The 108403-nt window shown below is 35.8% G+C and overlaps 3 protein-coding genes and 1 long non-coding RNA gene across 9 annotated transcripts; 1 reads left to right on the top strand and 3 right to left on the bottom strand.

Moving 5' to 3' along the window:
- Positions 1–1195: 1195 nt before the first annotated feature.
- Positions 1196–11204, bottom strand: LOC127841627 (putative Ras-related protein Rab-33). The gene is made up of 2 exons (XM_052370603.1): positions 10835–11204; positions 1196–8232 (listed from the first exon to the last, which is right to left on the bottom strand). Exons 1-2 carry the CDS (start codon positions 11087–11089, stop codon positions 7735–7737), a joined length of 753 nt encoding a protein of 250 aa, XP_052226563.1. The 5' UTR covers positions 11090–11204; the 3' UTR covers positions 1196–7734.
- Positions 11205–15443: 4239 nt separating this feature from the next.
- On the top strand, positions 15444–77661 carry LOC127842624 (N-alpha-acetyltransferase 15, NatA auxiliary subunit-like). Of its 6 annotated transcripts, none has more exons than XR_008031793.1 (22): positions 15448–15672; positions 23847–23931; positions 24155–24259; positions 28941–29029; positions 31469–31537; positions 40030–40164; positions 41547–41694; positions 45381–45500; positions 46398–46493; positions 54737–54843; positions 55123–55195; positions 59427–59752; positions 61417–61545; positions 62172–62321; positions 62657–62720; positions 64721–64911; positions 67956–68064; positions 69003–69101; positions 69615–69767; positions 70112–70215; positions 72787–74538; positions 75606–77661. XR_008031793.1 is itself a non-coding variant. In XM_052372214.1 (21 exons), exons 1-21 carry the CDS (start codon positions 15616–15618, stop codon positions 72955–72957), a joined length of 2574 nt encoding a protein of 857 aa, XP_052228174.1. In that variant the 5' UTR covers positions 15444–15615; the 3' UTR covers positions 72958–77661. The 6 variants fall into 6 exon arrangements, 2 of the variants coding, with proteins under 2 accessions (XP_052228174.1, XP_052228172.1); XR_008031796.1 differs by having other exon boundaries at positions 72787–75747; positions 76038–77661; XR_008031795.1 differs by having other exon boundaries at positions 72787–75747; positions 75893–77661.
- On the bottom strand, positions 44584–45402 carry LOC127842650 (uncharacterized). The gene is made up of 3 exons (XR_008031805.1): positions 45392–45402; positions 44906–44986; positions 44584–44662 (listed from the first exon to the last, which is right to left on the bottom strand). It is a non-coding gene; the product is annotated as an uncharacterized LOC127842650 (long non-coding RNA).
- Positions 77662–85429: 7768 nt separating the features above from the next.
- LOC127842642 (uncharacterized) lies at positions 85430–98723 on the bottom strand. The gene is made up of 7 exons (XM_052372271.1): positions 98591–98723; positions 94992–95064; positions 94750–94848; positions 92790–92909; positions 86751–86849; positions 86258–86389; positions 85430–85808 (listed from the first exon to the last, which is right to left on the bottom strand). Exons 2-7 carry the CDS (start codon positions 95029–95031, stop codon positions 85741–85743), a joined length of 558 nt encoding a protein of 185 aa, XP_052228231.1. The 5' UTR covers positions 95032–95064; positions 98591–98723; the 3' UTR covers positions 85430–85740.
- Between the last annotated feature and the right edge of the window lie 9680 nt (positions 98724–108403).

Raw genomic sequence — 108403 nt, 5'->3', positions numbered from 1 at the left:
GACGGTGTGTTGCGCGAAAGAATTATGTGGATATCCCCAAGGTCAAGGTCACAATTTGAGTTCAAAGGTCAAAAATGGCCATAAATGAGCTTGTTCGGGCCATAACTATGTCATTCATTGTGAGATTTTAAAATAATTTGTTCAACATCATTCGACGGTGTGTCATGCGAAAGAATTACATCGATCTCTCCAAGGCCAAGGTAACACTTTGAGTTCAAAGGTAAAAAATGGCCATAAATGTGCTTGTCTGGGCTATTACTATGTTGTTCTTTGTTAGATTTTTAATTGGACGGTGTGTCGCGTGAAAGAATTACGTCGATATCTGCAACGTCAATGGTCACACTGTGAGTTCAAAGGTCAATAATGGCCATTAATGATCTTGTCCGGGCCATAACTATATCATTAATTGTGAGATTTTAAAATTACTCGGTACTTTAATTTTGTACACAATCATCGGATGATGTGTCATGCGAAAGAATTACGTTGACATCTCCAAGGTCACACTTGGAGTTCAAGTCAAAAATGGCCATAAATGAGCTTGTCTTGGCCATAACTATGTCATTCATTGTGAGATTTTAAAATGACTCTGTACATTAATTTTGTTCACAGTCATTGGACGGCGTGTCATGCAAAAGAATTCAACAGTTCAAAGGTCGAAATGGCCATAAATGATAATGGCATAATAATTCTTAAAAAACGCCATAAATTAGATTGTCTTGTTTTGTGAAGAAAGAATGCAAAATAGTCTGTGTCAATGCGGCACATGGGGGTATATGTCACGTCTGTGACAAAGCTCTAGTTGTTTTTTCCAAAGGACTTGCTTAATAAACCATGTTTCACAAACATTGAATTCCTCCAAGAAAACATCTAATTGTTCACCTTAAAATGACTTCCTTGAATCGTTCAATTTTTTTTGAAAAGACAAGAAAACATCTGAATAGGCTTGAGGATTTGTATAACTTTATGGAATGTTCTCATGTTTTTCTTATATATATAAAGCTTTCTTAATACATTTCCTGGGCCGTATTCAGCAACCATGTCTTGTACTCAAGATTGAAAAACATTTAATTTAAATATTTTCAGCTTTTGAATATATACAAGCTTTAAATGCTTGTGTTAATCATAAATTGCTATCCATAAAGAATTGTCTAGAGGTGTTAACTATGAGCCCAAGTGTAGCAAAAACAACAACAAATACAATGCAAAATAACAGTTTATCTGGTAAGTTCATAATAAAAATGCAACTAAATAATATGTTAAGCAAGCTTGCCGGCTAGTAAACTGATAAATGTGTTCAGAATGTTTAACAAAACATAAGTGCAGAGAACATCATTAGTTTTAATTCTCACCCAGTGAGTCAAGATTCAACAAATTAAGAAGATATTCCAAATCCATTCAATGTTCATAATCTGGTACATGTATATGTAAAACCTTGTTTTAAGAAATAATTTTCTAATGCAAGTCATTGAAATTATTTCTATTATTACAGAATTGCTGTTTTGTCACCACTGTATTCAACAATAAGATATGAGAAACCGTATACGCTAGCCTACAAGGGTGCTGATTCCATCTCATACCGTGATTACTGCCTTGTATCAATACCAAAACGTTGTAAACTTGACTTGTAATAATAATCGTGTTTTTCTTTGATACTCAATAAGTAAGAGTAAGAAATTGATATATAACAATTACACTAGCATTGTGGTATGAGGACTTACATTTAGTCTAGTTGGCTATGTTATGTAGTATATCTACAATATAGTTTCTTTTTCACAAAACCCACTCAACAATATCCTTGCATTATATTCTATCTTTACAAAGTATCAGCTTGTAATCCACATGAAACAAAGTGATAGAACTATAGATGCCAATCAAGGATTGGTAAATATTAGCTGTGTCATGTGAAAATGGGTCTAAAGCCAAATGAGGCAAGCTTTTTTTCGCATAAGGCAATGTATATTACAGTGATAACATGATAGCACATCGTTCATAATCCAATTATTAAGACATACATAATTATGCTTTAAATAATTGTTCAATGTAGAATTGTGTGGCACATTCCAGTCTATAGCTTTTTCTTTAAAAATGAAAGGCGAGATTATGATGCCTTACAAATGTATCTAGTATTAGTCCAGTTTCATTGGGTGTATTTTGCTTAACACCTGAATAAAATGATTTTAAGCATAACATAAACATTTCCCAAAATAACTTATACATGCCATGCCCTTCCAGAGATTCTTATATATGAATTCAAATCTCAGATGTTGAACTCTCAAACAACATAGAATCAACAAAAGAGCCAAAAAGGCACTCACCTGAGACTTAAGCTACTGAAGAAAAACTGTCCTGCCTATTGCACCCCTGTTTTGAAATGGACATTAACCATATCTTACTTGGCGGAGAGCATTCACAAGCTATTATTGAATACCACCTAGTCTTCGACAATTAAGTGACCCAATTCCAAACTTAGCTGAGATATCATTGGGAAAACTTTTCTAACAAAGATTGGGCAATAAATGTAGAAAGACAATGGACTTGAAATGACAAACTAAAGGCCATCACAAAAGCTCACCATAAGCATGTTGATTTAGGTGAGCTCAAAACCGAATACAGGGCACTTTATGCAAAATAAAACTTGTGCACATATACAGTATGGTGTCAACACATTGTTCAAAATACATTAGCAACATAGATTACATGTAGGTATTGTAGACTGGTTAGATAGTGAAGTTTATTCTTACCAAAGCAAATTCAAAGTAAAATAAACTTAACAAATTCTGAATCAAGTTTATTTTTATAATGCTACATACATTTAGACTACCGGTAAATATTGTTCAACAAAGCCTAATATAAAAAATATAACATCTTGACCCCAAACATTTAAATAAACAGCATGAAATATAACCAAAAAAGCTTGCCAAGATTGACCTGAAACTTGTGACTTCTATCTGCATTAATTGCACACTGGATTAGTTTTCTAGATGAGCCTCGCTCTTTGGAAAAAGGGGCTTAATACATAGAGGATATTTGTTGGATTCGGTGGATTATCAATTTTAATTCTGCGCAGCCACTAGTGAAAATATATATTTCTATGATCACAAGTGAATTAAAATCGTTATTCCACCGAATGCAACAATGTTTGTTTTTTTATGCTTTTATTCACAGTTTATATACATTGTTAAAGAGTTTATTTAAAGATTCTCGCTGGGATAATAACGTCATTTCTTCAAAAAAATGTCGTCCTTTTATCGATAATTTTCACTGTTTATTTTCACTGTTTGAAACAGTGAAATTATCAGTATTAATTTACTGATATTTCTCTATAAACCAAAGGAAAGCATAAAATAAAAGTCAATAAAGGGGCAAAATAGATTTACCTGTGCAGTCCACACATTGCAGTCCACACAGGCTAATTAGGCATGGCACTTTCCGTCTAAACTGGATTTTCACTTAAAAGAAAATTCCTTTTAAAGTGAAAAATTCCATAGGAGCAGAGTGTTGTCCTTGATAAGCTTGTGCAGACTGCACAGGCTTATCTTGGATGACATTTTCTGCACATACATCAAGCCCCTTTTTCCATACTACATACGGTAATCAAACTGTGTCTTATTAAAAGTTTCTGCACTTTGAATATCATTACAGGGATATAATGAACATTTTGAAAAGCCAATTTTTCATCATTTCTTTGTTGTTCAGTAACCCAGGATATAAAAGTTTTGATGAAAAGATCTCAGCATTAATTTTAGGTGCCAATGACTCATGGATTCCTGATAACATATCCCTGCGAAACTGTCTAACAGTATTTTAGGTGTGTGTGTGTTTTTTTTTTACTACAAATTGTAGTAACTTATTCTACTACAAAACCAAATATATTTATCACTATGCAGTATTAATCCTTCCCCACTTACAAGCAAAGTTACAATGGCTATGTGCAAACAGCATAAAACCAGAACAGCCTACGAGTAATTTGCAGTCTGTTCAGGTTTTATGCTGTTTGCTGCTCATCAGTATCTAAGGTTTGGAGATGAAGCCATTACAACTTTAATTTAGTAATAAAGGTATCTTATTTCATTTAACTTTCTAAAGGACTTCATAGGCGTCAAAATATATATCTAAGTGGTAAAGGGTTGAACAATATTTAACTACAGCCATAAAAGGCTTGTGTCAGGTTAATGTTGGCAAGATGTAACCTGTGTACATTGCACATTCCCTCTTCAACTTGTGTAACCCACGGCTAAACTATTTAACCCTTTCAGTGACACAATTTTTATTAAGGTGCTATTTATCTACATATAGAATAGTTGTACAATAATAATTCTTTGATACAATTAACAAATAAATAAGATTTAACATCAGCCAATGTTCTGTACAATGTTCATGATCACAGTTGAACAAGGCGTAGTCATCCACCAACACACACACATCAGGTTTAAATATCTAATTACAACAAAAGATTCATGGAACACTTGAAGCATACAAACTAAGTGATTGTCTGGCAAACTAATAGAAGAGACGATATACCTGCGTAATACAAATGCAAACTATCTGGGAAAACAAAAGGCAAAAGGTCTTTTTGCACTCACCTGAGACCCTGAGAAATTTAATTGATATTATCAGATCTGCTTTTATGATGCTTGTGTAAAAAAAAATCGCACCAAGCTATTCTACACCTTATAACACAGATTTTATGTGGGAGTTGCAATTAATAGAACAAGTGTTCTGACCAAGTTTGAACATTAGGCAAAGAAGGCTTCTGGTTGGTTGATCTTTATGAAATCGTCCACCAAAATGCTGGTACATATTATTTTTCATTATATCATACCAGGAAAAATGCAGTCTTATATTCCAGCAGACCACTTTCAAAATCTCACAAGGAATTAATTTTTATGAGTACAAAATTTAATATTCTGAGCTAGTTTGAAAATGATTGGATAAAAACATGATTTCTTGCTTGTTAACACATGTTATAATAAAGTCATACATCAGAAACTGCCCCACCCTCAGCCAGTGATGTTTTAAATGGACTTGAACAATTTCAAGTTGCTTGCTTATGAACACCAGTTTAATTATTAAACTAACAACTTTGTCAGTAGCTTACATTTACTACGATCCATCAATCAGATACAAAAGCTCTCACCAAGTTTCATTTAAATTGGGAAATAAATGTGACCACAACATTGTTCACATAATAAATATTAACAATTTAAGATAGAAAAAGCACAATGGACAAAAGATGATAACAAAAGCTCATAATTAGCACATTGTGCCCATGTGAGCTAAAAAATTAAGACTTGCAGCTTGGTTAATACAAGCAAATTGTTCAATTTTAAAAGAATAAAATATACCGTAGTTGTTTAAGCATTAATGCAGAAGAGAAATTAAACATAATCATGGAACAAATGCTATTAAATATATTTAAAGATTTTAATAACTATCTGTATAACTGGGAAATTATCATTTTCTGTCAATTAACCAAACAATACACACTTCCTTATCATCTTGCAGTATGAAACTAAGTATGCCTTGGGGTTGCTAATTTTTAAACCTGTGCACCTTAACATGTCAACATCTGTCTGTGCATTTTAACTCACGTGTCATCCAAATGTTTTATGTCATGAGGAACAAGTTTCATGAATAAAAAGAATAAAAAAACATGTCACAAGCTGTTAATTAAATCATGATTCTTCAGTAAGATTGGATTTTAAATCAATGATTTAAAACTATGAGCAAAAAGTAATACCTCTTTAAAATCAAATACTGGAAGCAAGACCATTAAATATATATGACCTGCATCATGTGACAATTTGCCTTATGCCATAGGCTGCCTAAAAACCAGAAAACCTTGTGTGACTTTACAGCTCCGTGACTAGACTGTTCAAGTGTGTATGCTAGGCTCGAGCTATGCTGCACGCTATTGGCATTACACCATTTTGCGTGATGCAGGTCATATATTAACCCTTTTCCACTCAGAAGCAAAGTGAAAATGGCTATGTGCAAACAGCTTAAAACCAGAACGGCCTGCGAGTAACTTGCATGCTGTTCAGGTTTTAAACTGTTTCCTGCTTACCAGTATCTAGGGGTTGGAAAAGAAACCTTTAACTTAAATCTAAAAATCTTTAAAGATCTTTCATTAATTGAACTTTCTATGAGACTACAAATGCGTAAAAATATGTATCCAAGTGGTAAAGGGTTAAATGATTTAATTACTTATGAGTAAACAAGCAATTGCCAAGCAATATGGTCCCCTACCGGTGAAACTCCACAATTGTCAGTCATTTTTTATTTATTTTTTTACATTTGTTGCCATAGCAACCAGAATTTTTGACATAGGAACAAAATGAATTGACATGCGAAATCTCCATATTGCCATCTGTCCATGTTTCAAGTTTCATGAAAAAATATGAAGAACTTTTTAAGTTATCGCAGCATCCAGAAAAGTGTGACGGACTGATAGACAGACTGACGCACAGAGCCCAAACCATAAGTCCCCTCCGGTTTCACCAGTAAGGTCAATAACTGTCTTTTTTTCAGATTTTACTGGTAAATTACAATCTGATTCTATGCTTCTGTATCATTTTCAAAATCATAGCAATTATTATTTCCGTTAACATATGGCATTTTCCAATAAGTTAAAGTGACTTAACCCACCAATCAACAGCGGGGGCAACAGTTACGCTCTTTTCAGTCTGGCTCAAGATGTAAGGTTCTGATTAAGTACATTTGTTATCAACGCAGTCTTTCAATATACTCTTTAAATGGAAATGACATCCTCCTTTTCAGGTAAAGGGTAGAGAAATGTCACCACTAAACAACAAAAACATTTAACAGTACTATGAATTTTTAAGGGCAGTATACTGAACATTATACACATAATATAATTGCATTTTTTAAACAATTAAGAAATATTTATTTTCAGTCTTTGATATATAATAACAAGAAGCATTAGCTCACATCAGCTCTAATTAGCTACTGACCGATTTAAAAGTATACTGATATACTTTTAGTAACAATAAAATACATATTATTATATACATAATTTTTTTTTTTCAAAATTATTTAATTGGTTTTAACTTAGTTTTAATTGATTATTTATACTTTAACCGAGATTTTTTTTGTTCCTTTTTTTGTTGCTTATTTTTGATGAGGTTTGAAGAGTACAGTTAATTATGAACTCAATCCTTATCAAGAATCATAAGAGATACAACTAACAGAACAGACAACACCAGAAAACAACTCAAATACACATGCTCTGTTTTAAATGCAAGCAAATCCTCACTTTCATTTAATATTTCAATGCATTTAGTTTTCTGCTGTCACAAAAAACAATGAAAATGTTCCTGAAGCACAAATTATAAAAAGTTTGAAGTTTGGACATTATATATATGCATAACATGTGTGTCTCATGCATTAATTAAAAATTGTTAAGGTTACCTAAGAAATAAGTTTTTACTTTACTTTAAAGTATTGCAATAAGAACAAAACAAATTGCAAACCTATAGCAGGAAACAGTATTCATTCATGAAAAGATTAAGGTTACTTTTAAAACAACTGTTAAACATTATTATCATGATTAACTCTGTTTAAAAACAAAATATGTGGAATTAAGATATAACAAAAATGGTTTGTTTTCAAATCAGGTCAATGGGGTTTAGCTATGTTCAGCTTGCCAAAAACACAGAATTAATTTAATTTTTACCTATGTCTTCTAACAAAAACACTAACAGTTTTACAGTTTTAACAAGAGCACCCTTCCCTGGTCCCATCCCCAGACTCGGCCCTCTGAAGCCCACGTTTCTCCGGTGAATCATGTATATTCACAACATCATTGCTCCTAGAGTAGCCTGTGCCATACATGTGAACTGGCATCATCGGCTTTGCATTTTTCAGTTTATGTGCAAGTGTCATGAATATTGCTTCAACATGATTAGCCTTGCTTTCATCTTTTGCTGATGTTTCGAACAATGGCATGTTATGAGAATCTGCAAACTTTTGCGCCAAATTTGTATTAATGGCAATTTTATCTGTCACATCACATTTGTTTCCAACAAATATGCGCGGTATTTCTTTATTCAGATTGTGTCTGTCGCATTCCTCAATCCAACCTGGCATGCTCTCAAATGATGACATTTTGGTGACATCATAAACGAACACCACAGCATGGACATTTCTGTAGTAATGCTGTACCATTGATTTTCTGAAACGTTCTTGACCAGCTGTGTCCCATAGCTGAAGCTGAAATTATTAAACATGCAACAATTGCTTATAAATAGGACCAAAGATTATTTTATGTATGCCACACTAAGTACCATTAGATTTGAATATTATTTTCATTAATAAATTTTTAAGATTATGAAGGTAACATTTTTAACTCTGTACATATCAATTTCAGGTACCGGGTAATTAAGTGAATGAAGACATTTCGGTCTGTTCTGATCAAATCCATTGTCATCAAGCTTAAAAATTTAAGTAAGTAACATTTATTTGTTGTGTGATTAAATTTATCATCACACCAGACTAGAGTAAACATGACCTACTTTCCACTGGAAAAGGTGAATATGGGGAATAATCATTTATACACAATAAATTAATTAAAACTCCTACATATAGGAAAACACCAACTGTGTAGCATTTTTTTAGGGTCATTTAAAGTTTATTCATAAAATGTCACACCAACGGAAAGATCCAAACTGAAAATGGATCTATCATCATCTATGCATTGAATTTAAATGTGACAGAGGGCCAATAGCAACATGTTAATTCCTCTTCGGGATTAATGGGAAGCCTATGTCATTTCTATTGGTTGAGTGACATAACAAGGAAATCATTATTAAATATATTCTTATTGTAACTTTATAAAGTGTCTAATATTTATATGCCCAGTTTTGCAGTTATGTTTTTTATGTATAAAATTGTATGTTTGTTGGGATTGATGGCATAATATTGAAAATTTGGTATGTGGCATAACCACAGCTTTAACCCTTTGCATGCTGGGAAATTTGTCGTCTGCTAAAATGTCGTCTGCTGAATTTCTAAAATTAGCTTTTTTTTCTTCAAAGAATAGCAAACAGTTTGGATCCTGATGCGACACCACTTTCTGTGGCGTCTCATCTGGATCCAAACTGTTTGCAAAGGCCTTTAAAATTCGGTTCCAGCGCTGAAAGGGTTAAACTGGATGTCCAAATAAAGAATAGTGTAATAAAGGATTTCAATATTTAAACAATTAATTACAGAGCTCCAGATAAAATTTTGTTAAATTCTTATTTTACTCCCTATTTTAAAAATTAATTCTTATTTCACCCCCAATTTATAAAATTAATTCTTATACTCCTTATTTGTTAAATTAATTATTTCAAGCGAGGGGTATTGCTGTTTTCATGTCTCAGCTGTTTTCCTGGACACTGAACCTAAATGTTTTTTAACCGCTTTAGATTCACAGTCCTTTACGCATGAGCTTATAAGTTCATCAATTATTGACGAAACCATGTTTTGGTTATTGGGTTCTTGAAAATCTTATAGAAAATATGCATGCAGCATGGATTTTTTCCTCACAGCAAACACTAGAATTAAGTTGACTTAAAGTGTAGGGTTTTTTTAGAGCAGAGACGAGTCAGAACCAGAATGAAATGTTTAGCCTATATAATTTGCTACTGGAAGTTTTATGCATGTTCAAAAATTATGAATTCATGTTTTATTTTATCATAGTTCTGGCTACCATAACTTTAAATGTCGCTTTTTATGATTTTTGACAGGCACGACTTTATAGTTATGGACCAACCCCATTAGGAAAGTCAACCAGAAATTCCCAAAAAGTTGACAGTTTACAAAGACCGGTCCAAAACAGCATTTAAATGCAGTTATTGGCCCAAATAAACCACTTGATCGGAAAGATTGACATTTTTCACATTTAACTGATATATTCTTTCACAAAATACTATCTTAAACATTTAAAATTTATCTATTCTGCTCTTACATATCGAGAAAAACAGCGATGTGACATACTTTCTTGAAATGCAAATCTCCCGAGATTTCATGGTCATATGACGTTATTTCTATTTTTAGTAACATACCATGTGCTCTAGTGTTTTCAAATTCAGAATGACATTTCCCGGCATTTCAGATTATTCTGGCGTGTTTTGTAAACAAATTGTAGTGTAAATACAAACTCAAGGTAAATATTATTTAAAACTACCTGATTCACACTGAAATCAGTCTTATAATCCACCAGACGTAAGTTGTTAATCACAAATAATAGATTTCATAAAACGAAAGTAATGTTTACAATTTCAGCAAAAAATGTCAAGGTCGATCCGAAAGTATCCAAATGAAAACTCGTCACGTGACAAAGCGACAATGGCGTCAAAATTGTGAATTTCAGACTGATGGGAGTTATTTTCATCTATTGTAAGATTCATTTGAAACATTTGAACCATAAAATATTCCCCGATGCAGTAATTTATATTCATTCACCAATATACGGAGAAATGTATTCAAGAAAATGAGCTTTCTTTGATTTATAGCATGACATAAATATGTTACGACTCTGGTTGACTTTCGATACGGTGTCGGCTTCAGCGTACAGGTATGTCAATACTATATAAACTGTACGCTGAAGTTTCTTTAGCTAATTTTATCAATGTGTAACTTAACGCAAAGACTTTAAATCTAAATCGTTATTTTAGAAATTCAATTTGTTTGTACACCTTTACGCATGTTATCTGGAGCTCTGGAATATATTATGCATATTGTTTTTCTTAAAGATTTTTTGGCCAAAACATTAAGAAGTGTGCAATATTCAACAGCATTCCAAAAGCACAGGCGTCACAATTAAAAGTACCTTTAACTGCTCTCCGTCAACATCAACTATTCTCTCTCTAAAGTCAACACCAATAGTTGCTTCAGTTTTATCTGGAAATTTTCCACAGCAAAAACGGTATGTCAAGCAGGTTTTTCCCACATTGGAATCGCCAATCACAATGATTTTAAATATCCGCCTCTGGGTCTGTTTTTCCAAAACAGTAACAGATCTCTCGGAAGACTGGGGTTTAGGTGACGTGTCAACAACATTGCCTGAACTCTCAGAAGTTGCCATAACTGAATTATTTTAAAAACAATATAATTAAATTAAAATTATATTTAATAAACCCACATATATACGGTTACTCTTCATAACAAAGTGACGTCGCAATTGGAGGCATCCATTTTGACAGATAAAAATACTACACCGAATAAAACGTAATTAAGGTTACATGTCACTGTTAACGGTTCGCTGTACGCCGATTTCAATTCAAGTATTTGCCGCTTTTAATTTAAAATTGCATGGCATTGCATACTTAACATGAATCTAGTGATTTTAGACTTGGGTAAAAGTGCAAAATAGTATCACTGTGTGTAGTGGATAGTTAATTGCAGGAATTTTTGACTGGGTTGGGGCGCACGTTTCAATGTGAATTTTAATGCTTAAACACCTTGTTTGTGATATAAATTTACGGAATATAACAACTAAATCAACACATTCTGAAGTCTAAAGCTGAAATTAACATCAATGTTTAAAGCTGTAGATTTCAGAACTGTATGATGTATGGTGAATAAGGAAATCACACTTCGAAAATAAAAAAATATTAAGAAATGTATCATATACCGGGTAGTATGACTGTCATATAACCATATTAGTATTTTCTCTTTGAATTCAAACCTCCTCTCAAGTTTAAAGTAAATTTATTATAACATGTTTATTATCTACATCGCATTTTTACTTTCACCATCATCAACACACATAGACCATCACAATCGTCCACAACTCCTATATTACATTTAAATTATTTTTTTCTATATAATAGCCGTTTTCCGGAGTTTTTTACGCAATACTTTCGGATATTGAGCTTATTTTTGGTATGTGAGTCTACCTAAATGACCTTCAGACGAAAAGTGAAATGCGTTCCGGTGCATTTGATTTTTGGCGAAGTTATGGGCCTTAGACTTTATAATTTTCTCTACAATAAACGTTTTCCAGAGGTTTTTACGCATCTCTTTCACATATTGAGCTGTTTGTGATGCCCGCGGTAGTGTGACATATAGCAGTTGGAATGTCAGTCCGTCTGTCCGTCTAAGATTTTGACCTGATATATGGTGTGTGAGTCTACCTAAATTACTTACAGATGAAGTATTGGTTTCGTTTCAGTCCATTGATTTTGTGCGAAGGTATGGGCCTCGGACTAATACAAAGAAACTTACCCGTTAACAAATGACAATTATCAATATCACCTCTCTAATTTCTCCCAACATTATTTGTTTTTCAACCTCATGTGTCAGTTGCTTCAATTCGCTGCTTCTCTTTCCATGGCCAATTGAAAGACGTGTTACATCAACCATCGATAGAGGAAGTTTTCAGGATCACAAGGGGTAATTGACGCTCGATTGGTCATTGTCGGCCCGGGTACTACGTTTAAGTATACTTTAATGTTCTCCGGGTACGGAAAATATACCAACAAGTACCCGGCCATTTTCGACTGTACCCGAGTTTTATTCCCGCCAAAAATCCGATATCGTAAAACGCACTACGGAATAAAAAAAGAAAGAAATGACTTCGAAAAAACATGCCTCAATATCCTTACGGTGGCATAAAAGGGGCATAGGACAAATTTTATTTAACGGTCTCTATGACGTCTCATAGCTATGACGTGCGCACGCGATAGCTATGACGTGCGCACGTCATAGCTGACCAATCAGAGAAGGTATGAGATCCGAATATGTCGCGCGGGTAATTGCAATATTTAGGATTTTTTTCTCTAAGAAATGTTGTGGAACAAGTCAGTAAAAATATTTAATGTTATGACATGTACCGGTAGTTCCATTAATATTTTACATAGTATATATATTGCGAAATGAAATTAAAAACCGATTCGAAAACAGAATTTCGCATTGGTTTTGAAGGTATAGATACTTAAAAATAATATAAAGTTAAAAAAGACAGTGATATAATCAAATTAATGACACATTTTATTGAAAATCCCCAAATAAAATATGTGATCATGATGCCATGTAGAGCAGTTTATCCACCAGACATTCATTTTTTTCGATACGTCGACTATACATGTCCTAAGCAAAATAGGGCACTTCTGATAACTTCGAATTATTTATTTTTATCTCATTTCATTTAGTTGCACGATATACTTTACTTTTTACCAAAGCAATTTTCCTTGACAGACTATTATTCATTTTGGGTAAAAGTTAAATGCGATGTGCTGTACGATTGGCATAAAACGAAAGCTTATGCGTGTTTACCAAATAGCAGCAGTTTTTGAAGAATGCATTGCAGTGACACTTCCTAAATATGACACTTAGAAATCGAACTCTAATGCCCGTTAGATATGAATGTAATCATCACAAATTGTCTAAAGATAAGAACTAACGTATTTTGGAAAACAGTTTCATCCATACTCAATCAAGTGATGTATTTGCATATTTTTCTCCCCAAAATAAGTATGAATATAGTTTTTGGAAATGTCAGTTTTACTTACAAAAGGTGCTTCATTAACTTGGAAATTGAATTTGAGCTAGGCTTAGCAATCGCGTGCGCACGTCATAGCTATCGCGTGCGCACGTTATAGCTATCGCGTGCGCACGTCATAGCTATCGCGTGCGCACGTCATAGCTATCGCGTGCGCACGTCATAGCTATCGCGTGCGAACGTCATAGCAATCGCGTGCTCACGTAATAGAGACCGTTAAATAAAATATTTTCTATGTCCCCTATATGCCACCGTAGAGTTTCGATAATATAGAGATCAGTTTACAAAATATTGACATAAATATGACCATAATTATTTAAAAGAAAATAGCCGAGAACGACCAATTTAGCGTTAAACCTCTCGGGTACATTTAAGTATATTTACCATACCAGGGGTACATTAAAGTATACTTAAGAGTACCCGGGGTACATTTGAGTAGAACTCGAACTGACAATGACCAATCGAGCGTAATTGACTGATCAGGATTGTGTGCATATACAAGGCGATTAGAAAACAATGCCAAGGGGCTTATCTCCAGTGGCGAGCGCTGATCCCCTTTTTCCCTTTATCAGGGACAATAAAACACATCTGTTTTTTTGTATTAAGGGAATATGTATTGTTCGCCGTTTCATGAGAGAACAATTTGCAGAAGGCCCATTATTAAAAAAAAATCCAAACTCAACAGCCAGCTGCGGGGCGGGCTCTAGGGCCCAGGGCATGGGTACGGGCCTGTACTGCTACATCCTCCGATTATAAATTACTGGTATTATTTGGGAATTCAGGAAACACTAAAGCAGTGAAAAGTAACAATCATTGTCCCATGAACTCTTCACAAACTCGCACAATTCACACATTTCAAAAATATACGAATCCTTGTCAGTCAGTTTGACAAAAATGAGGTATGACAACAATTTTGGCACAATGGTACACGTAAGAAACGTATATCCCAAAATAATCCAGAAGTTCACATATAAGCAGCATGGGTGTCTTATGAATTCAGCAAACGCATGAAAAGAGTTCAATTTCATCATATAATCGCCGAGTGTAGAGACGGCGTGTCGCACTCACAACATGTGTCACTAGCTGAAACTGAAACGTCAAATACGGCCATAATGTGCAGATTGCCCGAAGTTAACTACATCATATACTAGAATAATGCATTTTTTTAAATGACACCATTTGAGGGTAATCACCTATGATTTTTGTGTTATTATATTTTTTTAAACAAAACCAGGTTCGAATCCTGATCACGTCACCAACATTGGCGCCCAACGTAAAACACCCACCGTGTGTGTCCAACGTCTCAAAATGTAGTGGCATTAGAAAATTCGTTGAAGAATTTCACAATTCGAGATTGTGTGAGTGGCAGGGTTCGGTACAAGGAGAACTTATACTACCTTGATATATGAGCTAGCTTTTATAGCGACGCGGTAGATTGTCTGTCTGATTTTAAATGAGTATTGACTAGTGTTTATAGAATCTTTATCTTTCATCCAGAATGATGGGGATAAATGAAACAGTATATGAATGAAATGAAAAGATAATGAGATTATAATGCGCAATACAATATACAGATAGTCCTACAGTCAATTCCTCTAGATTTGGAAGCGGAATGTCCCAACTATGGTCGGGGATCTCTCTGGCTGGGTTATATACATGTTCAATTTGTTTGCGCAACAAGCTGTATTTGAATCCTATCCGGATAACTGACTGCCGTGATTTGAATAAAATACTTCTGAATACACAATCTGCACGCAGAGTCAAATCTCTGTGAGGAGGTTGCTGAATACAGCGAAAATACAACCGAACAATAGTGTAGATTTTAACCTATTTTTATAATGCGGTGTCGTTTTATTGAAGAAATCTATATTTTTTTTGTGAAATAACATATTTATTTATTATTATTGGCATTAAAAACATTTGAAAATATGTAATTATACGCTATTAACACTATTTTACTTTAGTTATAAATTTTACAAAAACCGACAGACAAAGTTTTGCGACATCCTAACGTGATCAAACATTTCATCTCCATCTTGGAATTTACACGAGGTTTTAAGAAGAAACTTGTTTCTTGCCACTGATTAAATGCCTTTATCTTGAACACCATGCCAACAAAAAACCCTTTGCCTCCGAAAGAAAATGCCCTGTTTAAACGCATTTTAGTAAGTACAAGTCTCGTGAAGTATTATTTCAGTCACTGGAGAATCGGTGATAAAATAAGTTTTCTGTCTGCTTTCGCTTAGCAAAGGATTGCATTCATATATTTACTGAGCGTTTTTTACTGTTTCCATCATGTTTTTCTATGTATTGGCGATTGCGTGGATAAATCATTATTTTCAATGCAGTAAGCATTATCTCAGAGTTTGCCCCACCCACGTTTGTAAAGTGAATTTGACCTAACAAATTAACATAGAAACGAAATCCAGACTTTCCATCAGTAGTAATTAAATTGTAGAAAAAATTTCAATTTATAAACCCAGTACATCTTAAAACTAATGATAGAAAGAACAACTGGGAAGTGCAAAGAAGGCTTTTCTAAACTCTGGGTTGTATCTTGGTCTCGTGAAATTTGCTCTTGACTCTTGAGAATTTTGCTCTATGAGTAATTGAAGCTTGACAATATAGTCTGGAAAGTACATCTATTTACAGGGGTTTACAGTCAACTCGTACCTAAGTCAACTCGCATGGTAGTCAACTCGCACTTTTTTTGGTTAACTCGTACGGAAATCAACTCGTATCTAAGTCAACTCGCACAGTAGTCACAATATTGATGTATTAATGGGTTCTAAATGAGTTATTTATGCATAAAACAAATGAGAAATACTTTCAGAGTTTAGTTCAATAATTTTTTATGAAAAATATTCACAAAATAACAAAAAAAAATTTTTTTCACAAAATATTGTTTTCTCCATGGTAACGTTACGCACATTATAACAGACATTTTAAGTACTTTTATATATATTTTAACTATCATTTTACTTTTTATTTCATTATTAACACACATTATCAAAGCTTTATATATGTACACAAGTATAGACATGCATCTATATACTTTTATTTTAATATTTACTTCAATATATTTACACACAGAATCATAGCTTTACAATATGTACACAAGTAGAGATACATCTAAATACTTTTCTTTTAATATTTATTTCAATATTTACATACATTAACAAAGCTTTACAATATGCACACAATGAGACATACATCTATATATTTTTTCAATATTTTCCCACACATAATCAAAGACCCCCTATCAGTAATAGCCTTATATACTCCTCGATAATCAGTACCCTCTTAAGCTCTGAATGACCGACAGATTATCTGTTTATTGTAATTTTAGTGGTGAGAAATAGGGTATTGTTACTGATTAGGTGACAGCTGTTTTCAATATCTTTCATAGCTCATTAAAAATAAAAAATATAAGCTTATACAAAATTTATAACAATTAAATAGAAATTAGAATACAAATAATTAAAAAACAAAAAACCTGAACGCGGAAATAAAGCTCTACATAGACTTTCCACTATTATTAATCAACACGCGAACAATTAAACGTATTTGAATAAATAATTGCAAATTACATATATTCTGATATTGGTTAAAAATACTTTGATCGAGTGATAACAGTATCACAAAAACAAACTTTCATCTACAATACAAATAAACGTTTATTACATAACTTCGAGCAAAGCTGGTATATTGAGAAAAGCTGGTATATTGAGATAACTACTTGACTTTATGACAAATCAGAAATAAGAAATACAACATACTAGAGCTGCAACGATTCGATCCGATTCATCGAAAATCGATTCGAAATGCTTCGATTCGATTACGATACCAAACCTACCAAATTCGATTCGATTCTTTAACATAAATACATATATAAACATAGATCCGTAAAGCGCGCTGTATTCTGACTATTGATACAGGAAGGTGTAGGTTTTATCTTTACTTGTAATTACGACGCGCGCGATTGGTTGCTAATTACTTTAGTCATCCAATCAATAAGCCCGTTACGGTCTACTTTCGGAAAAAGCGTCAAAATGGCTGAACAAGTTGTTGCCGACAAATTGAAATTATCAGATGCGCCTAAGAAGCTAAAATCAAAAGTGTGGCAGTATTTTGGGTTTCGGGATGGTACCTACCGATAAAGCAAAGTGTAAACTGTGCTTCACGGATGTGGCGTACGCTAAGTCCGGCTAAACCACTAATCTAATGCAATATGTCAAACGCAAACATAACGTTGATTTAGCAAGTCTAAGAGGTCGCAAAAGTGCAACTACTCAAGTCGCCAGCCAGAAAAGTAGTTTCTTTCTGTTGAGTTTTGTTAAGTTTATTAGAGAATGTGATTTGTCCTACAGGTAACAGGCGATGCTGTCATGGCACAATGGTAGACATGCTTATGCGGTTTTGGGTAAAAGTATAATAGTGATAATACTACCATTCAACTGATTCCAGATACGTTCTTATGATTACTGTGAAACCATTTATTTTCGACAGCACAAAATTTCGTCATTTTTATAAAAATGACGATTTCGTCAGCACTTAAATTCGCCGATTTCTGATTTTGAATTTTAAAAAAATGCGTCAGTCAATATCCGATTTTTGTGTAATATATATTCGCGATCAATCGCAGTTGCGAAAAATCGTGGTATGAATGCGGGAACACACTTGAGAATCACTGCAGGAGGTGGGGCCTGTTTGTCACATGCCAATTAACTAGTCTTTTGTTATCAAGGGACAGTAATGGACCCTCTTAATGTTTGCCATACACACGTTCATTGTTATGATTAGCGGACAAGTGGGATCGAATAACCGTTAACGAGTGTTTGTAACAACGAAGCCAATTGCCAATTAGTCTTATTCTATTATTATAATTGCCATACTAAAATATTTTTTATTAATTTGTGATAAATACGCATGTTGATCACACATCGTCATCTTTTCATTTGGTTTATTGTCTTTCATCGGCATTCGCTGCGTGATGGCTAATATGCAACACCCCTGAAAAAACACAATGCACCTAATGGGTAATAAAGTTATAAACAATTAGCGCTTATTCATTACCATTCTACATAAACGAAGTCAACGCATTCGATACAGCTGTACTGCACACGCGTTTTTAAGAAGTGTAACGTGTCAGTAAAGTACCTTGTGTAATCTACATCCCTTTGTGTCAAAACCGGATAAATCTTGATTACGAAACAGCAGTGAATGTGTGCATGGATTATGTTGGAATTAAATGCAAATGTCTACGGTAAAGTTTTAAAATATTGTTCAACTTAGTGTTTGTTTTTGTTCAAACATAGAACATGATTGTTCGTTGGGATCTTAAATTCGCCGATCGGTCGACTGACGAAATTTATGAAAATTAATGCCTGACGATTAATAATGGTTTCACAGTATTTATTTATTTTTTATATTATTGTGTAATCAACACAATCTTCTAGTCAGAAGTTTTTATATTAAAATTGAGTCCTAATTTGCTATTCTTTTTTATGTGTTTTATTGAAATCACATTTGAACAGAAATGTTAATTTTGAGGCATAAGAGTGAAAATATGATAAAACTAGGTTTGAAGATGAATCGAATCGAAAAAATCGGTATGGGAGTGTCTGAAATCGAAATCGAATCGAGCTGTTGGTGAATTGTTGCAGCTCTACAACACACCACTAACACGATTTCGATTATCTTCACATTAATTAGAAATCTAAAGAGATCGTTATAATAACATAATACACGAAAATAGAAAATGTAAGTTTTGCAACAGACGCGCTATAGAAAATGAGTATCACTTTCCACTTGTTTGACATTCTAATGCAGTCGGCAAATAGGCTTTTTCTTTAGTTATGAAATATTCTAGTATACAATGATATGAATGGTACTTACTGGTTTCGCATGTGTTCGGTGTTGCCATTTTTGGCAACTATCGCATTCAATTGCTTGCTGCCCTGGACCCACATTCCTTGAACACAATATACACGGATAATCCATCACACAAAAAACGCATGAATTCACTATACATATGTATTCCGTGGTACATATATGTTGATAATGATAACCTATTCTTTATTTAGTCAAGTTATATACATAACTAAGATCTATTATGAAATAACCGCATGAAACAAACATCACCTTATTTTCGTTTTAATTTTCTTTAATTTAACCTACACCTGATTATAAAAGTAAAACTTTTTTGTTACAAGCTAAATTAACTTTAATTGAATCGTGCGTGGTATACAACACCCTTTACAACATTCTCCATTTTGTGACAAACATTAAAGTATCAATGATTTATTATCATACCAATTTAGTTTAATTGATTAATGCTTTGCCATTTTAATAATTGTTAGTTGTATATAACACCTTTCACACCTATTACAAACATTCATATAACCCGTGAAAAACACCGACTACAAGTGTAAAAGAGCCATTAAATGTGACAATCGTATATTCAGATTATTAAAAAAGGACATAATTTCTATTATTTTTACTTATAAACTTCTTATAAACTACTGATCATATTACATCCTTCATCTATTTCTATATATTTTTTCGAGGCGTGCGAGTTGACTTCGAAAAGTCAAGTTGACTAGAAATGCCGTGCGAGTTGACCAAAAAACGTGCGAGTTGACTACTGTGCGAGTTGACTTAGGTACGAGTTGACCGGCACCCATTTACAGGGGTTTCATTAAGAGCCGGGGCCGAGGATTTCCCCGTCTTCTTTGACCAGAAACCCCCGCTACTATTCAATTGGAAAAAAAAGCCAGATGTAAATATTTTTAATTTTGTCAAGGAAAAGTTTATATATACTTTTTTTTTTCCCCCAATCCGAGTCGATTGGGGGAGGTCCTCCATACCCCCAAGCCTACTTTTGAAATCACCCTCCAACTACAAATATTAATGAAACCCCTGTATTTACTCTGTTACATAATTGGTACCATACATGCCAGATGTCCTGATCTTTGCGGGACTGTGCTGCTTTTGTGGTGTTTGTCCTGGTGTAGGGCTGTCACGATTCACCTGTATATCGGTATAACGCGGTGCATGTCGTGAAAAAAATCGCACCGCGGTATGGCGTTGCTGTTTTTTTAAATATTATTATATTAGCACAGATATAAATACATAACATAATAATTTTGATATAGATATCGTTTTGAAAATTGTAAAAGCGATTCAAAAGGGCTAAATAAATAATCTGTTAATATCCAGGTCAAGCAAGCGCTTTCACTTGTAGATGTTTAACTTTCACTTTTAAAATAAGGCGATGTATGGGTCCGTACCTTTTTGGAATTTGGGACCGATTTCCTTTGCAAATATTATAAGTTCATAATTATCAAAAAGATGTTTATTCTATTTCTTATTTTCTTTCTTTAGTATATCAATCGTTCAAAGCATGGCATTTCCGAATCATGTTATCTTAAGATTCTGAACAAGTCGAGGAAAAGTCAGAACACTACGAATTTTCAATACTGGGCTCGCTGACTCCGCATTTTAAACATGCCCTTGAAGCGTTCGATTTACACAGATTGTAGTCACAGCTATTGTAAACAACATGGCGGACATTTTAGAAAAAGACGCGAATAACAATAACAATGACTACTTCTATCAAGTTTATTACAGTGTCTTTTACAGTTTCTAGTCATACTATGATACCAGTGTTTTCTGATTATTGAGTTTAATAAAGTTTGTAAAATGTGTTATTCTGCAGTTTTCTTCACAGATACATATTCTGTAAAATATCGCGGTACGTACCGCGATACAGTGTTGACGTACCACGATATACCGCGGTACGTTCACGGCGTATCGTGACAGCCCTATCCTGGTGTTTCACAGTTTGTCCCGACATTGGGAAAAAAACTACATACATTCTATAAGGAAAAGGTCACAATAAAATTCTCTATTCATGGTTGAATAAAAACAGTGTTGGATGCGCGCACATCGCGTTGAACGATTTCACATGCCTCTGTCCCAAATTAAAGTCAAATAGAGCAGGGCCCTCAATCTGTCAAATCCACGGCCGAAATTCGGCCACATTGCCCCCCTGAAAAGTATACTTTTTCCCCTTTTTGGGGGAAAAATTCCCCCTAAAAAAAAAAAAATAATAATTTTTTTTAAATTTTTTTTTTTATATAGATAGATGTCTCATGATTATTATATCTCATTTCTATTTTAATTTAATCTTGTCAAAGCTACTAAATTATGAAATAAGCAATGAATATAGTGCAAACATGTACAAATGTAATAATTAGATAGTAAGTAAAAAATCCCCTCAAAAGGGAAAATGCCGCGAAAATTCCCCCTGGTATGGGTAGCGACCCGTTTCCCCTAAAATGGATTGAGGGCCCTGGAGAGGCCTGCCCCACATTTCATGTTAGGGATTCATCCACAAAGTGCACATGTGTGTTTGCTTCCGGAAAATGGAGAACATCTGTGTTCATGAAATTCTTAAACACATTTATCGTCAATATTTGCCTGAAATTATGAGGTTTTATAAGTAATATACTGATTACTGACTACAGTCAAGGTGTCATGATTGATCCTTTTAGGTGTCCCGCTTTTTGTCAAATGTCTTGACATTTTTAATGGAATGTCCCGACTTGGACCTAAAATTTTCTGGCATGTATCAGGCTTTTTCCGCCCTATGCCACGGGTCCGAAATTCGGCCCCATTCCCAATGCAAATCTGGTTGTTTTTTTCCCAATTGAAAAAAATTCCCAATTCCAAAAAAAAAACAAAAAAACATTTAAGTTAACCTGATCCGGAGTAGAAAATAGAAAGTGTTGCATAATTAAATTATCTGTTGCCTTGAATTTGTTTTAAAAACTGTAAAATATGTTAATGATTATTTAAGACTTTCCTTATTTTCCTCAAAATCCGGCGCTTCACACGATTTTTTTCACCTCAAAAAAGGCCAAGCCTTTTCCCCAAACTCAGATAAAAAAAAACCTGCACTTATCTCACATGTTCATAATACTTTGTAAAATTTTAATAATAAGTTATCAAAATAGTCGTTATTTACCAGTTAACGGCTTCTTTGAAATATAAGAAACACTATTTACATGCGATAATTTTTCCCAATTGAGCCAATTTTGCGAATAATTTTTTTCCCAAAATGGTGGTTTTCACAACGCGAAATTCCCAAAATTCCAGTGTGGCGTATTCCCAAAATGGAGCGGAAAAAGCCTGTGTATGTTAGTAACCCTATCATAACGCTAAACTATAATTATTCAATGATGTCGGAAGTGCTGTCCCCAATCCAGGCACTAACAAAGCTGACTTTGCTGATCTTCACAAGCAGTTTGTATACTTAAACTGCATCACTTATGCAAGTTCATCAGCACCGCTGCTGGATGTGAACATGTACAGACTTCATTGACTACATCATTTTGATGGATGTTACATGTCAGGGTTCGACATAAACTTTTTTTACAGCAAGACCATCGGACCAGGTCCTCTTAAAATGTACTAGCCCGAATCTGATGTCTACTAGACCATTAATGACATAGCAAATAAACACAATTGTGTCGTGTAATTGTTTAATCAGGTTTTATCAGAAAATAATTAGTGAACACAAGACAGTTATTTTGATGCACAGAGTAAAAAATAAAATAAAACTATTTAACAACATAAATTTTTATAATTTCACTGTTTATCACCAGTTAAACAAATGATGTCTGTACAGCAGGTGACATTTATTCAACGTCATAAAATTCTGGCCTCCTTGACCGCTGTGCCCCATGCTACCACAGCTCCAATGCCCTTTTCCCATCATAATCTGTGTCAGTTTTACCGTTGGATTCTTCTTTATTAACTTATTTGTCGGACGAAAATCCAATCTTGAACAAAGCCATTCTTTAAATTACATTCTCTCGTCTGCTTTGCCAAAATGTTTACATTGACGATACCGATTTTCAATATAATTCGTAAAAACATGATGTAAAGTTATACAACACTGCAGAAAATCATAAATATTCATGACAACTTGACCAATGGAAACAAGCAATTTCTGCAGGAAGCTTTCCTTCGCGTCTAAAAAAAGTAATGAATCATGTGAATGCTCTGCGTTTATTTATATACGCTAGTTTTGTTCTGATGTAAATAACGGATACGAGTTATTTTACACATTAAGAGAAAAAAGTTTTTGGTAAGTTGTAGTTATATGAATCAGTATAGATTTTTTATGTACGACCAGTCGGACAAGCTAGTCCACAGATTTACTAGCCCGACCTCCGATTTTACTAGACAATGTCTGTCGGACGTGCCTTAGTGTCGAACCCTGCATGTGTAGAGTGTGTTTAACTGTTCTGTATTCATTATTTGTTTTCAGAAATGTTACGAACAGAAACAGTACAGAAATGGGTTGAAATTTTCCAAACAGATTTTGTCAAATCCCAAATTTGCAGAACATGGAGGTATTAATTTATATTTATCTCATTCGTTTTCTTTTTAACTGTCACATACAACATAATTTTTTAATCCATCAAATATGATGCCTGAAGGTCCTATTGTGAATTATACTACAAATGTGTCAAGGGCCGGATAGTTTTCCTCCTGATAAACTTTTACAATAAAAATATGACAATCATTATTTATTGTTATTTTTTAATTGGAACAAATTGCTAATTTATGTTACAGAAACTTTGGCAATGAAAGGGCTGACACTGAACTGCCTGGGTAAAAAAGACGAGGCCTATGAGTACGTGAAACGGGGTCTTCGGAATGACCTTCAGAGCCATGTCTGTATCCTTGCAATCAAGTATTTGTACACAGAAACAGTTGGCCAAATACGTGGACTACTTATCAGAGGCTTATCAGATGTTCCAGGGATTTTTCTGCTATGTAAAAAAGGCCGTACAATGGACCTGATCCCAAAGCAAACGGACCCGATCCCAATCCAAAATTATTTTTAAAAAAATCCCTATTTCAAAAACAATTTTTTTTTTTTTTTTTAAAGAAGTGTCTTATAACTTATGATAATTAGACTCTATATCTCAATTTTATTTTTGAAGCAACTCATGGAATATATAACCATGATTTTTATCCAAAATGGCCAGGAAAAGACCTGTTAATATTTGTTGATAATCAAAAACCATAATTTGGTCCTTTTTTCGATAAAAATTACCAAATTTGCCTGTTTTATGGATAAAAAAAATCCCAATTTGACCTGACTCCTTTTCTGATGCATTGGGCTCATGAAAATATTTTTTGAAACAATAATTGTTGCAATTTTCTCATTAGAAATGAGCCTTGACTTTAAAAGTCAATTACGAATAAAAGCAAATTTTATTCTTCTGTGTGTAATGGGAATGAACAAATGGCTGTTAAAAATCCATTTGTCCGCACGTTTTTAGGAGTGAAATCTTGAAATGACAATTGAATTTCCCAAAACTCTCATACAGGACAACCGAAAAACATTGTTAGGCACTCATGCAGGACTAGTGCAGTCTTTGCAAACATGGTTAGGCACTCATGCAGGACTAGTGTAGTCTTGACAAACATTGTTATACACTAATGCAGGATGTAGTCTTGACAAACATTGCTAGGCCCTCGTTTAGGACAAGTGCAGTCTTGACAAACATTGTTAGGCACTCATGCAGGACTAGTGCAGTCTTGGCAAACATTGTTAGGCACTCATGCAGGACTAGTGCAGTCTTGACAAACATTGTTAGACACTCATGCAGGACTAGTTTTGTCTTGTCAAACATTGTTAGACACTCATGCAGGACTAGTGCAGTCTTGGCAAACATTGTTAGGCACTCATGCAGGACTAGTGCAGTCTTGACAAACATTGTTAGGCACTCATGCAGGACTAGTGCAGTCTTGACATATTGTGGCTCCTGGTTATCTGGATTAATTGGTCAATGAAAGAGGGGGGAGGGGGTAGGAGTAGGAGAACAAAAGAGGCGGAGAGTTGAGATAATTTTCTGATTTTTTTAGCTCGACTATTATATATCAAATATATATAGTGGAGCTATCCTACTCACCCCGGCGTTAGCGTGAGCATTGACATATTGCGTTTATATTTTGCATACTTCTTTACCAACATGACCCCAACCTATAAACAAGAGCAGACAACTGTATCAAGCATTTTGTAGAAATTATGGCCCTTTTTTAGCTCACCTGAGCACAACGTGCTCATAGTGAGCTTTTGTGATCGCCTTTTGTCCGTTGTGCGTCGTGCGTTGTCCGTTGTGCGACGTCAAAATTTGCCTTGTTCACTCTCTTAGAGGCCACATTTATTGTCCAATCTTCATGAAATTTGGTCAGAAGATTGGTTTCAATGATATCTTGGAGGAGTTCGAAAATGGTGACGTTTGCTTGAAAAACATGGCTGCCAAGGGGCGGGGCATTTTTCCTTATAAGGCTATAGCAAAATCTTGTTAACACTCTAGAGGCCACATTTATTGTCCGATCCTCATGAAACTTGGTCAGAAGATTCATCCCAATGATATCTTGGACGAGTTCGAAAATGATGTCGGTTGGTTGAAAAACATGGCCGCCAGGGGGCGGGGCATTTTTCCTCATATGGCTATAGTAAAACCTTGTTAACCCTCTAGAGGCCACATTTATTTTCCGATCTTCATGAAACTTGCTCAGATGATTTGTCCCAATGATATCTTGAATGAGATAAAAAAATGGTAACCTTGGCTTGAAAAACATGGCTGCCAAGGGGCAGGGCATTTTTCCTTATGGGTATAGTAAAATCTTGTTAACTTTCTAGTTTGCTTAATCTTCATGAAATTGGTCAGAACATTTGTTTCCTATGTAGTAAAGTTTGGTTTTATTATGTCAATATTATGTGACATCAACTGTATTATGTTATTTTTCATAACACAGAATTTTCATAGTTAACATAACTGTTTTAATCCTTAACACTTATGATAAGCCTTTCAACTAAGAGATAACTGAAAGAAAGACAACATGTACATGATTTTGCAGTATTTATGCAGTATTTATCTCCCTTGTTTAACCTGGTTCAGTAATCTTTTTTTAGTTCTGCTCTGGAATTTGGGAAGATATTGATCATTGATAAATGCACTGTTCTGAGGGAAAATTGACTACTCTGCCATTGATCTCTTCTGAACTCAATAAAATAAGTTGTGTTTTGGCTGATTTAAACACCTCTTGATGCTTTCTTGAAAAGTTAACAGCTCTTGAAAAAGGTTGGAATTTTGAAATAATTAAACTCTAAATTACTTTTAACACCAGCATCAAGACATTTTGGCATTATTTTCTAAATTATTCTTATTATTTAGATTATTTTTATTTGGCGTTTTCTAAATTAGAAAGACTATTCTATTTCAATAACTTTAGTAATTTTTTCTTATTTTTACATTTGATTCACTGAAGTCTCCTAATCTCCATAAATATTATTCTTTAGATTAAATTAGACCTATTTTGTAAACTTGATTTTTGAAGCACTTTCTAGACTAACAGTAACTTATATTTATATCAGGTTTTTTGACAGATTTTGAACTTCTTTTTACATTCATTAACGTATTTGCTGTATGTTGTTCATTTTTGTAACGATACTTAGATTCTTTAGACTTGGCTTGTACCTGTTCTTAATTTTCTGTCATTGTTCTTCATTTTCCGAGTTCTTGGAATACAAAATTAGTTATTTTTGTTAAAGCTGCCTTGGTTTTCACTTATAAATAAATTCTTAGAGTGTATTTAGGCGTCCCTGACTGAACGCAGTTAGTTAATTGAATTACAACCAGTCAGTATAGTCATCCTGACCGAAAATAGGAGGTTGTCAAATAAATATTTCGGCATTACATAAGTGCTCACAAATGAACATAACTTGTAACCGTCCTGTGACCAGTTCATTTGCGTAAGCGAAGCAGACCGCTCTACCACACCTGAATAGGACAGTTGAGTTCGATAATGGTTTGGATTGGTAAAAAAACATGGCCACCGGGGGAGGGGGGTCTTTTTCCTTATATTTATATAGTAAAAAAGCTTGTGAACACTCACATGTTTTGCCTAATCATCATGAAATTTTGTCAAAACATTAGTTATGTGGATGCCTCGGATGAGTTTGAAAATGGTCATGATCAGTGAAAAAACATGGCCGCCAGGGAGTGAGGCAGTTTTCTTTATATGTATATAGTGACAACATGTGAACAGTCTAGAAGACACATTTTTTTTCCCAATCTTCATGAAATTTTGACATATCTTGGAAGATCTAAAAATGGTTCAGGTCTGTTAAAAAAACATGGCCGCCAAGGGGCCATTTGTGGTTCATTCTTCATGATACTTGGTTAGAACATTTGTTCCATTGATATCTTGGGCTGCAAAGATTTCTTTTTATCTCAGGTGAGCGACTTTGGGCCTTTCAGGCCCTCTTGTTGTATTTGTAACTTAGAATATTTTGTTAAATTTTGTGTTTAGATCCACTTTACTTCTCAAGTATTAAGGCTATTGCTTTCAAACTTCAAATACTTTCTTACTATCATGATGTTACTGTACCTGGCAAGTTGAATTTGACCTTGACCTTTGAATGACCTTGACTCTCAAGGTCAAATTATTAAATTTTGCTTAAATTGCCATAACTTCTTTATTTATGATTAGATTCGATTGATACTTTGACAAAACAACTCTTACCTGACATGCCACAATAGACACCACCTAAACCATCCCCCACGGCCCCCCCTAATCTCCCCCCTGAATCCCCCCCCCCCATTTTTTTTTATTTATTAAAGATCATCTTATAAATGACCACCACACCCTCCCACTATACCCCCCACCCCTAAAAAATAACTGTTATGCCCCCGCTAGGGTGGCATATAACAGTTGAACAGTCCGTCAGTATGTCAGTCAGTCTGTCCGTCTGTCCGAAAAAACTTTAACATTTGCCATAACTTTTTCACTTTTGAAGATAGCAACTTGAAATTTGGCATGCATGTGTATCTCATGGAGCTGCACATTTTGAGTGGTGAAAGGTCAAGGTAAACCTTCAATGTCAAATGTCAAATTTATGGTGTCTGTCCGTCCGAAAACTTTAACATTGGCCATAACTTTTTCAATATTGAAGATAGCAACTTGATATTTGTCATGCATGTGTATTTCATGGAGCCTCTCCATGATGGCTTACGTTATACTGTCAAGCACTCTAATAGTCGAGCGCGCTGTCCTCCGATAGCTCTTGTTTATGTTCTGTCAATACTACAATATTGTTTATAAATTATAAATATATAGAATATGACAAACAAAATATTTAAAATAAAGAAATGTTGCTTTACTGACTGAAAATAATAACTGTATGGTAGTTATCTATAAAATAAGAAAGACAAACAATTCCAGTAAAGACCAAAACGCTGACATTCACCAGAAAGTATTTCTAGAAAATAAGAGCAAAGATGCCTAAAGGTGTATCCAGAATAGAAAGATGTACATTTCTTTAACTAGAGTCATATAGGTTGGCATGTGTATGGTCTGCTCCAGAGGTCAGACAGGAAATATGACGAGGCAATCAAGTGCTACCGGAATGCATTGAAATGGGACAAGGTGGGAGTGCTTAGCGTACAGTTGCCTTACTTACCAATACATACAAGAATGTAAATGATGATTGTAAAATCGATCCTTCAGAGTCTGTGCAAGGGGGATCGCTCACCCATTACAACCTTGCACAGACCAATGTTGATCAATACATCTGATGATTCTTGTAGTCAGATTTTGTGTAAGCACAAGTATTATCGTGAACCAAAAAGCCTCATTCAAGACAAATTTATTCAAAATTTAGTGTATTCTAGCTATTTTTAGCTCACCTGTCACGAAGTGACATGGTGAGCTTATGTGACCGTGTGATGTCCGGCGTCTGTTGTGTGTGTGTGTGCGTCCGTCAACAATTTGTTTGTGTAGACAGTAGAGGTCACAGTTTTCATCCAATCTTTATGAAATTTGGTCAGAATGTTTATCTTGATAAAAGCTGGGTTGGGATTTGGGTCATTTGGGGTCAAAAACTAGGTCACTAGGTCAAAAAGTAGGTCAAATAATAGAAAAACCTTGTGTAGACAATAAAGGTTGCAGTTTTTACCAATCATTATAAAATTGGTCAGAATGTTTATCTTGATGAAATCTGGGTTGGGATTGTATTTGGGTCATCTGAGGTCAAAAACTAGGTCACTAGGTCAAATAATAGAAAAACCGTCAACAATTTGTTTGTGTAGACAGTAGAGGTCACAGTTTTCATCCAATCTTTATGAAATTTGGTCAGAATGTTCATCTTGATGAAATCTGGGTTGGGATTGTATTTGGGACATCTGAGGTAAAAAACTAGGTCACTATGTCAAAAACTAGGTCACTAGGTCAAATAATAGAAAAACCTTGTATAGACAATCGAGGTCACAGTTTTCATCCAATCTTTATGAAATTTGGTCAGAATGTTTATCTTGATGAAATCTGGGTTGGGATTGTATTTGGTTAGTCAGGTAAGCGATTCAGGGCCATTATGGCCCTCTTGTTTACATTTTGCTTCAAGAGTAAATTTCAATTAATTCCTCAAAAGAAGGGTCACCTAATCCTATTTTTTGCAAAAGAGAAAGTAACTTCTACTTAAAACTTTGGGCAAAAATGACCCTTGCCATCATATTCAACATTAATGACACTTTCCTAACCTACAAGCTGTGTTGTTAAGAGAGTTACTTTTTGCGGCCATGCAAGTTAAGAGTCGCATGATGATTGTAAAATCGATCCTTCAGAGTTTGTGCAAGGGGGATCGCTCACCCATTACAACCTTGCACAGACCAATGTTGATCAATACATCTGATGATTCCTGTAATTTGTACCGTCATTTACAGTTTTTATGCCCCCGGTAGGGTGGCATATAGCAGTTGAACTGTCCGTCAGTCAGTAAGTGCCTGTCAGTAAGTCGGTCTGTCTGTCTGTCCGAAAACTTAAATGGCTATAACTTTTTCAATATTGAAGATAGCAACTTGATATTTGGCATGCATGTGCATCTCACGGAGCTGCACATTTTGAGTGATGAAGATCAAGGTCATCCTTCAAGGTCAAATGTCTAATATATGGCGTCTGTCCAAAAACTTTAACATTTGCCATAACTGTTTCACTATTGAAGATAGCAACTTGATATTTGGCATGTATGTGTATCTCATGGAGCTGAACATTTTGAGTGGCGAAAGGTGAAGGTCAAGGTCATCCTTCATGGTCAAATGTCAAATATATGGCGTCTGTCCGTCGGAAAACATTAACATTGGCCATAACTTTTTTAATATTGAAGAAAGCAACTTGATATTTGGCATGCATGTGCATCTCAAGGAGATGCACATTTGGAGTGGTGAAAGGTGAAGGTGAAGGTCATCCTTCAAGGACAAATGTCTAATATATGGTGTCTGCCCGTCCGTGCAAAATCTTTAACATTGGCCATAACTTTTTCACTATTGAAGATAGCAACTTGATATTTCGCATGCATATGTATCTCATTGAGCTGAACATTTTGAGTGGTGAAAGGTGAAGGTCAAGGTCATCCTTCAAGGTCAAATGTCAAATATATGGCGTCTGTCCATCCGAAAACTTTTACATTGGCCATTACTTTTTCAATATTTAAGATAGCAACTTGATATTTGGCATGCATATGTATCTCATGAAGCTGCACATTTTGAGTGGTGGAAGTTTAAGGTCAAGGTCATCCATCAAGGTCAAAGGTCAATTTATTTATTTTTTTTCAAAGCGGCGTTCTCATGAAGCTGCACATTTTGAGTGGTGGAAGTTCATGGTCAAAGGTAAAAAAAAAAAAATTCAAAGCGGCGCAATAGGGGGCATTGTGTTTCTGAGGAACACATCTCTTGTTAAAATAATTTTTATTCTATATTTGGGTACTTAAGACAGACTTAACATTGTATGGTTCATGCAAGAGGCATATCAAAGTCCATCCTCCTGTACCGACAATGTTTAAATAAGTTTTATCACAGTGTAATTTTTTTCCAGGACAATCTTCAAATTCTGCGAGATTTATCCCTGTTGCAAGTACAAATGCGAGACATGGAAGGCTACAAGGTGAGGTTGTCAGTCTTACTCAGTGTGCCTGTCTTAACTGGTCTGCTGTGAAATCTCTTTATTTTTCAGGGTACACAATTTTCGCAATTTCAATATGTAGACATATATCAAGGTCTTTTAAGTTAGAGAGCAATGTCAAAAAAATAACAAAAAACAAATATGCATTGACGCCTGGCCATTGAGCGAAACGCCAATAGAAAGCCTCATTTTTACTGCTTGGGTATGGCAATAAACATGTTAATCAGTGGTCATTGACTATTTGACTTGGTAGGGCTTTAGGGATTGGTGGAGTAAATTAAAAAACAGCATTTTATTGTGGGTTATTTCAAAGAGGTACAAAAAAAGCACTTAAAGCTGGATTGGGGGGGGGGGGGGGAGGGGGAAATTGAAGCGCATTAGATGCTGTTAGTGGAAAAACATTAACAACTGTTAACATACACACTTAAGTGTTATTGTTGTTTCATTGATGTATTTAACTAACTTAAATATTGTTTACCTTTCAATATGTTCCATTTCAATTCCATGCTATTACAGACTGAAAACTGTACAGAGTGACAAACATAATAAAGCAGAATATGCATATGAATCTGATTATATGCAGATCCCTTTTAATCAATAGAAATCAAAATATGTTGGTATTTTTTCCCATTTTGAAATGATAATCTATTAAATTGTTTTTATTTTGTTGCGAGTAGCCTAAACTCCAATGTACACAAACACTCATTTGCGTGACAGTTACATTCACCGTGTAAAATTTGCAATAAATATCTGTTCTTTGTATCAAAGTCATTTTCTTCACCATTGATGGACAGGTGCATTGATTTATTCCTTAAAATTTTATGAAAGCTTTTGTTACTTAAATTTTGTTCTTTTTTGCTGACAAGGTGGTTTTAAACCAGGTTTTCCGAAGGAAAAAACTGGTTAAAAGATTGGCAAATGTGGACAGGCGGGCAGGCAGAACAAGCTTGTCCAGGCCATAACTTTGACGTTCATGGTCAGATATTAAAATCATATGGCACATTTGTTCACCATCATTAGACGGTGTGTCACTTGAAAGAATGATGTCGATATCTCCAAGGTCAAGGTCACACTTTGAGTTCAAAGGTAAAAAATTGCCATAAATGAGCTTGTCCGGGCCATAACTATGTCATTCATTGTGAGATTTTAAAATCATTTGGCACATTTGTTCACCATCATTGTACGGTGTGTCGCGCAAAAGAATTACATCCCTATCTCCAAGGTCAAGGTCGCCACAACTAAAAATATATTGATTTTGAAACAAGTGCGGTAACTTTGAACAATTAGTAACAATGCCCATTTTGAGTTTGTCTCCCTTTATCAGACTTTTTTTCAAGGTCGCCACGAGTAAAAATAGATTGAATCTTCGAAAGGGGGGCAACAATGCACATTATGCATTGTCTCCCTTTATCAGACTTTTTCAAATTGAAAACCTGGTTTTGTGACAATTTTGTTATTTGTTTCTCTATGGTCTTCCACCTTGGAATCATGACACATGCAACATGTTTCCATAGCAACCATAAATCTTAAATGTCTGACTACATTTGCAAAATATTAATTAAATCTGATGTCGTTCTGTGATAACTAAAGGTAATGGGGGAATTCTCGTCATTTAATCATGCACATCTGTTTGTTTCTGGTAAACAATATCATTAGGAGTGTTGAACTTATGAAGACAACATTTACAAACCTATTCTTTATTTAATTGTTTGATATAAATGCAATTTACATGGAATTAAATAATTTACGTAAAAATCCAAGACAAAGAGGAAAAAACATCATGGGTAGTGTTGTTCCCAGAAGGGCATAGGGTCATGGCGCAGTAAATTCAAAAAGGGCATTTTTACGCGTGGTTCATTAAAAGGGGCAAAAGTAGTGCTGAAAACATACAGTATTTTTCAGCGCATTAGACACAATTTTATACCAGAAAAAAGTTGTATATGTCTCATATTGTGGTGCGCCTAGTATAAGGGCAAAATAAACAGTCAGAGTTCTAAATTTTTAGCTCGGCTATTTTCAGAGAAAACACGAGGTATTGTCATAGCCAGCTAGTCGTCCGGCGTCTGCTGTCTGCCGTCCGCGAAGTGCTAAAACCTTAATATTGGCTCTTAAATCAAAGTGCTTCCACCTACAACTTTAAACTTCATAATGTAGATGCATCTTGATGAGTTCTACATGTAACACCAATTTTTGGGTCACTTGGTCAAAGGTCATGGTCACTGTGACCTCTAAAGAATTAAAAAAAAAATTTTTTACATTCTTCTGGCAAGCTTTCATTTATTAGCTCATCTATTTTTTGAAAAAAAATGCGCTATTGTCATCACCTTGGCGTCGGCGTCCGGTTAAGTTTTGCGTTTAGGTCCACTTTTCTCATAAAGTATCAATGCTATTTGCATTCAAACTTGGTACACTTACTTACTATCATGAGGGGACTAGGCAGGCAAAGTATGATAACTCTGGCTTGCATTTTGACAGAATGATTTGCCCTTTTTATACTTAGAAAATTGAAAATTTTGGTTAAGTTTTGTGTTTAGGTCCATTTTATTCCTTAAGTATCAAAGCTATTGCTTTCATACTTGCAACACTTACTAACTATCATAAGGGGACTGTGCAGGCAAAGTTATGTAACTCTGACTGGCATTTTGACACAATTATGTGCCCTTTTTATACTTAGAAAATTGAAAATTTGTTTAAGTTTTGTGTTTAGTTCCACTTTTTTCCTAAAGTATCAAAGCTATTGCTTTCATACTTGCAACACTTACTAACTATCGTAAGGGGACTGTGCAGACAAAGTTATGTAACTCTGACTGGCATTTTGACGGAATTATGGGCCCTTTATACTTGAAATTTTGGTTAAGTTTTGTGTTTTGGTCCACTTTACCCCTCAAGTATCATAGATATTGCTTTCATACTTGGAACACTCTCAAACTATCATAAGGGGACAGTAAAGGACAAGTTGCATAACTCTGGTTGTCATTTGTACGGAATTATGGCCCTTTTTTGACTTAGTAACTTTGAATATATGGTTACATTTTGTGATCCACTTTACTTCTAAAGTATCAAGGCTATTGCTTTTAAACTTCAAATACTTTCATGCTATCATGAGGGTACTGTACCTGGCAAATACTTTCATGCTATCATGAGGGTACTGTACCTGGCAAGTTGAATTTTACCTTGACCTTTGAATGACCTTGACTCTCAAGGTCAAATTATTAAATTTTGCTAAAATTGCCATAACTTCTTTATTTATGATAAGATTTGATTGATACTTTGACAAAACTTCTCTTACCTGACATACCACAATAGACTCCACCCAAACCATCCCCCGTGCCCTCCTCCCCCCTCCCCCCGCCCCTAATTTTTTTTTTTTTTTAAGATCATCTCACAAATGACCACCACACCCTCACACTATACCCCCCCCCCCACCCCACCCCGCCAATTTTTTTTTTTAAACGGTTAAAAAACTCAAATATTTATTTTTATTATTTTATGTTTGAAATACCGTCCAACCATTGCACCCAAGAATCCCCCCCCACCCTCCCCCCTCCCCCGAATTTTTTGTTATTTTTTTGTGTTTTTTTTTCCGCATTTTTGGAAGCTAATGTAATAAATGTCCACACCCCCACACTATACACCCATCTTCACTCCACCCCTCCCTCCTTTGTGATTGAAAATGAGAGTCCCTTCACCTTTAAAAAGAAAATAGATGAGCAGTCTGCATCTGCAAGGCGGTGCTCTTGTTTAAAATTCAAAGCGGCGTTATCATGAAGCTGCACATTTTGAGTGGTGGAAGTTCAAGGTCATCCTTCAAGGTCAAAAAAATAAATTAAAAAATTTCAAAGCGGCATTCTCATGAAGCTGCACATTTTGAGTGTTGGAAGTTCAAGGTCAAGGTCATCCTTCAAGGTCAAGGTAATCCTTCAAGGTCAAAGGTAAAAAAAAATGAATTTTTTCAAAGGGGCGTTCTCATAAAGCTGCACATTTTGAGTGGTGGAAGTTCAAGGTCAAGGTCATTCTTCAAGGTCAAGGTCATCCTTCAAGGTCAAAGGTCAACAAATAATAATTTCAAAGCAGCGTTATCATGAAGCTGCATATTTTGAGTGGTGGAAGTTAAAGGTCAAGGTCATCCTTCAAGGTCAAGGTCATCCTTCAAGGTCAAAGGTAAAAAAAATATTTCAAAGCCGCGTTCTCATAAAGCTGCACATTTTGAGTTGTGGAAGTTCAAGGTCAAGGTCATCCTTCAAGGTCAAAGGTTAAAAAAACAAAAAACATTTTTTTTCAAAGCGACGCAATAGGGGGTATTGTGTTTCTGACAAACACATCTCTTGTTTTTTTCAAACATGGTTATTAATTTTTATTATTTTATTTTTGAAATACTGTCCAACCATCCCACCCAAGAATCCTCCACCCCCTCCCCCCCAAAAAATATTTTTTTTTGTGCATGTTTGGAAGATAATGAATAAATGACCACATCCCAACACTATACACCCTTCTCCACTCCACCCCTCCCTCCTTTGTGATTGAAATTGAGATAGGTCCCTACACCTTTTAAAAGAAAAATAGATGAGCGGTGCTCTTGTTCAAAACTGCACCCGCAGCCGAGCGTTGACACCCGCTATGCGGTGCTCTTTTGTGACCGGTCTTTGTCCGTCTTCTGTCCGTCCGTCCGTTGTCCACATTTGGTTTGTAAACACTTAAGAGGCCACATTTCATGTCCGATCTTCATGAAACTTGGTCAGAAGATTTGTACCAATGATATCTCGATCAAGTTCGAAACTGGGTCATGCTGGGTCAAAAACAAGGTCACTAGGTCAAAAAAAAGAAAAACCATGTAAACACTGTTGAAGTCACATTTCAAGCCCCATCGTCATGTAACTTTGTCAAAATGTTTGCCTTAATGATATGTTGGTCGAGCTCAAAAGTGGTTCCGGTCCGTTGAAAAACATGGCTGCCAGTGGGCGGGGCAGTTTTACTTATTTGGCTATAGAGAAACCTTGTAAACACTCTAGAAGTCACAATTTTTGCCCAATCATCATGAAAGTTGGTCAAAACATTGGTTTTATTGATATCTCGGATGAGTTCGAAAAATGGTCCAGATCGGTGAAAAAACATGGCCGCCAGTGGGCGGGGCATTTTTCTCTATATGTATATAGTGAAAACATGTGAACACATGTTTCTCTGTGGTGTGCAAAGCAGGTTGAGCAAACTAAACAGTCTTTAAACACTCTTGACCGGACGTTTCTGGCGTTTCACTGCCGGCATTTGAAGAAGACTGACTTTTAAGTTGTACTTGTTTGAAAAGAATATTTATTTTTAAGTTAAAACAGATTTGTCAATTTTTTACAATAGCTTTTGTTGTTGTGCGACATGATGGAATACGTATGGTTTGCGTTAGATGTCGTAAAGCGAAAGACGTGATAGTGAACTACGTACGGTTTGCGGTAAAGGCTAAAATAAAGTAAACACGCGGATGCAGTTCAGGAAAATTGTAGTAAATTCGTAACAAAAGACGTATTTAAATGAGGTATTGATTAAAATTGAATAACACTTCCGAGAGGGGAATTTTAAAAATATTTGGGGGAAAAATATATGCACTAAAGATGGGGGAATGGGGCCGAATAACGCCGAATATTTCATCCAAAAAAAACACTGATATGTATATAGTGAAAACATGTGAACACTCAAGAAGTCACATTTTTGGCCCAATTTTAATGAAATTTGGTCAGAACATTTGTTTCCTTGATATGAGAGTTGAGTTCGAAAATGGTTCCGGTCAGTTGAATAACATGGCTGCCGGGGGGGGGGGGGGGTCAGTTTTCCTTATTTGGCTATAGAGAAACCTTGTAAACACTCTAGAAGTCACAATTTTTGCCCAATCATCATGAAAATTGGTCAAAACATTGGTTTTATTGATATCTCGGACGAGTTCGAAAATGGTTCAGATTGGTGAAAAAACATGGCCGCCAGTGTGCTGGGCATTTTTCTCTATATGTATATTGTGAAAACATGTGAACACTTTAGAAGTCACATTTTTGGCCCTATTTTCATTAAATTTGGTCAGAACATTTGTTTCCTTGATATGAGAGTTGAGTTCGAAAATGGCTCTGGTCAGTTGAATAACATGGCTGCCGGGGGGGGGGGGGGGGGGGGGGGGGGTGGGCAGTTTTCCTTATTTCGCTATTTGGAAACCTTGTAGACACTCTAGAAGTCACAATTTTTGCCCAATCATCATGAAAGTTGGTCAAAACATTAGTTTTATTGATATCTCGGACAAGTTCGAAAATGGTCCAGATCGGTGAAAAAACATGGCCCTCCAGTGGGCTGGGCATTTTTCTCTATATGTATATAGTGAAAACATGTGAACACTCTAGAAGTCACAGTTTTGGCCCAATTTTCATGAAATTTGGTCAGAACATTATTTTGTTTCCTTGATATGAGAGTTGAGTTCGAAAATGGTTCCGGTCAGTTGAATTACATGGCTGCCGGGGTGGGTCGGGCAGTTTTCTTATATTTATATAGTAAAAAAAGCTTGTTCACACTCTAGAAATCACATTTTTTGCCCAATCATCATGAAACTTGGTACAAAGATTGGTTTTATATATATCACATAATTAATGCCATAATTATTGCCCTTAGATTGTCCAAATTTTCATGATATTATACAAAATCCTTGTAAACAGTCAGTATGTGTGTCAGTCTGTCCGTCCGTCCGAAAAAAACTTTAACGTTTGCCATAACTTTTTTATTATTGAAGATAGAAACTTGATATTTGGCATGCATATGCATCTCGCGGAGCTGCACATTTTGAGTGGTGAAAGGTGAAGGTCAAGGTCATCCTTCAAGGTCAAATGTGAAATATATGGCGTCTGTCTGTCCTTCCAAAAACTTTAACATTGGCCATAATTTTTCACTATTGAAGATAGGAACTTGATATTTGGCATGCATGTGCATCTCACGGAGCTTAACATTTTGAGTGGTGAAAGGTGAAGGTCAAGGTCATCCTTCAAGGTCAAATGTCAAATATATGGCGTCTGTCCGTCCGAAAACTTTAACATTGGCCATAACTTTTTCAATATTTAAGATAGCAACTTGATATTTGGCCTGCATGTGTATCTAGTTAAGCTGCACATTTTGAGTGGTGGAAGTTCAAGGTCAAGGTCATCCTTCAAGGTCAAAGGTAAAAAAAAAAAATCAATGTGGCGTTCTCATGAAGCTGCACATTGTCAGTGGTGCAAGTTCACGGTCAAGGTCATCCTTCAAGGTCAAGGTCATCCTTCAAGGTCAAAGGTCAAATTTTATTTTTTTGTTCAAAGCGGCGTTCTTATGAAGCTGCACATTGTGAGTGGTGGTAGTTCAAGGTCAAGGTATCCTTCAAGGTCAAGGTCATCCTTCAAGGTCAAGGTCATCCTTCAAGGTTAAAGGTAAAAAAAATAATAATTTTAAAGCAGCGTTCTCATGAAGCTGCACATTGTGAGTGGTGGAAGTTCAAGGGTAAGGTCCTCCTTCAAGGTCATAGGTAAAAAAAATACAATAAAAATATTTAAAGCGGCGTTCTCATGAAGCTGCACATTGTGAGTGGTGGAAGTTCAAGATCATCCTTCAAGGTCAAAGGTCAAACAAAAATAATTTCAAAGCGGCGTTCTCATGAAGCTGCACATTGTGAGTGGTGGAAGTTTAAGGTCAAGGTCATCCTTCAAGGTCATCCTTTAAGGTCAAAGGTAAAAAAAATAAAAATAAATTCAAAGCAGCGTTCTCATGAAGCTGCACATTTTGAGTGGTGGAAGTTCAAGGTCAAGGTCATCGTTCAAGGTCAATGGTCAAAGGTAAATTATTAATTTTATTTTCAAAGCGGCGCAATAGGGGGGCATTGTGTTTCTGACGAACACATCTTTTGTTTTTGTAAGCAAAGTTTGATGTTTTGTAAGGGGGGGGGGTCAACTCAAAATATAGGTCACCAGGTCAAATCTTACATAAACAAAAACACTCCATATGCCAGAGTTTTGGTTCAATAATGATGAAACTTGACCAGGATGTTTGTCTGGACAATATCTAGGTCAAGTTTGACGTTTGGTAAAGATTGAATGAACCGACTCCTCTCAGGTGAGCGAACTAGGGCCATCTTGGCCCTCTTGTTTTAAAGTCATACTAGCAGAAATGTGCAAGTGATATTATAACAGGTAATTTGTTTGGCTGATTTAATGAAACAATTTTATCTTACACCAAAATTTGTTACATGCTTTTAATATATCTAAAAATGCATGTGTGTAAAGTGTCATCCCAGATTCGCCTTCGAAGTCTGCACAAGTTGATCCGGTATGACACTTTCTGCAAATACAATTTTTTTTAAAGGGGCAAAATGTTATCTGTGATTAGCCTGTGCTGAATGCACAGAAATATCTGGGACAACACTGTACACACATGTATTTAGCCCTATTTTCACAGAGCGTGGCTCATATCGTATGTATTTATTGCAGGAGACCCGATACCAGTTGCTGGTGTTGCGGCCAGGTCAGCGTGCCTCCTGGATTGGTTACGCCATGTCCTTCCACCTACTCAAAGAGTACGACATGGCTCTCAAGATCATCGATTCCTTTGCCAATACACAAACGGTGAGAAGAAATATAGCTGACCATGTTATTAATTTAAATGATACTAAGACTTTAAGTGTGCCCATCAAAAAGGCAGGGCATTGGCTAACAACCTGTGCATCATTCTTTATTAACTGACATATTTTTATGCCCTTAAAAAAGTGAATATAGTGATCACACTGTCCGTCAAAAAATGCTCATAACTTCTATGTCCCTTCAGATGTAACCTTCATATTTGGTATGCATGTGTATATGGACAAGGCCTTTCCATACGCACACAAATTTTGACCACCTTGACCTTGAACTGAGGGTCAGTGTTTAGGTTTAGAAAAAGGCGTTGAAAAATGCTCATAATTTCTATCAAAGCGTTTATTGGGGGCATATGTCATCCTATGGAGACAGCTCTTGTTTTGTTGTATGTTTAAATGTTGATTTTGAAATAACTACGCTTCAGCACTTTGTGGACACAGCATTTAATGGTCATGGAAACTTGTGTATTATACTTTGTTTATTTTCAAGGGGCAAGGAATGTAAATGATGATTGTAAAATCGATCCTTCAGAGTCTGTGCAAGGGGGATCGCTCACCCATTACAACCTTGCACAGACCAATGTTGATCAATACATCTGATGATTCCAGCATTAACATAGAACACTAATACCCTGTAAAGCTGATGGTCTTAAATACCCCTTGATAAAAGAGCTAACAGGTTTTTTTTTTGCCCGATTTTATAGCCGAAATTCGGCTATGTTCCCAATCCCAAAAAGTATACTTTTTTTCCCAAAATGTGGCAAAAAAATCCCAATTTCCAAATTTTTTTTAGAAAGAAGTGTCTAATGAGTATTTTATCTCAATTTTAATTCAATTACATCTGAAATAGTATTATATGATTGTGTTCTTTTAATTTGAATGATTATAAAGAGTTATATCAAATTTAGTATTTCCCTTATCAGTGGACTTTTAGTTTGGAATAAAAAGGCTAATGAATTTATTTTCCCAATTTCATGTAAATGCAGATAAAATTCCCAATTCCAAAGCCATGGACTATCTTCCAAAAAAGTGGGGAAAAAAACCTGGCTAAAGGTGTACATTTTTTGTGTGTAAAACCTTTCCTTCAGCCCTAATCCTCCGCAGTGATAAAAATGTGCAGGGGCCTACTAGCCAATGGCCCTTAAATATGTAGTGGGTCCCAAGATTTTCTAAGATAACTTTTATGTCCTCTGTACAAGATGGGTGAAAATTGACCACGCCTCAGGGTCCACATGATTAATATACAATTACATAGTAAATAACTTCACTGCACAGGCTTATCTTGAACAAAAGTTTACGCCCATGCCATTAAGCCCTGTTTTCCTAGATCCCCTGGTTCCTATCTGATGCCATGTGTCACTGTCTCTATTTCAGCCGAAGCAGATGGACTATGAGCACAGTGAGCTGCTGCTGTACCAGAACACGGTACTGCGGGAGGCTGGCAAGCCTGAGGAGGCCCTACAACACCTCTCCAAGTACGAGGGCCAGATCGTGGACAAGCTGGCACTGCAGGAGATCAGGGGTCAGTTATGGTGTTCAAGTTTCAGAGGGAGTAAATTGACCAGCGTTCTGGGAACATTGGGCTTAATGCATGTGTGTAAAGTGCCTTAGCATGTGCGGTCTTCACAGGATGATCGGGGACTACACTTAAAGCACATGCATTAAGCCCAGTTTTCACCAAAGGGGCCTCAATCCGAATAACCCTTGTCTTGCAGTCAGTCAGTCTGCATAAAATGGTATTAGTTTGTGAGGGAGGTACTTCTACAGTTTTCAAGCATTTTAATTGAACCTTCACATGTCATCACTTATGAAATGTACATGTGCAACACACTTTTCATGCAAAATGATCTCCACAATCCTGAGTTATCTACCCGTGAACCTAGCTGACAAAGGGATGCAGAGTTTTAGTCACGCTAATGGCAGGGTTTTACTCACACTTATGGAAATGCTTAAGCTTCTTTCAGGCTTGTTTTATGGTGATAACTGTCAGGATTTAGATAAGTTATAACATGTGTGCCAGGGTTTGATTTACAAGGATTGTGACTCTTCAGTTAAGTTATCTCATGAAAAGCAATTTTGAAGTTCTCTTGTTACCTAAATGTAATAAATTTATATTCAAATAGGGAGTTATTGAGTTTGTTTAATGAATATTTTTGTGTGAAATAGTGCCGATTATGCAAGAATGTAAATGATGATTGTAAAATCGATCCTTCAGAGTTTGTGCAAGGGGGATCGCTCACCCATTACAACCTTGCACAGACCAATGTTGATCAATACATCTGATGCATCTTCAACAGTCAAATTTTGTATAAACAAAAGTATTCGTCTATTTGTAGATTTCTTAACGTTCCGGAAGCTAGCATATTAAAAATGTTAATTGATATCTCATTTGTGTGCTCCTATCTTTCTTAACCATTAAAGATTGTGTTCAGCTTAAGTATTTGTTTAGCTCACAAGAGCACAAAATGCTCATGGTGAGCTTTTGTTTTCACTCTCTTTCCGGCATCAGCATCATTTAGCTAGTTACCACTATAAGTTTCCACATTTTTATTCCAATTTCATTGAAATTTATTCAGAAAGTTTATCCTGGCCATGTTTAGACCGATATTACTCTAGCATCCAAAAACTAGGTCACCAGGTCAAATTTCTTACAAAAAAAGCTTTTTATCAATCTAGAAATTACATTTATAAATTAATCTTTGTTAATCTTGTTCAGAATGTTTATCTTGACAATATTTAGGGTGAGGTGGAATCTGGGTCATATGTGTTCAAAAATCAGCTCATGAGTTAAGGCATAGAAAAACTTGTTTCGGCCCTAAAGGTCTTATTTATCACTCAATCTTCAATTATTGTTTTCTGGTGAACGTAAAAGACAGCTTAAGCTCTAACTTGGCCCTCTAATTTTCTTTTTTTTATCGGTGGTATTCAAAAGTATCTCAAGTCACATGAGGCGGTTAGTTAACCCTTTTACATAGAAATGATATACAAGTTGACCATGTAGAACTGATCTAAACAATTTGCTAAGCATGACTGATACCAAGACACCCCGAGGGGCCATGACTTGGTCTTATTAACCCCATCTGGAAATTTCAGTTTTCTTCATAAATAGCTGGTGCTGAACAGAAGGAAATGCAGGAATGTAAATGATGAATGTAAAATCGATCCTTCAGAGTTTGTGCAAGGGGGATCGCTCACCCATTACAACCTTGCACAGACCAATGTTGATCAATACATCTGATGATTCTTGTATTTTCTTGACTGTTAAGGTCATTTTGATTTAGGGCTCAGTCTTTGTGTAAATTTTATGATCACTTTCATATGATTCTTTCTCTGGGTAAAAAGGACTAAAGCATGTACGTGAAGTGTCATTCCAGATTACCCTGCTCAGTCTGCACAGGCTTATCAGAGACAACACTTTCCACCTAAACAGGACTTTCTTACAGAAGAGTTCTTTAAACAAAAAATACCATAGAAGTGAAAAGTGTCATCCCTGGTTTGCCTGTGCAGACTGCACAGGCTAATCTTGGATGACACAGGGTTCTCAATAACTTTTGAGCCAACAGGCCAAAATGTAAAACCAAGAGGCCTTCTATGGGGGGTCCGGGGGCATGCTCCCCCTGAAATTTTTTTAATTGAGCACTTGATTTCCTGCATTTTGGGCCATTATGGCTATTTTAATGGTCAACCAGGCACTTAAATTTGAGCATTTTTTGTGCATTTTATGAATTTTAGCTTTTTTTAACTAACAAAAGAAAAATGAAAAAAGCTCTTTATTGTTTTTGTAAATTTTTAACTAATTTCTGATCATTTACTAAACATCCCAGTCACCATTACTGTCATCAGATTCACAGCCACTTAGTTCAGCATCTTATAGTACATTTTATGTGACACTTCTAGTTTGAAACATAACTGAATTAAAACAAACTTTCACAACAACAAAAACTTTGCATTAACACAAAAAACGCAAGCAATCAGGAACAAAAAACTCACCATGTGATGAAGAGAACGTCAAAATATTTGACTGCTTTTTGACCGATTCAAATTTGCGCCTTTTCATTGTTGTTGGTGTTGTAATGTGTTAAGGGAGATAATTAAGCAACGTCTTTGCTTAATAGCAAAAAGGAGCAAAATTAACACAAAGACACGCAAATTTCAAAAAGTCAATTGATGATTTTCCGAATCTGAGAGATTTTCAAGCGGCCAAAATCTGATTTCAAATGGGTGATTTGGCCGGCGGCCGGCTGTTATTGAGAACCCTGACTTAACGCACAGGCAGTAAGGCTAGTTTTCCCAGAAAGCTGTATTGTTGTTGTGTAGGGGAGATCCACCTGGAGATGGGCATGCTGAGTGAGGCAGCTGAGATTTACAGAGATCTAACGCTGTATTGTTGTTGTGTAGGGTAGATCCACCTGGAGATGGGCAGGCTGAGTGAGGCAGCTGAGATATACAGAGATCTAACGCTGTATTGTTGTTGTGTAGGGGAGATCCACCTGGAGATGGGCAAGCTGAGTGAGGCAGCTGAGATATACAGAGATCTAACGCTGTATTGTTGTTGTGTAGGGGAGATCCACCTAGAGATGGGCAGGCTGAGTGAGGCAGCTGAGATATACAAAGATCTAACGCTGTATTGTTGTTGTGTAGGGGAGATCCACCTGGAGATGGGCAGGCTTAGTGAGGCAGCTGAAATATACAGAGATCTAACACTGTATTGTTGTTGTGTAGGGGAGATCCACCTGGAGATGGGCAGGCTGAGTGAGGCAGCTGAGATATACAGAGATCTAACGCTGTATTGTTGTTGTGTAGGGGAGATCCACCTAGAGATGGGCAGGTTGAGTGAGGCAGCTGAGATATACAGAGATCTAACGCTGTAGTGTTGTTGTGTAGGCGAGATCCACCTGGAGATGGGCAGGCTGAGTGAGGCAGCTGAGATATACAGAGATCAAACGCTGTATTGTTGTTGTGTAGGGGAGATCAACCTGGAGATGGGCAGGCTGAGTGAGGCAGCTGAGATATACAGAGATCTAACGCTGTATTGTTGTTGTGTAGGGGAGATCCACCTGGAGATGGGCAGGCTGAGTGAGGCAGCTGAGATATACAGAGATCTAACGCTGTATTGTTGTTGTGTAGGGGAGATCCACCTAGAGATGGGCAGGCTGAGTGAGGCAGCTGAGGTATACAGAGATCTAACGCTGTATTGTTGTTGTGTAGGGGAGATCCACCTGGAGATGGGCAGACTGAGTGAGGCAGCTGAGATATACAGAGATCTGATCGACAGAAATCCAGAGAACTGGGCCTACTACAAGGGCCTGGAAGATTCAACAGCACCAGGTAGGGACTGAACTAAGGATGTTTTAAACATGTAATGTAAAAATTGGTCTTATGCCATATGTGGCCACCTTATCTTAAGAGGTGCCTGCACTTTTGCGAAGTCTGTTCAGGAGCTACTGTGTCAGCTGTAAAGCCATGCAAGGTTTCTTAGACCAATAAGCGCAGGCTGGCAGCATATGGCATTAGGCCCATTTTTTAATTCAATATTTAATTGCCTCCAAAATTTAAATAATTCCACATGAACTTGTTTGATTTTTTTGCAATTTTAAATTTCACTGAAATCATTCTTAATTAATATTTGTAGAAGCATAGTAGGCCAACATTGTTTAATGTTTTGTTTTATGTAAATTTCTCACATATTTTTCTTCCAAAAACAAATAACAATTGTAAGTTTCACGAATAATTAAATTTCCAAGCTGACTTGTCATTTTATTCAAAGCCCATAAACTAGAATCAAGAACAAAGAAAAGTTATGCAAGTAATAAAATAGCATTTTTTTTTTCATTGAATCATTTATTTACTCAGTTTTTAAAACTGACTTAAAACAAATGAAAAAAGTTGGCCTTGAGAAAATCAGTTGTCTCTTAAAAAGTGAACTTAAAATTAATATGGTCATTAAACAAGGTTTTTCAAGTGTCTTTAATTGTGCTGTTTATTGATTAGCATTGCGCTCTGAGAAAACCGGGTTAAATGCATGTGAGTCAAGAGTCGTCCCAGATTAGCCTGTCACAGTGTGCAGTCTTCCTGAAAACAAAAAATATGGTACAAGTAGAAAGTGTTGTCCCTTATAAGCCTGTGCGGACTTCACGGGTTAATCTGGGACAATACTGTACGCACATGCATTAAACCCCCTTTTCACATAGCAAGGCTCATGCGCAGTTATTGTGCATGTTGCAGAAACTGAAGAGGCCCGGTGGAAACTGTACACAGACATTGGAAAGAAGTTCCCAAGAGCTGATGCACCAAAAAGAATACCACTCTCCTTTGTAACTGGTATTTAGTCTCATTCTTTAATAATTCCTCTCATTTTTAGCTCACCTGAGCACAATGTGCTCATGGTGAGCTTTTGTGATCGCCTTTTGTCCGTCGTGCGGTGTGCGTCATGCGCCGTCAACATTTGCCATGTGAACACTCCAGAGGCCACATTTATTTCCAATCTTCATGAAAATTGGTCAGAACATTTGTCCCATTGATACCTCAACTGAGTTTGAAACTGGGTCATGCTGGGTCAAAAACTAGGTCACTAGGTAAAAAAAAAAAGGAAAACCTTGTGAACACTGTAGAATTCACATTTGATGCCCAATCTTCATGTAACTTTGTCAAAATGTTTGTCTAAATGATATGTTGGTTGAGTTCAAAAATGGTTCCGGTCCGTTGAAAAACAGGGCCGGCAGGGGGCGGGGCAGTATTCCTGATATGGCTATAGAGAAACATTGTGAACACTCTAGAAGTCACAATTTTTGCCCAATCATCATGAAACTTGGTCAAAACATTGGTTTCATTGATATCTTGGACGAGTTCAAAAATGGTCCAGAATGGTGAAAAAACATGGCCACCAGGGGGCAGGGCAGTTTTCTCTCTATATATACTGTGAAACCATTTATTTTCGTCAGCACGAAATTTCGTCCTTTTTAAAAAAATGACCATTAAGTCAGCACTTAAATTCGTCCATTTCTGGTTTAGAAAAAAAAACTGTTTGTAATGTTTGTTATACATGTAATATGCGGTTGTGAAAAATTAGTGCTGGGGAAAGAGGGGTGACACTTGGTAGTCACTTGCAGGAGGTGGGCCTTGTTTGGCATATGCCAATTAACAAGTCTGTTATTTCAGATGATAGTAACTGTCCCTTATATTTTTTAGCCGGATTTTTTTCGAAAAAATCTCGGCTTATAGATTGATGTTGTCGGGCGGGCGGGGGGGCGGGCGGGCGGGCGGCGTGCTCGAAAATGTTAAAGTTCTTATTTCATGGTATAACTTTGGTATGCTTGGACCTAGAGTCTTCAAACTTGACATGAAGGTTGGCCAGGATTAACAGATGACCACTGGTCATTTCAAGGTCATTCATTTGAAGGTCAAGGTCACTGTGACCTTCAATATAAAAAATGTTAAAGTTGTTATAACTTTGGTATGCTTGGACCTAGAGTCTTGAAACTTGACATGAAGGTTGGCCATAACTAGTTAGTAACCACTGGTCATTTCAAGGTCATTCATTTGAAGGTCAAGGTCACTGTGACCTTGAATGTAAAAATGTTAAAGTTCTTATTTCATGGTATAACTTTGGTATGCTTGGACCTAGAGTCTTCAAACTTGACATGAAGGTTGGCCAGGATTAACAGATGACCACTGGTCATTTCAAGGTCATTCATTTGAAGGTGAAGGTCACTGTGACCTTCAATATAAAAATGTTAAAGTTGTTATAACTTTGGTATGCTTGGACCTAGAGTCTTGAAACTTGACATGAAGGTTGGCCAGAACTAGTAAGTAACCACTGGACATTTCAAGGTCATTCATTTGAAGGTCAAGGTCACTGTGACCTTGAATGTAAAAATGTTAAAGTTGTTATAACTTTGGTATGCTTGGACCTAGAGTCTTGAAACTTGACATGAAGGTTGGCCAGAACTAGTAAGTAACCACTGGACATTTCAAGGTCATTCATTTGAAGGTCAAGGTCACTGTGACCTTGAATGTAAAAATGTTAAAGTTCTTATTTCATGTTATAACTTTGGTATGCTTGTACCTAGAGTCTTCAAACTTGAAATAAAGATTGGCCAGTACTAGAAGATGACCACTGGTCATTTCAATGTCATTCATTTGAAGGTCAAGGTCACTGTGACCTTAAATGTTAAAATGTTAAAATTGTTATAACTTTGGTATGCTTGGACATAGAGTCTTCAAACTTGACATGAAGGTTTGCAAGCACACTTAGATGACCACTGGTCATTTCAAGGTCATTCATTCTAAGGTCAAGGTCACTGTGACCTTGAATGTAAAAATGTTAAAGTTCTTATAACTTTGGTAGGTAAAAATGTTAAAGTTCTTATTCCATGTTATAACTTTGGTATGCTTGTACCTAGAGTCTTCAAACTTGACATAAAGGTTGGCCAGTACTAGAAGATCACCACTGCTCATTTCAATGTCATTCATTTGAAGGTCAAGGTCACTGTGACCTTCAATGTTAAAATGTTAAAATTGTTATAACTTTGGTATGCTTGGACCTAGAATCTCAAACTTGACGTAAAGGTTTGCAAGCACACTTAGATGACCACTGGTCATTTCAAGGTCATTCATTTCAATGTCATTCATTTGAAGGTCAAGGTCACTGTGAACTTAAATGTTAAAATGTTAAAATTGTTGTAACTTTGGTATGCTTGGACCTAGAATCTCAAACTATATATATCAAACAAGTTTATTTTCTTACATTTGATAATGAAATTGATGGAAACTTCAAACAATATGTTACTAATTTGCTAATAAAAAAATTGAGATCAAACTTTCCTAATTGTCAATTCAAGTTCATATTTGTGACCTTAAATGTTATTGTTGTTCATGTATATGCATGCATTCAAAACATAACACAAGGTTTGCTCATGCCTTGAAAAGTACTTACATTTCATTTTGACCTTTGAACAATATTTCAGTAATTTAAGTATTGCATTGACAAAAACACGAAAGGTACTTTCCTGTCATTTAAATCAAAAATCCGGCTTCAATGCGGTCATCTCCGACCGCGGAACTCTTGTTATAGTATTGTCTTTAATCCGGATTCGCCGCGAGTTGGCTGTATGATCTGCAACACCCCTGAAAAACACAATACACACAATGGGTAATAAAGTTGTTAACAATTAGCGCTAATCAACACTATTCTACCTAAACGAAGTCGATGCATTCAATACAGCCTTATTGCATTCGCGTTTTACAGGAAATGTCAGTTGTCAGTACACTGTATAATGTACACCCCTTTGTGTCAAAACCGGATTTAACTTAAGTGTTAATAGTCGACTGTTTCGTGTTCTTTGTATCAATATCATCCGGGTATCTGTACTATAAGTATACCAGTCTACAAACAAGGTGCGCGCTTCCGCATATGGGTATTTGGACGTTCAAAAAATTGACCTTCGGTTTAGCGTTCATGCCGTCAAACGCATTAAGCAATATTACTCGTTTTTTCTTCACTATTTCTTTACTTGCAAAAAATACAAGTGACTTATAACTTACCTTGCAATCTTTTTTTACTCGCATTTTGCGAGTGTGCGAGTGTTAATTTCGAGGCCTGTGTATATGCATGCATTATGCTGGATTTAAATGCCTCATGCCTACGGTAATTCAGTCTTATTTGTTTCAAATATGGGACATGATTGTTCATTAGGATCTTGAATTCGTCCATCGGTCGAAGGACGAAAAAGACGAAAATTAATGTCTGACGAATAATTCCGCTTTCACAGTATAGTGAAAACATATGAACGCTCTAGAAGTCACATTTTAGGTCCAATCTTCATGAAATTTGGTCAGAAGATTTGTCTTATTGATATCTTGGATGAGTTGAAAATGGTTACATTTGCTTGAAAAACATGGCTGCCAAGGGGCGGGGCATTTTTCCTTATATGGCTATATATGGCTTTAGTAAAACCTTGTTAACACTCTAGTTGTAATTCAATGACCATTTTTGAGGCCACATATATGGTAATGACAAGAAATGCATTTTATTTATCCATATATATATTAATATTTTATTGTTGATGACTGCTTGCATTTGGTTTTTAGCTCGGCTGTTTTCGGAGAAAACCTGAGGTATTGTCATAGCCAGCTCGTCGTCCGCTGTCAGCCGTCTGCCGTAGGCGTCGTGCTAAAACCTTAGCATTGGCTCTAAAATCAAAGTGCTTCCTCCTACAACTTTGAAACTTCATATGTAGATGCACCTTGATGAGTTCTAAATGCCACACCCATTTTTGGATCACTAGGTAAAAGGTCAAGGTCACTGTGACCTCTAATATAAAACTTTAACATAGGCTCTAAAGACAAAGTGCTTCCACCTACATCTTTGAAACTTCATATGTAGATGCACCTTGATGAGTTCTACATGCCACACCCATTTTTGGGTCACTAGGTCAAAGGTCAAGGTCACTGTGACATCTAATATAAAACTTTAACATAAGCTCTTAAATCAAAGTGCTTCCACCTACAACTTTGAAACTTCATATGTAGATGCACCTTGATGAGTTCTACACGCCACACCCATTTTTGGGTCACTAGGTCAAAGATGAAGGTAACTGACCAGTAATATAAAACTTTGACATAGGCTCTAAAGTCAAAGTGCTTCCACCTACAACTTTGATACTTCATTTGTAGATGCACCTTGATGAGTTCTACACGCCACACCAATTTTTGGGTCACTAGGTCAAAGGTCATGGTCACTGTGACCTCTAATATAACACTTTAACATAGGTTCTAAAATCTAAGTGCTTCCACCTACAACTTTGAAACTTCATATGAAGATGCACCTTGATGAGTTCTACACGCCACACCCTTTTTTGGGTCACTAGGTCAAAGGTCAAGGTCACTGTGACCTCATAAAAAATATAATCTGACAAGCTTTCGCAGCCGAGCGTGGCACCTGTTATGCGGTGCTCTTGTTTAAACTGCATTTGCTCAGTATGCCAAATATAATTTATAAAACATGTTTAAACATACTGATGATCTTCTGTAAATATGAAAATATTTCAATTTATGTTTATTATGCTCCCCCAAAATTTATTTTGGGAGGAGCATATAGTCGCCGCTTCGTCTGTCCGTCCGTGCACAATTTTTGTCCGGGCTATTTCTCAGCAACTAATGACTGGAATTCAATGAAACTTTATGGGAAGCTTCACTACCAAGAGGAGATGTGCATATTATCAGCAGGTTCTGGTCGGATGATTTTTCACAGAGTTAATGCCCTTTGAAATTTTCCATTAACTGTACATATAGTGCAATTCTTGTCTGGGCTATTTCTCAGCAACTAATGACTGGAATTCAATGAAACTTTATGGGAAGCTTCACTACCAAGAGGAGATGTGCATATTATCAGCGGGTTCTGTTCGGATGATTTTTCACAGAGTTATGGCCCTTTGAAATTGTCCATTAACTGTACATATAGTGCAATTCTTGTCCGGGCTATTTCTCAGCAACTAATGACCGGACTTCAATGAAACTTTATGGGAAGCTTCCCTACCAAGAGGAGATGTGCATGTTATCAGCGGGTTCTGGTCTGATGATTTTTCACAGAGTTCTGGCCTTTTGAAATTTTCCATTAACTGTACATATAGTGCAATTCTTGTCCGGGCTATTTCTCAGCAACTAATGACTGGAATTCAATGACACTTTATGGGAAGCTTCACTACCAAAAGGAGATGTGCATATTATCAATGGGTTCTGGTTGGATGATTTTTCACAGAGTCATGGCCCTTTGAAATTTTCCATTAACTGTACATATAGTGCAATTCTTGTCCGGGCTATTTCTCAGCAACTAATGACCGGAATTCAATGAAACTCTATGGGAAGCTTAACTACCAAGGGGAGATGAGCATATTATTAGGGGGGTCTGGTCGGATAATTTTTCACAGAGTTATGGCCCTTTGAAATTGTCCATTAACTGTACATATAGTGCAATTCTTGTCCGGGCTATTTCTCAGCAACTAATGACTGGAATTCAATGAAACTTTATGGGAAGCTTCACTACCAAGAGGAGATGTGCATATTATCAGCAGGTTCTGGTCAGATGATTTTTCACAGAGTTAATGCCCTTTGAAATTTTCCATTAACTGTACATATAGTGCAATTCTTGTCTGGGCTATTTCTCAGCAACTAATGACTGGAATTCAATGAAACTTTATGGTAAGCTTCACTACCAAGAGGAGATGTGCATATTATCAGCGGGTTCTGTTCGGATGATTTTTCACAGAGTTATGGCCCTTTGAAATTGTCCATTAACTGTACATATAGTGCAATTCTTGTCCGGGCTATTTCTCAGCAACTAATGACCGGACTTCAATGAAACTTTATGGGAAGCTTCCCTACCAAGAGGAGATGTGCATGTTATCAGCGGGTTCTGGTCTGATGATTTTTCACAGAGTTCTGGCCTTTTGAAATTTTCCATTAACTGTACATATAGTGCAATTCTTGTCCGGGCTATTTCTCAGCAACTAATGACTGGAATTCAATGACACTTTATGGGAAGCTTCACTACCAAAAGGAGATGTGCATATTATCAATGGGTTCTGGTTGGATGATTTTTCACAGAGTCATGGCCCTTTGAAATTTTCCATTAACTGTACATATAGTGCAATTCTTGTCCGGGCTATTTCTCAGCAACTAATGACCGGAATTCAATGAAACTCTATGGGAAGCTTAACTACCAAGGGGAGATGAGCATATTATTAGGGGGGTCTGGTCGGATAATTTTTCACAGAGTTATGGCCCTTTGAAATTGTCCATTAACTGTACATATAGTGCAATTCTTGTCCGGGCTATTTCTCAGCAACTAATGACCGGAATTCAATGAAACTGTATGGGAAGCTTCTCTACCATGAGATGTGCATATTATCAGCAGGTTCTTGTGGTATGATTTTTCACAGATATTTGACCCTTTGAACATTTTTATAAAAAAATTCTTCCCCCCCCCCCCCCCAACTACTGTGCCCTCAAGACGTTTCCTTTTATCTGAATATATAGTGCAATAGTGTGACAAAAAAACCTTTGTGGAGCATTACCCATCTCCGATGGTTTCTTGTTAATATTAATCATATTTTTTTAGCTCACCTGATTGCCTGGGTCAAAAACTAGGTCACTAGGTCAAAAAAAAGAAAAACCTTGTAAACACTATAGAAGTCACATTTCATGCCCAATCTTAATGTAACTTTGTCAAAATGTTAGTCTTAATAATATGTTGGTTGAGTTCAAAAGTGGTTCTGGTCCGTTGAAAAACATGGCCGCCAGTGGGCGGGCAGTTTTCCTTATTTGGCTAAAGAGAAACCTTGTAAACACTCTAGAGGCCACATTTCTTGTCCGATCTTCATGAAACTTGGTCAGAAGATTTGTCCCAATGATACCTCGATTGAGTTTGAAACTGGGTCATGCTGGATCAAAAACTAGGTTACTAGGTCAAAAAAAGAAAAACCTTGTAAACACTGTAGAAGTCACTTTTCATGCCCAATCTTCATGTAACTTTGTCAAAATGTTTGTCTTGATGATATGTTGGATGAGTTCAAAAGTGGTTCTGGTCCGTTGAAAAACATGGCCGCCAGTGGGCAGGGCAGTATTCCTTATTTGACTATAGAGAAACCTTGTAAACACTCTAGAGGCCACATTTCTAGGTCCAAATATTACAAAAACCTTGTAAACACATGTAGAATAGCATTACTTGCAAAGGTTTGCATTGCAAAAAACCCATTCAATCAGAATTAATCATATGATCTCACTGCAAAAGTAAACAGAAGAGAACCAATCTAATATGTTCTAGAATACTGAATTTTCAACTACCGGTAAGCAATGATTAAGGCCTTGTAAAAAAAGGTGAGTGAACTAGGGCCATCTTGGCCCTCTTGTTTCGTTCCATGAGGGTGGCTTTGGATGGCAATTACTCAATTTTAACACAGGCATTTCTAAAATTTAATGCAGCCATGATATTTTACAGAAATGGCCGTTGTAGATTGTGTAAACAAACTTTACAGTTTTATTATACTGTTTTTGTCCCCTACCTTAACTGGATGGGACTTACTGTTTGCGCTTTGTGCGTCAATCTGTCTGTCAGTCCGTCACACTTTTCTGGATCCTGCGACAACTATAAGTTCTTCATATTTTTTCATGAAACTTGAAACATGGACAGATGGAAATATGGAGAATATGCACATCATTTCATTTTGTTCCTACGTCAAGAATTCCGGTTGCTACGGCAATAAATAGACTAGAAATATTGCTGAAAATAGTGGATCCTGCGATAACTTAAAAAGTTCTTCATATTTTTTAATGAAAATTGAAACATGGATAGATGGCAATATGGCGATTATGCACGTCATTTCATTTTGTTCCTATGTCAAGAATTCTGGTTGCTATGGCAACAAATAAAAAAAATATTAAAAAAAATCGGACAATGGTGGAGTTTCACCGGTAGGAGACAATATTGCTTGGCAATCTCTTGTTAATTTAATTTAAGACCTACCTGTTTATTTATTTGATAATTTATTTGATCATTATTATTGTAGGTGATTTATTCCGGCAGTTGGTTGACAAATTTTTGCGAAGTGGTTTCCACAAAGGTGTCCCACCTTTATTTATTACACTAAGGACAGTTTATAATGACCCGAACAAGGTAAACATTATTTATTTAGTATACAATGACTTTGGTTTTCATGTTAGAAACTGTTATTGTTTATATATTGTGAGTTGCTTGTCTGTTCTGTAAAAGCTTTGCTTTATAATGATATTCTCTTTCACAACCGACGTTGACATTTTATCTAGTTTGAAGATTCATTGTAGTTAAAATCTTTACTGTGACTTTCACATATTGTGACTTAAGTTTGACTTTTAGTACATAATATTGTGAATATTTTACGCCATATTGTATACAAGTTTGACCTGTGTATTTCAGGTTGCAACTATTCAAGATTTGTGTCTTAGCTATGTGGAAAGTTTGAAAGAGAAAGAACTATTTAGTAAAACAGGTTGGTGACATTATTTATTGCTTTGCAATTATTTCCTGTAGGCATTTGAAATTGAAGATATGAACTCATTTCTCACATTATAATGCATATTTAGTCCAACATGACTTAGACTACAGCAGTCACCTGAGAACAGTGGTCAGTGTATTTTACTTTTAAAGCCATTTTTCACCTGTGTTCATTGGTCACAGGGCAGTCATTTCATGGTACTTAAAGAAAACACTTAAATCAATCTGCACTGTTGTCTCTTACCTCTGACTTCATAACGTCTTTTGTACGTCTATTTTGCAGCTTATGTCTCTTGATTACTGTAACTGCATTAATATGATAAATGTGTCCCATAGTGAGAAAACAAAAAATAGGGTTAGGGTTTAGGATAGGGAAAAGGTTTGTTTTCCTGGGATAAAGATGAGGAGGGGAAATCAGTCCTAAGCTAATGCATGAGTGCGTGACAGAATCAATAGATCTTTATCGCTGATATGGACTGAAGAACAACATTTAGCTATCAATGGTTGTTACTAGCAGGGGATTAAAGGATCACTGGTTGTTTATTTTGGCAAAATAGACATTTAATTGTTACTTTCATTTTTAGCGAGGCTGTTTTCAGAGAAAACCCGAGCTGTTGTCATACACAGCTCGTCGTCCGCCGTAGGCGTCGTGCTAAAACCTTAACATTGGCCATAACTTTTTAAATATTGAAGATAGCACCTTGATATTTGGCATGCATGTGTATCTCATGGAGCTGCACATTTTGAGTGTTAAAATTTCAAGGTGAACATCATCTTTCAAGGTCTAGGGTAAAAAAAAGTCAAGGGAAGTAATAAGCTTTAAATGGACATAGTTATCTGACCTGCCCACTTAGGTATTTTTGTTTAATAAATCAAAGCGGCGCAGTAGGCGGCATTGTGTTTCTGACACATTGTGTTAAAAGGTCAAGGTCATTCTTTACAGTCTATGGTAAAAAATACAGATTAAAGGGAAGTAATAAGCTTTTAAAAGGGAGAAAATTATTCAATATTGAACATAGCCACTTTATATATTTGGCATACATGTGTATCTCATGGAGCTGCACATTTTGAGTGGTGAATCTACAGTCACGATAGTGGCTTTTAATTATTTGCTACTAAAAATAGAGATTTGTTAGAGACAATTATTTTCAAGGGAAGTAATTTATATACAATGTAATTATAAATCTCATATTATATATTTCATTACCAAGAATTGAAGTTCTTTTAACAGTTACTGTACATATTTATTATATTGATTATTTATAACCCAAATGATTGATTTGTCAATTTATTTATTTTTTATGATATAATTATAATTTCTTTGATGTTCATTACATACCTGTGGACTTGTGTCCATAGATACATGATCACTCTGGCTATGATCTCTTTTAAACCACAGGCCTTGGTTGTCAGTGATGCCTGACATGGTCATAATTGACTGTGAGACCCTCCTCCCCCCCCCCCCCTAACCCGGTTGGATTGGACAAAATTCAAGGGAAGTAATAACCTTTAAAGGGAGATGATTTCTATACCTGCCAAATGATAAATAGAAATGTTATTTCAATGCAGTGCATCTCTTGTTGGGTCACTAGGTCAAAGGTCAAGGTCACTGTGACCTCTAAAAAAAAAAATATTCTGACAATTTTTCGCAGCCGAGCGTGGCACCCGTCATGTGGTGCTCTTCTAAAAAACTTATTGCATGTAAGTTTTTTTTTGCCCCCGGATGGAAAGGTAAGGGGCATATTGTGTTTTGCCTGTTTGTCTGTCTGTCATTCATTCTTTGTGTGTGTCCCAAACCTTTAACCTTGGTTAAAGTTTTACAATAACTTTTGCATTATTGAAGATAGCAACTTGATATTTGGCATGCATGTGTATCTCATGGAGCTGCACATTTTGAGTGGTGAAAGGTCTAGGTCAAAGGTCAAATATATGGCTTCAAAGCGGGCAATAGGGGGCATTGTGTTTCTGACAAACACATCTCTTGTTTTCTTTTAAAATGTTGTTTTTTACAGCAAATCTGTTATTTTTACTTGTTCGGATCTGATCTCAATGACATGTGTTTAAAATTGTTTAAAATAATGAGAAGTAAACAAAAATATTATCTGTTATAATTTCTAGTTTAACAATTAGTATGAATTTAAAGCAATTTAAATGATATTAATTTGTATTATTCCATTTTGATTAAAAATGTTATTGTACTTTTTCGACAATTAGCTTCTGTGTATATTACACTGTGTGCAAACAGCTTGGTGGGTTAACAACAAGGCAACAACACCAACTTACTTACCATCCAAAAAGTGGTGACCTTAGAACAGCAGTTACCTGTTTACAACAGCCACTTTGAACATTTCCCTTGAATGACTTTAACATGTGAAGTCATGATGTATTTGACAGTCGTTCAATTCATTATTTATATCTTTCACAAGCTTTCATGTTATGTTTAATACAAACTTATTTCTACCTCATCACATTGAAGGGAAATCATGGATAAATGTTCCCTTTGGTCAATCTTTCCAATTCTAATGTTGACTCAGGGAGACATTGATTCTTACCTTATTTCGACAACTGGGACAATTGTTCCTATATTTTATTGTCCACTACTGGTGAAACCGGAGGGGACTTATGGTTTGCACTCCGTCTGTCTGTCAGTCTGTCTGTCTGTCAGTCAGTCCGTCACACTTTTCTGGATCCTGCGATAACTTTAAAAGTTCTTAATATTTTTTCATGAAACTTGAAACATGGATAGATGGCAATATGGAGATTATGCATGTCATTACATTTTGTGCCTACGTCAAAAATTCTGGTTGCTATGGCAACAAATATATATAAAAATATTTTTTTACTGACAATTGTGGAGTTTCACCGGTAGGGGACCATATTGCTTGGCAATCTCTTGTTGACAGTTGAGACTCTGGTTCTTACATTATATTGACATCATGGGCATTGGTTTCTACAATTAGATGCCAAACTTGACAAAGTATACACTGATCAAAGGATTTCACCTCATATTTAGCAAGCTAATCATTGTGCTCTTTACGTAGATAAGCTTAGGCTTATGATTACACCGTATAGGCTGTTCCTTTGTTTAAGCAACAGTTCATATCTTAAGAATGAACCTGAGAACGCTTGTTAGAGGTTATAGTTGCAAGGCGAGCACCACGTCCATCAAACCCTTATATTATCTTGCTCCGATGAAAACCTGAGTGGGACAACTACAGCTGGAAGCATTATGTTGATTATATAAGTCTTGCTGTGGGAAAACTGGTTTTACTGCATATGCATAATGTATCATCCCATATTCTAACACGGCACGTGACTTGGTTTCTATAGACAAAGAAGGAAATCAAGCGTGGGTTATTCTGCTATAACTTATGGGCGGAGCTTAATGTTTCGAAAATAGTTCCGAATAAATAAAGAAAATATTGCAGTAAAATGCACGTGCTAAAACCCACTCTAAAAGAAATGTAATAAATGTAGCACGTATATAAGTGTAATGAAACAACTAATTGTATATTTGGTGATTATTGGCATAACCACGCCTACAAAGAATGTTATTTGTTAGGAAACATAATTCAGAAAACATTTATAGCATGTCAGCTTTTCAGTAGCATCAATAAACGTGACGTCATTAAGTTTCTACGATTGTTGTTTTTCAATGAAAGTGACGTCATTTGCAAAATATTGGTAAATGAAAACGACGTCATATGTTTTTACAATTCAATAACGTCACTAAATAGTGAACTTTGTTCTAAGAAGGGCGGAGTATTGAAAAATAAAGTTCAAGTCCTAAAACTTGAACCAAATCAATTAGAATTGTGTTAGAATCGAAATGATATTTTTCTATGATGGTTAGTTGTCGAATAACCCACAGTAAGTTGTATAGATGCGTGTTATCAAATCACTCGTGCTTCGCACTCGTGATTTAATTCCTACGCATCTATACTCCTTACTGTGGGTTATTCGACAACAAACCATGATAGAAAAATATTATTTCTTAATTAGACTAAGCAGTCGGCAGGTTTATCAGGGATGACACTTCCTTCTTTATGGGAGTTTTTCTTTAAAGGAAGTCTCCCGGAAATCCAGTGTAGGCAGAAAGTGTTGCCCCTGATAAGCCTTTGCAGTCTGCACAGGGTAATCTGGGAGGACAATACGCTCATGCATTAAGACAGTGTTCTCAGAACAAGGCTCAGGTGTGATTGGTTGCGCTGTTTGCCATGTTTCAGATGCTGACTGTGAGAGAGAGCCCCCTACTGCCCTGTTGTGGGTGTACTACTACCTTGCTCAACATTACGACCACCTGGGGGAGGAGCAGCAGGCCTTCAACTACATTGACCTGGCCCTGCAGCACACACCTCTACTCATAGAGCTCTACGTGCTCAAGGCGAAACTTTACAAGCATGCGGGTGATATAGATGAAGCATATCGACTGATGGATGAGGCCCAGTCTCTGGACACTGCCGACCGCTACATCAACTCTAAATGTGCCAAGTACATGCTTCGAGCCAACCTACTGCAGGAGGCAGCTGATATGTGTTCCAAGTTCACCAGGGTAGCCACTACTTTACAATCACATACTATTTGAGTCACACTCTGGGTAATGGGGCTTAATGCTTGTGGGTAAAGTGTTGCTCCAGATAAGCCTGTGCAGTCCAGGCAGGCTAATCAGGTATGCCACTTTTCTGCTTCGAAGGAAGTCTCTTCATATGTTAAATCCAGTCTTGGGGAAAAGTGTTGTCCCTGATTAGCCTGTGCGAACTGCACAGGCTAATCTGGGACTACGCCCATTTTCCTAAAGTGAGGCTTATATCTTGATGTTTCATGTGTTTTAGTGTTTCATTCAGGAATGTAAATGATGATTGTAAAATCGATCCTTCAGAGTTTGTGCAAGGGGGATCGCTCACCCATTACAACCTTGCTCAGACCAATGTTGATCAATACATCTGATGCTACCTGTAATCATTCTTCAGTTAAAGTGATTATGTATAACCTTATCTTGCTTAACAATGCAGAGTGTGTTTTTTCCCATTTTAGCAATGGTGTCGGGAGAAATTAGGCTGTTAAGACTTTTATTTGGAAATGGTGTTGTATATTTTTTGCAAGCAAATACTGAGAATAAAAGTGAGAATAAAAGTGAGTTCAATATAACATTTACTAAGGTTCAACTCTTAACATGATATGAATTAAATGCTGATACTTTTTTAAATATTTTTAATTATGCCCCTGGATCGAATGATCGGGGGCATATTGTTTTTTGCCTGTCTGTCTTTCATTCTGTGATACTATAACTTTTGCAATATTGAAGATAGCAACTTGATATTTGGCATGGATGTGTATCTCATGAAGTTGCACATTCTGAGTGGTGAAAGGTCAAGGTCATCCTTCAAGGTCCAAAGTAAAAAAATACAATCCAAGGGAAGTAATAAGCTTTAAAAGATAATTTCTAAACCTGCCAAATTATATATTGAAATATTATTTCAAAGCGACGCAATAGGGGTATTGTGTTTCTGACAAACACATCTCTTGTTGTTTATGGAATCCTTCAATTTGTTATGTGTAGGTCCCATATGGAACAATAATAAACTTTTTTCCATTGGAAATGGGTCGCCCTACCGGACACAGTTTTGAATAAAAAAAACACTGCAAGGAATCTTAATGATGATTGTAAAATCGATCCTTCAGAGTTTGTGCAAGGGGGATCACTCACCCATTACAACCTTGCACAGACCAATGTTGATCAATACATCTGATGATTCCTGCACTGTCCAACAATTTGAGTTATTTTGCTATTTACCTATGGGCCCACAGTTCATCCTATTAGTCTTTGGCCTAAGATATCATGAGAAAACGAATATTTGTCTCTGTATGATTAGAAGTATTAAATAAATGTTGGCAAGGGATGTCGAACTATAAGTACATAACCCTGCTATAAATAGAGCTTCATTCTGATAAAACAGGTCTTAATGCATGTGTGTTTAGTGTTGTTTCAGATAAGCCTGTGCAGTCCACACAAGCTAATCTAGGATGACACTTTTTGCCTTAGAAAATACATATTTTTAACAAAAAATACATCAAGAGCCGAAAGTGTCTTCCCTGATTAGCCTGTGCTTTGGTATGACACTTCATGCACATGGATTTAGCCCAGTTTTCTAAGAACGTGGCTCTAATAAAAAGTATATTTCCATTTCTTCTGTCAGCCCCATGAGTATGTTCCAGGAGGGTGTGTCTGCTGTGGACAATCTCAATGAGATGCAGTGCATGTGGTTCCAGACAGAGTGTGCGGCTGCCTACCAGAGGCTCGGCAAGTGGGGCGAGGCACTCAAGAAATGTCACGAAATAGATAGGGTACTGGGCAAATTGTCATCTCTGACATGTTGTTTCTAATACTCCATTAGAAATATTACGAAAAAGAGAGTACCTAGCACATTGTCATCTTTGACGCACTCTTCTTAATATTGATTGTGAGATAAAAGCTATTGTGTTAATTAATGTCTGTGGATTCTTAATTCTTCAACAATCTGTTCATTTTGAAATTGAAACTATGGAGAAACTTATAATTCACATTTCTTAATGAAATATTTAACACAGAGCTTACTATGCCATTTGCCAAATAAGCTTATTGCTACAAATTGACACATTTGTATAAAGAAATGTCATTTTGTGTACAACATTTTCTTCATCAACACCCTTAAAATAGCCAAAATGACAAGATTTTTTTTATAGCAAATTCGGCTAAAAAACTTTTGGGCCAGGGGAAGCCCTATAAGGTCATACTTTTGAGTCACCAAACATTAATTTCTTTGTGGGATTTTGTTATACATACATAGCAAAATTTAAAACTCAATGTATATTAAATGTTGATTGTTATGATATCTTTCTATTTCACGTCCACATGTCACTGTTATAATTGCTTGATTGCTTATTCTTCAGAATCATTTACTACAACTGCTTCTTCTTTGCTTCTTTGCCAGCATTTCACTGAGATTGTTGAAGACCAGTTTGATTTCCACACGTACTGCATGAGGAAGATGACCCTGCGGGCGTACGTGGGCCTCTTAAGACTGGAGGACGTCTTGCGGAGACATCCCTTCTACTACAAGGCTGCCAAAATTGCAATAGAGGTAAGGGGGCATGTTGTATTTGGTACCATTGTGTTTGAAATGTGTTGGGTTGACTACATTGTAGAATTTGCAAGCCTTGAGACTGTAGTATATATACTCTACTTTTCTGATTTGCAAATTCTCAATGGATCCATAGTCTTTTTATGTCTTATATTTCTTGTATAAAATATATTTACAAAAAACAACAACACATAATTTATGCATAAAAATGCTTTTCTTCATTATGAGCTGACACTGATTATTTAAGATTAACAAGTTTTATTGATAGAAAGATATATTATTATTCCTTGATTGTTATATCTTATGTAAACATTTGTTGCATACTTTTGTTTCAGATTTACCTGCATTTACACGATCACCCTATGTCAGAATCTGACGCAGATGACAATGTTAATGCAGGTCATTATCAAACTTTTAGCTTAACTTGTTAGTATATGCATTTTTAGCTCGGCTGTTTTAGGAAAAAAACTGAAGTATTTTCATAGCCAGCTCATTGTGTCTTTCCGCCGTCCGTGTCTTGCTAAAACCTTAACATTTTGTTAACCTTATGAACATTGGTTCTAAAATGAAAGTGCTTCCACCTACAACATTGAAACTTGGTATGTAGCTGCACCTCGATGAGTTCTACATGCCACACTCATTTTTGGGTCACAAGGTCAAAGGTCAAGGTCACTGTGACCTCTAAAAAAAAGATATTTCATTAATTATGCTCCCCAAGAAATGTTTGGGTGGAGCTTATAGTCGCCGCTTCGTCTGTCCGTGTGTGTGTCCGTCCGTGCACAATTTTCGTCCGGGCTATTTCTCAGCAATTAATGACCGGAATTCAATTAAACTTTATGGGAAGCTTCACTACCAAGAGGAGATGTGCATATTATCAGCCGGTTCTGGTTGGATGATTTTTCACAGAGTTATGGCCCTTTAAAAATTTCCATTAACTGTACATATAGTGCAATTCTTGTCCGGGCTATTTCTCAGCAACTAATGACCGGAATTCAATGAAACTTTATGGAAAGCTTCACTACCAAGAGGACATGTGCATATTATCAGCGGGTTCTAGTCAGATGATTTTTCACAGAGTTATGGCCTTTTGAAATTTTTAAGTTGCTAAACCATCCATCATATTATTTTGTCCAAAGTTATGCCTCTCAAGACGTTTCCTTTTATCTGAATATATAGTGCAATATTGTGACAAAAAAAACATTTGGGGAGCATCACCCGTTTTCGATGGTTTCTTATTCAAAACTGCACCTGCAGCCAAGCGTTGGCACCCATTATGCGGTGCTCTTGTTCTTAGTTTCTGTTTATCTTACAGATTTGTACACAATAATCTCATTCATAATAATGCTTGTTATCCTCCGCCATAGGCGGAGGGATATTGTTTTGGAGTTGTCCGTCCGTCTGGCACTTTTGTGTCCGGAGCCATATCTTGGAAGTGCTTTGGCGGATTTCATTGAAACTTGGTATGAGTATATATATATGGTGAAGAGGATGATGCACGCCAAATGGCATTGTACACCATCTGTTAATAATGGAGTTATGGCCCTTTGTATCTTGAAAAAGTGTCAAATATAACACTATTGTGTCCAGAAGCATATTGGCAGGGGATATCAATTCAATGAATTTGCTTGTTCTCTGTTGACTTCTGGATGGCCCTATTTCCCATTGAGCAGGAATGTAAATGATGATTGTAAAATCGATCCTTCAGAGTTTGTTCAAGGGGGATCGCTCACCCATTACAACCTTGCACAGACCAATGTTGATCAATACATCTGATGCTACCAGCATTCCCAAGTAATATCATTTAAATGAATATTCTATTTTTTTTTTAAGCCACCTTGTTAGTTTTTAGCTGTATTAAAATTTTGGAATGTGTATTGTAATGCAGTTTGTATATTTAAACAGGGATAGAAATTAGTGGCTGCAGGTTTGCCTGGGGCGAGTAGATTTAGGTCTGGGCAAGTCTATTTTAAAATTTGGTTGTTGATACGGGAACTTTTCTTAAAAAAAAGGTTTAAATAGATGAACCTCAATTTATTTTTAAAAGCACGAAGATTCATTCCCATAAAGGCATTGAGCATCGAGTCATGACAGCAATTGTATAATATTGTCGGATATTTTTTTTTAAAAATGATTGTATTATTATAACTTTAACTTGGTTGTTGGCTTCTCACTTTTTGGCATGCTACCAAATTTCTAGAGATAGTTGCTATCCCTGGCTTAAATTCGTAAAAAAGTTAAAGAATGTAATTTAACAAGAAATATCATTCTCTTTTCAAATAAGTGAACAACGTAATAATCTATCTGGAATTAAAGGGATAAGATTTCAAAGAAAGCGCACATCATTGAGAAGTGAACCATGTATAAGAACTTTTTAAAGCTGCGTGAGTTTCTGTTTGCAGAGACCATGACGCCCAGTGAGCTGAAGAAGTGGAAGAACAAGCAGAGGAAGCAGGCAATAAAGGCTGAGAAGGAGAAAGAGAAGCAGAAAGAGGCAGAGAAGAAGGAGCACCCGACGAACAAGAAACAGGCAGAGCAGGGGGACCAGGACGGGCCCAAAGAGGAGGAGCTGGTTCCTGATAAACTGGCAAGGGTAGGAGAGCTTGTGCCTGATAAACTGGCAATGGTAGGGTAGCTGGTGCCTGATAAACTGGCAAGGGCAGGAGAGCTTGCGCCTGATTAACTGGCAAGGGAAGGAGAGATGGTGCCTGATAAACTGGTAAGTATAGGAGAGCTGGTGCCTGATAAACTTGCAAGGGAAGGTGAGCTGGTGCCTGATAAACTGGCAAGGGAAGGTGAGCTGGTGCCTGATAAACTGTAAAGGGTAGGAGAGTTAGTGCCTGATAAACTGGCAAGAGTAGTAGAGCTGGTGCCACATAAACTGGCAATGGTAGGAGAGATGGTGTCTGATAAACTGGCAAGGGTACTAGAAATGGTGCCTGATTAACTGGAAAGGATAGGAGAAATGATGCCTGATAAACTGGCAAGTGTAGAAGAGCTGGTGCCTGATAACCTGGCAAGTGTAGGAGAGCTGGTGCCTGATAAACTGGCAAGGGCAGGAGAGCTGGTGCCTGATAAACTGGCAAGGGCAGGAGAGCTGGTGCCTGATAAACTGACAAGGGTAGGAGAGCTGGTGCCTGATAAACTGGCAAGGGTAGGAGAGCTGGTGCCTGATAAACTGACAAGGGTAGGAGAGCTGGTGCCTGATAAACTGACAAGGGTTGGAGAGCTGGTGCCTGATAAACTGGCAAGGGTAGGAGAGCTGGTGCCTGATAAACTGGCAAGGGTAGGAGAGCTGGTGCCTGATTTAATGGCAATATGGGGAGCTTGGGTAAACTGGCAAGGGTACCTACTTTGGTATATAGAGTGCTGGACTGTGAATCTAAAATGTATTAATTCAAAGATGAGAATTGTCTGCAAATTTGCATATTTATGATTTTGAAGCTGCTAGTGTTGTTTTTATGCTCCCTGTAGGGTGGCATATAGCAGTTGAACTGTCCGTCAGTATGTGTGTATGTCAGTCTGTCCGTCCGTCCAAAAAAAACTTTAACGTTGGCCATAACTTTTTCACTATTGAAGATAGCAACTTGATATTTGGCATGCATGTGTATCTCCTGGAGCTGAACATTTTGAGTGATGTAAGGTCAAGGTCATCCTTCAAGGTCAAATGTCAAATAAATGGTGTCTGTCTGTCCGAAAACTTTAACATTGGCCATAACCTTTTCAACATTGAAGATAGCAACTTGATATTAGGCATGCATGTGCATCTCACGGAACTGCACATTTTGAGTGGTGAAAGGTGAAGGTCAAGGTCATCCTTCAAGGTCAAATGTCAAATAAATGGCGTCTGTCCGTCTGAAAACTTTAACATTGACCATAACTTTTTCAATATTGAAGATAGCAACTTTATATTTGGCATGCACGTGTATCTCATGAAGCTGCACATTTTGAGTGGTGGATGTTCAAGGTCAAGGTCATCCTTCAAGGTCAAAGGTCAATTTTATTTTTTTACAAAGCGGCGTTCTCATGAAGCTGCACATTTTGAGTGGTGGAAGTTCAAGGTCAAGGTCATCCTTCAAGGTCAAAGGTAAAAAAAAAATAAAAAAAATAAAAGTTACGCAAAAGGGTGCATTGTGTTTCTGACGAACACATTTCTTGTTTTATCAATATTTATTGAGAAGAAACTTTTTGGGTAGGGGTAGGGCAAAGCTTTTCTGTGTTCTGTACAGTAGGCTCAGAAATAGTGTCATCCATTTTACTCAGGATACAGGTGCAGTTTTACACAAAATAATGCAGATGGATTTTGTTTGTGTAATTATTTAGCACATAATGGCTAAAACTAATTGTTTCCAGTCTGGAATGAAATGCCCAGATATAGTGTGTTAAACAAAAGATAAATGCAGTGAAAAATAAACAAAAGTTAATGCCAGGACATTTTTTCCTGTTTTTGTGAAGCGGCCCTGGCGCCCCCCCCCCCCCCATTTAGTGTAAAAAATGAGTCACAAACTTTTGACAAATGTGAAAAAGAGTCGGAAAATTTCTAAAATTGTAAAAATTACAGTCGGGAACTTCTTAAAATTGTGAAAATTTGAGTTGCGAACTTCTTGAAATTGTGAAAATTTGAGTCACAAATTTTCCCAAATCGTGAAAAAACGGCCATTCTCAAAGAAAAGCCCTGACTGCATAATTTGTAAATGAGACTTGGATTCAGCAGTTTAACAACAGTTTTATTGGCTTGGATTGAAGATTAAGTGAATGTCAAGTATAAAATTGGAAAAAATGTTTCTCAGCTTTCTTCTCATTATGCAGTGGGTTTTTTTTCGTCATTTTGGGAATGGGACCCTTTGGATTAAAAAAATTCCCGGCGTTTTGTTTAAAATTGGGAATTGGGAAATTAGTGTTGTTGTTGTTTTGCTAACAAATGCTTCAAAATTGAGGATACAAGCGTGTCCAGTATTATATTTACTAAGGTTGATCTTATATGGATGGGAGATGAACAAAATATTGAGATAAAAAACTTTCCATTGGGAATTTTGTGCTCCCATTTTGGAATTCAATGAAACTTTATGGGAAGCTTCACTACCAAGAGGAGATGTGCATATTATCAGCGGGTTCTGGTCGGATGATTTTTCACAGAGTTATGGCCCTTTGAAATTTTCCATTAACTGTACATAAAGTGCAATTCTTGTCCGGGCTATTTTCAGCAACTAATGACTGGAATTCAATGAAACTTTATGGGAAGCTTCACTACCAAGAGGAGATGTGCATATTATCAGCGGGTTCTGGGTGGATGATTTTTCACTGTTATGGCCCTTTGAAATTTTATTTAAAAAAATTATTGTCCCCCCCAACTACTGTGCCCTCAAGACGTTTCCTTTTATCAGAATATAAAGTGCAATATTGTGAGAAAAAAAACTTCTTTGGGGAGCATCACCCGTCTCCGACGGTTTCTTGTTAAATTGGCAGCTTCATGATTTACTGCCCAAGGCTCATGTGCCTCTCACTTGAACATTTCTTACTGATTACACTTAAAGGTACACATGGTTAAACAAACTTTGTTAAGATGCCTTGGTCTATCGATTGACAATTGTGATGTAATGCTTGATATTTTATGTATTATCTCTCGTGTTTTGACAGGTGAAAGAACCTTTAGAAGAAGCAATCAAATTCCTAACACCATTGCAACAACTTGCACCAGAAAGAATAGAAACCCATTTATATGCTTATGAAATTTACTATCGAAAAGGTAAGAACTGTGACTAAGTACACAATAAAAATATTTAAACATGCAAGACTGCAATTGTTCACAATTTCTTAGAATGAATTTTTCTAAGCCTCTTACATCTAGTGATCCAAAGAGACATTGGGATCGCTCTGTCTGATCATTCATTCATGCGTCAATAAGTGATTGAACAAAAATGACAGGTTGTATAACATCAGTAATGCTCTTTCCAAGTTAATACACTATCAACATTTCAACATCAACTTCATCTCATTTTGATTTTTTTGATTAACTGCTTTTTGACTTAAACTAATTGATAAGGTCAAAATATTAAGTAAAAAGTAATGTTCTTAACTATTTTGCTGTCAACATATTGGACTAGGTTGTTATTGTGAGCTGTTTGGATAATTTTTTTGATTAACTGCATTTTGACTTAAACTAATTGATAAGGTCAAAATATTTAGTAAAAAGTAATGTTCTTAACTATTTTGCCGTCAACATATTGGACTAGGTTGTTATTGTGAGCTGTTTGGATAATTTGTTGGTAGTTGGACAAATATAGGGCATGCAAAATAGATATGATATTCACATTCTACGACAGATGTACATGTATATTTATTTTCTAGATGTACATTATTGTGTTGGCCAGTTTCTATAAGAAATGTATGACCCGAAGAGCGGAATTTTCATAATGCAATTTTTTGTATTGGCATTTTCATTTGTTTTAATTATTTATTCACTTATTTCAATTGCGATCCAAACTGTTCCGACTTCTATTATGAATATGTAAAATTAACAGTCCCATTTTGCAAATTAACACCTCTATAAGTTAGCACATATTGAAATATTTGAAGAGGGTTGAAATAAACGTGCCCAAACACGGTTTGTTGCGTTTGTTAAGATAATGAAGGTACTATTGTTATGTTTGATGAGCTGTATTTGTTTTATTGTGTGGTTTGCAGACAAGCTGTTACTCATGTTGCAATCCCTGAAGCGTGGCTGCAAGGTGGACAAAGATAATCCTCAACTGCACGTGCTACTGCTGAGATTCCACAAGATAGGTACACTGGAGTCAAATGAGCAGGGTTCTAGGAAATACTGGGCTCAATGCATGGTCTTTAAGTATCATTCTAAACAGGCTTATCAGAGGCTAAACTGTGTCTTTGTTTAGAAGAAACTTACTTTAAATGTAACATTTTTAAAAATTGCAAAGTTTCATCTCAGATGACAGTTTATGAACATGCATTAATGTAGAACACATGGAAAAAAAAGAGTCTTCAAAATTACAAGAGACTTAATTTCAGTGTTGTGAAAAAAAAGTTTTTAGTCCTATTAAGTTGCAATGCTGCTGTAGATGCCCTGGTAAATTCTTCGTTATATTTTTTTACAAATTACTATAAGGCCAACATCAAAGCTATCATTCATTAACGCCAAATATATATCTTAAAGGTTTATAGAGATTTTCCTTATCATTTCTTGTGCTGTTCCTAACTTAGTATTGAAGGTGTTTAAATAAAACGGTAGAGGACATTGTCATGATAATTTCCAATTGTTTCCCTGTGGCTCTATTGCAGTCAATGAGCGTAGAGCGAGTGGAGAGTTGCCCGAGAGTGTGCGTGCCGTGCTGGACCAGGAGTGTGGCAAGCTGTACGGGGACAGGGATGCCTCCACACTCAATGAGGAATTCCTAGCAAGGAACACATCATCAGTATTACACAGGGCTGCTGGTAGGCAGATGGTGAAATAATATGCACTGATGTATATCACTTCTAAAGGAATGGTACAGATAACTGACTTGATTGGTAAAATAAGCATAGTTTTTAATTGAAAAGGGCATGTTATGTTTCAATTAATCTTGAAGTATGACATGGTTATGTTAATGGCATTTTATTTTTGTAATTTAATTGGTCATATTTTAAGAAAAAAAATAATGCTAAAGCACACACTTTGATTTTTTGCTGAATTAAATGTATGAATTGCTTTAAATGGGAATGTCTTCCGCATGCACAGTATTTACGTTAAATTTAAGTGTTGCCATATCATGATATACTTGATGTCCATCTTGAAACAGCTGGCCGAATGATGGTAGAATTGACTAATGATGCCCCAACCAAGGCCAAGGCTCTACAACTAGCAACTGCCATCAACAGGCAACTGTCCGGAGTAACACCAAAGGTAATCTTCTGTTGACTTATTTGTTACGTTTGCTCCCTATTTGTCTTTAATGTACATGTTTCTGTTAACGCAACATTTGACTGTAAAATTTTCTTGTCTTAAAGTATGTCACTCATTTTTATACGCTCGTTTAAAAAAACGGGACGTATTATAGTTTCACCTTGGCGGCGGGCAGGCGACGTCCACAGCAGTGTCCGCTCTCGAATTCAAATAGTTTTCATCCGATCTTCACCAAACTTGGTCAGAAGTTTTATCTAGACAATATCTAGGTCAAGTTTGAAAATGGGTTATGCTGGGTCAAAAAAGAGGTTACAGAGTCACTTAGTGCATTTCAAGCATTTAGCATGGTGTCCGCTCTCTAATTGAAGTATTTTTTATCCAATCTTCACCAAACTTGGTCAGAAGTTGTATCTGGACAATATCTAGGTCAAGTTCGAATATGGGTCATGTCGGGTCAAAAACTAGGTCACAGGGTCACTTAGTGCATTTCAAGCATTTAGTATGGTGTCCGCTCTCTAATTGAAGTAGTTTTCATCCGATCTTCACCAACTTTGGTCAGAAGTTGTGTCTAGACAATATCTAGGTCAAGTTCAAATATGGATCATGCCGGGTCAAAAACTAGATCACAAGGTCACTTAGTGCATTTCAAACATTAAGCATGGTGTCCGCCTTCTAATTGAAGTAGTTTTCATCTGATCTTCACCAAATTTGGTCAGAAGTTGTGTCTAGATGATATGTAGGTCAAGTTCAAATATGGGTCATGGTAAAGTTATCAAGTTGTCAAAAACCTTCAAACAGGCGTATCTTGTGACAGTTTGGCACTCATGTTTATTTTGAATTCTGTACATTTATTTTCCATTTTCTTCATCTGTTGCCAAAAAAGAGGAAAGTGTTATCTGAAATAAGGGCCATCAGGGAGAGTTTTTAAGTTGTTCATATCGCTTTTATAGTCATAAGACAGCGGTAGTGTAGTTGATATGGTGTCTGCTTACTGATTGGAGGTCCTGGGAGAATTTTCATGATTTTCTCTAAAGACATCCAACTACTGGTTCTTTCCAGGAAATGAGTGGGTCAATAAGTCTTAGGCTTGTTGTATCTTGCTAAAAGAAATAGATTCAATAAAAATAATTACATTTGCTATTTTATTTCTTCACTATTCATATTTGATTATATGAGCCTTGTGCTGGAAAAACTGGGCTTTATGCATGTGCCTAAAGTGTTGTCCCAGATCAGCATGTGTAGTCCGTACAGGCTAAGCAGGTACAACACTTTCCGCTTTTATTGTCCCCTACCAGAGAAACCGGAGGGGACTTATGGTTTGCACTCTGTCTGTCAGTCAGTCCATCACACTTTTCTGGATCTTGCGATAACTTTTAAAGTTCTTAATATTTTTTCATGAAACTTGTAACATGGATAGATGGCAATATGGAGATTATGCACGTCATTTCATTTTGTGCCTACGTCAAAAATTCTGATTGCTATGGCAACAAATATAAAAATATAAAAAAATACTGACAATGGTGGAGTTTCACTGGTAGGGGACCATATTGCTTGGCAATCTTTTGTTGTATTTTTATGTCCCCCACTATAGTCGTGGGGGACATATTGTTTTTGCCCTGTCTGTTGGTTGGTTGGTTGGTCTGTATGTTGGTCTGTTTGCGCCAACTTTAACATTTGCAATAACTTTTGCAATATTGTAGATAGCAACTTGATATTTGGCATGCATATGTATCTCATGGAGCTGCACATTTTGAGTGGTGAAAGGTCAAGGTCATCCTTCAAGGTCAAAGGTCAAATATATGGGTCAAAATCGCTAATTTAATGTACACTTTTGCAGTATTTCAATATTCAAGATAGCAACTTGATATTTGGCATGCATGTGTATCTCATGGAGCTGCACATTTTGAGTGGTGAAAGGTCAAGGTCATCCTTCAAGGTCAGAGGTCAAATATATGTGGCCAAAATCGCTCATTTTATGAGTACTTTTGCAATATTGAAGATAGCAACTTGATATTTGGCATGCATGTGTATCTCATGGAGCTGCACATTTTGAGTGGTGAAAGGTCAAGGTCATGGTCATTCTTCAAGGTCAGAGGTCAAATATATGTGGCCCAAATCGCTTATTTTATGAATACTTTTTCAATATTGAAGAAAGCAACTTGATATTTGGCATGCATGTGTATCTCCTGGAGCTGCACATTTTGAGCGGTGAAAGGTCAAGGTCATCCTTCAAGGTCAAATATATGGGTCAAAATTGCTCATGTAATGTCACTTCTGCAATATTGAAGCTAGCAATTTTATATTTGAAATGCATGTGTATCTCATGGAGCTGCACATTTTGAGTGGTGAAGGGTCAAGGTCAAGGTCAAACGTCATATAGGGGGACATTGTGTTTCACAAACGCATCTTGTTTTTAAGGATTTTTTTTATACAAAAAATCTAGTTTAGGAGGTTATTGTTTTCCCTGATTATCCTGTGAAGATTGCAGATGCTAAACTGGGACAACACTTTACTTACATGGATTAAGCCCCATTTTCACAGAGAGAGACTCATGTTTGTGTTGCTTTATAGAACTGTCGAGAAGTGCTGGAATTCATGTGCCGGGGAGATTTTGGGAGCTGCGAGGAAGAAGCCAAGACGTATCAAGAGCAATGCCATAAACTGTTTCCGCATGTACCATCGTTCAAAGTGCCGAAACTAAATGATGAACCTGTAGTCACCAATGGAAACCTCTCATCTTAACAGCTGATACTTCATGTTCGTGTTAATGAAGATACCTTTGAACTCTAGGATTTGTGTTACTTTTAGGATATGTGTACTTTTCCAATTTGTATTTTGTGTACAGTTTGAAAGTTTTATAGGTAAGACTTCATATGTGTGCTTTTACATTTACAATACAAAAGCCAGTTCTTTTGGCATATTGAACAAATATCTGATTATAATAATAGTTAATGACCATGAAAGTGAATGTGAAAATTAATAACCAACACATGAGAATGATTAAAAAAAGTATAAGCTATTTTAAAAACACATAGTGTGTGAAGGCTGGAAATTATTGTTCAGGATGAATTATATGTGTAATATAAGAGAACAATTCATGGAAATGATAGGAGCGTGCAATTTATTTTTTTTAGTTCCCTTAAACATAAGCATATATAAGCTTTCAATTTTAAGTCTTGAGTTTGTGTGTGGTCCTGCTGTGCAAGTGTAGCTTCAGTCTTAAGAGGATATGGGCCATGCTCTGTGAAAATGGGGTTTAATGCATGTGCATAAAGTGTCGTCCCAGATTAGCTTATGCAGTATGCACAGGCTAATCAGGGACAACACTTTCCTCAAACTAGATTTTTTCTAAGAAGAGACTTTCTTTAAATGAAAATATAAAAGTGGAAAGTGTTGTCCCTGATTAGCCTGTGCGGACTGCACAGGCTAATCTGGGACAATACTTTACATACATGCATTAAACCCCCATTTCACAGAGCACAGTCCATATCTTAAACTGAACTGTGTCTCATCTGTCTAGAACTGTGCAGTGATTCTATGTGCTCATTTCACAGAATGCAGAACATTGAACAGATCCATTCACTATTTATATCATACCCAAACCCTTTGCTATGCAGATCATGTTTGGTGGGGTGTTGTTGTATTGTATTAATGCATGGAAAACATCCACATCTTCAAGATGTTGGTTTGAATCATACAGTACACATGCACTAAGTGCATGTATGGAGTGCAGCTTGTTATGACATCCCTTTAACATGTGTGTTTCATTGTTTTATATTTTACTGAGACAGTGTTTGGATTGGTGGCAGTTCTGATGAAGAGTTTGTTACAAGTCCGTTCAGAGTTAGTCATGAGTCCATTCGGAGTTAGTTTTGCACATCTTACATAACATATTGTATTTAAGTTTTCCTTTGCATAAACTTAAAAGTCAACATTAAGATGGTAAGAGGAGCAAGTAACAATTTATGTTAATATCATACATATTATGTAGCAGTCTAATATTTATTAAAAATAACATTTTGAAGAAATTGCTTGTTATGAACATTGGCATACAGAACTGCAAAACATGCAATAGGTATACTTCAAATGTTTTTGTAACTGTTTTATGGTTTATTTTCTGTATGGGGCACCTTGTGATGCTTCAATAGTTCACCTGCATGTGCATTTATTTCTCATGCTTTATATTCTATTTATAGCAAGATTTTTCAACGCTAAATAGTAGTTAAGCCACTCATACATGTCAATAAATGGTTGAGTTTACCTATCATGTGATTATTATGCCCCCCTTCGAAGAAGAGGGGGTATATTGCTTTGCTCATGTCGGTCTGTTGGTCGGTCTGTCGGTCCGTCCACCAGGTGGTTGTCATACGATAACTCAAGAACGCTTGGGCCTAGGATCATGAAACTTCATAGGTACATTGATCATGACTCGCAGATGACCCCTATTGATTTTGAGGTCACTAGTTTTTTCAGTGATGCACAAAATCACTGTGGACAAACATTGAGAAGTCAGGGCTATAGATATCTGTATGTCAATTATATGATAGCATCATCTACTTGCAGTATGATGTAGAAGCTGTAATATGATAGCATCATCTACTTGCAGTATGATGTAGAAGCTGTAATATGATAGCATCATCTACTTGCAGTATGATGTAGAAGCTGTAATATGATAGCATCATCTACTTGCAGTATGATGTAGAAGCTGTAATATGATAGCATCATCTACTTGCAGTATGATGTAGAAGCTGTAATATGCTGGTTGCTACACCTTGGTTTTAAATTACGCCTATTGGTTGCATCAGAATTGTGTTCATAACCAGTGATTGGTCATTACCATTATGCAAATATATTCACAGTTCAAGACTTATAAGTGTTCACCTTTCCTAAGAATGAGCTGGAAATAATAGGCTGTTTTGTTGGCGTGATTGTATGGCAAATTGTGTTTGAAATTCTATTTGAAACTTCAAGATAAACATTGTCTTACAGTGGGTTTTTTTCGCGATATTACACCATCAATTTTGTGCATACCAATTAAAAAACCTTCATATTCGATTTGTCTACATTTAATTTATTATAAATGGTGTTTGATGAACATTAATGCAGCTTCATTCTGTGTATTTTGTCAGTTTTATTTTGCAACCAGTACCTTACTATGTTTGATATATGTATACTCAAATGTAAGCAACAGTTTGAATGAAGCAAAATGAGTACAGAGATTAAAATAGATAATATTTTCTTTTCACAGATCACCTCTTTTTGGATAACTGAATTGTTTTATTAACATTTACAAGTTTCAATTCAGCACTGAACATTGATATTGTGAATGAGTTTGTTCATTTTTATGCCCCCCTTCGAAGAAGAGGGGGTATATTGCTTTGCTCATGTAGGTCTGTCGGTCCGTCCACCAGGTGGTTGTCAGATGATAACTCAAGAACGCTTGGGCCTAGGATCATGAAACTTCATAGGTACTTTGATCATGACTCGCAGATGACCCCTATTGATTTTGAGGTCACTAGGTCAAAGGTCAAGGTCACGGTGACCCGAAATAGTAAAATGGTTTCCGGATGATAACTCAAGAACGCATACGCCTAGGATCATGAAACTTCATGGGTAGATTGATCATGACTTGCAAATGACCCCTATTGATTTTGAGGTAACTAGGTCAAAGGTCAAGGTCACGGTGACCTGAAAAAGTAAAATGGTTTCCGGATGATAACTCAAGAACGCATACGCCTAGGATCATGAAACTTCATGGGTAGATTGATCATGACTCGCAGATGACCACTATTGATTTTGAGGTCACTAGGTCAAAGGTCAAGGTCATGGTGACCCGAAATAGTAAAATAGTTTAGTGATGATAACTCAAGAATGCATACGCCTAGGATCATGAAACTTCATAGGTAGATTGATCATGACTCGCAGATGACCCCTATTGATTTTAAGGTCAAAGGTCAAGGTCACGGTGACCCGAAATAGTAAAATGATTTTCAGATGATAACTCAAGAATGCTTTTGCCTAGGATCATGACACTTCATAGGTACATTGATCGTGGTTCGCAGATGACCCCTATTGATTTTCAGGTCACTAGGTCAAAGGTCAAGGTCACAGTGACAAAAATCGTATTCACACAATGGCTGCCACTACAACTGACAGCCCATATGGGGGGCATGCATGTTTTACAAACAGCCCTTGTTTTCTATGGGAAGTAAAGTCTTGTTTGCTTGTATAAAACTGTTTCACTTTCTTTTTGGAATTAAGGATGAATGACAATACAGTTAGTAATACTTTTAATTTAATTCCTTGAGATGTGTGTTCCTGCATAATGCCCTTTTTTTATAATTCCTTGACAAGATAGAGGCCCAGTCCTCTTTACCACAAAGTTTACTTTCCTCGACATTTATGCAAAAAAATCTTCTATGAAGAAGCATGTTTTAAATATATCGACTGACTGAGATAATAACTACAATTTTCAATGAAGTAAATATTCTAGGTCAATATGGTTTTTATATAACAATTTCTAACATCCTCAGTATCTCTAAACATCATATCCAGGCTAACAAGTGGCCTTCTGTAAACAAATGGGGCTCCAATTAAAAAAAGTAGGACAAATAAGGGAGTTTGCAACTTAAAAGTAGCGATACTAGGGTATTTTCTAACCTTTTCTCCAATTAAATTATATAACACGAGAGTCATGATGGCTCACAGTTCTCAAAGGAATTCTGACAAAGATGGAGATCAAGCCTATGTGACATCTTTGATAGTAAGGTATCTAGTTATAATCTAAATAATACTTTTATTTTTGCACAAGGGGTTTTGAGGGATTCTTTTATAAGCATGGTTAAAAGTAATAGGATTTACAATAGTAGGACAAATTGTTGAACTGGAGAAATAGAAGTGAAGTTTCTATCATTAACAAAGGGCTAAATCTCCAGTGTGTATACACACTTTGGCATATGTGTTATTCCTGCTAAGATATGATGTTCATACGAGTTTAAAATGCCCATCTCTTTTTGTGCAGTATGACTTCTTGAAAAACATTGAAACGAGTGTTTTTTTAGAAAAGCTGGGGGAAAAATAGGTCTTTGGTTCAAAAAGTAAGGAAAAGTCTCACAGCCCACTTGGCAGCCAGCATACCCTGAAGTAACTAATGTTTGTAGCCTACCTTACCAGAAAAAAATTGTCCTTGATAAAAAAAAATTGCATATAGATAATGGAAGCACTGGTATTTTTCATGATCTTCGACCTCCAGTTTACCATTTCGGTTTCTAACAGTAGTAATATGTAAATTTTAAAAATGGAAAAGCTTGTAATTGATTGATGAATTGATTGTGGTCTCTCTGGAATTCGTATGTGCTGTGTTTGTTTTGTAGAAAATGATGCTTTTACAGAAAACCTATTTATTGTTTTGATACAAAAATCAACTAATAAACTTTTTGAAAATCCTTTGCTTGATGCGTTTACTTCATGAACTCATCCGTTTATAAATTGGTGTTCACACGAAACATACACTTAGTACTTCCTGAAAGTATATTAATGAGTTTTATTACTGGCCCCCCGACTGTGGTTCTTCTTTTAATTCACTGTTTCTTTTTCTAATATCTTGTAAAACATCATGAACGCAAAAAGCGCAAATATGTGTACATATACTGACAACATTAAAGCAATGATTAAACCCGTTGATAACGGAAACCCTTAATTTTCGCAAACAAACAAAATAAAAATCAATTTAATAGTGTTATATAAAAAGTATCCGGTCGGGCCTAATAAGTCCATCGGTTACAGTAAGCAAAGTTATTTTTCCAAAAGTGGCGTTAAAAATAAAACCTACGTATTTCCCGTTATGCCACAAGGCTTGGTCAAGCAAATGCCATCGTTATTATTTGTAAGTACAAACTTTGGTACGTATAAATGCGTAACGACAGTTGTCAAAACTGAGAACTAAGCCGACAACAATTGCTGTTACTGAAATAAACCATTAAATAAACAAAATTGCGCCACACTATGTATATGTACATTAAATGAAGTGATCTTCAAATGAAACTTAATGCATTTTCATGTGATGTGAATCAAACTTATTTCCTTCTAGGCCCATACTTATTCTCTTTCAATCAGGCGCTCAGGCTAATCGCAGTGTTCGGTTTCCCTCCCTCAAATCTGGAGGCCAAAACAGTTGCGTATCTGTGTTTCTTGAGGCAAATGCATTCACATTAAGTTGTAGCCCATTTCGTGTATAAAAGAAGACGTTCCAGTTTTTTTTGCTGTGGTAATATATTTGAAGTCCTATCACTGCTTTACAAAATGTTTTCATTTAGTTATGTATTTCCTTCACTAAAATGATTTAAAGCTGAATATTTAACGACAAATGAATACTAATATAATACTAAATGGCAACTGATACAATTACTTCTTTTAGATTTAGTCATATTCACAGGTTAAATGTCAGTAATACATGTTGCACTATATTCAGGTTGGGATATCCTCACCGATGATAAATCTGTGTGCCACTCTTAATTGCCATCTGCTGTTTTTAGAAGGTATTCAGCGCACACAATAAATGGAGAGTACTCAGTTTCTTAATGTTGTGAATTTAATACAAACATGTAGATGTTTGCAACAATGGGCCAGTGAATTCGTATTAAACCCTTTGCATACCACTGGCAATATATCTATGTTATATCTCTTTTGGGAATTTGCGGGGCCAGTCTTGGTCATTGTCATAGTACGAATATATTAGTGTGTTTAGTTTAATTATGGTTTGTCTTTACTAACAATTATATGAACACGATGATTATTATGCCCCCCTTCGAAGAAGAGGGGGTATATTGCTTTGCTCATGTCGGTCGGTAGGTCGGTCGGTCCGTCCACCAGGTGGTTGTCCGATGATAACTCAAGAACGCTTGGGCCTAGGATCATGAAACTTCATAGGTACTTTGATCATGATTCGCAGATAACCCCTATTGATTTTGAGGTCACTAGGTCAAAGGTCAAGGTCACGGTGACCCGAAATAGTAAATTGGTTTCCGGATGATAACTCAAGAACGCATACGCCTAGGATCATGAAACTTCATGGGTAGATTGATCATGACTTGCAGATGACCCCTATTGATTTTGAGGTCACTAGGTCAAAGGTCAAGGTCACGGTGACCCGAAATAGTAAAATGGTTTCCGGATGATAACTCAAGAATGCATACGCCTAGGATCATGAAACTTCATGGGTAGATTGATCATGACTTGCAGATGACCCCTATTGATTTTGAGGTCACTAGGTCAAAGGTCAGGGTCACGGTGACCCGAAATAGTAAAATGGTTTCCGGATGATAACTCAAGAATGCATACGCCTAGGATCATGAAACTTCATGGGTAGATTGATCATGACTCGCAGATGACCCCTTTTCATTTTGAGGTCACTAGGTCAAAGGTCAAGGTCACGGTGACCCGAAATAGTAAAATGGTTTCAGGATGATAACTCAAGAATGCATACGCCTAGGATCATGAAACTTCATGGGTAGATTTTTCAAGACTCGCAGATGACCCCTATTGATTTTGAGGTCACTAGGTCAAAGGTCAAGGTCACGGTGACCCGAAATAGTAAAATGGTTTTCGGTTGATAACTCAAGAACGCATATGCCTAGGATCATGAAACTTCATAGGTAGATTGATCATGACTCGCAGATGACCCCTATAGATTTTGAGGTCACAAGGTCAAAGGTCAAGGTCACGGTGACCCGAAATAGTAAAATGATTTTCGGATGATAACTCAAGAACGCTTTTGCCTAGGATCATGACACTTCATAGGTACATTGATCGTGACTCGCAGATGACCCCTATTGATTTTCAGGTCACTAGTTTATTCTGTTTTCACACTGTCCAGTAAAGAGACTTACAAATTGAATTTTTGACACATGTTCATTCATAATGATGTATAAGCCTTTGTTACTGTGCCAGTAAATACTATGTTTATGGAAATGACGTGAGAATTCAACATTTAAAAAACCAATGTAATATGATATGTAATATTATATGGCAACAGGACAGTTGTGATTTGCTGGGTCAATTCTATTTAGCTTGACCATCCAAGCGGTTGATAGCTTTGACAAACTGGTGGTCTGAAACATTGAGAAAATGTCACGATTCACTGACAATAAATCAAACATGTAATTCTTGCTACGCAACTTGCATTTAATTTTGTCAATTCAAATTATACATAAAAATATAATTAATTTTTAATCTGCTTGTTAATTGAAAAACAGCAACACAGTTTGTATGTATAAAACAATGTTAATACATAAATAGGATCAAGCATATTAAAATATCAACTTAGATTTAGTTTCCTTTTCTCTACAGGATTTGTAAAGTTAGGTTAATATTTGTGTATTGAACAAAAATAACAACAGTGTAAAGAAAAGTTAATTTGGGGATGTTCTATCCAAACCCTGAGAGTTCAGATTTCCTCAAATGCCAAGCAAAGATTGTAAATTTCAACCCACTCCTCTGGTTAGTTTTCAGAGGCACATATAATTAACTTTTGAGCTTAGTGTCTCATGTGTACATGCATTACTGTATTAACTCCAAATCAACTAGTACAAGTGGTAGGCCAGTATTACATGGACTGGTGTTCACTGTTTACACAGTTTCACAACCCCATCTGATACTGGTCAGTATCTTGGCAAGTGGCCAAAGTTGGGAGTGGAATTAATGGTCTATTACATAACTGACTTCTGTGTGTGGTAAACACATGATACTGGTCATGCGGTCAAGTTGCACTTGTATACATTTGCCCAATACACAACACTAGCCTTGGCTATTTTTAATCAGATTGCATTGCTATCTATGGTGGTCATTGACTAGGGGAGTTAACTGCTATAAATAACATGTTTCATTACCATTAATAAATAAAACATTACAAATTGTGTGCACGTTTCACATATTGTCAAATAAGTCAAAATGTGTGAAAGGAATCCAAAAAATCAAAGACTCGATCATATAATGGATATAATTGATTAGTATAGGTCCTGATTGGTTTTTGCACTATTAATTGGATACATTTCACAGGTCATTGACATACAGTGACAAAAACATATTCACACAATGGCTGTCACTACAACGGAGAGCCCATATAGGGGGCATGCATGTTTTACAAACAGCCCTTGTTTATAGTTGTAATTGGTATTTACGTACTCTTCAATTTTCAGAAGTAAATGCCTTATTATTTAACTCTGTTTTGCGTGCATACAAACATGATTATTACGGTTATAATTTTAAAGAAGCTATTTGGAGTATCCGCTATGGCAAAAATGAAATTTGTCAAAAACACCGGAGTGGTTTATAAATTAATCAACCTTAATTCTACATGTATGTGTTAATTGTCTTACACCTAGTTTGTTTGACAATTTTCTGTAGAAACGTGACTAACTTGATAGTTTAATATGTTTACCGGTGGAAAGTGTTTCTTCGTTCACTAATCACTTTAAAACCTATCCATAATTCTTTTTAATTACTTACTGATACGTGTGTTTTGGAAACAATGTTCTCGTTATCTGTCTTCATATGTACAGTGCATTTTATTGAGATCTTGTTAGACGCGCGTTTGGTTTGTGATTAATTATGGGTTAAGCGTGAGGTTAGGCTAGCCGTCTACCGGATTAAATCCCCAATGCGTTTCATTGACCGTTTCCAAAGTGGCGATCCCAGGGTTAATCATTGTATGTTTATAATTGGTGTTCTGTTAAAAAAGTAGTGGAACACAACAATAATTGCTCTCCTGATAAATTTTCTGGAGTTATACCTTTTGCTACAGTAACCACGAAACAAGTGGATTGGTGTTCATTACTTCCCACCTGTGTCAAACATCAACGTATTATTGTCTGTATCCGCGCTATCAGCGCTGTTTCCTTGACTGCAGGACCGGCGCAAGAAGCGTGCGCATTCTGCTGTCCTTATTGGGACTCGCCTCGGTGTTTGGCATCTTTGCCTTCGACATGGATACGATTATCTTCCAGTGTCAGTTCGCCATCTTCAACACTGTTCAGGTTATAATCGAAAGCATGGAATTTGTCACAAATATCAGTGTTTGGGTGCTTTAACTGTTTCGTGATAGCTTAATGTCCCTTCCTCAACTACAACGTTAGCACAGCAAGGTTTCATTTTATATACATGCACGAGTAATAAGATCATGTCAAATAAAAATACATTCTAATACATGTATGTTGCTCTTATTTTAGGGATTCCTAATATTTCGATTGCAGTTTGTGTTTGACAGAAAGGTAACTGTACTTATATTTACTGACACACACCCGGTATGTGAAACGTGACCGGCGCAGCACAAGAGAATACGTTTTGTGTCTGCCTCTTCTTTGATCTGTCCCCAAATATTTCCCGCTAGGTTTCGGTGGACGAAATATGTTTACAATTTTTCTTACACCCAGTTTTTTTTACTAATGTCTGTATATACATCGCCTACTTGGTAGATGGTTATCTGTCTGAATATGTACTTTTTGTTTGTTAAATTCTTTTAAGACGCGCGTTTGATTTGTGATTAATTCTGCAGTACGTATGAAGGTCGGTTAGCCCTCGAACCGGTTTTAACCAACCTTTGCATTGACCGTTTCAAGGCGGTGATCCCGGTTTTGATTATGTATTGTAATTCTATTAAAGTGGATAATAGCAAAACCTTCTCTACCTATTGTGTTTCTATAGTTCCATTGTTTGTTAAATTGATTGTCATTAAATTAGATAATTAAGTACAGTGAACCCGCGTTTATCCGGAATTCGATAGTCCGGAAAACTCGCGATCCGGACGAAAGTCAAGGGGAACGGATTTATTATGCAATATTTTCCCTCGTTAAGTCCGGAATCTCGCGTTCCGGATCCGGACGTATATTTCGCGATACCGATCTGTGTATTTAGCTGTAATTGACATGACGCCCTATCTATGATCGCTCCGCCCACTAGAATTGATCCACCAATCAGCGATCGATTAATCGGGCGCACTCGTGGGCAACGACCTGTCCGCCATTTTCATTACAAGCTACATGTTTAGGTTCACTTTTATTCCAACGAGTTTCTTTTGTTTTCCTCTTTAAAAAAACGATTAAAAATGGTTAAACAGTGTCAATGGGGATTATGTAACTCGGACAATCGATATCCGGACAGATTAGTTGGTGACATTGAATTTATTTCGTAAATACGAAATGAACTTGTTATGCGTGAAAAGTCGTGCTAGGATTATTTAAACAATCCGTTAAAAACTTGTCGCTGTGATTTTTAACATGTCGCTATTTCAATCATTTCAACATTCTGAGACGGGTTATAAATAAAGATATTAAAACAGTTTCGCAGTTTTATGTTCTATTTTGATTTGCCTTCAACACCCTTGATTTGTAACTCTGTAACGTTACCAGCTCACAGCTCGCGTGCCACCCATGGCAACGTCTTTTTACTGCGGCCGTATCACACGAGATACCAATCTGAACGCATCGGACAGTGGGCTACACCACACGATCGCCGATATGGCGGAATTGTCCGAGGTGTCCCGATTGACGAGATACACGCAGTCCTCGTGGTGTGTACATGTACTACAATTCGGTTACGCGTTTTTGCATTTATATTGTTTAAAAACATTTGATTTTTCGGCGTAAGCTGTATTAAGCCAGCTTTTCACCCTGACTTGACCTTTGTAAGTGTCCAATAATACTCAAATAAAATTTCCCGCGGCTAGGTACGAATGAATACACTTCATTTATTCCATTAGCTGATTTGAGTATAACACCAGAACATTGGAAACATATCCGCGTCTTTGTAACACTGTTTTACTGCATGAAACAATTTTATCTCTAATGAAAAGGCTCAATAGATAGAACAGTTTTACAATCAATTTTCGACATAAATACAGTGTGTGCGTTCACCTTTTATTTTCAGAGAATTACCAGCGCAAAAGCGTTTATACTAAAGGCTATGTTGTCATATTTAGTACTTACTTGCATTGCATTTCAACCCGCGAGGTTCGGGTCAATTCGCGGCCATTTGTGAAAGTCAGAGTTTATATACAGTTCATCACCGGAGTTCGCAGAAGGGGTTGCGATCATTGTGTTACACCGGTCTTACTGACAATAACGTAGTGACTGTAATGCATTGCATTCCAATCCGCAAGGTATCAAGGTCAGTTTGCGGTCAGTTGCAGAAATCTTTATATAAACGCCGTCTTGTAAACTTTGTGCACTTGAAGTCTGTTTTGATCAGAAAGATACTAAATAAAGATATTCGGCGATATTATTGTGGTATGTCAATCATCGATTTTTAATATGGTTTCAACATTTGCATGATAAGGACCAATTTTGATAAAATTAATTAGAAATATTTATCAATTTAGATCAGTTTATTAAGCATGAGCACAATAATTCGCTATACTATAATTATGCAATTAAATAAGATTCGAGTATTGCCGGCTGACCTATATGCACTCGTTTATTTTCATGTTTCTTGTGTTTTTCTTTTCTGTAAATATAGATATCTGAGTAATAATATCACATAAAGCAAAATAAGCCACGAAATCTGGCGCAACACCCCGTAATTGATTTGCTTATGATGTAGCTAAGAACTGCGCATAAAAAAGGCATCCGCTACTTTTTATCTCATAGAGATAATTTTTGATCGTTCATAAACTTCGACCACAATCAACGCCGTATATCTTTTTTAAATGATATTTCTTGTTTAAACTATATAAACTAAATAAATGTCTGCGTAACAAGAAAATATCATTCTTGATGCGAAATGAGTATGTAAATCGACATAAACGCGGGTTCACTGTATATAACATTTTTTATTATCGTTAAGTTAGATAATTAAGTATATAACAATCACCATTCAATGAATTTATTCATAAATTAAAAATGCCTGGAAATAAGTATTTTAGTCGAGCAAACATTCTAAATGTTGGATGGATTACTACATCAGATGTGACAATCAATAAAATCGGGGTTACCGCCTTTGAACTTGCAATGAGGTTGGTGTTTTATTTACATTTGTGTTATCCGACAATGAACATAGTTTTGTTTTGGCTATTGTATTCATGCAGGTATAAACTGGAGATGCGTAATAGCCATTACTTAGTTGTGCTGCGATTATAATAGTGTGGTCACCTTTTGTTATATGTTACATGAATTATTTTCTGAATTCTGAATCTGAAATATTTGTCAGCAGAACAATGGAATGATATTGTTTACAGGTTTTATTGTTAAATATCTCATCACAAAGGATCGCGTTTGTGCTCATACAGCGTATGTCGCATAATAATTTTATTTATGTTCGCTATTCTATTAATTTTAATAGAATAACAGCAGATAAAAACTGTAGCGAACATGCTAGATGTTCTCATACAAACCGATAACACTTCTGAGAGATCAAACAACAACAACTTTGGAAAGAAAAAATATCGCAGAATCATAGCATAATTGTTTGGAAGGCAAGCACAGTATACTAGTAAAGTCTGATAGCAAAATCCCCGTCCGATGTTTATGTACGACATTACATGAGCGCTACAAGCAATGTCATCAGGGCAATCGCAACAGAAACTCCGGCTGTCATGGCTCCAGCTGAAAAAAAAAGAAATTAAGGTGTTTTTTTTAACTATTTTTTTTATTTTTGTATATTGTTTATATATAGGCCTACATATAGAATGTTTACGTGACTTGACCATAGTTTGAAATAGGAAAAATGTGTTAATTCTTAAAATATATCTGATTAATGGATGATCATCAATCGAACCGGAAAAATAAGCATTTCTAACGCCGTTCATGTGTTAATGGAATTTGCGTTCAGTAAGACAATTGCGCCTAGACTTTAATTAAGCTTAACTATGTAGTGGAAGCTCGCTAGAATTGTTTCCAAAGGTCCCATGTGAAGGAAATATCTTAATTTACCGTGTGTCTTATTATTATCTTAAATTCAAATGCAATAAAACGGTTTCACATGGATACTCCATATGGAAACTACAGTTTTACTTATTTTAAATGTTTTGTTCGGAATAAGCGGAACAACTTACAACATATGTAGCATGAGCCGTCAGCCAGGGTTTCGTATGTAGATGGACATTCGCATATGGTGTTTGAAGATCCGGTGCAGGTGGCAGGGCTGATACAATTGGTAGTGGCCCCCGAGCACGTACCACCAGCAGCTAAGAATAAATTGCGTCATAACTTAATGCATCTATTTGAAAATGTCCCGATGATAAGAGATTCTTGAACATATGTCAGCCAAAAAGGGGTGTTGATCGGACATGCAAAATATGAATACGGCACATGCTGTAGGGGAACAATAATTTTAAATATTTAAAGTGATTTTTGTTTAAATGCGTCCAGTAGTTGATCTGATAATTGTTATAAATTAAAACACACTGTTTATACATGTAGTTTTTTTTTTGTTCCATATGTTTGGGTGGGGTTGTTTAAGTACATAGATTTAAACATATCGGAATTAATTGCAGACAATACAGAATTTACTGATGATTAAAGATAACATGAGGTAAGTCGACGTACCAATAGCACACACGGGCGCAGAAAGAGACGTGTCGCAGATAACAAAAACGACAGTTCCAACATCACAACCAGCCGTGTCAATGCATGGTATTCCAAGTTCTGTAATATATTGTTGATAGTACACATATGCAGCATAAGTTTTAAGTACCGCTTTGCATTGAGAAATGCATTTTCAAAGCCCCATAAACACTCAAAATCAACGAATATTTCGTAAACTATTTCGTAAAATAAAATTAACACATAATTAATCAGTGTTCCTTATAGACCGTTCCATAATTTAGTCATTACATCATTATCTCCCCTGAATTCTTTCCGCGTCCGCCATTACACTGCTGCTTTACAATCGGTAACATATATAAGAGAGCACCGATTATTCAACGGATGAATTTCTTTCTAAATTCTAAGGCCGTCATTACATGGTCTTGGTTGTCTTGGAAAACTAACACATTGACACATTTAAAAAAGCATTTAATTAAATTAAATGCAATATTTTCCATTTGATTATTTGCATCAATCTTTAAATCGTGTATGCCTTTGCATTCCAGTGTTTAATTGCCCCTTTGTTCTGCATAATCCGATTATCTCGTTTTGATCAGATATTGTCCAGACTTAACTAACCACATGGTGTCATAAACCACACTGGGTGGCAGATGACAATCTGGTCATTAAACACAATTGATGATGCCACCATGTCTCATCTTCCTGGTAGTATTAAGCAGTCATTTGGTAAGATAATTTACCTCCGACATACTTAACAGTTGCGTAAATAAGATATGTTACATATTTTGCAAATTAAAAGTTATGTCCAATATAGAATATCAGAAATTGTACACCGTAAAGATACTATCCCGTTTAATTTATGAAAAAATAAAGTATTTAAAAAAAATATAAAAATAAAACATTTAACGTATTTAGCGGGTATCGGTTAATTAAAACTACGTCATTCCGTATGAAGATTTGATGTTACGGCAATGCACGAACGATATCATAAAACAATAAATTACATTTGACACCAAACAGAGGTAAAAAATATTTAAAAAAATATATATGTATATAAATATATGTGTGTTAAAATGTTAGATATGTGTCACTCATACTCACTAGTAACGAGTTTTCAATATACATGAGTACACAGTTCAATTTGCATCATATGAAGTTGTGCTTTTTCAGTTGTATGTTAATATTCCTCAATAGCGTCATTCTTTGTACAAAACCCATCAAATTAAAATTACATTAAATACTGTCATGTCCTTTGCTTTAATATGGCTTTGTAGTATGTTTATTTTCAAAGCACTCCTTACACTTTCTAACACTCATTTATTTATCACACTAGCGTCCTCATGCCATTGATAATTATATTTTTATAATTAGATGTATTAGTATTGTAATTTATTGAAGCTTTTCTGCAAAAAAAATATTACGGCTTATGCATAGAGCTCTTTATTGTGTCAAATTGTCGGCCTTTCAGTCTTCAGATAATCTTTAATTTGATGCTTATGCCGCGTTTTTAAAGTTGCAAATAAATGTATTAATAAATTCGTTTGGCGCTTAATAATATATTTTTGAAATATTATTTAGGTGTTTTTTTTATCGGAGTTTTTTGTGTGGATTAATTGACTAAACATTTGGTGTCGTTATCCATATGTTTTGCGTTACTTCAAAGACCTATAAAATACAATTTTTAGTATTTTTAGCTTTATAGCTGTTAAATGATTCAAAGATGAAAATATAGATATACATAGATCGCATTCTCTTCATCTTCCGAATAATCACATAAAAGGTCGTCAAGATCAATATCACTCTCTCATGATAAAAAGCTCGTTTTTTAACGTGACAAAATTCCATCTAAAAAAATAAATATAAGTCCAAACCACATTTTTTTATCTCTGATATCAGTTAGAACAAAAAAAATAATGGAAGGCGTATCAAAAATATCATACTTAATATAATATGTAATGATTTTGGAATGTAGATTTTTACCAAATGAGATCAATTACAAACAATTAGCGGTAATTAATTGCGCGAGAATGTGAAACGTTAAAAGTAACAAGTCTAATCAAAGACATAGTATGAGCGACTGAACCAGCAAATTTTCGCCGATGATTACCACTTGATTACAGATAAACAAAAACAAATACACGAAAGCATTTTAAACATTTTATTTGTAACAATCAATCTCAACTTCAAACAATCATTTAAACAACAAAAATGTGATAATCGCCTCACATTAAGGCATTAAGTAATTTATTTATCCGACAACGGTGAAGCGGGTATTCTCTACGTCTTTGGCTTTTGCAATCGCAGACTCGCACAAGTTAGCAGCAGTGTAATGGCGGACAGTCACGTGACTGACAATATGGCGGCGGTCCATTTATCGATTATGGAACGGTCTATAGCAATAGCCAAACTTTTAACGCTAGATGTGGTCTGGTAACAGAGATTTAACGAGATACAAAATGCATTTTTTTGTCTATTGGCTCGTTTTTGTCTATTGGCTTTAGCCAATGGACTTTTTACCACAAATCGAAAAGACGTCTCGTCGGTTGATTGTAAAAATGCGGTTAAAATGCCCGGATGGAGTAGGAACATCCTACATGGCAGACGAAATTAACATTGAATTTTCGAATTCTTACAATTTTTCACTTAGAATCTTTTTTTCTAAGATGTTCCTTTGAGAATTTTCATAACACCATTTCAAGTGAAAATACGTTTTTAGAAAATAAAACAAATTTAGTTTGTAAAACAAGTATGTTATTGGCAAAAGCTAGATAACGTTTACTATACAGATAGTCAAGATGGCGACGTCCATGCCGAGGCAGGTATTTTTCGTCGTTTAACACCCTTAATTTTATTACATTTACATGTAGTACTTTTTTAAATGACGCTACAAACAGTTTTCACATTTTCATTAGTGTTTTATTCAGTCGACTTTCTATTTTTGGGAAGTATATGAAAAGGGATACTACAGTTCGTTTAGCAACGATGTTAACTTCGTATTCAGCATGAAACAATTGTATCTCTCATGATAAGGCCTGAGCAGTTTCACGCTCAACTCTGTCCCTTCATATTTGGAAGATTGTCAGCGCCAGAGCGTTTGTACTTCAAGGCTGTGTTCTCATATTTGGTAATTGCTACGATATTGCATTATGTGCACTCATAAATTTTAGATCATATACATATTGTTTTTCAGTAACCTGATATACGCTTTGACGTAAATATTTAAAATTGTTTTCGAAATTTACCGGTAAACACGTAAATGTATTAAGCTTTAAACAAGATGTCGTTCCGGCAGTGAAATCGTTACCTCACTTTAATGCATTGCATTCCAACCCTCAAAGTATCAATGTCAGTTCGCGGTCAGTTGCAGAAATCGCTATCGCGTAAACTATGCGCACTTGAAGTTAATTTTGATCAGAAAGATATTAATGAAGATATTCGCCTATAGTATTATGGTATGTCAATCATAGATTCTTAATGTGTTTTCAACAATTGCATGATACGTACCAGTTTTGATTAATTGAATAAGAAATACCCAACCATATAAACCAATTTATTAAGCAGCGATGATTCACGATACTATTAATAATAAAATCAAATAACAATGCCCGACAAACCACAAAAACAGGTATGTTCGAAGAACGCGCGTATAAATATTTCAAATATGTACGGATGATTCGTGTATTGCCAGATGACCTATATCGCCTACTGAATGTAATAAGTCATGTTACTGACATTTTTATACATTTTTACTTTTTTACATTTTTGTGTTTATTAAGGTGACATACATCAACTGTTAAAATATTAAGTCAACCTTTTTGGTAAAAATAATGTTTTTATCAAATTTTCGAAATTTACATAACAAACACATGTCATTTTCTGAATGTAAAAAGTAGCGTAACTGACATTTTGTTTAATTTTCAGGAGAAGCAAAAAAATGTTTTATTAATATAATTAACATTTTTCCGTATTCAAATTTTCTGATTAGTATTATAATAACACTTGAAAAATGAAACGAAACTCCAAATTGATATGTCTTTTTTAAAACAATAAAAAATTAAGAAAGGAGCAGTAACCATAATTTCAACACTGAAATATTTTGAGCGCAAAAAATAACGTAAGTGCTCTTACTGTATTTTGGAAAATGTCTGAAAATATGCTTTCCTGAACAATTCACAAAATGTCAGTTACCCTAGTTATTACATTCAGTAGACGATATGCTTTCATTTATTTTCATTTTTCTTGTGTTTTTCTATTATGTAAATATAGATATCTGATCAATAAGATCTGATAAAGCGAAATAAGCTACACAATTTGGCGCAATACCCCGAAATTGATTTGCGTGTGATGCAGCTAAATTCTGCGCAGAAAAAGGCATTCGTTATCGTTGATCTCATAGATATAACTTTTGATCGTTCACAGTACCGCCGTATATATATTTTTAACGTTTTTTTTTTGTTACTAATATGGCTGGAAATTGAGCGTCATTTAAACATTTAACAAAAGAGTAAAAAAGGGTATAAACGGCGAATAATAACTGTCTCGACATGGACGTTGCCGTCTTGACTATCACTTGATTACTCCCTCTGCTATATATATTATGTTTCGCCTCGGAAGGTAAATATTTGCGTAGCGCAGTAGTAGCGCCTCGCTAACAGATTAGGACGACACGGGTTCGAATACCGGCGAAATCACGTTTTTTTTCTTACTATAGAAATATTATAATATATAAAAGACTATTAAAATCATTAAAGATTTGTATGCAATCATATCTAATGGCATCTGAGAAAATACCAAAATATGTTACCAATGCCATTAAAAACGTGGATGGGAACGAGATTTTGATAAGATTATCGTAGATTATCGTAGTTGCACAACTTGTTTCATATATTCCATATTTCAAATAAATACAATAAATATGTTCCTAACTTTTTTCGCAAACTGTTTGCATACTCAGTTATGTATTATAAACAAATATAATCTCGTCGTATTTGATTTTGAGATTAATACTTTTTCAATGTATTTATTAATGGGGTACGTTACTTTAAATAAATTAACGGATACATAATTTTCATGTTTCTTGCAGAAGACTGTCGAGGTTGTTTAGGACTGTAATATCGTTAAACTTTGTGGCGGCAAACATTTTCCTTGCGATTTTGGGCGGCATGAGAGGGGGTAAAACTACATTATTTTTTATATTAATCTGCAAATTCTGTTGCATATTAATTGATTTTTTTTAAATATTTGAATAAGGATGACAAACTTTAAAACGTGATGTAATGATCGATAACGTTTATTAAAACAAAAGCATTTAGATTTTCATTCATTTAACTGTTCCTAAAACATTAACTTTAGTAGAAATTTCCATGTATCTTTCAAAAAGACTTTCAACGCCGTCGGCGCTCTCGTTATTTTGTGTGTGACAATAAATATTCCAGGTGAATCACCCGCGACGATATCCGAACATTTACAAGCGAACGCGAGATTTCTCGTCGTGTTTCCAACGCTGCCTGAAGCGAATCTCGCGTTCGCTCGTAAAATTCTGGATATCGTCGCGGGAAATCGCATGGTATATAGTGTCACACAATATAAAAATGAGCATTTTGTATTTTGTATTGTGTTAAATGTTACCATACCACATATAGCGTTGACATTTTGGCTATTGCTGTAAGGAACACTGATTGTTTATGGTCTAATTTAATTTAACGAAATATTTTACGAAATATTAGTTGATTTTGAGTTTCTATGGTGCTTTAAATGTTCGTTTGCAAAATATTGCTGTTTGCATGCAATATGCACAAATAAACAGTCACAGACAGACGCGACTTGGTATCAGGTGAATGGTTTTAAATGACGTATTTCCGCAGTTGAACAGCATATGTTATGTGTTGTGTTCATGGAATACTAAGCACATTTGATGATGATCAAGATAGCTCATACAACTTAAATATTTATAAAGATAATGCTAACTTGGAAACTGGAAAATCGCGAGAAAACGAATTTGGATAGTTGAAATTGAACACTGTCGTAGCAGCATCTTACTTGCTTTGCAGATCCCGTTTGTTCCGTCGGTGTAGTCAGTGCCACAAGTGCATTCATTACTGACACATGTAGCTCCGTTGACACAACTCTGTTGGTCAGCAGTGCAATCTGCTGTAGGTCCTGTGAAAGGAAAAGCAAATAATATACTTAATGTATTAAATTTAATCTATTAAGTATTTTCAATAAGATATATAACATAAATGGCATTTACAAAAACCTCCTTAACGATCAGATTGAACTTAACTTTGACTCTTCAGCCATGGACCCGCTAACATAAATCGATATATATGACCCTGTTTTTACGACATTTATCGGAAAAACTCTTTTTTGTTTTAATGGATTAACCAAACAATTTACGAAAGCTTTTATCTAAGAAACACTTGAGTGGATTTTAAACAGACATGAGAGAAAAGATGATTGCATAAACATTCCCATACACAATTTCCTTCGTTTTATTATAAAACAACAACCTCAACAAACAAAACTTTTGTCACCCTAGGAAATGCTAGCTTGTTAAAATAAACACGAGAGCGTACACATTGATTTCAGAGTATTTGACTCAACCCGCAATGGCTGCAAGGAAGCACAGTGTGCGAATTTCACTTTTGAAACCACTAGCCCGTTCGGGCTACCAGATGGAATTTTTCACTAGCCCGAACCAAAGTTTACCAGCCCGAATTGTTTATCACATGTTTTTAAAAGATGTTTATATTTTGGACAGTTCTTGGATAGTGTTGATTGCAGGTAGGGTGTAATTGATAAGGAACGGAAATATCAGTTCATCCCAATTACTGGAAAAGTTATGATAATATTTCAATGACTCAATACGATTATAATATTTATGTATTCAGATACTCGTCAATCAGTACCTAGAATATGCAGTCAAGATGCAAAGGTATATATCCTGTCTGTAAATTATGTTTAGGTGTCAATTGTACCAAATTTGAAATCCGAAAAACTAAGCAGAGAGAGAGAGTCCGAGGCCGTAGGATAAAGCGAATAGAGGACAGAGTCCAATTCCCCTAGCTTATTGTTCTTTTTTAGTCTTTCTATGTCCAATTTTGGTGAGTACAATGCGAAAAAGTATCAACCAGACCATCCGTTACACCGCATGTGTATTCGTCATTCTATTTTTTTTTCATCAAGAACGTCGAAAATAAATTAAAATCGACGGATATTTATTCCGTATCCGAAAATATTTGTCCGAAAACATATCAAGATACGTCTTTTGAATACGCATATCGTTTGACTGCCGAAAATGAAAACCAGTAAAAAGTGACCTACCAAATACGCAATCAATATATAATTTGGTTGATATATTCTTTAAAAAAATGATATTGCAATGATTTACTTCGCCAATAGATAATTAAAAAATTCAAGATGGCGGACATCTACAACATTTGTTGAATTGTACGGTTTTCGGAAAGCAGTTTACCCTTCAGAAAGTACGGCATATTGAACAACCTGGGTAGATCCGCATGCACTGTGTCAAACAAAAATCGTCATTCAAACTCTCGTCATGATCGGGAAGGCGAGGAAACGCGAAACGACGCTAAATAAACGCTAGATATGGTTCAAAAGATGGATGAAAATAATATTTCTGAGTATTTTTAATTTTCCAAAGTATGAAAAATCACTAGCCCGATCGGGCTAGTACCTAGGGAAATTCAGTAGCCCGAAACGAGATCAACTAGCCCCGGGCTATCGGGCTAGTGCGAATTTCGAACACTGGAAGCAGCGTAATAATAATATTATTATTTTGATTTGTTGAAAACGTACGCTCATACACTCAATCAAAATATATGGTTGCTATCTTAGTTTTTGGGATTTTTTGAAGTAAAAATGCCTAGGGGCTACAGGGCGCTACGAAGATTCAATAAGTGAAATGTAAATAAAACATTATTTTTCACCAACGGTATTTGACAAACTTTAAGAATTTAAATTTACATGTGTGAAATACCTAAGGCACATTTCGGGGAAGCAATTGTGGTGTCACAAGTTATTGAAGTCACGGCATCGTCGCAGTCCGTGGTCGTGGTACATGGCGAACCAAGAGCAGCTGAAATTGAATAATGTTTTATACATGTATTAACATTCAATATCATAGTAAAATGGTTGTGTAACTGTGTGTGTGTGTTTTTAAATAAAAACAAACGAAATAACGGGAAGAAATTGAATATTTTTTAACAATAAAAGTTATACCTCCAGCAGCATTAACGGTCTTGACAGACGCATTCAGCATACATGCTACGGCAAATACGACCTTGAGTTGATACTGAAATGAAAATTGAAATAGAGAATGAAGGGATATACAGCAAAAAAATCGGTCAAATTGGACTAAAACTCATGCAAGTACTTTTAAATTAAAACCCATTTTATCGTCGATAAAAACATACACCATTAACATGCTTGATTTACCTATTCAATACAAGTAACACACATAATTCAGAAAATGATCTACTAATGAATCCGGCAACCATAGTCGTGCGAAATATCGTCGATGTTGATTTAAAACCCCATTAGTCAATATTGGCGACACGGAACGGTGGCTTCATGACACGAAAATACTGGATAAGTTGTCCTGGACACATTTTGGTGAATAAAATATTACAGCTAAAACTGCGTGTATCTCAGTTAAACACCAGATGAGACAGTAACTTGAAAACAGTGCGTATTAATCGCTCATCAGATTATCAATTGTATTTTATTACATGTAAATAGGCAAGTATTTAATTGCAAACCCGCACTTATAATCTATTAATTAAGCGTGTATATAATGATTTATGCAAAAGTATTAAAAAGGATGTTGAAAGAGGCTTAGACGAGCACGATAATACAAAGACGCAGAACAGCTACAGTAATTGACGATGCTGCGAAGCGGCTCGTCTAAGTTATCATATCATGAAACAATTCTTCACAATGGCGACCTATGTAAAAGACTGTATTCGATCGCGCAATGTAATTGATAAAAAAATAATTTTTTTTGCTATAATATCTACAAATGTAATACCTCGATAATTAGTTGCAACATCTGTATCTCCTTTAAAAAAATAGGAACAATAGCACCCTTGCACCATGATCCAGGATAAATGCCCTTCTCGAAAATGTAATTGAATATTCACTATATACGGAAAAATAAACTCGTTGCAGTCAATACAAAAAGTTGGCAATATTTTTAGAATTATCGGCGCCTTTGTTGCATTAGAGTTTTGATTGTGTTTTTTTTTATTTCTAAAACTTTGAATGGGTGTCCCGTGATCTTATTCCTCAATATAAAGTGTTTCATTTATTGGTTCGTTTTCGACAATATTGAATGAGCTGTGATGATGTGTGTTTGATATTTGTTTAAAATTGTCTATCAGATCATTAATATTTATGTCATTAGAATCCATTTTATATTTGTTTAAGTATTGCGAAAATTTCTTTGGGATTGAAGTTGATATTGCTTTACTTTTCTAACAATTAAATTTGATTTTAAGCAATATGTTTTTCTTACAATATGTCAATCTTGCTTATTAGAAGTTCGTTCTGTTCCAATAGATGGATTATTTTTGTATGTGCGTTTACAGTCGTACAAAGTGTTTCGTGCATTTTACAGCTTTGGTTCAACTATATAGATTTGCATGTATTTCGTGTTTTTGTGCTATATTAATTTAGAGTACGTCCACGTACCTGAAAGGAGACATTATATATAAGTTCACATAACTGAGTATTACAAGTTTTAATTTGTTTCATTTCCATGTATTATATTATTCGTAATAATTTCAAAAATATTAGTTTTACTATTCAGCAAAATATTCAAATGTGTGGATTTACCATTCTCCCAATACAGCTTATCAAACACCACATTAGTAGCATTAGGTTCTCGATTACCTACAAGTAAGAATGCAGTGATGTGGCCAAAGTTCGAGGGATTTCTATCGAATCAGCCGATTAAATCAAATGTATTCATTCGTGTTTGCTGGTATTGTGTAAAGGTAATTTTAAGTGAAAAGCTGGGTTTAACAGCCACGCGCATTAGTGTTCTATACTGATGGTAAGTTCAGAGACTGGTTGACACCGTGTGAACTGCTAGGGTAACAAGTAATGCATAGACAACAAATTACGGGTCAACAGCGCTGTCTTTATGACTACCTAGGCTAATTCGTGAGTAAAAATTAATGCTCGCTGATTTCATTTTTATTTATTTCCATAAATATTGTGTCAACAAACAAACGTTTTGTAAAGGGAATTTCCATCATGAAATTATATTTTTGGTCTGATAAGTATTCGATATTCCCACAATGTGCATTTAATTTTATGGTGATTGCACATTTTATTTGATATTAAATGTTTCTCATTATACCATTTTCATCAAATTTTCGATGCTTTCAGAACGTCCAAAAAGGGACATGTTGTTGTTATTTTGTCTAAGTCATCTTTATAACATAAATATGATGATAAACAATGCACATACATCTCGACCTGTGCGTTAAGACACACTCTTTATAAATTTAAATGTGTTGTGTTGATTTCAAACTTGTGATTTAAAAAGCTATAACATAATTTTGAAAAATGAGCTGCATCTAACATTATGCAATAGCGAACAAATTTAATGCCTTCAGCACTTTGATTGCACTTGCATTCGGTACCGAGTTTTAAGTATTGGATGTATTAAGCATAGCCAAAAGATTGTTTTCACAATATCTTCATAATTAAGCGTTTGTTTTTAAACTAACAATTTGACGGCGTTTACGTGTAACATACAGGCGAATTAAAGCTATCTACATTTCAACTTTTCACCAATTTCTATTCAATTTACGATAGTGATGTTCAAGTTAAAAAGGTAGGCTACATTCTCTCCTAAAAATATCTTACTCCTACACAAAAACTCACACACATTACCATGAGCAACAGTTTGTTTTGTTTTTAGAGCAATTAATTATTGCGTGTGTAATGAAAGAACATTTTTAAAAATAATTTAAAAAAAAAATCTTTTAAAAATAAAACAGAACAAATAAGATATTTTCTGGTTATGTATAAATGATAAACACACGAATGTTAAGAACAAAGCATATTATGATTATTTTAAAGCTAACAAACTTGTACGTTTATAAATATCTTGCATTCACGATACTCAGGTATGGTACAGCGACATTCGTATGTTTTTAAGTGTTTGCATAAAGCGTTTTTAAGTGTTTGCATACAGCATAATTTGCATGTATATTGACAAATGAATACTTGTATAAAAAGAGAGCGAATCCGCATAGCGGTGCATATTGCAACGCATATTGGTTTGCTTCTACTTCTGACGTCTTGCGGCAAGAGCGTCGCAAATAACATCATACCATTCATGAAAATTTATATTATACGGAATGTTTATAAAAGCGCGACTTATTTGATCAGCAATCAATATATAGTTTTCAAATATTTGTATGTTTAAATGTCGTTTCACCTCGTAAATATGTACAAAAGCAAGCTTTTATGTAATATCGATTCGCCCCGTTAATTTCCGTAACTGCCTACGGAATATTATGCTAGTCAATTGTTCCAAGAATTTGTATCACTCGAGTGGCTTGTGCAATGACGTATCACACGAGAGTGATACAAACTCTTGGAACAATTGACTAGCGTAATATTCCTTTTATTATATACAACAACTAACGAAAACAGTTAACAATCGTATTGTTTACTTTAACAAAACTGACAAAACAATGTCTAAAACGGTACGCAATAGTTTTGAAGACGCGTATGAATACAGTTTATGTAAATTAACGTGCAAACATTCGAACCGGGAAAACACATGTTTCCGACACGCTTACCTTAATGCCATCGTTAATCCAATGTTTATAACAATTAAGTTGACAACTTTAATCCGATGTTTATAACAAAAACGTTGAAACAATATGAACTTCCACTTCTATTCTTCCATGTCTTTATCGAAACTTAGTTTAAACCACACTAGTATTTTATTGTATTCCTATCGAAACAAACATTTAAGCATAATAAACACACACTCCAAAATACGTTTTGAATTCGTTCGTTATTTTTAACAAAAAGTTTATTGTTCAAAAACACCACGTCCGACATGTCCTTAAATTCCAGAGAGTTTAGATAAAACTATTGTGTTTCGTCACAGAAATGACGTCACACGATGTACTACGTAATATATTTCGTATTATTATACCTCACTTTTATTTACAATGCTAAACTCCCATAGGCCATCGTGACATAGAAATACTGTCAGACCCAGCGGGAATAAATTTACTGTCCAAAATATACTGTATCCCGCTGCCATAGCAAACAAGTGCCACCAGCGGAAAAAAATTACTGACAAAAAATACTGTATCCCGCTGCCTTAGCAATCACGTGCGGATGTTCGAAAATTATACTGTCCCATTCGCGCATGCGCAGTACGCAGTTTTGCGTGTCCGTTGTATTTGGGTAATTAAAATATCGATTTTAGCTGAAACTGTGCTCTAGAATAGATAAATGCCATTTTTTAAGCTTTGACAGGAGTCAAAAAGAAAATCAATTTAGTATAAACAACACGCTTACCTCAAAGGCAACTTTAATCCAATGCTAATAACAATAAAGTTACAACGATATACACTTCCAGTGTCTGTTCTTAAGGTGTTATGCATGACAAACACACAATCCGAAATACGTTTTGGATTCGTTCGATGCTTTAAACAAATATTTTACTGTAATAAAAAAAAACACCACGTCTATATTGTTGTCCCAAAATGTTTCGTCACCGAAATGACGTCACACAAGTACGTCATAAATTGCGTAATCAAGTGATGAAAATAAAATACGGAAAGCTGGTTCTGTAATAGATCTATATTTTTAAAGAAATAATTGACAACTAAGAAAATTGATGGGATAAATAGATTTCTAGGTCGGTGCCGAATAAAGCGAAGTTCATTTTGCTCTGCCCGTAAATCTGAACCATTCAACATATTAATGGTTGCTCATTGCTGAAATTAAATTCAATTATTGAATATTTAAATTGTTCCTGGTTCATATAAATTGTTCATGTTTGAATAGTTTATTCAGTATAATAAAATAAATATTACATGTCTGACAGGGTGACAGTAAATTTGTCAACTTTCGGAAAAATACTGTCAACCTTGGCTTCGCCTCGGTTGACAGTATTTCCTCAAGTTGACAAATTTACTGTCACCCTGTCAGCCATGTTATATTTATATAATATAAAATATTTATATTTTCGGTGCGCGGAATGTGACGTCATTAAATGGGTCGAAGTAGTCCGGCTAGTATGGTAAAACGGAATTGGAAACAGCGAGTAGCGTAATACGGGATTTTTTATTTCAACGATTGATACAACCTGTATTTTGTTAAATGCATTAAACAAGTATATAATAAATACGGAATATTACGCTAGTCAATTGTTCCAAGAGTTTGTATCACTCGAGTGGCTTGTGTGATGACGTATCACACGAGAGGCGGAGCCTCGAGTGTGATGCGAAATAGCACAAGCAACGAGAGTGATACAAACTCTTGGAACGATTGACTAGCGTAATATTCCTTTTATTATATACAACAACTAACGAAAACAGTTAACAATGGTAATTTTTACTTTAACAAAACTGACAAAACAATGAGTCAATGACTTACACGGTACGCCATAGTTTATTTAAGACGCGTATGAATACAGTTTATGTAAATTAACGTGTAAACATTCGAACCGGGCAAACACAGGTTTCCGACACGCTTACCTTAAAGCCATCGTTAATCCAATGTTTATAACAACTAAGTTGACAACTTATATTCGATGTTTATAACAAAAACGTTAAAACAATATGCACCTCCACTTATATCTTCCGTGTCTTTATCCAGTGCTCACTCTGGCCTTCAAAAAATAATAGCCATAATTTTTTTCCTTAAAAAAATAATAGCCAAAACATATGTGGACTTTTCCGCAAAACGGTACTGAAGGCAAAAAGAAAGAAAAACCATGAATCTAATTTTATCTATGTTTTATTAAATGTATATCTATTGGATTTAAGTTATAATATATATATATATATATATATATATATATATATATATATATATATATATATATATATATATATATATATATATATATATATATAAAACAAGCATAATATCAGTGTGTCATTTTCTTATAAAATATTATCATGGCTTTACAATAAAGAATACAATCAATGTTGTGGGTGTGACTTAACAAACCAGATCTCAGCAACAGTAACATACACATAAGCATTAAGGACAGAGGCCCCAACCCACCCAGAGCGCTTACTAATTATACTATTTTTAATAGTTTTTCCAATTGCAATTTTTGGTGAATACAATTCGAAATATTATAAACCACACCTTCCGTATCACCGCATGTGTATTCGTCATTCTATTTTTGCTATTATGAACTTCGAAAATAAATCATAATCGACTCAAAAAATACAGTATCCGAAAACGGTAATCCGAAAAATTGTACGCGTTTTGCACATGAAATATGCATAATATAAAATATTGATATGCATAATCAAAAATGTGCATATCGTTCGACTACTTTATCTCCTAATACGACGTTTGCCATCGGCCGCAATATTGTAGGCAGAGGCCAATATCAATTGTAAATGATTTATTCCAAAAATAACACTTTCGCAATGCCGATCATGTTTACATCAATTAACGTCACAGCGCGTGAGTTAAAATACACCACCTCAGTGTAATTCCAAGCCCGTGTTTCGTTAAAATTAGCTGGCCATGGCATATGCCGGGTCCCTTTGAATTGCGAAAACCAGGTTACCTGGTTAAAAATTGAAATCATCATGTTAAAGCAGACGACAAACAGCGGTCATTACGGGGATAATTAGTTGATGGCGATTTAATAATTATTTCATCAAGCAATGTTCGACGTAATCTAATTGCAGAAAAAACGGCGTGAAAAACAAAACCAGCCGATAATTTAAGCGGCGATTTCATGACGATTAAATAATAATTGGCGGAAAATTAACAAAGATCTAACAGTTACCGATAATTGGTAAAACACGGGGAGATTAAAAACGTTTTTTTTCCGAAATATATCACTGCTGTCGGACACAGATTGAGAAAAACGCTCTAGGCCATAATGTCGCAAAAGTTATTGACGCGTGTATGACAATACACAGGGTCGAGTGTGTACACAGGTAATCTCCTCATCGATTTTTCCTGCTTGATGGCCCGATGTGCAGGCGTTTCGCATTCGTCGGACAACATTTAGAGGCAATTTGTTTTTTGATGTAGGAGGATAAAATAATCGCCATTTTTTCTAGACAATTTTAAGAAATAATAGCCAGTTGGATAAAATAATCGCCATTGGCGATAATGTCTGGCAGCAGCGTGAGCACTGACTTTATCGAAACTTAGTTTAAACCACACTATTTTATTGTATTTCTATCGAAATATACATTTATGCATGATAAACACACACTCCAAAATACGTTTTGAATTCGTTCGATGTTTTTAACAAATAGTTTACTGTTAAAAACACCACGTCCGACATGTTCTTAAAATCCATAGAGTTTAGATACAACTATTATGTTTCGTCACAGAAATGACGTCACACGATGTACTACGTAATATATTTTATAATTTAAAATATTTCTGTTTTCGGTGCGCGTAATGTGACGTCATTAAATGGGTTGAAGTAGTCCGGCTATTATGGTAATACGGAATTGGAAACAGCGAGTAGCGTAATACGGGATTTTTTATTTCAACGATTGATACGACCTGTATTTTGTTAAAAGCATTAAACAGGTATATAATAAAAGATGTTAAACGCTGGATAGCAGTAATGATACGCGCTCATGGCATTTTTGGGTTTCATTATTCTTTGCACGTCTTAAATTTAAAGTTGTAAACAAAACAATAAAAAAGCGCGAATAAATAACTCGAACATTGTTGAAGTAAGCAAGCAAAATAACAATTTGTTCACGATGATTCAATCTTGGGTCCTGAAACATTAACAGTGTTTTGTCTTTTGACGCAACCTCTCGGACATCCGACTGTTTTCTTGAACGGCGCATTTAAACTATAAACAATTCACGTATTGTCACAATAGTTAAGGAAGCAAAAAACACGAAAATTTGTTTCATCATTTCGCGTTTGTAATGTTTTGTATTTTATCAATTTCATAAACGCAACTGAACGTTTTGTTGTGTCTGTTTTTCGGAATCTGTGATAAAACATGTAATTTTGTAAACGTGTGAAAAATTCCATTGACTGCTATAGTTTAACATGATACTCAAAGAAACAAAGCTGATGAAGTAGCTAATCAGCATTGTCTATATTTCGCTATCTCTTGTTCGACCGTCCGTTGGTACTCAAAATGAAGTTAAGCTAGACGCCGATCTACCGACGATAAACTGATGTAATCCGAGGTGTTTTGTAGGATAAGAACAAACATTTTCCGACACCATAATGAAATTATTTTTCTACAGCTTCAGAATCCATCATATGATTTTGCTAATTGGGTAATATATTTGTTCCGCTTTTAAGAACCGTTATCAAATATGAAGTTTACAAACAATAAGCATTGATCCAAAATAGATCTAGTCCTTTATGCATTTAGAGATAAGAAACTGAAACAAAATTTGAACATGTTATATCGAAAAGCAGCAGTGCATGAAAATTAGCAAACTGCCATTACCCTCTTTAAGATATTTTATAAGGAAACATTTACAAATAAAAGTACAAGGCAGGTTTAAGACGTCTTACAAACACATACCATTGTTAATTCCTTCTTATAAGTCCAGTTCAAAGAACAACTGTGTTTTGTATCCAACTTTCGAATGTGCTGCAGGCAATTTGCTCCATCCTTAAATAGAAGCCCGGGAAATAGAGGCCCGGGTAGTGACGGGCCTCAACGTTTGAATGTTGCCATCATAACAACGCGATTGTTTATGCTGACCTAAACACATCCGGTCTCCAAATTCTACCCAAAAGAGCACCAATAATCAATAACCAAACTGATTTGTGACCATGAGTATACTATATTCGTAATATTGACGACATAACATTTCAATAAGCAAGTAGTGATAGCCAATGAAAAACGTGCTCATCTCGATGACTCCAGTCGCTATCGACATTCAAGTTATACTATGAAGAACATAGTTGCATTCAGTCATTCGCGTGCTAGCTGGATACCAGGACGGTCGGGAGAGGAAAAACAACTTACCTCGGATTTAACATTGAAATGGATTATCAAGAAATAGCTATTTGGAATTAAATTATAATTAATTGGATTTAAACATGAAATTCGTAACGTATTTGAGTCTAATTTATTGTATTTAGATCTTCAAATAGAATGCAAATGCAAAGCAATATGCGCGTTTAATTCGTTTCGTTTTCGTTCGCTGTTTGTGCATTTTTTTGAAAACATTCGAGATTGATTTATAAGTGTGAATTTCATTTGATTTTATATTCGATGAAATGATTATCTAGCAATTTTGCACACAAATCTCGGTTAATGTTAACTCTCTATCCATTTATTTTAAATTGTTTCATATATTTACTCTCAAAGAAGCTCGATTCGGATTGCGCTGGTCACGTAGCTGTGAAAATTATTGTAACCATAATACGGTATAGCAATGTATGCATTTTATAAAAATTATAGGCGGCAATTCATACATTTTGGGGGAAATGAATGATCGCAACTTCGTCGGTGTCGGTAGGACGCTGCTCGGCAATGTCCTCCCTTATTAATCGTCCGATATACATGTTGAAGATTGGGCACTTTGTTGGCACTGGGGCTTCGTTAACGGTACCGCACGTAAATCTAACGTCAATCGTTTCGTCGGAGTTGCATGAAACGGCTTACGAACAACACGCCGAGTATGCGGATACTTTGATAACAGATGGCAATTCGATAACAGAGAACAACAAAAGCCACGCGCGAGAGGAGAGTTCTTCAGCTTTTTTGCATTTATGTTCCGTTTTTTCGGTTTTCAGACACGGGAAATTGTTTTGTCGATTAATGATACAGCACTTCGTATTGCGAAGAAAGAAATTTGCAGAAAAACGGTGTATATATATATATAAAAAAACGATAAAATTCCATCGATAATCAGCATGAATTGTATGTTCAGTACATATTTCAACAAAATAAAAATACTTAGAAATAAACCAAGAACGTGCTTACTTTCGAAATAAAAGTTCAATATATTCAGTAATGTTACAACAGTTACATTTTAGTTTACGAACGTATTTGAGAAAATTCAAATGTTTAAAGAGTCGGATGCAAAATTTTCATGGACACTACTTTAACCGATCATCTCAATGACAACGGCACTTCTATTCCCGATTATTCGACACCTTTAAACCAGATATAACACACTCTTTTTAGTGACTCAGAAATGCAGAATACGCAGTGGAATACTGTTATAGTAAGCAGGCAATGCATACAAATGTATGTACTGAAATAAATTAAAAACGAATTACCGAAACATTTTCTTATCCCTTTGTAATATGCTTATGCTTTTTTTTTTAAATGTGAAAGATAAATGTGAAACTAATTCGATATGTTTGATGAGTTCCGTCTATATAACCATATAATTTCCAGTTTTTCAGTCACCCACAGCCGGATCTGCGCATTGTACACAAGCTTTAACAATTTTAACTAACGTTCCTTGTAGCGAAAATGTTGATTTAAGCATGTATAATTATGTCCTAATAAAGGTACTGATGTCATTTACTTATATATTAGATAGTATGTCATGAAACATCACACTGCTAAAACTGCTACTTACAGATAAATATCAGCAGCGACGCAGGTTCGAAATTCTTCTAACTACACCAATAAAGTGATTTAGGGTCAGTTGAATCACACTTCAAGCTTACGTTATCATTGTGTAAAAGTAAGTGCTTCCTATAAGCAGAGCTCAAGATAAAGGGAGTTTTCAATTCTCTTATTAATTGTGTGGCTACGCATTAGTATCGTATTGTTGATGCGATTCTACTGAGCACCAACGGCATAAGATTTTATGAAGAACAAAGGTGTATTTGTCTCTTAAAGTCTCCTTCGCTTCCGTTATTTAGAGCCCTGCTTTAAGTTAAATGAAACATGATCGAGTTGATCCACATGATCTGTTGTATTTTCATCTCTTTGAATCTCAAGTTGCCTCTAAAAAACAAATGTAGACAATTATTTCCAGTCGTCACTTGACATATATTTCTTCAGAAATAAGCATTTTAATCTTATTAAAAAATGCAATTATAATATAAATAGTATTGATTATTAGTAATGTGATTTTTGAAAACAACAACGCCATTGGTTATATTTCACATGCGTTTGTAATTAAGTTATGCATAGATTCCCAATGTGTCACGCTTGACTATGCACGTTGATTCGTTCTTCAAAATGGTTGTTAATAATAGCCATAATATACATAAACGCATTTAAGGTAGAAGTTAAAACTCGGTTATCAGAGTGTCCAATTTGTTGAGAGTCTCTGTTATCCGAAGTGTCCTTTATCGGGAATCTTAGTGTCTGCAACTTCATGAAAACCACCTATTAAACCATGCCCTATCGTCGTTAATATTTGATTGAATACTTGTACTATTAAATTTTTAGTATTTGAAGCACAGTGATTACTCTACATGATGTAATATCAAACAATTACTTGCAATATTTATAAGTAGTTTTATTTTGTTGAAATGTAACTATTCATCCAGTTCATGCTGTTTTCCGACCGAATTGTCTTTTTTTAGGGAGGTGGGGGGGGGGGGGGTAATCTACCATTACTCCGTGATTTTATTTCTTCCCAATAAAAAATGATACATCATTTATAAACTCGACCATGTGTCTTGTCTAAAAAACTAATCTTTAGGATATAACTTTAAAAACAACGGTGTCGCGCGGGGCTTTTGTTTTTCTCTGTTATCGAAGTGCCATATGTTATCAAAGTATCCGCATTACCAGCGTGACAAGGCGAGTTATTGAAAATCGCAAATGGCTTCCGCTTTTTTTTAATACACGAAGAGAACCTTACCTCGCGCTACGCACGAATTGTGTGTCTGTGTGTCTGTGTGTGTGTTTTTTTAGTGAGTGTGTGTGTGTGTGGTGGGGGGGGGGGGGGGATTTACGAGTTCGTTTGAACACACGTTATTTAATGAAAAATGAACACACGTTATTTAATGAAAAATGATAAACTAATGCAAACCTCTAGCCCATATTAAGGTAGTCATGCTCCTTTCACAATTAAGGAATAATCGTCGGAGGGCGTCTGTTTTTCAATAATCGAGGAAATTGGTGTCTACCTGACGGCAGTCGGATGACGCCCGTCAAAGCTTTAGTAATGTTTAAAAGAAAACAACGCCCGCGCGATGTTTGTTTGGGCAAACGAGTTAAAAAAATCTTGCCGGACATCGTATGATTTCTGGACTCCAGTTTCCTTAAATTGGGAATAAAAAATCGTCAACATTTTGACGGCGGCTATCAGTAAAAACTGTATCCCGCTTGAGTTTGTCACCTCGCGATTATTGTCAGATTTTAGAAATTGCCGATGCTTTGTCATGCGGCACCCAAAGGTGGCTCTCGCAATAATTAATGTGGTCGGCACGTACGTGTCATGCCGCACCCATAAGTGGCTCTCGCATTAAATATGTTTGGTCGGCACGCACGTGTCATGCGGCACCCATAAGTGGCACTCGCATTTATTATATTTGGTTGGCACGCACGTGTCATGCGCACCCATAAGTTGCTCTCGCATTAATTATGTTTGGTCGGTAAGCACGTGTCATGCGGCACCCGTAAGTGGCTCTCGCATTAATTATGTTTGGTCGGCACGCACGTGTCATGCGCACCCATAAGAATCCCTCGCATTAAATATGTTTGGTCGGCACGCACGTGTCATGCGCACCCATAAGTGGCTCTCGCATTAATTATGTTTGGTCGGTACGCACGTGTCATGCGGCACCCATAATTGGCTCTCGCACTAATTATGTTTTGTCGGCACGCACGTGTGAGGGCGATTTCTGTGAGAAGCTTACAAGAGTAAAAAAGACAACCCCAAACAAATATCATCATGTTGACAAACGCATCGCTTTGAATTTTTTCCAATTCCTAGCCAGCCATTGTATCCAACATGCAAATACTAGAACGTGCGCCTTTATATTATTAACCCATTTATGCCAAGCGTCTAGAAAAAAGGCCTTGGCAAAAAGCGTAGACCCAGATGAGACGCCGCATGATGCGGCGTCTCATCTGGGTCTGCGCTGTTTGCTTAAAGGAATTTCTTTAAGAAATGTTCTAAATATAGAAATAAATATACTAGACATCCCTAATTTTGGAAATAAATTGATCCAGTTTATAAGGATGGGAGAGTCCACTAGGCATAAATGGGTTAAGCGTAGCTTGTATTTGTGCATGATTGTGGAGCACGACATCAAGCCTCATTTTGGCTTTTTGGTATCAATAAGCTGAGGATTAAGTCATGTGTGGTGCCGAACGACGAATTGCCGACGAAACTGAAAATTAACCAATTACTTATGTTAATTGTTAGCTTATTTTCTTAGTCGGCTGTCATGACATGCCAGTGTCCGTTCGTGATCAATTATTTTATATTATTGTGCATATACCGACTCAATTACTTGCCGCAAATGTTTCC

Source organism: Dreissena polymorpha, chromosome 8 (assembly GCF_020536995.1).
Source record: "Dreissena polymorpha isolate Duluth1 chromosome 8, UMN_Dpol_1.0, whole genome shotgun sequence".
Lineage (NCBI taxonomy): Eukaryota > Metazoa > Mollusca > Bivalvia > Myida > Dreissenidae > Dreissena > Dreissena polymorpha.
Note: the sequence above shows the minus strand (reverse complement) of the source record. Positions and strands in the feature narration are given on the sequence as shown.

Excerpts from the sequence above, each read along its gene's own strand:
- LOC127842624 (XM_052372212.1), top strand. The coding sequence starts at position 15,616 with ATGCCAACAAAAAACCCTTTGCCTCCGAAAGAAAATGCCCTGTTTAAA. Across the intron at positions 45,501-46,397 it reads GGAAGATTCAACAGCACCAG|AAACTGAAGAGGCCCGGTGG; the intron begins GTAGGGACTGAA and ends TGCATGTTGCAG. Across the intron at positions 64,912-67,955 it reads TTCCTGATAAACTGGCAAGG|GTGAAAGAACCTTTAGAAGA; the intron begins GTAGGAGAGCTT and ends GTGTTTTGACAG.
- LOC127841627 (XM_052370603.1), bottom strand. The coding sequence starts at position 11,089 with ATGGCAACTTCTGAGAGTTCAGGCAATGTTGTTGACACGTCACCTAAA. Across the intron at positions 8,233-10,834 it reads TTGACGGAGAGCAGTTAAAG|CTTCAGCTATGGGACACAGC; the intron begins GTACTTTTAATT and ends TAATAATTTCAG.
- LOC127842642 (XM_052372271.1), bottom strand. The coding sequence starts at position 95,031 with ATGCTGAATGCGTCTGTCAAGACCGTTAATGCTGCTGGAG. Across the intron at positions 94,849-94,991 it reads GACCGTTAATGCTGCTGGAG|CTGCTCTTGGTTCGCCATGT; the intron begins GTATAACTTTTA and ends ATTCAATTTCAG. Across the intron at positions 85,809-86,257 it reads CGGCTCATGCTACATATGTT|CTGGAGCCATGACAGCCGGA; the intron begins GTAAGTTGTTCC and ends TTTTTTTTTCAG.